The 144,179-nt window shown below is 44.3% G+C and overlaps 1 protein-coding gene across 7 annotated transcripts; it reads right to left on the bottom strand.

Annotated features, from left to right (window-relative positions):
• Positions 1-24,697: 24,697 nt before the first annotated feature.
• Positions 24,698-135,994, bottom strand: MIB2 (MIB E3 ubiquitin protein ligase 2). 7 transcript variants are annotated; one of them, XM_044281918.1, is made up of 20 exons: positions 135,844-135,946; positions 109,114-109,231; positions 82,330-82,661; positions 80,885-81,056; positions 61,907-62,013; positions 60,509-60,703; positions 60,285-60,427; positions 59,363-59,470; positions 56,703-56,807; positions 53,574-53,736; positions 48,750-48,883; positions 48,171-48,319; positions 46,536-46,692; positions 44,777-44,931; positions 36,125-36,251; positions 34,407-34,634; positions 32,078-32,256; positions 30,603-30,787; positions 27,644-27,709; positions 24,698-26,018 (listed from the first exon to the last, which is right to left on the bottom strand). In XM_044281918.1, exons 3-20 carry the CDS (start codon positions 82,583-82,585, stop codon positions 25,780-25,782), a joined length of 2,868 nt encoding a protein of 955 aa, XP_044137853.1. In that variant the 5' UTR covers positions 82,586-82,661; positions 109,114-109,231; positions 135,844-135,946; the 3' UTR covers positions 24,698-25,779. The 7 variants fall into 7 exon arrangements, with proteins under 7 accessions (XP_044137853.1, XP_044137851.1, XP_044137852.1 ...); XM_044281916.1 differs by lacking the exon at positions 109,114-109,231 and having other exon boundaries at positions 82,330-82,585; positions 135,844-135,994; XM_044281917.1 differs by lacking the exon at positions 109,114-109,231 and having other exon boundaries at positions 135,844-135,991.
• Between the last annotated feature and the right edge of the window lie 8,185 nt (positions 135,995-144,179).

The raw sequence follows: 144,179 nt of genomic DNA, 5'->3' as shown, positions 1-144,179 counted from the left end.
TGACGGTGACCAGGCAAATAATGAAGGGAATGCTGTGCTCGCACGGAGCTCAGCCTTCTCTTTAACACCAGTGGATTGGTGGGGGTGGCAGGTGTCAGACCCCCGCCAATCGGATATTGATGACCTATCATGGCAAACACCTTGAGAACTATCTTCAGCATAAAGAAGAACAAGGAGTCCTGGAAGTGATGATATGATGATAGGTCAGGTAAGGTGAGTTAATTATATATTATTTTTTTAACCCCTCCAGCACTATTGTACTATGCATTCTGTATTCAGAATGCTATTATTTTCCCTTATAACCATGTTATAAGGGAAAATAATAAAATGATCGGGTCCCCATCCCGATCGTCTCCTAGCAACCGTGCGTGAAAATCGCACCGCATTCGCACTTGCTTGCAGATGCTTGCGATTTTCACGCAGCCCCATTTACTTCTATGGGGCCTGCGTTGCGTGGAAATCGCACAATATAGAGCATGCTGCGATTTACACGCGACGCAGAAGTGATTACTGTGGAATTTGTCTAGATTTGCGGGTGGAAAATCCACAGTGTATAACAGTAGCGGCTGTAAATAAACATGTGGGGCAGATTGCAATTACACAGCATGTCAGTTCTTTCACATGGATCCAGAGATCTCCTCATTAATTTCTCTGCTAGATTGTCTTCAGCCTGGCAGCTCAGGGGGTGTGTCCTTTCTCAGGCAGCATGTTCTTCCTTCTGCAGCTCTCTCCCTATTACAGCTCAGGGGGCGTGTCCTTTCTCAGGCAGCGTGCTCTTCCTTCTGCAGCTCTCTCCCTATCACAGCTCAGGGGGCGTGTCCTTTCTCAGGCAGTGTGTTCTTCCTTCTGCAGATCTCTCCCTATCACAGCTCAGGGGGCGTGTCCACTTTGTTGCAGCTCTCTCCCTGTAACGGGCACAGCTTCTGACAATCTGACTGATAGCAGTTGAAGGAAAGAACTGAGCATGTGTGATGACCTCAGTAGGTGGACATGCACATTACTATAAAGATTAAACCCCAGTATGATGAAGTGAATGGAACATCTCACAGCTGGAGTATTTTTGTAGCAGAAACTAAATTACAAATGTAACTAGTTTTCCATGATTAATTATATTACAGTAAACTTTATAGTTGGCACAACCCCTTTAAGCTCCAGAACCCTTTACATAGACAACTGCAGTTGATAATGTTAGGTTGCGTACACCTTTAACTCTCCGTTCTGTCATGACTTGTAGGCCCAGCGTAATGCCGTACCTGCCTATCAGCTGCCCAAAACACCTTTCTTCAGCTCTCAATGAGATATGCTCTATAAACAGACGCTTTTCCAGCTGGCGGAGAATGTGGAATATTTTACACAAGCTGTTCCAAAATAAGACAGATTCAAGATACTCCAAGTTGTGTGCCAGAGAAAGGGCGGGAGGCAGTCGGAGAACTAGGTCAGTGACTTAGGGTGAATTTCCATTGACTCATGCCGCTGCCTGCTTGTTTTGTACAAATCACTTCTTTTAACTCAACCTCTCGTCGATGCAGAATGTATATTTTTATTAATGGCCCATACGGTTTCCTCCTCCAGTTCTCTACACATTGGCAGCGGCTGTGAAGTCAACACTGTGGTGACATTCATGATGTATTTGTTGTGAGTTTTGGAATTTCAGGCCATGATGGCAGAAGTAGCGGCCCTGCCACCCATAGTGAAGCATGGCGTAATAATTCCAAATACATTACTCCATGGCTAAATGTAGCAGTATTGAAAAACATTGGGAAAATGTACTATTCACTATTATCATTCATTATTTCCTATATGCGGACTGAGTATGAAATGTTTATTTGTGCATATACTTGATGTATATGCAATGTAGCAGTGCTGAGCTTCTCATTTGGCATGATGTATGTGTTATTTGTGCAACTCCGTGTAACTCTCCACTTTTAACAATCAAGCTGTGATATGCTACATCCAGTGGGGTACATAAAACATACCCCCCATTCTTATGCTGTTGGGGTTTCCCATCTCCATGTCCTTACCTTGATCCTTGGGCCAATTACCCTATGTAGATTGACAATGCCGTTACTCTGGTTCTGCCCAGGCTATGGCCATGCAGTAGCAAAGTAAATAAGACTAACCAGGCCCGGGACCCCTCTCTTCAAGGGTCCGATAGTCGACAAATTGATTCTGATCAGCAGAACATTGTGACACTGGCTTCTGAAACCCCCTCCCCGGTGAACAGTTGATATTGCCAGGGCCGCCGCAGAGGAACTGAAGAATTATTAGCCCGTCATTCAGTAGGCGGCTGGGCAGGGGGTGAGGTACATTATTAGTTCTCTACTCTGGCTAATAAAAAGGAACCCAAAAAGGTGGCCCCCTATATATAATGTCCATATACCCTAGAAAGGCATATTGAAAGGGGTTGTCTTGTTGAGGCATGTTGACCATATTTAGGCAATGTGGCTGAGGTTGGTTTCAAGGAATTATGCCATGATTGATATAAAAAATAAATTTAAAACCAGACATCAAATAGTATGTCAAAATCTCTTTATAATAAAGCTAGAACCAGCCCTGTACCTCACATGGATCCAGAGATCTCCAGATTCATTGCGCTAAATGTTCTGCTAGATTCAGGGGGATTGTCCTTTCTCAGGAGGTGTATATGACTGGTGGCAGTTGAAAATGTAAAATGAGCGTGTGCGACCAACTCAGTGAGATGGATAGGAAAGGAAAAGAACAAATAGCAGGTGGCGCTATACAGATAAATATTTAAAGGGGTTATCCAAGTTCTCAAACAGCACCCCATGTGCTGGGCCCCTCACAGGGACGAGCCTCCCTAGCATCACCCGCCCCCGTCTGCCATTAGCTGCTCCCCCCCCCCCCCCCCGACACCGGATGTTTTTATCCGTGTACAGGGAGAAGCAGCAGGGTAAGTATATTACCGATGAGGGGCCCGGCACATGGGGGGCTGTTTGGGAACTTGGATAACCCCTTTAATTACATGCAATTACAAAAGTAATGATATCTAGCTGCTGGTTTGCAAACTGAAGAATATGTTTTGTGGCACAACTCCTTTAGAACGGTCATTTAGAAACTTTTTGTACTGTTTTGTAATGACAGATTCTCAAACCTACAGGAAGAAAATAAAATGTAATAAAATAAAATAGTAACATTTTATGAGTGGCTGACAACTGCCATGGATATTGTGAAGCAGACCTTACATGAGAGGCCACACCGCTGGGCCCCCACGATTATCTGAAATTGCAAGTTAAACACCCCCTTCTTCTGGACTCAACACACTTCTACAGAACCGGATTTCACTCCCAGTAGAAACTTATGGTGATCTCATTCAGTTCAGTAGAACTCAACAGTCTCCTGATGTTGCAACCATAATAAGCAAATACAATCTAAGGACTTATTCACACATCAGTGTTTTGCATCAGTGATTATGGGACAAAACTATATTTACCAACACTGTAGTTTTTAAATTTGGCGCATGTAAGTCCCACCCTGGGAATGCCACCAAATTCACCTGTAAGCGCTCACTTAAGGGCAGGGCTTACATAAGACCACCCATCAGCAATCTGGGACTGCTGACAACTATGCTAAACCAGGTCCAGATCAAAAACACACAACAGGTACAAATTGTTCCATTATACCTTGTGCAGGGGTGTAGCTAAAGGCTCTTGGGCCCTGGTGCAAGAGTTCAGCTTGGACCCCCCCTTCCCTCAGTGCTTTGTGGCCAGGGGGCAGGGAAGCACATAGCCTTTGTGTTGCCTGAGGCAAAAATTGAAGCGGCACCCCACCATGCCAAATTCTTGACCTAACCCCTTCCCTCCAGTAAGTGGTGTAACTTGACCAGTAGCTGGCCATGCTGATCAGTGTCAATATAGCAGGAGGGCAGAGCAAATATATAGATAGTACAGATGTTCATTTGTAGAAATATATATAGGAGCCAACAGGGAGAGAAAAATAATTAACCCCAGCCGTCTTCACAGTGACCGCTGCTCTTTACTGTGTAGACAGACATGTCTTAGCAACACTCATTTAGAGAGTTAAGGGACATTTCAGGGCATATAAATGTACAAGTTCTATAAATAACATACAAACCGGATTCCAAAATAGTTGGGACACTAAACAAATCGTAAATAAAAACTGAATGCAATGATGTGGAGATGGCAAATGTCAATATTTTATATTTGTAATAGAACGCAGATGACAGATCAAACGTTTAATCCAAGTAAATTTATCATTTTAAAGGAAAAATACGTTGATTCAAAATTTCACGGTGTCAAAAAATCCCCAAAAAGTTGGGACAAGTAGCAATAAGAGGCTGGAAAAAGTAAATTTGAGCATAACAAAGAGCTGGAAGACCAATTAACACTAATTAGGTCAATTGGCAACATGATTGGGTATAAAAAGAGCTTCTCAGAGTGGCAGTGTCTCTCAGAAGCCAAGATGGGTAGAGGATCACCAATTCCCACAATGTTGCGCAGAAAGATAGTGGAGCAATATCAGAAAGGTGTTACCCAGCGAAAAATTGCAAAGACTTTGCATCTATCATCATCAACTGTGCATAACATCATCCGAAGATTCAGAGAATCTGGAACAATCTCTGTGCGTAAGGGTCAAGGCCGTAAAACCATACTGGATGCCAGTGATCTCCGGGCCCTTAAACGACACTGCACCACAAACAGGAATGCTACTGTAAAGGAAATCACAGAATGGGCTCAGGAATACTTCCAGAAACCATTGTCAGTAAACACAATCCACCGTGCCATCCGCCATTGCCAGCTGAAACTCTACAGTGCAAAGAAGAAGCCATTTCTAAGCAAGATCCACAAGCTCAGGCGTTTTCACTGGGCTAGGGATCATTTAAAATGGAGTGTGGCAAAATGGAAGACTGTTCTGTGGTCAGACGAGTCACGATTCTAAGTTCTTTTTGGAAATCTGGGACGCCATGTCATCCGGACCAAAGAGGACAAGGACAACCCAAGTTGTTATCAACGCTCAGTTCAGAAGCCTGCATCTCTGATGGTATGGGGTTGCATGAGTGCGTGTGGCATGGGCAGCTTGCATGTCTGGAAAGGCACCATCAATGCAGAAAAATATATTCAGGTTCTAGAACAACATATGCTCCCATCCAGACGTCATCTCTTTCAGGGAAGACCCTGCATTTTTCAACAAGATAATGCCAGACCACATTCTGCATCAATCACAACATCATGGCTGCGTAGGAGAAGGATCCGGGTACTGAAATGGCCAGTCTGCAGTCCAGATCTTTCACCTATAGAAAACATTTGGCGCATCATAAAGAGGAAGGTGCAACAAAGAAGGCCCAAGACGATTGAACAGTTAGAGGCCGGTATTAGACAAGAATGGGAGAGCATTCCTATTTCTAAACTTGAGAAACTGGTCTCCTCGGTCCCCAGACGTCTGTTGAGTGTTGTAAGAAGAAGGGGAGATGCCACACAGTGGTGAAAATGGCCTTGTCCCAACTTTTGGGGATTTGTTGACACCATGAAACATATTTTTCCCTTAAAATGGAACATTTTCTCAGTTTAAACTTTTGTTCTGTGATTTATGTTCTATTCTGAATAAAATATTAGAAGTTGGCACCTCCACATCATTGCATTCAGTATTCATTCACGATTTGTATAGTGTCCCAACTTTTTTGAAATCTGGTTTGTATATTAGAAAAATGTTCCCCATCATTGTCCCTACACATTAGAAGAAAAAAAATAAATGTCAGTTACATTTTATTTTAAGGATCTGTGAAAAAACACATTAAAAAAGCAATAAATATTTTGCTGTCCATGGTGGAAGATAACAGCACACGTCTGCGATTCACTACGATGTGAATAAACCCTTAGGCTTCTTTTGCAGATATGGTTAAAATTTCCTGTGTGGATATCAAGTTCACGATTGTGAGGTTTCTGCACAAAATTCCTTAGCTACTTTGCTTCAGATAAGGGATCCAACATTCTTGCTGAGATCTGGGATGTGGGAAGCCACTCCTGTATAGTTATTATGGTGAGAAACCTCAAATGAAAGGCTAACGCTGTACAAGGGCAATAAAAAAATAAACATGTTCTTTGTGGTAATCTATAAGACACGATCGAGCATTATAAAGGTATGTAAAGTCTGGAAATAACACATATTTCACTGCAAACATTTAAGAAGTGTAAAAGCCGGCGAAGATGATTTATGAGTAAGACCTGAACATTATTAGAGGACAACAGCCCTGTGTCTTGCAGTCGTATACACAAGACAACCTTCAGCTACATCTCCCATCTCCACTGTAAATATCAATATTAGGATTGGCTGGGCATGCATGTTTATTTCACTTGGGGAGAGAGAGATCCACTGCCACCAGACACCTCTAGCTATGTTTATTTCCTGTAGGAACAAAGGGTCTGGCATGTTAAAATCCAAATCCATGCCCACATGCATCCACATTATTGGAGTTAGGATTTTTTCATGGAGACTTGATATATATGTCCAGTCTTTGGTGCCTTATTTTCCAGTTGGCCCTCTTAACCAACTCAGTTTATTCCTTTGGACCATCTGCCATGTTAAATATGAACTTGGAGCTATCACGCAATAAACAATTTGTGTGGTTCCTGAGCCTATAATTGTGCTTTTTTTTTTTTTTTTAAAGTTTATTAACAGAAGAAAAAAAGGACATAGACATATACATGTCTGCTACACGTCATAGTACAAACCAGTATAACAATTTTTATATTCATTTGGTGTCTTGAAATATTACAGCTACCCAGTGCACTTTTGCAGTCTCCTTATACCATTAAATGTCCTTACAATAAATATATAATTCAGGTATTCCCATCAAGCCGAATAAACCATGGAGCCTCGAGCTGCTGATATAGCTTGCCGCAGTCTCGAGGATGAGTACTGTGTGTGGGGTAACTCACACCACAGGCCCCAGACCCTATAAAATTTTTGTGGTTTATTATGGTGTTTAAACATCAGTACTATATACAGTAGAATCTGGTTTATCTGTTGCTTCCACATAAATATGTTCAGTGTGCTGGGATTGTACCATCTTAGAGCAATACATTTAACATGCCATAAATAAAGACTCCCTTAGGAATATTGTCATATAATGATCCCAGTTATCCTCGTTTAGTCTTCCCAGTAGGCATGTCTCAGGGATACAGGCCACCAGGGCCGCAACAAATTTGACAAGAAAGGAGTTACTTCTTCACAGAATGTGGCGATCTGGTTGCAACTCCAGATCATATGCCAAAAATCCGCCTCCATTTTCCCACATCTTGGACATGTCGTGGAGGATGACTCTGCCCCAGGTTCTTGTGGTTCTACTACCATCTACTATTAACACATTTTCCCAGGCGTGGGATAGGGTTGGGTCCCGACGTTGGGCGGTACCAAAATTATCCCCGGAGACATTGAGGTCTGCCAATTCAGGACCTGGCGGCAAGTCCTCCACGTCTCCCACCACCACCACACTTAGCGGGGTTGTCTCCCCTTCTTCCACTGAAGTGGCGGTCACCCCTACCACTGGCCCTTCGTTCTCAGGGTTCTGGTCTCCCCCTCCCCCCCTGAGCCGGGCCACTCTGCTAGGGTTACCCCTGTCTAATGGGTATCAGTCACTCTCATAGCAGGCCACAGTGCCAGGAATTCTCTCCCTATTATGAGTTCATAATGCAGATTTGTGGCGATTCGTGGGTCCATCTACCGGCCACCGTGGTTAGAGACACCAGCGTAGTCTTTTAAGTCTCCGTGGATGCACATCACCTCAACTTTCTGACCAGTATACTCAGTGGACCGCACCACGGTAGCCCTTACTAGGGTCACCAGACTCCCTGAGTCTGGCAGAGCCTCTGCCGGAGTGTCTCCCACTTCCACCTGGCTCAAGTGATCTAGAGACTCTGGGCTACCTGTTGCACACAGCCTTCTGGCATATATCGACTGACTGTAGCCATAGTTAGTGACCATGGGCTCAAACCGATGGGGACAGTCAGCCCTTAACCCCTTACGGACATAGGACGTACCGGTACGCCCTATTTCCCGAGTCCTTAAGGACCAAGGACGTACCGGTACGTCCTGACTTTAAAATCGGCATTCCGGCGCCGCAGGGGTTAATTTGAACAGGATGCCGGCTGAAATCATTCAGCCGGCATCCTGTAAAACGCCAGGGGGGGGTCATGTGACCCCCCCGTGTCGGCGATCGCAGCAAACCGCAGGTCAATTCAGACCTGCGGTTTGCTGCGCTTTTTTGCAGTTTCTGATCCCCGCGGTCCCTGACCGCGGGGATCAGAAACTTTAGAGTGCCTAAAATCAATATAGTACACCCCCCCCTGCACCCATGCATGATTTGATGGCGGCGGGTGGTGCAGGGGGGGTGTCGCAGGCGGTGGGGGCGTTGCGGGAGGTGCGGCAGGCGGGATCGCGATTCCCCGCCCGCCTCCTATTGCGTAATCGTTGGTGTACAGTGGGTATACCAGGGTGCCAGCACATTGCTGGCACCCTGGTATAAACGGCTGACATCGTTGATGCGATGTCAGCCGTTTAACCCTTTCCATACAGCGGTCCGTACGGACCGCTGTATGGAAAAGGTTAACAGTAAGAGGGAGCTCCCTCCCTCTCCGATCGGGGGGCTGCTGTGCCTTTGCAGCCCCCCGATGGAGAGGGAGAGAGCCCCCAGAGAGCCCCCCGAAGCCCCGTCCTCACCCTTCCCCGTCTGCGAAGTTCTGACCATAACTGAGCAGACGGGGAAGGTTCCCATGGCAACAGGACGCCTGCTCAGGCGTCCTGCTGTCCATGGTGCTGAACAGATCTGTGCTGAAAGCATAGATCTGTTCAGTGTAAGTAAAATACAGTACAGAAACCTATATAGAGTACAGTACTGTATTATACAGACATCAGACCCACTGGATCTTCAAGAACCAAGTGGGTCTGGGTCAAAAAATAAAAAGAATAAGTGAAAAAAGTTAAGATAAAAAAAACATTTATCACTGAATAAAAATTAAAAAAATAAAATAAACTACACATATTAGGTATCGCCGCGTCCGTAACGACCTGATCTATAAAACGGCCATGTTACTTTCCACGCACAGTGAACGCCATAAAAATAAAAAAATAAAAACTATGACAAAATTGAAATTTTGCCCACCTTACTTCCCAAAAAAGGTAATAAAAGTGATCAAAAAAGTCGCATGTACGCCAAAATAGTACCAATCAAACCGTCATCTCATCCCGCAAAAAATTAGACCCTACTCAAGATAATCGCCCAAAAACTGAAAAAACTATGGCTCTTAGACTATGGAAACACTAAAACATCATTTTTTTTGTTTCAAAAATAAAATCATTGTGTAAAACCTACATAAATAAAAATAAAGTATACATATTAGGTATTGCCGCGTCCGTATCGACCGGCTCTATATAAATATCACATGACCTAACCCCTCAGGTGACCACCGTAAAAAAAAAAAAAAAAAAACGGTGTAAAAAAAGCTATTTTTTGCCATCTTACGTCACAAAAAGTGTAATAGCAAGCGATCAAAAAGTCATATGCACCCCAAAATGGTGCCAATCAAACAGTCATCTCATCCCGCAAAAAATTAGACCCTACTCAAGATAATCGCCCAAAAACTGAAAAAACTATGGCTCTCAGACTATGGAGACACTAAACAATTTTTTGGTCTTAAAAATGAAGTTATTGTATAAAACTTACATAAATAAAAAAAAATTGTATACATATTAGGTATCGCTGCGTCCGTGACAACCTGCTCTATAAAATTACCACGTGATCTAACCTGTCAGATGAATGTTGTAAATAACAAAAAAAATACGTGCCAAAAAAGCTATTTCTTGTTACCTTGCCGCACAAAAACTGTAATATAGAGCAACCAAAAATCATATCTACCCTGAACTAGTACCAACAATACTGCCACCCTATCCCGTACTTTCTAAAATGGGGTCACTTTTTTGGAGTTTCTACTCTAGGGGTGCATCAGGGGGGCTTCAAATGGGACATGGTGTCAAAAAACCAGTCCAGCAAAATCTGCCTTCCAAAAACCATGTGGCATTCCTTTCCTTCTGCGCCCTGCCGTGTGCCCGTACAGCAGTTTACGACCACATATGGGGTGTTTCTGTAAACTACAGAATCAGGGCCATAAATAATGAGTTTTGTTTGGCTGTTAACCCTTGCTTTGTAACTGGAAAAAAAATATTAAAATGGAAAATCTGCCAAAAAAGTGAAATTTTGAAATTGTATCTCTATTTTCCATTAAATCTTGTGCAACACCTAAAGGGTTAACAAAGTTTGTAAAAGCAGTTTTGAATACCTTGAGGGGTGTAGTTTCTTAGATGGGGTCACTTTTATAAAGTTTCTACTCTAGGGGTGCATCAGGGGGGCTTCAAATGGGACATGGTGTCAAAAAAACCAGTCCAGCAAAACCTGCCTTCCAAAAACCGTATGGCATTCCTTTCCTTCTGCACCCTGCCGTTTGCCCGTACAGCAGTCTACAACCACATATGAGGTGTTTCTGTAAACTACAGAATCAGGGCCATAAATAATGAGTTTTGTTTGGTTGTTAACCCTTGCTTTGTAACTGGAAAAAAAAATATTAAAATGGAAAATCTGCCAAAAAAGTGAAATTTTGAAATTGCATCTCTATTTTCCATTAAATCTTGTGCAACACCTAAAGGGTTAACAAAGTTTGTAAAATCAGTTTTGAATACCTTGAGGGGTGTAGTTTCTTAGATGGGGTCACTTTTATGGAGTTTCTACTCTAGGGGTGCATCAGGGGGGCTTCAAATGGGACATGGTGTCAAAAAAACTGTCCAGCAAAATCTGGCTTCCAAAAACCATACGGCGCACCTTTCACTCTACGCCCCGCTGTGTGGCCGTACAGTAGTTTACGGCCACATATGGGGTGTTTCTGTAAACGGCAGAGTCAGGGCAATAAAGATACAGTCTTGTTTGGCTGTTAACCCTTGCTTTGTTAGTGGAAAAAATGGGTTAAAATTGAAAATTAGGCAAAAAAATGAAATTCTCAAATTTCATCCCCATTTGCCAATAACTCTTGTGCAACACCTAAAGGGTTAACGAAGTTTGTAAAATCAGTTTTGAATACCTTGAGGGGTGTAGTTTCTTAGATGGGGTCACTTTTATGGAGTTTCTACTCTAGGGGTGCATCAGGGGGCTTCAAATGGGACATGGTGTCAAAAAAACTGTCCAGCAAAATCTGGCTTCCAAAAACCATAAGGCGTACCTTTCACTCTACGCCCCGCTGTGTGGCCGTACAGTAGTTTACGGCCACATATGGGGTGTTTCTGTAAACGGCAGAGTCAGGGCAATAAAGATACAGTCTTGTTTGGCTGTTAACCCTTGCTTTGTTAGTGGAAAAAATGGGTTAAAATGGAAAATTAGGCAAAAAAATGAAATTCTCAAATTTCATCCCCATTTGCCAATAACTCTTGTGCAACACCTAAAGGGTTAACGGAGTTTGTAAAATCAGTTTTGAATACCTTGAGGGGTGTAGTTTATAGAATGGGGTCATTTTTGGGCGGTTTCTATTATGTAAGCCTCGCAAAGTGACTTCAGAGCTGTAGTGGTCACTAAAAATTGGGTTTTTGTAAATTTCGGAAAAATTTCAAGATTTGCTTCTAAACTTCTAAGCCTTGTAACATCCCCAAAAAATAAAATATCATTCCCAAAATAATTCAAACATGAAGTAGACATATGGGGAATGTTAAGTCATCACAATTTTTGGGGGTATTACTATGTATTACAGAAGTAGAGAAACTGAAACTTTGAAATTTGCAAATTTTTCCAAATTTTTGGTAAATTAGGTATTTTATTATGCAAAAAAATTAATTTTTTTGACTTTATTTTACCAGTGTCATGAAGTACAATATGTGACGAAAAAACAATCTCAGAATGGCCTGTATAAGTAAAAGCGTTTTAAAGTTATCAGCACTTAAAGTGACACTGGTCAGATTTGCAAAAAATGGCCTGGTCCTTAAGGTGAAAATGAGCCTGGTCCTTAAGGGGTTAAATGGCCAGGCTCCTGACACCGCCAGCAGACTATCGGAGCCAGGTCCGCCGTGGGTACATCCTGAGCGTTTTTTATCGGCTCAAATCTCCAGGCCTGGGGTGGAGATTTCCAGGGTTTTCCGATTCTCCTCCCGACAGAACCCTCCTTTAGATTCCTGGTAGCTTCATAGCGTTCCACCAGGTTCACCATCTCATGGGCATTGCCAGGAGACACCTGACCGATCCAGTGCTGGAGAAGGTATGGCAAAGCCCTCCAGAACATATCGGCTAATAGTCTATCCAGCATTGCCGCGGGACTCGAGGCTGTAGCCACTTTTGCAAGAGGTGGAGTAAGTCATAATACTGGGTCCTCAAAGGCTCATCCGGCTTAAACCCCCACTGATGTACCTGCTGGGCCTGGACCAACACATTCACTCCCAGTCTTGCCAAAATCTCACCCTTTACTTTTTGGTAGTCAGCCGCTTGATCGTCCGGCAAGTCGAAATACACCCGCTGGGAAACGGGTGCCAGTAATTGACGACCTCAGCCCACTGGTCACGGGGTAGCTTTTCCCTGATGGCCACTTTCTCATACATCCCCAGGTAGGTTTTGATGTCGTTGCGGGGGTCATCTTAGGAATCGCGGCACAGACTGCTTTCCGGGCATCGTGGACTCTCAGAGTTGCTCCTGCTGTCTGCAAAGCCATCACGTGTTGTAGCAGCAACTGGTTAGTCTCCTGCTGCTGCTTATTAGCGTCACGTTGCTGCAGGTTTGTCTCTTGCTGCTGCAGATTAGCCTCCATGAGGGCCTTCACAACACCCTCCATTTTGTCGTGGGGCACTGGTTGTAATACATCTGGTTTAATGTACGACATACAACCGTGACTGAAAAATGCATAAACCAAAAATATCAGCCTTCACGCCAGCCTCACTGCTCTTGCCCGCATCCTCCACAAATTGTGGGGACTCGCTCTGGTAGACAGGATTAGCGGACGCAGTATAGAGGCAACAAAAAGTTCTTTGGATCAAATAGTTCAGTGTTTTATTCACACTTTAGGCAAGTGACAAAACAAGCAGTCATATTCAAACAAGAAGTCACCTTGCGGTGTTGGTGGTAATTCACACATGCGGTAATTCTGCCTCAAAGAGTCCTTGCTGATAGCAGCACCAACCTGTTTTCACACCAAACAGGTAGCAAGCCTTCATCCAGACACAAGGCTCCCAGATCCCAACACAGAGACATGGCTTCTGAGCCCAGCTGCCTATTTAAGGACAGCCAGGTGCTGCCAAAATCCGGACCGGCATTTAAAATCCGGTCCGGTATTTGACCTCACCTGGCTGTATAACAGCCCAGCAGCACATGCTGAGAGGAAAATACCTGTTTTCCTAGACCAAACCTCTTACTGTGTCACACCGGTTTAAGCAGTAAAATGATGGTAGCTTCCATAAATGACTCTAGAAAATGTCCTGTTTCCGGAGCTACCTGAAGTGTGGATAATTGTGGGGCCAGTTCCTCCGCATATTTGGAGTATACTTCTTTAGGGAGACCGTCTGGATCAGGTGATTTCCTATTGTTGAGGTCTGAGATGGCTTGTGTTATTTCTTCTAAGCTAATTGGTTGATCCAGTTGTGAGCTTTGTGTTGTGCAAAATCTGGGGAGGGATATACTCTCTAAATACGTATTTCTGATGTAGTTATGCTTGAACTATATAAGTCTTGGTAGAATTGTGTAAAAATCTGGAGGATTGCTTCTTGCGTGCAGACTTCTTGCCCTGCAGCGTTCCTGACTGGGAGTATTGCTGATGAGGGTTGGTTATGTCGAATTAATTGGGCCAATAGTTTAGCCGATTGATTACCTACCTCAAATGCTGTCTGTTTCAAAAAGAAGTTTCCTGTCCGCTTTATGCTTAAAGGGTTTCTGTCACCAGAATTAACCCTATTAAACTGCTGACATTAGCGATGTGCTAATGTCAGCAGACCCTAACTGTACTATTTTTATGCTTATGGTTATTTGCTCCTGCTCCTAGAGGCTCCGTTTTCCCACCTCAAGTCACGCCCTGCTGTCCTTGATTGACAGGCTAGCGTTAGTCTTCTCCTGCCGGCCCTGAGCACATTGCTAATGTCAGCAAGTTTAATAGGTTTAATTTTGGTGACAGAAACCCTTTAAGTATCGCCAGGCATTTCTATTTGCATCTGTTGGATGCTGGATGTATTGCTATTCCAGTGCGGTACACTGGTGTCTTTTTTAATGTAGTTAATACTGGAGTGTAAATGCCCTCGGAGGAATGCTTTTAAAAGTATCCCACACCAAAGCTATAGTCTGCTCTTCTACATGTATTTCCAAAAACTTCTTTAGGCTACTTTCACACTGGCGTTTTGGCTTTCCATTCATGAGATCCGTTCAGGGCTCTCACAATCAGTCCAAAATGGATCAGTTTGTCCCTAATGCATTCTGAATGGAAAAGGATCCGCTCAGAATGCATCAGTTTGCCTCCATTCTGCTTTGGAGGCGGACACCAAAATGCTGCTTGCAGTGTTTTGATGTCCGTCTGATGAAACTGAGCCAAACGGATCCGTCCTGACACACAATGTAAGTCAATGGGGGTGGATCTGTTTTCTATGACACAATCTGGCACAAAAGAAAGCAGATTCGTCCTCCATTGACTTTCAATGGTGTTCAAGACAGATCCGTCTTGGCTATGTTAAAGATAATACAAACAAATCCGTTCTGAACGGATGCAGACGGTTGTATTATCTGAACGGATCCGTCTGTGCAGATCCATGACGGATCCGCACCAAACGCGAGTGTGAAAGTAGCCTTAGCTGAAAGGAGGTCTCATCCACTGAGCCCAGCAGGTTCAGCCAAAATGGATGTATGCTCATTCTGTACATTACTGAGAAAGTACCACGTGTTAGAATGCCTAACATTGGCGAGTGATCAGATATCCCCCTAGGTAAGTATGTTATGGAGCGAAGGTTTAACATCATCTCATTACCTAGCATGTAGTCTATTGGGGTTAGGGAGTTACCGCTATAGGAGTATACCCTATCTCTGAGATGTTTAGTTCTCCAGAGAGCAAACCATCAAAATTCAGACAGAAACCTGTTAAGTCGTGAGGGACTCCCGGCACCTATTGGGTCCGCTGCATCCGCAAGGATAATTGTGCTTTTTGATCTTAGTGCAGGGCTGACTGGCCAACTGGCAGCTTCTCTCCAAGTAATAGGCTGTTTCCTGCAGCTTCTCCCCAGGTAAAAAGCTGTCCCTGAAGCTTCACTCCAGGTAATAAGCTTACCATCCTCTGAAGCTTCTATCCCAGTAATCTGTCTCCCCAAGCTTCTCTCCAGGTGATAAGCCATCTCCTGAAGCTTCTGTCCAGGTAATAGGCTGTCTCTTGAAGCTTCTCTCCAGGTAATAGGCTGTCTCTTGAAGCTTCTCTCCAGGTAATATGCCATCTCCTGAATCTTCTCTCTAGGTTACAGGATGGCTCCTGGACCTTTTCTCCAAGTAATGAGCAGTCTCCTGCAGCTTCTCTCTAGGTAAGAGGCCTTCTCTTGTAGCTTCTTGCCATGTATTAAGCAGTCTCCTGCAGCTTCTCTCCAGTGTCCATCTCTCACTAGATTTGCAACAGACCTCATCGGTCATTTTTATAGTTTCCTTGTATTTTTATATTGAATATTAATTTAGAGATTCACAGATTCATAATTTCACATTTGCTGTGTTTTTTTTTACTTCCATTAATCTAGAACATGTCCAATTGTTAGGAATGGTCTATATTCCTGGCTTATTTTACTTCTAGGCACAAGACCACAAGTGACTTGTAATGAAGATTACTTTGCCAACCATCTGTATTTTTTGAGATTCTGGTTTGCTGTTCCTGGCTTGTTCTGCTGTTCTCCTGTCAGGAGGTTAAGATATTAAAGAAAAAAATCCTGAATAAATAACACGTGTAAAGCAGCTGGTTCAATAGAATCAAACAAATCTATCAACACAGATATAATGAAGGTCAGAAAAAAATTACTATCTTAACGTGTGCGGTCCTCCAGGTCCAGGGGTCCTCAGTGAATGGAATGGATGCGTGGATGTACAACGTACAGGCAGAAATGTCTGACATTTAGCAAATTCAAAGTTTATACCAATTATTGATTCAATTTTAAGTTCGAGGAAAGGGACAAAAAGAGTCATTATTTTTGAGAAACCCGCTTTTTGGTAATTTTTCCCAAAATGCAGCTATACTTGACAATTTACAACTGCTCTTCGGCCCAGTGCTCTGTGGTGTACAGAAGAGTCTTTCCTTACATTTCCATGAGTGGTGCCAGATGACACAATTGTTTTCAAAGCTGGAGTTGTGCAACTAATCTTGGGAGGAGGAAAGATAAGGAAGGACACATCTGTAGTTAAGGAGATCAGATTATGTGGAAGTCATAATGCTCTGCTGGATCCATTGTATGATACCCCTGCTGCCCGACAGACCCTATTGATTTATAATGGAGTCCCCTGGGTTCGGTATTCATGACCCATAACTGAGTTGCACAGTAGATATGAACTAATAAAATATATGCTAAGGAGTTGTCTTCCTAATGCAAATTGCTATATCTTTTTTTTTTACCCTAAAGCTACTGAGATGTAGCCTTATGCAGAGAGCCAAGAACCACGTGTGGCTCCTAAGCCACTGTTTTGGGAACACTAATCTAATGACTCACAGAATGATCGATCAAGAGCTGTAGGACTCTTAACCCCACTACCACTATATACAGTGGGGTACAACAGACAGGAAGCAATATATATAGGGGGGCAGAGTAGGCAGGAGGCACTACACCGGGGGCAAAGTAGGCAGGAGGCACTCTACACTGGGGGCACAGCAGGCAGGATGCCGGAGGCACTATATATAGTGGGGCACAACAGACAGGAGGCACTATATATAGGGGGGCACAGCAGGCAGGATACCAGAGGCACTATATACAATGGGGCACAACAGACAGGAGGCACGATATACAGGGGGGCACAGCAGACAGGAGGCACTCTACACTGGGGGCAAAGTAGGCAGGAGGCACAAGAGACTGTAATGCAGGGGGCATTGCCAATAGGCACTATATATGGTGGCACAGGCAAGAGTTACTATATAAAGGGGCACAGACTATAACACAGAGGGGCTCAGAGCAGGAGGCACTACATACAGGGGACACAGTGCATGTGGCACTATTTGCAGGGAGAACAGAATGTGGCACTGTATTTTTATGGGGCATAGTATTTGACGACTATATTCAGGGGCACAGTGTATGCTGCTGTTATAATCAGGGCACAGTGTGGGGCACTGAGAGGAGTTTGTGTTAGCATGCAGGATGCCAATGTGCTGGTAAAGTGAGTTGTGACTGGGAGAAGTCATCATAGTGATCTGAACTGGATGATGAATAACGTTAGAGTAGACGTCACCTGTAAGTCCCTAAATGTAAATGATTATTCCACCACTGACTGTGTATGATTAGTGCTGTAGTCACTCGTATGGTCTACAGCATGATAATGGGTGGTAGTATTGTGTTGTGAAACAACTCCCTACGTACCTTTATACTGCTTACTAGGAACTGTAGTTTCATGCCAGGGGCCATCCTAACTATCCAAATGTATATGGATTGATCTGGTGCTGTAGTTATGTACTGTGCTTGGTTCTGGTCCGGTGCTGTAGTTATGTATTGTGCTTGGTTCTGGTCCGGTGCTGTAGTTGTGTATTGTGCTTGGTTCTGGTCCGGTGCTGTATTTATGTAATTATAAATGATATAATGCTTGGTTTTGCCATTACATGTACATAATATGCTTTACTGTGTGCAGCACCTGTGGAGGGGAAGGGAGCATGCATTGTGAATAATATACTAGTATATGGCACGTGACCGCTGCAGGCAATCACTGTCCTCAAGGTTAGACCAATGAGGACAGTGATTGGTTGCAGCAGTCACAAGCCGTACACCAGCATGTCACCCCTACTGCTTGTGAATAGGCAGTAGCAGGTGGACCGGCGGGGTGTGATGTTGGCGAGATTCAGAAGTTTTCCAATTACGCCCTATGATTGGGCTGTCCGTGTAATGTACGGACAGCACAAGTCCTCCAGAGAGATATTCTTTGTAGCTGCTCTGTTTATCATATATATCAGGATCCTAAATGCCCCATGTCCCATTCTATTAACTTTTAATTCCCTCATAGGTTATTTGAACAACAGATATGTCATAATCAGATTGGTGGCGGCCTAGTAGAAGGGACAATTAGAAAAAACAAAACATTAAATATTGTGTCTTACAATGAGTTACCCAAGGCTACTCTTTATATATTACAAGGCTTCATATTTTTGACATTGCAGCTCAGCCTCATTCACTTCAAGGGAGAGGTAAGGTTTTTCCAATCCTTGACAATCTCCTCATGGGGACTAAGCAGCAAAAGCAGCTACAACGGCATGTGTGGTGCAGTGGAGTCCATGAATGGCACCGTACGCAGTGCTGCCAACTCTACATTCTGCTGATTGTGGGGATCCTGGGAGTTGGACCTCCATCTGCCAAATATTAATGGCTATCCAAGGGCTAGGCCGTCACTATTAAACGCTTGGAAAACATATCTCACGATTCCAAATCCTCCATAGGAAAGCAATTAGAATAAGACGGATCATTATGGGCATTTATCCTAAGTTATATGGTGGCCATGAAACCATAACCTACATAAGAGATGGAAACATTCCACCGATCACAGACCCTTTATGCATGTTTTTATGTGTGTCATTATGTCATTTTCCTATTTAACACAAGTCTTATTCATCTGAACGCTAAACAGTGCCGAGATGGTACTTGCCACCCGGTGCTGGGCAGCACTAGCCACTTAACAAGCGATGGTTAAATTTAGATGTTATTGTACATGCTTCGCAGCCAACATTAATAGAGCATTTAACTGTGCTATGTGGCCATTTTGGACAGTTCCTGTGTTGGAGTAAATGCTCAATGAAGTGGACGGTTTTCTGGAGAGAGTCCAGAAGCTGATGTGTAATCTTCTAGCCGAGCCTGGGGTGAGTCTGAAGGCACGACAATTACATGCAGCTAATAACAGATTACAGTATAATGCAGTTTCTGAGTAGGGCTCCTCCACTATTAAAAGGCCAGTCTACACGTGTAAGACCTAATAAGGGTCTGGTAAAATTGTAAAGTGACGTACAGATGGATAACAGTTTGCAGATGTCTGCAATGTCATTCACAGACTGTAAAAATCACTTGAACTTGGCTGCTCAGGAGTCTCGGAGATCGGGTCTCGTTTTATAATGAGACAAGTGTTTGCACATTCCAGTAGTTCTTATATAAAGAAATTCATATTACCTTAAAGAAAATGTGTTTGTTTATTTATTATATAATACTATAATTTATTAAATCATAATATTTTTGATTAGTTAAAATTTTTTGGCGTTTTTAAAAATTAATAATTTGTAATATTTCCCACCGTTGGCCACCAGGGAGAGCTAAGCAACACATTAAAGGGGTTGTCTGCTTTTTAAAAAATAATGACCTATCCAAACACCCGAAGATCAGCTGTTTAAAAGAGAAGGCAGCGCTCATACAAGTGCTGCCTTCTCTGCTCTGTTCACCTGCTCGCTGCAGCAATTGCAGTGGTGTGCCGGTATAATTACAAGTATGAACAGACGGAGCCATCCTATAGAAGTGAATGGGAACGCCATACTTGTAAATACACCGGCTCACCACTGCAATTGCTGCGCAAGCAGGTAAACAGAGCAAAGAAGCCAGCACTTGTATGAGCGCTGCCTTTTCTTCAAACAGCTGATCGGCAGGGATGCTGCGAGTCGGAACCCACCGATCTGATATTGATGACCTATCCTAGACTAGGTCATCAATACTAAAAAGTGGACAACCCCTTTAACAGTAGGCGGGCAACCTGTAATGCGGCTGATTTTAATGTTAGCTGGGCACTCTCGCAGCTTTTTATGTCAAAGCTCTCCTCCCCATTTTGCGGATGTGCGCACAACAGGGGAGGAGAGAGTTTATTGTCTAGTGCTGTGCAGCGCCATTATAAAAGTGACTGGATAGCGCTAGTACAGCTCTGGCAGTGAAAAGGAGGAAGAGGCTCCAGCATTGGGTGGTGGGAAGCCATGGGCTCCAATATCATGGCATCCGGCACCCTCTACCTGTTCTACATGATGTGAATTGTACATGCCAACCAGCATGCGCAGTTCTCAGGTAGCGCTGGTAAATGATACCATGCCGCACAGCACGTGTGTGTGTGTGTGTGTGTGTGTGTGTCATGCAGTGACGCACTACACAGGTGCTTTTAGATACACAGGAAGCCCTCAGTATGACAATTTTTTAATACAATCTTCTAAAATAAACACAATAATAAAAAAAGACAAATTCCCTTAAAAAAAAATTGTTTATATAGCCCCAACATATTCCGCAGCACTTTACAAGTCTGCTGTTTAGTAGCGCTATTCACTTAAAGAGGACCTTTCATCAGTTTAGCCCTAGTCTAATTATGGTCTTACCTTATACGGCGGCCCGCTCTGATGCCATGGCACTTTTTTTTTTTCCAAAAGACCCCCCTGTTCGTGCGCTGTTGATTTCTGCGCCTTATATTAAATTGAGCCGACTCGGTTATACTAGGCGGAGACTCGCAGTTTCTCTGGGGGCGGTTGTCTTCTCCCTGGCTGTGAGCGCATACAATCGGAGCGCACCGCTCTTAGCCAGGGAGAATGAGCTCCTCCCAAGTCGGCTCATTATAATATAAGGCTCCGAAGTCAACAAGGCCAATACCGCACGAACAGGGGGGGTCTTTGCGGAAAAAAAAGTGCCATGATATCAGTGGGGGCCGCCCTATAAGGTAAGACCATAATTAGACTAGATGTTCAAAACAGTAAGTGGTTCGAGCAGCTCTCACCCTTCACCCGAATTAGGAGCAAGCAAAGTGATATGTAAAAAAGGAAGATTTGTCCAGCTTGTCTTGATGGTAATCCAGAGGCACTTTATTCGATATTCAATATAAAAACATCCAGGTACAGAATGCAAAGTCTACGCGTTTCTGGCAGAAACACGTAGCTAAAATTGTCTTAGGTTGGGTTAAAATCATGTTTTTGTCTTCCATTTAAGGTATACAAAAATGTTGACATCTGTCACCATAGAGTTCTACTGTTAAAAAAAATAAAATAAAAAAAAGTACGTACTGCAGCCATTATACGGCTATGTGAATGGAAAAGTAAAAAAGTTATGACTCTTGGAAGGCTGGGTGGTAAAAACAAAAATGAAAAATGTTCTCGTCAGGAAGGGGTTAACCTAGTGTAATGTAAACATGGTGAAACTACGACTCCCAGCATGCTCCATTCATTTCTGTGGAGTTCTGAGAACAGCCAAGCAAGTGTGCATCTTGGGAGTTATAGTTTTACCACAGCTGGAGTGCTGGAGGTTAGCCATCACAGGCTAGGGCATGTTGGGAGCTTTAAATTTACATTACAACAGTTGGAGGCCACTAATGTAGGCCAAAACTAAGCTATCTCGAGCTTTTCTGTTGGAAAGGGAAGAGGGAGTCCAGGAAATGGAGACATACATGTATAACTGAATAATGATTCTGAGCAGCATACTGTGATGTAGTAAATAATCTCCAAAGTCTACATTACAGTAATCTCCATGTTCTCTCTAGTGCTTCTTGAAGGCTTCATGCGATTTACTGAGCACGTCATGCTGGTATGTGTGCCCTGGCACCAATCTGAGGGTTTTACTCAGCAACAATGTAGGGCCTATGCTATTAGAAGCTGACTATATTTTATATCCTTTCTGGAAATGGAAAACTAAATGCCATCAGCCTTTGATTTGATGGATATATGCAGAAAGTTAAATTATTATACTGTCCAGATGCCATCATATGATCACATCTTTAATGGCAATGGCAGTCCTAACGCCTACCTGATTTAGTTGGCTTTTAGGGGTGAAAAGTCTGTTTCAGAAGTTCCAAAATGGCAAATATAAGCAAACTGAGTGACTATTATGACAGTGCTTCCTGTTGTCACTTTTGCAAAAATAGGCTTAATAAAACAGTGGAATGCCAATCTTTCTATAAAAAAATGCTAAATTACTAAATGTGGGCTCCAGCTATAATGTCTACTTTACTAATGTATGCCATATTTACACCGAGGGTCAAAATGCTGTCTAACCTCTTGCCAACCACCTATTGACTATATACGTCCAGGTGGTTTGTGAATACCTCTGCACAGATGTTTAAAAAAAAAACTCTGCAGAGGCCTCAGCTGTGGGGAGCACGCTGTCAGTGACAGTTAGCCTCCCTACAGAGAAAGCAGGTTTTTCACTGTCCATGTCTTCCTTATTGATCTATGCATAAAGCTCAATGAGCAGTGTGTATAGAGATCAGGCAATGCTGCTTCCTGTTCCAGTCCCAACGGTCATGTGATAGCTGGGGCTTGAGAGTCTGTGCCTGCTGCTGGGTCTTAGCAGACCCACATCAGCTTTGTACAACCTCTCTGATGGCTGTATTCCCCTTGTAATCATGGCCAAAATGTCAGCTCCAGTTACAGCAGAATTCAGCAATTAAGTTTAAAAAATGTAATGTTAAATGTGCCCCAAATGTTTTCTATGACCTTGTAAGGGTGCACAAAGTGTAAAAATAAGTAAGGAAACGGACAAGATAAAAAAACACCATCACACGCTGTGCCACAGTTTCTAACTTCAACCTCAGCTACCATAACCCATATATTAAAATTACCATTATGGAAAAGGAACATCATTAAAAACAATATATATATATAATAATTACATGTTGTGCTATTAACAAAAAACTAAAAAAAAAAGTACCGAAATAAAAACGAAATAAAAATAAAGCCCCATGTATCGTTAAAAAAACCCACAAATTACATAACCAAAAAGGACAATAATTATGGCTTTCAAAAACATGTACTAAAAAAACAAACACTACTAAAAATATGCCTGATTAGGAAGTGGGGTAAATGGCTTGGTCTTAACTGGTTAAAGAGGACCTGTGACCTCTCCTGACATGTCTGTTTTAGTAAGTACTTGCATTCTTTATGTTAGAACAATTCTGGAGCATCCATTCTTCTATTATTCTTACTAAAAGTTACCAGCCATTTGCAATAAAGGTCCAACTGGATGTTACCAGTTGGAGGTGTGCCCCTGTCTGTCAGTAGCCATTCAGTGCTGCCAGTTTTAGGCTGTGCAGGGACACACCCCAACTGGTAACACCCAGCTGGACTATTGCAAAATCTCAGCACTTCATTCATAAACTTCTAGTAGGAATAATCTATACTAGAAATATTACCTAGAATTCTAGGACATGATGCTTCAGAATTATTACATAGGGAATGCAAGTAATTACTAAAACAGACAAGTAAGGAGGGGTGACAGGCGTTTAAAAGGGTTATAAAAGTGTGTTCACTGGGGTAACATGAACCATATTTGTATAGTATGATAAGAGAGCCTTGTGTAGGTTATTAAATTATTTTTAAAGAAATGTCAGTATAGTGGACATGGCTAACTCATGGCTACTAAGGTTTTAGTGCTAATTTCTGTTACAATTTATACAAACTTGGCTTTGGTATAAAAATGTTTAACGTCTTGTAATATGCACCAATTCTACCACTCAGCTCCACTATGAAAAATGTGGCACATATTTCCACTGCCCGGACTAAATTTACACTGTCTACATTTCAGACAGGATCAGTAAATCTACACCATCGGGTTTCTACCTTGGTTTGGCAGCCAGTCCTTACCTTGCCTAAAAGATGCCTTCAGAAAAGTTTGTAGTTTTCCTGCACAGTGGGTGGGTAGCCACATTGCTGAAACTGTTGCCTCTTCAGTCTTACGACTGCTAGGGGTCCTGCTAGTCAGATTACCAAGTACATCATTAAAAAAAATATTTTAGTTGCATGTGCTATTAACAAATAAAATGGAAAAAATAAAAAAAAGGGAAAAAACAGACTTTTTTTCCTGGTTATAAATTTTTTTTATAAAAAGTGCTAAAATAAAAATGACTAAAATAAAGCCCCATGTATCCCTAAAAAAAACTCTAACAAAAAATGGACATAACCAAATGGACAAAGATTATGGCTTTCAAAGATAAAAGTACAAAAAAAACAAAAAACAACAAAAAACAAAGGGCCTGATCATATATGCCTCTACCTAAAGGGAACCTGTCACCGGGATTTTGTGTATAGCGCTGAGGACATAGGTTGCTAGATGGCCGCTAGCACATCCGCAATACCCAGTCCCCATAGCTCTGTGTGCTTTTATTGTGTAAAAAAACGATTTGATACATATGCAAATTAACCTGAGACTGAGTCCTGTCCCTGAATCATCTTAGGGACAGGACTCATCTCAGGTTAATTTGCATATGTATCAAATTGTTTTTTTACACAATAAAAGCACACAGAGCTATGGTGATTGGGTATTGTGGATGTGCTAGCGGCCATCTAGCAACCTATGTCCCCAGCTCTATACACAAAATCCCGGTGACAGGTTCCCTTTAAGTATTCACAAAGCTCAGAAGAAAGTGAGTCTGCAGCTAATCAGCAGGAGGAGAATTTCTGTTCTAATAGACAGTAGAAGCAGGTGAAAGGTCACCGACAGACCCCCCCCCTAGCTGCTACAGAAAGGGCGGCCAACAATTTGGCACAGGAAGAGACTAGAAGCATGAATTTGGTAATATTAACAAGCCTGCTTTTATTTCATTAATATACAATTTTCATACATTGTACACAAAAATGAGCAAATGTCAAGTTGCTAATTCACTCACTTATCTGAAAATGGAAGATGTGGAAGTGATGTTAACAGATCTATAGAGAAACACACATCCTTTTCTCTCTTCCGGTCTCTAGTCTAACGTCATGACATCTAAGTGTGACCATATCTGCCCCCCATCGAAGGCTAGCTTTAGGGTCCCTTTTACATGGGTAGGTATTATCCCTGGTAGGGAGCACCAGGAATCGGTGATACAGCATGTCGATCAAGGCCCATTACCAGCAGCAATTATAGTATGGGGAAGAATGATCGTTGATAGGGTCGTTTGGCCCTATAGTGTTCATTAGTCGGCAGCACATCTCTTTACATGGGGAGATGTGCTGACGGAAAACAAATATTTTTAGCAAGTTGGCATGGGGCAATAATTGGGAAGAAGCGTTGCTCATTCCCGACCATTGGCCCATGTAAAAAGGGCCCCTAACCCCATCTAAAACCAGCGTTCAATGGTCACTGATATACTCCTATCAAGCAGGAGTTTCTTTTTTCTTTCCATGGGCCCATTAACAGATGCAGAAGTCTACACTTGCAGGTTATTGACCTAAAGTATTGCTTTGTCTCATGAACATGTATGAATAAAAGAAATGCAGCATTTTTTTTTTGTATTGGAAGGCTGTGGTTTAGTTTTTTTTTTTTTCTTTTTACAGAAACAAAACAATGAAAACTCCTATATAGACACCATGTCAAGAATGGGCAGTGATGACATATTATAATAGAATGAGTGGTCGGAGTGGCCTTTTCAGTCCATCTGAAAATAGGATTTCTCAGGAAGACTGCGCTATAGAATAGCCCTTCCAGTGTGGAGAGATACATATTATATAGGTGCTTACAAGAACACACTGCAGCCACACTTCTTCATAAGCAATGTTGGGTCGCCTCTCCTCCCAGAACCCTTGCAGTGGGTGAAGGGTCTACACAACCATGCTTAGCTCAGGCAAGCTTCCATCCTTGAGGTCTATGCCGCTGACCCCCGCACTCGAGCAACACTCAGACAAATAACTGTATCCTCTCTCGAATGCCCTGCCTACAAATGGGGCAAGAGGTTAGGGATGTGCTGCATTCTGCACAGGAGCCATGTCCGCACTGGAACACCAACTTGATGTGACTGTCAATGCAGATCGGGCAGGTCATCCTTTCCTCCATTTGGCGATATCGGTTTTGTAGCTCTTCCATCATCTTGCGATCTGATGCTTCTAAGCTGGGAACACTGTCAACTTCTGTACTGTCTACAAAGGAATACAGGGAAAACAAATTGGTATTTGCACACTTATAGGAAATGTGTCACCAGATAGTAACATCCAAAGTCATTATGTTGACATGGCCAACGTTTCGCCATCTATTCCCCATATTGCAACAAGACTGATAGGCCGTGAACAAGGTCCGGGCTGGACCAAAACGCTGTCCATGTCAGCAATGATTTTGGATGGAATAAAAACCTGAAAGAATTGAAATTCCTCTCCGAGTGCTGTCATACTTTATAGTATAATTTCCTGGGTGGCTGCCCCATCATTGAGCACCAGGACCTAATCACTAACATGGAGTGCCAACCATTCTCCTTTCTCTTCACCAGATGGTAACACATATCCTTTTTCTAATCTCTTTTTATTTTTTGATTACAGATTATTATAATTTTTTATTCTGTAGGGGACCTCCTTGATTTCTATGGCAGCGTTTTCTAGGCATGCTCTGTGACCTGCGCAGAGGTCATTGTACAAAGAAAGAAGAGATAAGCTTTGACAATCACTTATTGTGAGTGGTGGATCCTGTCTTATCTAAACACAGAGGTGATATCATTATAGCTAGGATTAGAATGATATAAGCAGGTAACTGCAGTAAAGTGATCTCTACAGACCAAGAAGTGGCGCCTATCATTAGGCTTAGTGGCCTGGGAAAAAAGTGCAGGATTTTATGGTGCTTGTTTAAATATAAATTTTGACACGGAAAATTAAATATAACATCAAAAATATTTTTAAAATATGTTAAACATAAAAACGTGATTTAAACAATAGATCATTGTCTGATGACACATTCCCTTTAATAGCGAAATGGAGGGGAATTTCTAGTACTCTACTCTCAGTTTTCCATACAATGCTCTCTAAAGTGCTTTAGCAAGTACTGACCAGAGCGTATATACAGTAGAGGGAGCCCATGTAGCTACTATGGCACCCTATGCAAGGGTGAACTCATAACTTGCACAGGACATTTAGGCCCCTATACACATTACTGGGTGCTTCAGCTTCATCTTCTGATCAGCGCAGGCGCGTACTGGCTCGCACGCAGCAATGCGCTGGGTCAGCTGACTGGAACAGTGCTGCATATTACCATGTCTACCCAATCAACAGCAGATTGATATAAAGTTTTATGGGAAAAGATTCAGTAAAACTTGTATTTCATTTATTTAAATTCCTGCTCATTCTGGGCTCTGAAGTCCAGGAGGCAGTCCTATCAGTGATTGACAGCCTTCTCTCTATGGCAGTGTATACAGAGATAGCTGTCAATCACTGATAGGACCACCTCCTGGACGTCACAGCCCAAAATGAGCAGAGATATAAATGTATAAATTACAAGCTTTACTGAATCTTTTGCTATAAAACTATATATCAATCTGCTCAGCTACTCCTGCTCTGTAACCTGCTGCCGGCAGATTAATTCAAATTTTTATAGTGACAGGTTCCCTTTAAAAGGTCTAATCTCTGTAAGTAAAGAGAAGGATCAAATAATCAGAGGTTTTCCAAAATGCTGGAACATTTCTTTGTGTTGATCTGATGATCTGCCACATTTGCCTGAACTGCTTGGTACAATTCTGGATATCCAACCAGGCAGTGAAGAGTTAATACACCATATACGTCACCTTGTCTAATCTTCTTGCTGATTGATACTTGACACTTTATACATTTCTTCATTCTCCGGGAGCATTCTGCAATACAAAATCCAATGGTTTTTATTTCAGAAGTTTATTTCTAAATGTTAAAAAAAGCTGCATTCCCATAGTGGACCCTTTATTTAATGGGGTTAACCAGGTCTTTACAATTGATCCCCTGTCACATGGATAGGTCATCCATATTAGCTCTGTGATAGTCTGTCTGTAACCCTACAGATGAGCTGATTGGAGGGGCTGTGGCGCTTTCAGGAGCACTCAGTCGACATCCTTTCTTACACTCCTCTTATCGAAAGAAGGACCAAGCTGAGTGTGACGAATACCGCACCTCACGGCCTTGCCTGATGTCAACTTACATCAAGCTCACAAGATATGGTTTAGTCACTGGTTTCCAAGATGTGAAGTTACGCCCTCCCTGGTAGCACGTACGGTCAGCATGATACAGTTTACACAGACTCCTCTGTCCACGTGGGCACAGAGAGGCAGGGGGGTGAGAGACGGTGGTCCACTCGGCCTCCGGTGTAACTTCACACTCGCTCACAAACCTGACAAGCTGAGAGAGCCTTTTCACTGCCCCAGTGAAATAGAGCTTTCTCAGCCCGGGTATACTGCCACCAGTTCCTCGTTTGATATAAGCCCGGTCCGCTAACGGGATTATATAGGGTGAGAAACCAACCCGCAGTAGCATATAACTATGCAGAAACATGGACGTGGGAATTCGTGGACCGAGATACAAGAACAGCACAAGATTAAAATTATATATTTAATTGCCTTAAGGGCGCACTAGACAATACACACAGATAATCTGTATATAGTGGTCGGATGTGCAAATACGGTGGTATGATACAACAGAGTTAAACAGAGCAAAGGTCCGTTACCAGATGGATGAGTCGTCCTTTTGGTTATGATGAGTTCTGGGTTGCTGTAATGCTCGACTGTAGTCACATGGGGGCAGTAATGTCAATAGTTTGTCCACGGTCCCTCCAAACACATTACTCAATGTGACCCCCCTTCAGAGAAAAGACCCTGGCCTCTGGCCTGCATGGGCCTTTTCACCTGTAGTCGGTCACTCCCCTCCCTCCCTCTGGGAGGAGTCCACCCTCCCTTCCTTGTCCTGGTAGCAAAAGACCCACAACATCCATTATGGCCCATAGCTCCAGACCGAAAGGTCACAGGGAGATGGTTCTGGGACCAACGGGTTTGCCTGAGTTCCAGCTACCAAACATGGCGCAGTTATTAGGTTCCTGCTGGGAGATCTCTGTATCTACCCTTCCCGGCACCCAATCCCCAAACTACGACCAGAGACATGTCCGTCTTGGCCCCAGGGTCGCAGATATATAACTAGTTTATGCCTATGATGGACGAGCAATTCATAATTCCTTATGAATCTCCGGTTCCATGATGTATGATGGATTTGAGTGATCTGGGTAATAGCTGAGACCCCCTACAGGGGACTTTGCCGCAGTGCTCACCCAAATGCTGCGGCCCCTTCAAACAGATGATCTGCAGGGGTGCTGAGAGTCAGACCCTCCCCACTTTAATATTTATGACCTATTCAACATAAAACCCCAGATAACTAATTTAAAGGTGTATTACAGTTATATCAAGTTATCCCCAATGCATAGGAAAACAGGGGCTATGTACCAAGTGGGCACCCCCAAAATGAATGGAACATTCAACATGCTCACCGTCACTCCATTCATTCTCTACGGGACTGCTGTAAATAGCCACACACAGTACTCACCAGCAGTCCCGTAGAGATTGAATGGAACAACACAGCGCATGCTCGACCAGCCGCTCAGCTTGTTTCAGGAGGCCCCACGGGTTATGGGACACCAATGGATAGTATACTTGATATAACTAGAATGCCCTTTAAAGTTAAAGGTGTATTCCTGGATTATAATTTTGATAGTGAATTCTTTGGATAGGCAAATTAGGGGGGGGGGGGGGTGTGCAACTATTGTTTACTGGAAACACCGTCCACCGTGCAGTCCAGTCCTGTTGAAGTGAATGAGACTGAGCTATAACATTAGGCACAGCCACTAACAAATATGTGACTCTATGCCTTGTAAACTATGAAGGGGAAGCAATAATGCCCTTTCAGCTAGTTGATCAGCGAAGAAGCTTGGATTTGGACCCAACCCATCTCATATTGATTTTTTAGCCTAAATATGGCCTATGAATACCGTAGTCCCGGAAAACTCCTTTAAGCATGATTATGGTATTCCTGTTAAAGGGAATCTGTCACTAGTTTTATGGTGTCCTAACTAAGGGCCACATTAAAAACCGACAGGTTTCCTTAGCAAAACGCTGGGTCGCTTTAATTGACCTAGTTGTTTTGCCAAAATCTTGTATTGAGCACACGCCAATGAGCCCCCATATTCATGAGCTCCTGGCTCTCCCAGCCCACTTGCTGATGATTCTTATGGGGAAAAAATAAAACTGTCAACCATCAGCAGATGGGCGGGGAGAGCTGTGAGCTCATGAATATGGGGGCTCTCATTGGCATGTGCTGGATCTGTTAGGAGGTAAAGGTGAAGGCAGCAGAAAACTGGTGAAAGATTCCCTTTAAAAAGCATATGTCTCCTCTTAAATGCCATTTTACAGAGAAATAATGTGCATAAAAATCATGAGAAATTTAAATAAAATTGCATTGCGATTTTACTCGTCTTGTATGGATCCTCAGTTAGAGCTCATATGACCATCAGAGCTGCATTCATAATTCTGCAAATCTCCCACATGCCTTGCTGTGGTGATGTGTATTCTGAGAACGGTTGCGATAACTAAACATGCATCCATGACAACATTCTGGCTGCCTGCAGCCACCACTAGAGGGCGCTTACTGCAAGATGCTTTATCCTTGATCTGTATAAATGTATGCAACAGATGTGAATGAGCTAAAGCTTCAAAATGGGTTCCCATCATCTCTTACCTTCACATACTATGCTGTGCTGACAAGGGAAGAAGCTGATGAGCATGGCCAGTTCTGAACACACAAGGCATTCGGAAGGAGTGGTAGCACTTGATAGGCTGAGGTTGGTCATTGTGTTTGGAGTAGTATGGACTCTGCGGAGGCTGCAGCTAATGATGGAGGAGGGATCAGTTTCCACCTGTTCCCTGAAACCAATACAAAGGAGAACAATTAACAGTATTTTAATGGCCTCCAACTCCCCAAAACAGACTGACAGGTTAAAGGGGTATTCCCATCACATACAATGGGGGCATATCGGTAGAATATGCCTCCATTGTCTGATAGGTGCGGGGAGAGCTGTGGCTGGAGGACCCTGTTTCCCGGGGTCCGCCCACCACCAAGCGCTGCTCCCACGCAAGTGAATGGGAACGCACCGCACACACGGCCCCCTGCTCCCATTCATTTATATGGGGCAGACTGAAATAGCCGAGCCAGCGCTCAGCTATTTTTAGCAGACCCATTGAAATAAATGGAGGGTGGCTGCACATGTGCAGTGTGCCCTCTATTCATTTTCCTGCTCCGTTCAGACAATGGGGGCATATCCGATATGCCCCCATTGTATATGATGGGAAAACCCCTTTAATTTGATTTGTATGCATTTACAAGTGAATGTTCTTCTCTATGTATCACAAACAATGGTAGGTTATTTTGTAAGGGCTGTATAATAAAGATCAGCAAATAATGATGCTTAAAATGTACGCACTGTGTTGTTTGCTAAAGGTGACACTAGCCTACATTCTTCATTATATACTGCCACTACCTTAAAGGGGTTTTCCAGGTTTTTAATATTGATGACCTATCCTCAGGATAGGTCATGAATATCAGATCAGTGGGGAAGGGGGGGAGGAGGGATTCGACACCAGGCACCCCTGCCGATCAGCTGGTTGAAGAAAAGGTTGTGCGCAGTCTTCCCTTCATTGTTTACCTGCTCGCTGTTGACGTTCACTTCTATGGGACGGCTTGAATAGGAAGAAGCTCTCCCACAGAAGTGACTAGGACGGCTTCTTGTAATTACACTGCTCACCGCTGCGCTGTTGATGGCGAGCAGGTAAACAATGAAGGGAAGACGGCGCACAACCTTTTCTTCAACCAGCTGATCGGCAGGGATGCCCGGTGACGGACCCCACCCCGATCTGATATTCATGACCTATCCTGAGGATTGGTCATCAATATTAAAAGTCCGGAAAATATTAGACAGTAAAGCCAATAAAGTCAATTACACATGATCTATACATCTTTGAAAACTAGATTGGTTCCCTACAACAACATGGGTTATAGATCTTGTGGCTCAATACCGCTGGACCCTCTATGATCACCTAATCCAAGAGAAATCCACAATTTGAATTTGTCGAAGCCTGACCACCAAAGATCCTTTATGCCCAGCACAACCCACATTGTATGACCGTTGTCTGTATTTTATATGGAAGATGCGGTACCTGAATTTCTGTGAGAAGCTCTTCACGAGATGTGCTATCCTTCCATCAATGATCAGGTCCAGAGGTGACTTCCCGCGGTGATTGGCGTAGTTAATGTCTGCACCCGACAATGCCAAAAAGCAAGCAATTGCTGCACCAACATTTAGTTCTGTAGTTCCAAGCAAACCAGTAGCCTGCAACTGGGAGGTGATAAAACAGGAAAAGTAGGATTAACCCCATAAGGGCACGTTCACATCATCGTTTAGCTTTCAGATCTGTCAGAAGAGGAAAAAAAAAAAAAAGGATCCGTTATTTTGAGCATCAGTTATGATCAGTTTGTGTGACTTTCGTCAGAGATCAGTTATTTTTTACTGATCTCTGCTGGAAGCGACACAAATTGATCATAACTGATGCTCAAAATAACGGATCCTTTTTTTATGCTCTTCCGACGAATCAGAAGAACGAAAGCCTAAATGGTGATGTAAATGCAGCCAGTCACAATAAAATAATAAAAATAAAAAATCTCATGTTCGATTTCATATGGTCGATTTTCTGCAGCTGTTTTGGGGGAATGTATATGTAAGATTCAATTCTATGCACAAAATAAAAATTGAAAAAAAAAAAAAAAACAACTGGGGAGATTTGCTACGCAAAACATGCCACCAGAATTCTGGCTTAACCTGTACAACAAAAATAAAAAATCTGGAATAAATGTTTTGCACCTTCATTCATTATTTGTTTTAGACAGTTTTATGTCTTGCTGAACAAGTGGGCGAGGCTTAGTGGGAAAAGGCGTGGCTTAAGATGCACCAAAATTTGTCACAAAGTAAGCCAACGGATAGGAATAGTAATATATATATACACACACACACACATAATATATAACGCTTGCAACAAATGACCAGAAACACTAATATTCTGTTTTTATCATGCATTCTGCTTTAATTAAAACATTTTTACACACAAAAAAAATAAAACATTTCTGACCTTTTATTGCGCACAGAAAAGCTACTGCTGCCGATTACAAGCTGCTCTCCTGTATTTTTTTAAGTGCTTTTTTTAAGGTGCTGTCCAACATCCAATAGAGAGGGTGGCTGGACAGTGTTCAAAACACCAAAAAAAAGGCACTCCCCATTTCACAGGGTCCCCTTTCCAGTGCTGTAACGTTGTACTTGCTGGACTGGAAGTGATAATATTCCTTACACATATATGTGACTGCTGTCAGCCAATCGATGTGCATATCTGTACACATGTCAACACGGAGGCCACCGATTATTGGCAGTAGTCTCATACATAGAATATATGCAATGTCATCACTTCTGGTCTGGGGCTGGAAACTGCAGGTACAAGGCCAAGGCACTGGAACGAGGGCTCTGGGAAAAATTGGTTACTCATTCCAACACTGTCCAGACTCCCTCTACATTTTAGTGTCAAACAAGTTCTTTAATTCTGCATTAGGCTAGGTTCATATCTACAACGGAGGTTCCGGCAGTTGCCTGCGCCACAAATTCTGTATTCACAACGGACATCTGGCGGATTTCAATACAGTTAGGCCTCTTGCACACAAAGTTTTTTTCTTCCGTTTCCTTTGCGTTCCGTATACAGAACCATTCATTTCAATGGATCCCCAAAAAAAAAAAAAAAAAAAAACGGAAGGTACTCCGTATGCCTTCCGTTTCCGTATTTCCGTTCAAAAATAGAACATGCCCTACTATTGTCCGCATAACGGACAAGGATAGTACTGTTCTATCAGGGGCCAGCTGTTCCGTTCAGTAAAAAACGGAATGCACGCGGTCGTCATCTGTATTTTTTCCGGACTGCAAAATACTGAAAAAGCCATACAGTCGTGTGCAAGAGGCCTTAATAGGATCCATCAGGCACCAGCAGCGTCCAGTATATGTTGGATCCGGCAGCTTTATCATAGGTGGGCTTTGGAGTGGAGGGGGTTGGAGGCTGAAAGCAGACCCCCACTGGTGTTTTTCAAATATATGCAGGTCATACTTCTATTCAGACATTGCACTGGTGCTACTGTATTACCTACATACGGTATATATTTCCCATTGCCGATAAATTGCGCTCATCGTGAACAGAAACGCCAATGCACACAAGCTCCTATACATCACTTGTTCAGTCATTCAGACAAGAACTCCAAAGCAACATTTAATTACCCACGAGTTTCAGTAAGATTAAAATAAATGTTTCCCGCAGGTGGAAAAAATGGTGCGACAAAAGCTTGGATTCTGTAATTGCTGGATTTCAATGCAAATTACCTTTTTTTTTAAATTCATCTTTCTCTTATCAACAGTTGCTGTGAAACCCTATCCTTACTGTCTAGCATGTGCACCGTTACCTCTTTTACCTTGGCTAGAGTAGCAGAGCCATTGCCCTCTGGCTCCAGACAGGAGAGGTGCTGCTGGACAAGCACTATGTGCATTGGCGTGTCGCCATCTTCATCTTCTGCATTCACGTCTGCCCCTTCTGCCACCAGCATCTGCACCAGGTTGATGTGACCGTGTGTCACCGCCAGATGCAGAGGCGTTTGGTTTCTATTGTTCCTGAGATTGACATCACAGCGGCCCTGAGATGTGAAACAAAGTAAATGCATACTGTATAAAGAACGACCATGTAAGATTAGAAATGTTACTGGTCACAGACAAGCGCAATGGATCTACAGCAGAACATTTTTGCAACACAAAATTGAATCAAATCTTGCAGATTAGCCTGGATTCAACTAGTGAATTGTATAAAAGCAGTATACTCGCCTTGCCCATCTCTTGTTTCTCCCTGGTCCCCTGCTGGCCTTTGCTTACCCGGCTCCATCCATGACCAGCTGCGACACCTGGCTGCCATACCCTGTGATTAGATGCAGGGGTCATGTGTTGACGATATGCCTCGTCATCGCTGGAGCCCAGTAAACAGACCCTGGCATGGGACCAGGAAGTGAGAGAAGTATAACTCCTTTTTATATGTCATATGATTGTCTTCACTGCAGTTCTGGCGCCAGATTCATTGATGAACCTTGTACTGTATCATGCTGCATATGTTTCCTGTGCAAAACCATCGAATTTTTGTTCCGTGTGAAAGGATAATTCAATAAATCAATAATAAAGGGACTAGTAGAGGAGGACACCAACCATTGAGATGACTGCATCAGATCTGAGATCTAGTCGGACATGTACTATATTTTAAAAGGGCATCTGTCAGCAGATTTGTACCTGTGACACTGGCTGACCTGTTACATGTGCACTTGGCAGCTGAAGGCATCTGTGTTGGTCCATGTTCATATGTGCCCGCATTGCTGAGAAAATGAGTCTCTAGGAGCAATGGGGGCGTTGCTGTTACACCTAGAGGTTCTGCTCTCTCTGCACCTGCCACACCCTCTCCACTTTGATTGACTTTAGAAGAACTCTGGTCCTGCCAGTAAAAGTGCAGAGTTACAGAGAGAGCAGAGCCTCTAGGTGTAACAGCAACGCCCCCATTGCTCCTAGAAGTTGATTTTCATACACAGTTAGGTCCATATATATTTGGACACTAGGGCTGCAGTAAACAAATATTTTAGTAATCGAGTATTCTATCGAATTTTTTTTATGATTAATCGAGTAATCTAATAAGAAAAACCTTTTTTAAATAACGTATTGCTTTATAAAAACAATATTTTTATTTATTACATCTGATCACAGATCAAACTACACCCTCCCCCCAAATCAGACACATCTGTTTTAGTAAGTACATGTATAAGTAGAAATCTGCTGACAGATGCCATTTAAAGTGGCTCTGTAAGTTGTTGTTTTTTCACATTAATTTGATTGTATATGTAACTGTATTTAACTCCAATTCATTCACATCTCGGCTAAAAACACAGACGGTTAGTTTAGGATCTGGTAGCTTTCCAGGACCCCGCTGTATGCATAGTCCCATCCTAACTGACAATGGGGAGTGGGACCTCAATGTGCTTGAGATTACAGAGGGTATCAAAGGCTGCACCACCACCAATTTACGTCAGAGAAGAAGGCTTTCCACAGAAACATGAGATGCCGTGTCACAAATACCCTCGGCAATATGCTTTACCTCTTTAACTAAAATGTCCACAACCTCTTGGTGGTTGTTGAGTGTGGCCAGATGCAGTGCGGTGAAGCCATCCTCCTTCTTGGAGTCCACCAGCTGCCGAGCCCTGTGCAGAATCTTTCTTGTAGCTCTGCAGAAGAGAGACCAGGACACCGATTAGTACTCATTTTCACAATGCTCAAGTTGGACGGGATTTCATACTAATCTTCGAGGTGCAGCAGAATCCCAGATCGACAATGAAGGTTCAAAGGGGTTTTCTAAAATTAGGATACCGATGGCCTAACCTCAGACCAGTGGGGGTCTGGCACTCTGCACCCCTGCTCATTAGCTGTTTTAAGGGGCAGAAGTACATTTGTGAGCACTGCGGTCTTTTCACTGGTTGAACTAGTTCACTACTTCGTAGTAGCAGTGCAGGATATTGCAACTTCATCCCATTCAAGTAAACAGATCTTCAACACCCCGCAGTGCTGCTACTAAGTAGCCGTCGTGCTACTGATATAACCAATGAAGAGATCGCAGGACTTATATCAGCGCTGCAATCCATTGGTGGGGGTGCCAAGAGTCTGACAACCACTGATCTGACATTAAAGGCAGATCCTGAAATACTGGCCATCAAAATTCTGAACAGAGAAAAGTGAAAATGGAATTTGATTGGTCAATTGTCTTACTCATGGGAAAATGGCAACTAGAAAATAAGATTGGCTCATGGTGGTACAGGTTTACTACAAATGCATTGTAGTCCTATCTATCGTGAATTTCCTCTATTGATGGAAGGCAGCTGCCGCTGTGGTCTGTGAGCAGGATTGCAAAATGTTTTGGAAAGGATGATAAAGAGTAAGATTTCACAACCAATATGCCAAGCCAGGGACTAGGAGTCTCAGCTTCCTCCAGCATAGAGCTGATGCTGCCTAATATGGTCTCTGTTGCACGGCACAGACACGTTCATGCGTCACGCTGCGTGACGTTTTATGTGGTGACTGATTCTCCAAATGTGCAGATGTGGAGTCAGGCGGACTGATGACATTCCAGTTCGTTTTATTAATAAGAAGGTGACTACTTTTTTTTTTATTCACGGACCTAGACACAAATATGGTGCATGCATTTAAAAGGGTTGTCCAATGTAAAAAACGGCATGTTATCCCCCAGAACAGCAGTAAACTTATGGGGCTATGTCTAGTATGGAACCTCAGCCCCATTCACTTCAATAGGGATGAAAGGCAATACTACTCGGGGACAAAGGCACTGCTGTTTCTGGAAAAAGTACCCCCCCCCCCCTTTTTGGGGGGTCACCCCTTTAATAAAGAGTATACCTGGACAGAAGAAGGTCATCACATATTCTATTTCTACAATATCTGTATAGAACTCACTGCTTTCCCTAGATATAACTAATTCTTCAAGGGTTACCTTTATTTTGTTAGACATGGATTTTATAGAGAAACCCAAAGAAAAGAAACGAAAGAAAGAAGAAAGAAAAGAAAGAAGGAAAAGAAAGAAAGGACTAGGATGGGACTATTTATGGTCTATTCTTTGGACAGGACGTCGATATATGATTAGTGAGGGTCCAACACTTGGCACACATGCCAATCAGCTTAAAGGGGTTTTCCAGCCTCTTGATACTGAACTCCTATCCTTCAAGTGAATGGGAGCAGAGCTGCAGTCCTAAATCCTGATTACACTGCCCACACATAATACGGTAACTGACGGCTCTCTCTGTATCAGTGTGCATACACAGAAGGCTGCCAGTCACTGTGTGGACTAGGAGTCTTGTCAGAATTTACTTTGATTTGTACTTTTTGTATGTCCATGGGCAGCTTGCTCAGAATATCCACATTGGACAAGATTAAGATTAGTTCATAGGTCTTAGTTTTTGGCCATGTTAGGACTACAAGGTTAATCCTAACCATGGACAGCACGGACATTCATTCATTCTTCTTCAACATTAACTTCTTGGAGGAAAACCTCCCATAAAAATATGGGACAGATCAGTCCAAAAGTGAAAAAGCTGTAACCTATTTTTTAGCCACTGATATATGAAGATTAGGTAGCAAGTTCATAAGAAAACAAAAATAACAATGACTAAAATAAAAGGAGCCATGGGCCCTGTAAAAGGCAATATATTAACTTCATCTGGAGGATGTGACCGGCTTATGCATGCTTTCCAAAGCTTGCTCGTGCACAGTTACTTTTCCATCTGGCAAGTGAATTGGAACCGATCGGGAATCTCACTTGCCCGGTGGTGGTGGTTGCTATTGTGTTTCTGCTCCATACAAACACAAACATGTAAATCCTGCTCATGATCCAGCCGTCTGCCCCTTGCCTAAATATTGTGCTTGGACTGGTGCTGCTAATTCAGAGCCCTAAATCCTGGACATTCGTGTTTACAGAGGGATTAATTCGATATTCTTTTATTTGCCTTAGAATTTAAAAGCCGAGAACACAAGGTATTAATAATCCGGATTTCACTGCAGGAAAATAAATGGAAAGAGTGAAGTTTTGGGTCATTTCAGTTTCCAGAAGACTGAAACATTGGGACAACGGGAAGAGACCTATACTGCTTGTGTGCCTGAGAGAGGCCCAAGGGCTTCTGTGCCACGTAAGGAGACAGCAATATAAATGGCACATGGTGGCCCTGTTACAGATTTGGCATTGGGGTCTAGAGGGTGATAATTAGGTCTTTGTGCTTGAGGATGTGCATCAGTGAAGCCGTGCACTAAAGCAGGCTCTGCCAAAACTTACTTTCAGTTACCACGTAGAGAGCCTCCGGTACAAAGTGGCAGATATTACCGAGTGAGAAGCCTCTGTTTCTATAGAAGCCAGGGGCTATCATCAAGACGACACATTTTCCCACGCTGCCAAATACATGGCAGACCCAAACCCTAATATTTTTTCTTTTTACCCTACACTGGAATCGTTTGGTCCATGCACAGCTTCGGGGAAAATGTTGCCGTTGCCATTGCCACACAAGGAAAGAGTCTGGGGATAATCTTGGATCAAGAAATGAGCCTCCGTCCCCAGATTAAAGAAGTAATACGGAAAGCAAACTTCGCCCTATTCCTTCTAAAAAAAAGCCCTACCGTTTCTTCTTAACACATGCAGACAGGTCGTGGTGGGAGCTCTAGTCAACTCCCACCTGGACTATGGTAATGCAATGTATGCGGGGCTGCCAGAGAAAGATCTGGGAGCTCTACAACACTGTCAAAACAGAGCCATCCGGCTCATCAAGAAACTAGACTGGACAGATTCTGTCACAAAAGCACAAAATTAGATATGGTGGGGACTTGTGCCCCAAGTGCGAAAGAAGACCTGTCACCGCACCTGAAATGTCTGTTTTAGTAATAATTGCATCACCTACGTAATAACAATTCTTCAGCATCTTTACCTATAACTCTATTGTATTATGTGATGCCATTCCTCTATTATCCCTGCTAGAAACTGATAAATGTAAAATGGAAGTTACCAGTTGGGGCGTGTGTCCCTGTACAATCTGGCACAATCTCAGACTGTGCAGGCACACCCACCACCAACTGGTAACACATAGTGCTACTTTTATTCATAAACTTCTAGCAGGAATAACACGACACAGAGTCGGGAGTATAAAAGCTTCAGAATTATTTAATGTGGAATACAATTCCTTACTAGAACAGACATGTCAGGTGTGGTGGCAAGTCTTTTTTTAACTGAAATAAAAAATGTATTGCAATATATATGTCTCATATATATATATATATATATATATATATATATAAATAAATGAGTTTCTGTCTGTCTGAACGTTTGTCTGTCTGTTCTTTATGTGCGACCAAACGACTTGACTGATCTTCACCAAATTTGACACACCGGGACAAAAGGTGTCCGGGAAGGTTTTAGACCGGGTCACAACACTCTAGGATGTACCGTTCCTGAGATATTTCCAAAAAATGCCCTGCATTAGGGATCTTTCACACCTGCGTTCTTTTCTTCCGGCATAGAGTTCCGTCGTCGGGGCTCTATGCCGGAAGAATCCTGATCAGTTTTATCCTAATGCATTCTGAATGGAGAGAAATCCGTTCAGGATGCATCAGGATGTCTTCAGTTCAGGACCGGAACGTTTTTTGGACGGAGAAAATACCGCAGCATGCTGCGCTTTTTGCTCCAGCCCAAAATCCTGAACACTTGCCGCAAGGCCGGATCCGGAATTAATGTCCATTGAAAGGCATTGATCCGGATCCGGCCTTAAGCTAAACGTCGTTTCGGCGCATTTCCGGATTCGACGTTTAGCTTTTTCTGAATGGTAACCATGGGCTGCCGGGACGCTAAAGTCCTGGCAGCCATGGTAAAGTGTAGTGGGGAGCAGTATACTTACCATCCGTGCGGCTCCCGGGGCCCTTCAGAGTGACGTCAGGGCGCCCCACACGCATGGATGATGTGATTGCATGGCACGTCATCCATGCGCATGGGGCGCTCTGACGTCATTCTGGAGCGCCCCGGGAGCCGCACGGACTGTAAGTATACCGCTCCCCCGCTCCCCGTTACTACTATGGCAACCAGGACTTTAAAAGCATCCTGGCTGCCATAGTAACACTGAACGCATTTTGAAGATGGATCAGTCTTCAAATGCTTTCAGTTCACTTGCGTTTTTCCGGATCCGGCGTGTAATTCCTGCAAGTGGAGTACACGCCGGATCCGGACAACGCAAGTGTGAAAGAGGCCTAAGCCAATACAAGCCTGCAAGTATTTCTCTTCATATCCCAACTGCCATACACATGGTCACATGTCCCTCATCGCCAATAGAAGCTCGCAGGCCCTTAGTCTACACATACACACAGTTTTACTCCCGGTTTCCATAACAACCCAGCCATTTTTCTTCACTGCTGTAGGTCAGCTTTAGGCTAGGGCTACAGAATGACAATAGGTTGCACGACATATAGGGCACAACTACACTGCTACATGCATTTATCTTGGATGTATTTTTTGCGACTGTCATGTCACAGTATGTCACATGTCGCAGTGCGACACCATAGCCTATCATTATAAAAAATTGTTGCGTGACATTGGTACGATGTCGCGCGACACATGTCATCATGTAGCCCTAGCCTTAAAGGGGCAGGGCGCTTTGGAGGTCACTGTTAAGGGGGCAGGGGCCACTATTAAAGAGGCAGCTGCTGTGGAGGTCACTGTTAAAGGGACGGGCATTGTGGAGATCACTATTAAAGGGGCGTTCACTGTGGATGTTACTGTTAAGGGGTCAGGCCGCTGTGGAGGTCACTGTTAAGGGGGTGTGCCCCTGAGGAGGTCAATGTCAAGGGAGTGGGGTGCTGTGAAACTCACTGTTAATAGGGTGGCCTGCTGTGGAGGTCCCATTTTAAAGAGGCGGGTCACTGTGTGAGGGGGTCAGTGTTAAGGTGAAGGGCTGTGGAATTCACTGTTAAGGGGACGGGGTGCTGTAAAAGGTCACTGTTATGGGGGATATTGTCGATATCTTTTAACAACACACAGAAACATTAAATAAAAATAGATAAAATATACCCGTGCAAAGCCGGGTCCTTCTGCTAGTAATGTATAGCTTTGAAATATGCATAGGTAGAAGTTTTGATTCTGAATCTGTCATAAAGTAAGCCAATCAATAGTTTGTATAGTCAGATTTATGGGCAACAGATGGCATCCATCGAGACATATATCATTTACCATGGTTAACATCTTGCGCCATACATGTTATTTTTACTAGCAATATTAAAACATTCTTCTCAGGAGGAATCCTTTCCGTTTGTGGTGAATACCCGCTATGTGTTCTCTCTGTGGTTTACAAAAAACAAGTTGCGTAAAGGGAGAGATGATATTTCTAGGTTTTGGACACAACCTTAAGTGGCTGAAGAAATGCTGGAAAAAATGTCAAAGAATCTTATGAGTTGTGGACTCTTGGAAGAGATGCATTTAACAACCCATCTAAATGAGCTTGTGAAGTGCGACTATACTGATGACCTACCCTCAGAATACACCATCAATTCTACATCGGTGGGGGTCCGACTTCCGGCACCTATGCATATGCTGTGAAGATACGAGATGTGCAGCACCTGAAACTATGGATACTGGAAGCCTGTGCTAGCATTTCTCCTGCGGTGTTGCTATCAGTGTGTGAAGAGTGGGAGAAGAGGGTTGCATTGACAATCCAACACAATGGGCAGCACATTGAACACATTTTATAAGTGGTCAGAAACTTGTAAATAACTCATGAAAGAATAAAGTTATGTTAAAACCAAGCACACCATTGTTTTTCTTGTGAAATTCCCAATAAGTTTGATGTGTCACATGACTCTCTTCCTATTGAAAAAACAAAAGTTGGAATTTAAAGTGGCCGACTTCAAAATGGCCACCATGGTCACCACCCATCTTGAAAAGTTTCCCCCCTCACATATACTAATGTGCCATTCCCATTTTATTAAGGTGTATCCATATAAATGGCCCACCCTGAACTATGCCCGACTTTACACTGCACTTATAGAGCCAGTTGGGAAGGGGGGGAGGGTTCTAATTTTAACTATAGTGACTGAAGAGAGGCTTGACCACGCTGAATATCTTTGTAACAAAAAGGTATTAATTGCTAAAATGCCTAAAAGAATGTTTTCTGCCAAATCAAATATAAATTATATGGTGGCACAAGCCCTTTAAACTGCTGCTACCAAATCTCCATCCTCCATTCAATTTATATAGGGTAGGGATCAGCAACCTCCAGCTGTTCTGAAACTACAACTCCTTTCACTTCTCTGGGAGTTACAAATAAAGCTAAGCAAGTGCGCATGCTGGGAGTTGTAGTTTCACAGCAGCTGGAGTGACGAAGGTTGCTGATCCCTGATATAAGGGATAGGAAGTCACAACCTCTGCTTAAAAAAAAAAACAAAAAACAAAAAAAAAACAACCCGAGTTTGGTAAAAGTTTTTTTTTTACAGTAGAAATTAATTTTTGAACGTATTACCCGAAGTCTCATGAGAGTTTGCGAAGTAATAGCTTTGACTCATCGGAGCCAATACATTCTAATACTGTACGAAGCTCCTGCTCCGTACAGTATTCTAACAAGGATTTATGCGAATCGACTTTGGATGTTTCATCCAAAGTCGATTTGCTCATCCCTAATTAAAAGCTATATACACCATTGGGGGCAATTTTTTTTCTTATTGCTTTGTACTCATTTTGAACTAAAAATATTTTTTTAAACTGGTCTTTATTAAAAATATGGAGTCTTCTTTTCTGTACAGAACCGACATGCTCTAGTACAGTGATGGTGAACCTTTTACAGACTGCACACAGCAATTTAACCTGAATACTACAGTCCAATATAGTATATCTTTCATGTACCGGTACTTTATCATTTAGCTATAATATCCTGCCTGCATTCAGTGCGCTGCCTGTGCTGTTCATAGTGCAACCTGCGCTGATGAATGGCAGGAAAAGTCTAAGGCATATTGGTACACCATAGACTTTTTCCAGGGTGCGAGTGCCCACAGATAGGTCTCTGAGTGCCGCCTCTGGCACCTGTGCCATAGGTTTGCCATCACTGCTCTAGTAGCACCGTTTGGATTTTCTCTCTTACTGATAGCAATGTGGCTTAAATAAGAGCTTATGACCTCTCAGTGGTTTAGAGATAAGGGTTATTAGATGACCACAAAGTGAAAGCAAAAATGGTTAACCCTTTGTGACAGAACAGCTCAATATTTTTAATAAAGGCCAATAAAAAAAAAAAAAAAATTGCCAAAAATGAGTAACATGGAATCATAAAAACTAAAATTGCCTCCTAAGGTGTACATAGCCATTAAAGCTGATGACAGGATGCACTGCTGCAGTGACCCTCAGCTGTAATTTTCAGGGGAACTTGGCAGCAAGTGTTCAAGTTTTCTGCAGCGCCACCACAGGGGAAAAGAAGCATTACACCATTCAGATTTCAATCAATCAGCTGTTGGTGTTATACACAGATGTGCTGGACCCTCCAGAGAGAGAGGGGGAGTTGCTCTTGTAGCTTCTCTTTTCTCCGGTTAATTGATGTAGGCCCTAAAAGTCAGACCCTATGCTATGCCAGAATGCACAAATGGGGTTTCTAAACTCAACAGCTCCTCTAACTGCAATGTGGGTGACAGTCTAACAGCCTAAGGCTACGTTCACATCACCGTTCAGCCTTTCCGTTCTCCTGTTCCGTTTAGGGGCAGGAGAACGGAAAGGACAGATAAGCACATAACTGATGCCAAACGGAGCCCTTAGGACCCCATAGACTATAATGGGGTCCGTTATGTTTCCGCTCAGAAGATGATTTTTAAGCGGAGACAAAAGTTGTGCATGCAGGAATTTTGCCTCCGCTTAAAAATCATCTTCTGAGCGAAAACATAACGGACCCCATTATAGTCTATGGGGTCCTAAGGGCTCCGTTTGACTCAGTTTGGCGTCAGTTATGTGCTTATCCGTCCTTTCCGTTCTCCTGCCCCTAAACGGAGCAGGAGAACGGAAAGGCTGAACGGTGATGTGAACGAAGCCTTAGCGGCAGCTACTTGTGGTGCACGCGTGGTCGTATAATACAGTGTTAAGATGTTCAAAGCAAACACTCCAGGTAATCTGTCTGGTCGATATAAGTAACGTCACTGTGATGTGTCCCAATGTCAGAAGATGAAGAGGATCAGAAGATAAAACACTTACAAGACATTTCCTTTCAGAGCCGAGTGATGTAGAAGATTAAAGCCTTGCTGATTCTGGATGGTGAAATCAATGTTGGGTACATCAGTAAGGATCTCAATGATACTTTTGAAATCTGCAGTGATGGCATAGTGCAGCGGAGTATCCCCATGTAAGTCCTAGAAGCACAGACAGGAGGTTTCACAACGAGCCGTATAGTTTACTGCGGGTTCATCAATGCTTCATAGGTGTGGCACCTGAAACTAATGTGCACTACCCTATAGGTAGGTGCGACTCCATTAGACCTAGTAGTATTGGAATTTCTAACCTTCTGTGCAGACTGTGCTGTCTGAAGAGCCCGTGTTTGCTGACTGAGTATTGCCACAGCCAGGCTGCCTAAAGGGAGTGCATCATATGAAAATAATCTATTGTAAAACTCACAATTTACATTACATATATTGGGGGTCATTTATTAAGACCAGCATTTTAGACGGCGGTCTTAATATCCCCTACAGCTGGTGGTGGATCTGCTAGCGTTATGAAGAGGTGCAGGAGGATCCACTGCCACTTCTAAATATAGGACGCTTCCTTGACGTCTTACATCTAGACCATTATCTATGCCTAAACCTTCCCCGCCCATTTTTTTTTATACCTGGCGTGAGCAGGGAAAAGTCACAGACTGCAGTGCAAAGGACCTATGTGCCGCAACCTGTGACAGAAATAGGCCTAATATAGGCGTATTTCTAGGTAGTAAATGACCCCCATTGTTCTTTCAGTATTGGCAGAGTTTTCTTTCTAATTTTCAACATCATTATCTAGACACTACCCACTGAGCTTCATAATAGGCTGATACTTCCTGTTCTACAGAGATCATCTGGCATCTGTCAGTAGCCATCTCATTATCATCATAGGCAGGATTTCAATTAAAGGTATCCCCTCTATACAGATAAGGCTGGGTTCACACTTCAGTTATTTGGTCAGTTATTTCCATCAGTTACTGTGAGCCAAAACTAGGTGCGGGTCGAAAACACAGAAAAGGTGAATTTCTTTTCATTACACCTGATCTATGAGTAGGCTTCACTACTGATCAAAATAACTGACCAAATAACTGAAGTGTGAACTCAGCTTTAGCCTACATGCACATGAATGTTTGTGTTTTGAGGTCCGCCCCAAAAAACGGATGATGTCCGTATGGCATCCTTTTTTTTTGCGGATCCATCGTAACAATGCCTATCCTTGTCCGCAAAACTGACAAGGATAGGACATGTTATATTTTTTTGTCAGGGCTACAAAATGGAGAAATGGATGCGGACAGCCCACAGAGTTCTGTCCGCATCATTTGCGGCCCCATTGAAGTGAATGGGTCTGCACCCGAGCCGCAAAAAAATGCCAAACCACGTTCGTGTGCATCTAGGCTAACACAGGATCCAATATGCACAATACATGCTGGTCCTTCCCCATCCCTGCACAATGACCTCTGCATAGGTCAAAGAACATGCTCACAACATTGCCACAGAAGTCAAAGCGTTCTCTCCAGGCATGAAAGACAATTCATAATCATGTACAGAGGAAAAAAAAAAAAAAAGAATCGAGAAAACTGATCAGAATAATAGAATATTTTTTTAGCATCTGTATTTACTTAGATTTCCTTTAAAAGAAAATACTAAAAGATCCCTTCAATACAGATTACAGAAGGTGGATATTTTATGCCAAGTGTAATAAATATGCACTCATATGACAAATGCCTTATTCTTCTAGTCTGTCAAAAATATTAACCCCTTACCTGCATGTTGATGGCAGAATTAGGAATACATAGGACCTGCACCACATCTGTGAAGCCTTTATTGACGGCAATGTACAGAGCAGAGCACTTGACATTGTTGAGGAGTTCTGCATTGGCTCCCTTGGCCAATAAAACTCTGATGACAGCAGCCTGGTTTCTGTGAAGAAACGACAGCAAATGAGAAAACTCAAACCTCACCTAACTATAAGAATCAATCTGTATGACAGTTTTGATTCTGTCAAATGTAACGAGGAGAGAGAGCCATTTGTGTGCTTCTCTCTCTTCGATCTATGGATCGGGGGGAAATTCCATCAAAATAGCCCCCACCGATCTGTACTTTTAATGTCTCCGACAAAAAAAGCTTTGCAAAAGGTTAGCGACCCTTTGAGGGACCTTTCAGTACAAGAACATCAAAAGCAATGGCATTCTGTCCGCATCAGTATGTCCATTCCGTAGCCCTGTCAAAAAATAGAACATGTCCTATTCTTGTCCATTTTAGGCATTGTTACAATAGATCTGCAAAAAAAAAAAAAAAAAACGGATGGCATACGGAAGTCATCCATTTTTTTTTTTTTTTGCGGATAAGCAATTTGCAGACCGCAAAACACATACGGTCGTGTGCATGTAGCCTAAAACAGACGGAAGCGATAATAGCCTAAATATTTCTTTATTTCTTTTTCAGTGGATACCTTCTGATTTGAATGAGCCTACTGGATGGGGAAATGGCTGTATTGTGGCACTTCTTAATGACCTAGACAGCAGTAGGTGTATGGCAGCAAGAGGGCCACATGCACCCCGGGGTTCCCTCCTTGTGGCCCCCAATTTCCTTTCGGTCTCATTTTAATTATGTTTTCTTTACTTTATTGGGCTAGTGGGCTGGGAGGATTAATTGGGGAGCATGTGGCCTTTACACGGGTTAAGAATCTTAAAAATAATCGCCAACTAGTATTTTTAAGAACACTCGTTAGCGATTATCTGGTGGTGTGAATGTACCACCGATTACATGATGAACATACTCATTCATCGGTTAATCAGATCGTTTGTGCGTACACAAAATCTGTCGTTTTCCGGCAGCAGATCGTGCTGTGTAAACACAATCAGCTGTTAGCAAACAACAAGTCTGTATAGTGAAGAGCGATGGCATTAGCGATCAGGTCTCCCCATACTCTGGAGGAGATCTCTGCATATAAATGCAGCGATCTTCTCCACCAGCGAGCTGCAGATTGTCAGGAAGGAACGCTTCCTTCCTGATAATTTGGTGCTTTGTCTTCCCATGTAAGGGTGCATTTACACCAACAGATTATCTGACCAAATTCTGTCCGAATCAGACCAATAGTTTGGGTGTAGGACAAAAGATCTGTGTGTATAAACGGCCATCTGACCAATGATTGGTCCGAAAATCTGTCAGATAATCTGTGACTTGCCGCTGCCTTATTGGTCTCCAAAAGAGGTGTTTGCTATTTAAATACAGTATACACTACACCCCAAGGGGGTGCAACTGCATCAGCTACAATAGTTTAATCGAAAGGAAGCCAATTCTTATGATGCTAATAGTATAGTTCCTCCTAAATTATAGTTACTGTATATTCCCTCTATGCCACTGCCATCTCTCTTCACGGTTTTGACACATCTTACCCATAAGCAGCATAATGTAAAGCAGAATCCCCCTCGTCATCCTTAAGGTCAATGTTTGCGTTGGCTTGAAGCAAGACCTTCACCACCTCCAAATGTCCCAAGTGGGATGCCACCTGCAGGGCTGTCCTGCCTTCATTCCTTACATCCACCTATCACGGAAAAAAAGAGGCAATCATGAACCTTACAAGCAGTTTTTAGAGAACATGGTCTCCGATACAGAGGTATTCTTGGTAATATAACGCCAAGTGTCAAGCTTCTGCTGCGTATCCCGCTGGAGGTGACACAGTCATTTCTTTTCTGGTTTTGACGTGGGTCATAGTGTAATGTACTTGAAACTTCTTTTTAATCAGCTGTAATGACTGTGATTTTAAGCCGGTCGGGTTCTGGTTTGCCTCATTTTAAGGGGAGGAATCCTGCTGGAGGGCGGCCAAATCCATCAAACCAAGCCCCGGAGAATGAAGTAAAAGGGCTATTCTAAGAGGAGGAATCCACTGGGAATACAGACTTAATCCAATGATTTTTCTGACTGCAGGGATAATGATGACAATTATATAAGAGCCTACAGATTACTAGAGGTACCTTGTCTGGGTGTTTCAGCAGCATTTCCCTCACTCGGCCTGTGTTCCCCTGGGCTGCTTCAATAACTAAAGAGCTTGGACTTTCATAATCAGTCTTCTGAGCAAGTATCTTCTCTAAGATGGACACCAAGGTACCTGCCAAAAAAATCAAATAAAAAGGACCTTTGACAGGGTCACTTAGATAAGTCAATATGTCAATATTCAACACCAATTTTCTGTCGGTAAAGAGTACATTTACTTTGAGTACCATTTTACTATTCAAGTGCGCATACAATAACATCAAACTGCAAATACAGGTTATCTTTATACATATACTGCTCCGGGATTACATGTCTTCTATTCCATTTATATTCAGAGCAGCCTTCACCAGACCATGGTCATGGGATCACAATACTAAAGCTTAGACTCTGTTCACAGCTCATCAGAGCCTTCTATCAGATGTATAGTTCAGGAGTATTCCCTAATGCAGAGATCCCCAACCATTGGGCTGCCGACCAGTATGGGGCCGTGGATCAAAAATATGGGGCCGCACGTGGTGCTGAAGTTGAATGGTAGGGACGGGAAGCATTGGCTCCTGTGCCCCATCGTTTAGCCTCATAGGCTGAAGACTGCTAGGCCTAAGGCCTGAGGCAGTGGTATGGTGCAGGGTGGTCACGATCATCATTGCGACCTCCTGTATTGGTGTACAAGCAGTGCGACAATGTCTTCACACCTAGCGATGACGATAATTGCGACCGTCTGCGCTGTGATCAAGGTAGCCGGGGCCAGAGGCTGGAAGAGACAGCAGGAGTGAGGTGAGCATTTAAATTTTTTTTGTTTGTGGACACTACTGGGGGACACTATATGTTAAGAGGATACTACTGGGGACATTATAATATGTACAGATAGCATTGTGAAAAGGCCTCTACTGGGGGCACTATATGTTAAAGGACTGTTTCACAGGTGCATTGTGGCTTTCCGGTTTAGAGATTCGGCAGAGGACCTTAAAACCGGAATTAAACGGATCCATGCCATTTATATCCGTTTGTATTAACCCCTTCAGGACCCTGCCATTTTTCATCTTAAGGACCAGGCCATTTTTTGATAATCTGACATGTGTCCGTTTATGTGGTGATAACGTCAAAACGCTTTGACTTATACAGGCCATTCTGAGATTGTTTTCTCGTCACATATTGTACTTTATGACAGTGTTAAATTTGAGTCAAAAAAATTTCATTTTTATTTATAAAAAAAAATACCAAATTTACCAAAAATGTTGAAAAATTCGCGATTTTCAAAATTTTAATTTCTCTGCTTTTAAAACAGATAGTGATACCTCCTAAAATAGTTATTACTTTACATTTCCCATATGTCTGCTTCATGTTTGGATCACTTTGTAAATTACATTTCTTTTTTTGGGACGTTAGAAGGCTTAGAAATTTAGAAGCAAATCTTGAAATTTTTTAGAAAATTTCCAAAACCCACTTTTTAAGGACCAGTTCAGGTCTGAAGTCACTTTGTGGGGCTTCTATAGTAGAAACCACCCAAAAATGACCCCATTTTAGAAATTACACCCCTCAAGGTATTCAAAATTGATTTTTACAACTTTCTTCACCCTTTAGGTGTTCCACAAGAATTAAAGGAAAATTTAGATAAAATTTCAGAATTCACTTTTTTGGCAGATTTTCCATTTTAATAATTTTTTTCCAGTAACAAAGCAAGGGTTAACAGTCAAACATTGGCATTGCACAGAAGGAAAGGAAAGCCATGTAGTTTTTGGAAGGTAGATTTTACTGGGATAATTTTTAAGTTGCCATGTCACATTTGAAGACCCCCCTGGATGCAACCCTAGAGTAGAAACTCCCCCCCTTACCCCTAAAAAAAAAAAAAAAAAAAAAAAAACAGACCCCATTTTGAAAACTACGGGATAAGGTGGCAGTTTTGTTGGTACTATTTTAGGGTACATATGATTTTTGGTTGCTCTATATTACACGTTTTGTGAGGAAAGGTAACAAAAAATTGCTGTTTTGGCACCGTTTTATTTTTTGTTATTTACAATGTTCATCTGACAGGTTAGATCATGTAGTATTTTTATAGAGCAGGTTGTTACGGACGCAACAATACCAAATATGACTACTTTTTGGGGTTGTTTGTTTCAGTTTTACATAATAAAGCATTTAAAATAAAAATAAGATTTTTTAGTGTCTCCATATTCTGAAAGCCATAGTTTTATTTTTATTTTTTGGGCGACTGTCTTATGTAGGGGCTCATTTTTTTCAGTATGAGATGACATTTTGATTGGCACTATTTTAGGGTGCATATGCCTTTTTGATCGCTTGCCATGACACTTTTTGTGATGTAAGGTGACAAAGAATGGCTTTTTTGACACCGTTTTTATTTTATCTTTTTTATGGTGTTCACCTGAGGGGTTAGGTCTTGTGGTATTTTTATAGAGCAGGTTGTTATGGACGCGGCGATACCAAATAGGTCTACTTTTTTATTTTTTTACATTCAACACAATAAAAGCATAAAAAAAATAATAATCATGTTTTAGTCTCTCCATTCTGAGAGCCATAGTTTCTTTTATTTTTATTGTCTTAGGTAGGGGCTCATTTTTTGCAGGATGAGGTGAAAGTTAGATTGGTACTATTTTGGGAGGCGTATGCCTTTTTGATTGCTTCGTGTTTCACTTTTAGTGATGTAAGGTGACCCCCAAAAGATTTTCAGCCCAGTTTTTATTTTTTGTTCAACTGAGTGGTTACGTTATGTGATATTTTTATAGAGCCAGTTGATATGGACGCGGTGATACCCAATATGTCTACTATTTTTTTACAATTTGCTTTTTACTTTATTTTGGGAAAAGGACGCTTTTGGGAAAAGGACGCTTTTTTTTTACTTGAAAAAATTTTGTTTGTAAACTATTTTTTTTTACTTATTTTTTTACTTTATTTTTTGTCCCACTCTGGGACTTCAAATTTTGGAGGGCTGATCCCCTTTACAATGCATCACAATACTTCTGTATTGTGATGCATTGGTTGTATGTGTATTACTCAATGTAGTTCACTTACAGCCTGCTTGCCTGTGAGATCCAGGGGGCTGGATCTCACAGGCTGACACAAATGGCAGCCATGATGCCTAAGGAAGGCATCAGGCTGCCGTCAGGTCCCGGTCACAGCAGAGCAGGGACCCGATGGCCACCCTCGCCGATCCTGCACGTGCCGCGGTCAGCGCTGACCACGGCAGTGTGAGGGTTAATGCGCCGGCATCAGTGTTTTTACCGATGTCGGCGAATACAGTAGAGGTCCGGCTATCAGTGACTGACAGACCCCTGCCACAGCTCCTGCACCCGCCCGATTATACCGCCATACAATCAATGACAAATTATATTTTTTTCGTCAACAAAAAAAAACTGATCAGGCACCACTGACTTAGGGCTCATGCACATGACCGTGTGCTGCCCGTGGTCGTATGGCGGGTCCGCAATACACAAGCACCGACCATGTACATCACAGATCGCGGACTCAATCACTTCAATGGGTCCGCAATCCGGGAGATGCGGAACAGAGGCAAGGAATGTAAGCCCACGGAAGCTTCAAGGTGAATGGGTCTGGATCTGTCTGCAGCCGCCACACAGATGTTGCCGTGCATTGGGGACCGCAAATTGCGGTCCCCAATGCATGGAATGGCCAGCACACGGTAGTGTGCATGAGCCCTTACATTGATTTTCATGCTGGATCCAGTTTTCTCAGTTTTACAGACCGGACACAAAACCGCACCTTACAGAGGTTGTGTGTCCGGTCAAAAAAACGCTACAAAACGGAACGGCATGCATCCTGCTCAGTTTTGTCCCCATTGATCATGAATGATGTGTAGACCGGAGACGTCTTCATAGGACTGAAGAGGAAAAAAAAAAAAAAAACGACTTCACCAGCTAAACATGATTATTAAGGACTGGGACCTAAATTGTTCAGGAATTTAAATGTCTAAGTGACAAGTTATACTAAATCTTTTTCCACAAAACTGTATATCAATCTGCCCAGCTCCTTCTGCTCTATAACCTGCTGCCTGCAGCTCACACGCCATGTTCAATATGACCGTTTCTCATTAACCCATGCCACTGTAAAGTGGCATATGTTGCCCATTGGCCTTGCTGTATATGTTTTTGTCGGGGGCCCTGTACAGGAAACTGCCATTCACTGCACTTTCCATTACAGTGAATGTATGCCTAGAGGTATCTCCCAGAGAAAAAGAAATCAAAAGGAAAACTGGTAAAAAACGTATTTTGACCGCTTTTTCCGGCGCTTGCTTGGAAGGATTCAGACCCAAGTCATCAGACAGATAAGCGGTTAACTTTTATTTGCATGGTAATCAACGCGTTTCGAGGGCTGGATTGCGCTCTTCTTCAGGACTGTATACACTTATGATACCTTGATGTCTCCTGTCCTTTTTCACTGCTCCTTTTCAGACAGAACTGTTCTCTCTGCAACTACTGTGCCCTAGGCACTTTGACAGGACCAGGCAGTGAAAAGGTCATCGCACCTGGCCCTGTCAATCAAACTGGAGAGGCAGCTGCAGAGAGAGAGCTGATCTTCTAGGAGTAATGGCAACGCCCCCGTTGCTCCTAGAGGCTCATTTGCATACATTAAAACATAATTTTTCTCAGCAATGCAGACACCTATAAGCATGGGACCAACACAGATGCTTTCAGATTCACATGCAACAGGTCAGCCAGTGTCATAGGGACAAATCTGCTGACAGATGCCCTTTAAATGAGCCTTCCAACAAGTGTGAATTATCCCTAGTGGAGACCTCCTTCCATTACTACATTACTTGTATCTGCACTTACGTTTCGGTTCCTTGGCGTTTTCTGTTGTCATCAAGTTCGCATCGTCATCTCTCTGATACGATGTCAGGCAGGCTGGATTGAAGGTCCAGGACTGGCCGCCAACAGACACTCTCATGTCTCCGTCCTCAAACACTTTGATGACTTTGCCAATCTGGCCTAGTGCCTGAGCAACAAAATGGGGATAGTAAAACAGTGATTAGCGTTCGCTTCAGCAGACAGTAGCGGCTGTGACATTTTCCCAGCTTCCTTGCACAAAATATAATGTGAGCTGTAATTAATCCATTACATGTTTTTACAGATGAAGAAAAGAGGACAGATTTATAAAATATACTCTAATTATTAGATGTAACATAACGCCGAGGAGGAGCCCTACTGTGTGCGAAGAGCTTACAATTCTGAGGTGTCATTTAGATTCGTTTAACCTCTATAGATTTCTTTAACAGACGATTTGGCCTTCAGGATGCAGCAATTTATTTTTTATCATTGCTTTCGGAGAACCAGAACTTTATTTTTCCAGCGAAGCAGCTGTTTGAGGATTTGTTCTCTTCTTTATTCTACAGGTCATTGTGTTTATGCTGATACCAGATAGGCATAACTTTTTTTTTTTATATATACATATATATATATATATATATATATATATATATATACCGTATATATTTTATTTATTAATACTTTTTAGTAAGGCTACTTTCACACTAGTGTTTCTATTTTCCGGCATTGAGATCCGTCATAGGGTCTCAATACCGGTAAAAAGCGCTTTAGTTTTGTCCCCATTCATTGTCAATGGGGATAAAACGTAACTGAACAGAACGGAGTGCCCAAAAATGCATTCTGTTCCGTTCTCATACAGGATGCTGCAGTTTGTTTTCCGTCCTGGGATGCGGAGCAAAACAGTCATGACCCACAATGCAAGTCAATGGGGACGGATCCGTTTTCTCTGACACAGATCCGTCTTGGCTATGTTAAAGATAATACAACCGAATCCGTTCACAACAGATGCAGATTCAGCAAAAACACTAGTGTAAAAATAGCCTTAGAAGTATTTTTCAGTAAATTAAAAATCAAGCAGTTCCACGTTTTTTTTTTAAAGCTATGAATTACACGTTTTTTTTTAGAGATTGTTTCCTCTAATCGCTGATCTAACAATGCAATATTTCTGCACTGCAGTGTATTACTGTCTGCTAATACAAGGCAACCTTTTAGGCCTACCATATACACAAGGGGACATCCTCTAGAGGAAAGGTTTCTTCATCATCATAGAAGAGGATTATTTACGGTAAGAGCAGTGAGACTATGGAACTCTCTGCCTGAGGAGGTGGTGATGGTGAGTACAATAAAAGGAATTCAAGAGGGGCCTGGATGTATTTCTGGAGTGTAATAATATTACAGGTTATAGTTACTAGATTTCTGGAGAAGGGTTGTTCATTCAGGGAGTTATTCAGATTGCTTGATTGGCGTTGGGAAGGGATTTTTTCCCCTTAAAATGAGGAAAATTGGCTTCTACCTCATGAGGGTTTTCTGTCTTCCTCCGGATCAACTTTGCAGGCTAACAGGCTGAAATGGATGGACAGATGTTCTTTTTTCAGCGTTACAAACTATGCAGGGCCATTTGTTCAGCCTCAGGGCTGATACGGCAACCCATGGAAAATCACAACTGCATCACAGGAGTGCCGCTGGTGTAACAGAGGAGTAACATGACGTTCCTGAATTTCTAACCAGGCCCACAAACTATCAAGTTCCATTTATAGTACTAGATGCGAAGGCCTGGAGATTAATTTGCATCTCTTAGGCCTGAGCGTGTCCGGATTAGGTCCGGAAGCGTCCCGGTGCATTGCGGCAAACCCGCACGAGTAGGAACGCAATTGCAGTCAGTGCGTTTTGCATGCGCGTGATAGATCATGTGACGGACCATGTGATGAACGTAATGACGTCATCTAAGGTCCTATTCTTCACAAAAAGACAGAAGAGATGCCGGCTGCGTGAACAAGTGGATTAAGGTGAGTTAAATATTTTATTTTTTTAACCCCTCCAGCCCTATTGTACTATGCATTCTGTATTCAGAATACTATTATTTTCCCTTATACCCATGTTATAAGGGAAAATAATAATGATCGGGTCCCCATCCCGATCGTCACCTAGCAACCGTGCATGAAAAATCGCCCTGCATCCGCACTTGCTTGCGGATGCTTGCGATTTTCAAGCAACCCCATTCATTTCTATGGGGCCTGCGTTACGTGAAAAATGAACAAAATAGAGCATGCTGCGATTTTCACGCAACGCACAAGTGATGCGTGAAAATCACCGCTCATGTGCACAGCCCCATAGAAATGAATGGGTCCGGATTCAGTGCGGGTGCAATGCGTTCACCTCACGCATTGCACCCGCGCGGAAATCTCGCCCGTGTGAAAGGGGCCTTATAGTTACCCCGAATGGTGCAGTGAACATTACAGATTTACAATGAAGCTACCAGTACGGCAATTTTAGCCCTGATCACAGGCGGACTGGGCATAGACTCTACAGGGAAATTTCCCAATAGGCTGCTGCCTTGGGGACTGCCTGAGCCATCCTCATAACCGCTGGGTACATAACAATCTGATGCTCTCAGCATAAATGGTAGGAGCATCCGGTACTTATGCACCTGCCTGGCGGCCACAGGTACTCTTCTGAATTCACTATCCTTAGCACACTGACACAGCTGGATACTGCAGCAGGGGCAGCAGTATTTTGGCCTGCACTGTGGCATTTGGTTCTAGTGGGTCGCTATTTTGTGCTACACTACGATGCCTACTTGTGTTGTCCTGCCTTCTATCAATTTGGACCCGCCTACAACACAGGACACTTTTAGGTCGTTTTCCAGGGCCCCGTTGAGTTCCCAGTCCGCTACTGGTCCCTGGCCCAAATTTTTGAGAACATGGATAAGGTGATGCATTTGGACCCAGTAGCCCTGTGACTGATCGATCATTCTGAAGGATCACATTTGGCTACACTAAAAATTTGTTCAAAATGGTGAGTGATCTGAGAGCCAAGAACAGACAGGTGAGGATTTGACAAATTTGCACAGAGAATTAAATAATACTGATAAGCAGCACGGTGCAGATTTTGTGCTTGCTGTTTAACTTCACTCACAGGGGCCATATCATCTGTCCATTCCCCATGACCAACTTGTAGCTTCTTGACTGTATCCATGTCATCCATCACACGCACAACATCACCAACCCAAATGCTGCTGTGCTATAAAAGGAAAGAAAAATAATAAAACAAAAAGCTTGTTTCTATCACAATGGAAAGGGAGCAACTTATGAAACATTCAAGGCGTTTTGGAGAGTGTAAAAAGGTAATTTCATACTTTGACACTAGGGGGAAGCACTAAGCAGTGAACACACTTATCACACCACCAAGAGCAAGTAGCGGCACAAATGTGATGGCATGTACAAATCATTCTTTACACCCACCATCTCCAGCAGAGACACCAGGGGGCACTGAGAGCCAGCAAATCAAATGCCCAGGCGCCGCTACCATTACACTCATGGATAAGTCAAGGAGTCAACACAGTCTTTTGTGTCCATGGAGAACAAATGTGACATCTTGGTTTTAAAGGCGTTTCTGCAGCTCTTACTAATGAGCAATTCAGATGAAGCATGAACCACTGGTCTGAACTTCATATATCCATCCGTTTCAATTTCATTTAGACTCTAAGCTCTTAGGTCACCATTTCGCATAATTATGACCTTGAGTACTTTTTGGCAAATTATGTAAAATCCAGAATATCACTGATTATAAAATGACAAATCACAAAGTGTCAGGCTGTGTGTCAGAGGCTCCATTAAAGGGGGTCTGTCACCACATTTTCACACATGAAAGGGAATATGTCCATTCTGAAACAACCCCCAAAAAAGAGTAAGCGGTCCATAGTTTAAGTGGCGCAGAGTCCAGTTATGTAATTTTCATTTTCAATTCAGTTTTTAATTTAAATTTTCATACTTGCATTTCAATGCTGTGCTGTCTGAAACAAGCAGTAAAATACATTGAGAGGACTCCTCCAAGTCCTCTCCATTATGTGTGCGAGCGCGGGAGTCCTCTCAATGGATTTTAATGTTGGTTTGTGGGAGCACAGCGCCCGAATAAAAGTGAGCATGAAAATAAAAATTACATAAGCAGACTCTGCGTCACTTTTTACAGCTTAATCGAGTTTAAGGGGGGGCTTTGCAGAGCTGACAGATTCCCTTTAAAGAATTCCTGGTGCCCTCTAGGTGCCATTACCAGTAACACAAACCATACCTTTTGATCTTTGTTTATTTTCCTAACTCCATAAAAAAATATTTTAAGTCATATGCAAATTAGCTGAAAGAGTCCAAATGGCGGTTCCCAAGGATAAGGGCACTCAGCCGCTCCCATGTAATCTTAGCCCCACTTTCCCCCTTGAGGTCTTCTTTGCACCTCCTTCAGCTTTCTACATCAGCAAGCATCTAGATGAAGTACTTAACGGGCCCTGGAGGACTCTTCTTGTGCCTGCGCAGTTGGCACCCTATGCTGTACAAGCTTGTTGCACACGTGCAGTGGGGTACAGAGTGCGCAGGAACAGGATGGGTCAAGCAGTAGGCCTCTGCAGGATTTCATCTATGGGCTTGCTGATGTAGAAAGCGGAAGGAGGTGGAGAGAAAACGCTTAGGGGAGGAGCGGGGCTCGATTTAGATGGAGGAACCTTTTCAACTAATTTGCATATGGCTCAAAATACTTTTTTTTTTTTTTTTTTGAGCTATGAAAATGAACAAAGGGATCGAAAGGTATGTTTGTGATACTGTGAATGTCACATACAGGGTGCCATTACGTCTTTAATGCATGAAATGTGGTGACACTCCCTTTAAGATTCTGACAAATTTAAACAAAAGTAAACTGCAAGCAAAGCTATTTTTCTGCCTCCACACAATCCTGTCTCTGAGCTCTACAGGCAGTTCTATCCCCCTCATCCCTTTTGCTTTGATATGTGTTGTCAGCTGTGAGCCCTTTTATAGACAGTGATGTGTCTTTACAAATCATGTCCAATCAATTGAATTTTACCAGGGGTGGACTCCAATCAAGATGTAGAAACATCTCAAAGATGATCAAGAGAAATGGGAGGCCATAGAACAAAATTTTATAGCGGACAACCTGGCGGAGCCTGACTGACGTCACTGTAATTAGTGGGGTCTGTAAAGTGCCATTAGTGTCATGTGAGAGATTTGGAACTGCGTTGTGATAGATGGAAAACACAAAGCAGATATGAACAAAGCCTGCGGATGCGTTCAACCCGACTTTTGGTGGTTATTCTGGCTCCCATCATTCTTCAATGTTAACCTGCGCTGCTGTTTATGTGGCCATGGATTTTTTTTTTTGACTGCACACAATTTAGCCCCACTCAGACGCTAAAACGAATCTGCAGCATTCAAACTGTGAATCCAAGGCAGAAATCTGATGGTTGGCCTTGGATTTTTGCCACGAATTCCGCAACACATATACGCCGGATATTTCAGACGTGTATTTTCCGCAGTGTGAACATACCGTAAGACGTCTAATCTAATTATCAATAATTACATGACATTACAAGCACCTGTGAATGAGATCATCATGGCTGAACAGCTCCAGGGGCTTTGTGTGCAACGTGCACCAAACATACTGTACAAGGAGTAAAATGATGTCAGGAGAGAGGAATTCACACCTCACATCTCTCTTCTTAATATCAGAAACGGTTCACCATACACAGATCCTGTTGGATCTACATGTACAATGGTCTTCTGTTCTCCAGGTACCTTTGTTAGAGCCCCAGGATGGAAGGTCCAGCGCGTTTCACTGTTGTACTGAACTCTGACATCTCCCCGTTCTGTAATCCGGTGAACGGTTCCTGTTTGACCTATAAACTGCAAAACCAATAAAAAATTAAATAAAATAAAAATTATAGAAAGCTAATGGAGCAAAACATTAATAAAAGCAATAGTAATAATGGTAATAAGCAGCACCTGTCATCATACAACAGGGCCTATGTATGAGCACCCAGAAGGAGCCCATGTGATGCCCTTGGCCAATTAGAAGCACAAAAAAGTTTCCATGCCTGAATTAGAATGTAAAAAAAAGGGGACATTTTGCCACCCCTTGTTTCAGAAGTGCTAATTCTCCATGCATCTTGTTTTAAGAAGAGCCAAAGGTAACAGGACTTCCCACAAATTACATTCATCACTTATCCACAACATACAGAATAAATGAATGATCACTGGTAGTCCCACCGATCACTAGATTGGGGGTCCCCTGTTCCTTCTAACCAAGGCTGAGTGGTAGAGTCATGATCAAGCATGTGTAATGCCATGCTACTGAACATCTATGGGAGTGTTCAGGCCAGATGTCTCCATCAGTCACATAAACGTTGTGGGAAAACCCCTAAAAGGAGAGAGTTGTCAATTTACTCAAACATTTCCAAGGAGGAACAACGCAAAGTCCCCATACCCCCCCCCCGCCCACCACTAAGCCAGATATGTCAGGAGTGTTGGCAATTCCGTTGCCTGCGAGATAAGCATCTCCGATCGTGTCCTTATGACTACACTTCTGCCTCTGTTTCCTGAAGCCTCAGTGTGAGTTGTCATCAATTCCTTACTTGTCCTTCATTGTGACTGAACCCTGCGTCTGTGTGAATACAGATCAGGTTTGTTCTAATAAGGAAGGTACAGAATTGTGAATTACCTCTGCCATTTTAGGGTTCCATCCACCGTGCCCTTCCTGCATTTCTCGTAAGATCTCCACATCCAAAAGACATTTGACTTTGTCGCCATGCTGGAATGGATGCCGCACTGAACTCTCCTTCCTTTGAATTTCTGCAGGTTTACCTGTATAACAACATGCAACTTATAGACATAGATATTGACAGTGAGGATACAACCATATTGAGAAGTGAAATAATATCATACCAAGCTTGGGCAGGTGGTCTTTGTAATAATGTCCTCCTGGAGCATCAGCAATGCATTTCAGATCTACTTTGCCTTTGTGCCCAACTCTGTAAACATTGGTGGTTCCATCTGCCCAGGTAACACTCGCCACACTGCGTCCCGTCTCCACGTCCCAACCGCGAATATCGACAACTCGTCCAACCTTAGATTCTCCACCTAAGTGATAGTATAAAGACATTTCCATACACTGCACTGTATAGTAACCCGTGCTGCTGTAAGGGTTCTCCAGGACCTTAGGAAAGGTCATTAATGGCAGCTAGACTGGGAGCTGAGCTCAAGTAACCTGGCATGGCCAATACACTGTGAAGGGAGCTGTGCTTCTGGCTATTTCCATGGCGGAAGGTTGCAGAGAACAGCTGATCGCTGGAGGTGCTGGGTGCCAAGCCCCCACCAATCTGACATTGGTTACCCATCCAGAGGAGCCTGGCAAACCCCCTTTAAGAAACAGTAATCAGAGACTGCTAAGAAAACACTTACTGACAACTTTGTAATTGCTCTAGCTGTCAGTGTACCTGACAACCATGCAGTTACAAATTAGTTCACAGCTGGGTTGGCAAGGTGCTGACTTAGGCCTCATGCACACGACTGTTGTTCTGGTCCGCCTCCGAGCCGCAGTTTCTGCGGCTCGGGTGCGGACCCATTCACTTCAATGGGGCCGCAAAAGATACGGACTGCACTGTGCTGTCCGCATCTGTTGCTCCGTTCCGTGGCCCCGCCCAAAAAATATAACATGTCCTATTCTTGTCCGTTTTGCGGACAGGAATAGGCATTTCTACAATGGGCCACCTGTTCTGCGAATTACGGAAGGCACACGGGCGGCTCCCATGTTTTGCGTATCCGCAATTTACGGACCGCAAAAAAACAGAACGGTCGTGTGCATGAGGCCTTAAAGGAAGGTAAAAAGATGCTTGGCAAACCCCTACCAATCTCAGGGGGGCGCCCAATTATTATAGAGTCAACATATCCTAGCAATACACCATCACTTTATAAGAGGGGAATACCGCTTTAAGCTGTACTAAATCGGCATGATAGTGAATAATAAAGAATAGACCATTCCTTGTTCACTGGTGCATTGGCTTAGACTCCTGCGGCCCCTGGCAGCACATTATAGATCAGACTGGTATCAATGCTCAGATCTTGTACTACAGCCCTGAACGGCTGACTCGGATTGGGCTGTGCTGCGGTTCTCTGGGCATCACACCTCCTTGATGGCTTATGTTAGTGATACACCATCATGTGTAGAACTCTGAAGTCAGCTCAACAAAAGTAATATCTTGACATATGGTGGACGTAATGGAAGCGCCCCCCCCCCCCCCTGTAAATTTTCTACTGACACTTTGACACTGCCATTACACTTACCATCCTGGTTCCCCCATTCCCAATCAGGTCCACGCACAACTTTCGCTCCTTGAAAGATCCCTTTGAGGACTATACGAGGCAATCCTTGACGAGGAGTCAGCATGACTCTAGAAAACAAAGAACAAAATCACTTCTACACATGACAATATATTACTAAAAACCCACCCTTTGTCCCAGCTGACAACACATGTGCATCTCTTTCCACTCACTCCAACAGCACCTCGAAAAATAGCCCAGTACTCTGACTTAACACTTTCAGAAGTGCTATTGCATTGCCACCGCTATTCCTAGCCGGGTGCGATGTGGACTTGTTACGGAGAAAGGAGCTGATCCCCAAAAAGGTAGGACCTGCCCCTTTCCTGGACATTTCTGGCATTTCCTGTGGATATGCCAGAAATGTCCCAGATGAGGATACCCTTTCAGTGAAGCTATTAAAAGAGGCTCCTACGACAGCACTAGCACAGGTCACTTCTTGCTCAATGGGGGTGCGAAGGGGAAGTAGTACAAAGTCACCTGTAAAAATGTGTGATTCACTTGTCATCTTTGGCTAGAAGTTATATCTACTGATGGGAAAAGTGAGTGACAACCACAACACCACAATTCCCAAACAGATTTAACACTTAACTTTTTTTTCAAGCTCCTGAATGAGAAATTGATAGTCAGTGACACCCTCTATGGGATTTGTAATATCACCCATATTTGTCGTCACTTTGCTGTAATATCTCTCTCTATATAAAAGCTGAAATTGCATCAAGGAGGGCACGCCGTAAGGTTACGCAAATCTAGGGCGTAGCAGGTGTCACCAAGATCTGCAGATGATCAAATTTTTGGGCACCTAGCTCCAATCTGTGTCATGAGTATAAAAGCTGAATTAAAAGCAAAGATTTATAGCCACATGAAACCTCAAAAATCAGGTTAAGTCTTGGGTGAGGACTGTCAGATACCTCCTATTCATCACCGTGCCAGTTATTGCCACTAGGTGGTTATGAGAATGACAAACTGAAATGAGAGCAAAAGGTGCACAGAGCCTCTGCACAGATGGATTGTCTGAGTAGAAGAATGGCGTGTAGAGATCCATTCTGTACTGCAAGTGAAATTGGATGTCACATCCCAAGCCTAGGGTGGCAAACAGTGTCTACACAAACCATCAGAAGGCGTTTACACGACACTGGGCTACGAGTTAGACATCCAGCTACAGATGTTCCACTGATCTCACACCAAAGCTCTCAAAGACTATTATGGTGCACAGCACGACGCCAAGGGAGGCTGGGAATGGTGGTCTATCCTCTTCAACAATAAGTCTCATACACAAAAATAACCAGAGATTGGTCTGGAGACCATGTGGGCAATCCCATGAAAAGGCCATCACATTGGAACTACACACTGGCACTACGCACCCACTCATGTGGGGTGGGATAATGTACAGTAGCTGGACTCCTCTAGCGTTCATTTCAGGTACACTAGTAGATCGGCGTTACATCGTTTTTGTCATGGAACCAGTGGTATGGCCATTTCTCCAAAGTCTCCCGCATGCTGCTCAAGCTTCTGTGATCAGCCTGCAAGGACTAAATGTGCTAGCATGGCCTGCAGCATTTCCAGACTTGTTTCCCATCGAGCACATCTGGGAGGTCATTTGTCGGTAATGGCAAAGGGAGCTGCCAGCAGCAGATCTTGATGATTTATGTGCCCAAGCGCAATCAGCATAGCAGAAAATTCCTCAGACAACCATTAATAACCTCACTGATAGCATGCAAACACGTGCAAGTGTTATGTCACAGTTGACGAGTCTTGCTTGTGGCCCCTCTCAGTGTACCAGAACAAAGAGCAGCTCTGAGACCACTGATCCCACTCTGGCAGACACAATGGAGCAGATTTACAATTGGAAACGTGCCTGTTTTATTTGAAGCATAAGCTGGCATGAATGTTTTTCACCACCTTTATGAACCGTTTTACACACTTTTTTTTAACCTTATGTCTCGTCTGACAAGCGAGGAGAACCACATGGCTTTGCGAAAATGGGGACGGCTTCACCAGGAAGGGGTGTGGCCTTAAAAAGTGCAGTTTTCAACCAAACAATTCTCTAAAATTTTTGGCGTAAAACCATACCAACTTACAGGTGGTGCAAACTTAGACTACTAGTTACTATCTAAGACTATTTTTGACACACAAAAAAATCCAGTCCGAATAGTAAATGTATCGGTCATTCTTATTCTTGGTATTTAATCTGCCCCAGTGTGTTCAGGATTTACATTTGAATTGCTGGTATGCAATGCTTTATTTCCACTGAAGCAGATCACCAGGGTGGAGGCAAAGGTCTGGGAGGATTTTGGAAAGAAGGAGGACCTGTGGTGATTACCCGAATGCTGCATCGGTGGATTTTTTGTTTTTAAAAAGGAGTGGTCTTCTTGAGAAAAGCCTTTTAACACTAGGGTGAGGTTTTGTTCCAAATGCTTGGACCCAGGATTTTCTGAAGGACTTTCCTTCTAATAAGAACCATCCATTTTCTTATGAATCCAATAAAAGTTAATGCAGACATTTTTTTTTTGTAACAGATTTGTTAAAAGACCTTCAAAGAAACGTCCCTCACATAGAATATGGCTAAAAGCCCAGACAGAACGTCAGCTGCTGGCAGGATGGGCTGCTGTAATTATACAAGTGCTCTGTGGTCATATGGTCGTCTTATTGTAACTCTGATTTCTGGGGCTATTTAGTCAATAAATGTGGACTGAAAACCGATACCCGGCGTAATATAATCACCAACCTTGGTTGGGAATCACTGCAAAGTCTTATCTGGGTCTATATGGGCTTCCAGCAAAAAGGAATGCCTTCATTCACTGAAAAACAGATCTGAAATATAGTGAGGAACAAAAACATAAAAAGTGGAATTTATCATGCCCTGTACTCCAGAATTCAAGCTAAAATAAGTCACAAAATAAGGCTTTTTTCCCGGCATTTTGGGGTCACGCGTGTCAATCACTCCAGGTTTCACAAGTGGGTGGGCCTGGTTAGCTATGATAATGAGCTTCACTTCGATTTAGGATTCAAACTTTTTTGAAAAAGTCTCAAAAAAGTCACAATCTCACTCCAGTAGCAGGGTTGCCAGCCATTTTTCTTTTGCTGGACAATTTATCCCAAAATCACAGTCAACATTTTTTTATGGACATATTGGAAAACCATAATGAATGATGAAGATTATAAGTAATATATGTCTATAGCTCAATATACTGGTAAGAACTCATTACCAGCATTTACTATGAGCTGTAAAATGATGAGAATTACCACCAAAATCATCTAGTCAAATACCACCAGCCTCAAAAAAAAAAAATCACGGACAGGTCTATTTTTTCTTCACGGTCACAGGAAAAAAAAGTCACCCATTTTTACAGACTTTAAATAAATTTCTGGACAATTGGCAACCCTGTCCAGTAGAGGGTTGGTGTAGAAAACCGGAGAAGCTTTTCTAGATAAAAGTTTTAGGTTGAAAACTTAGTCAAATTAGGAAACCATGTGCGACATTTGGTAAATTTGGAGCAAAGTACATCAACACAGACTTAAGTTGCCGGGTGCCTGCTGTTTTAAATGTCAATCACAGACATGTAAACCCTAAGATGCTGAGGTCAAATGTGACCACTGCATCTGGGAGCTAAAAATCCCAAGCCTGCAATGGCTCTCCCTAGTAACGATTGATGGAGCCAATAAAAAAAAAATCTATTAAAACAAAAAAAATAAAAAAATAAACAATCATGAACAACACCGAAAACACCGGTTGTAGTAAAATATGACAAATGGCAAAATGGAAGAAAAAAATAAATGAAAAAATCTAAATTGCTGATTGGTATTTTTTTGGTCACTTCACCCCCCCCCCCCCCCAAAAAAAAAAATATTGAATAAAAAAGTCAAATACACCCCAAAATGGTGCAACATTAAATGGTGCCATTAGAAAGTACTGCTACGTGAATGGAAAAATAAAGTTGTGGCCCTGGAAAGGTAGGGAGTGAAAAAACGAGAACACAAATGAAAAATCCCCTGGGGTGAAAGGGTTACAGGGGCACTGTGCTTTCAGAAACCCCCCACTCATCTCTAGACCAAGAGAAGTGAAGAGTTGGCTTAGCGCTTCTATATGTCGTATTCTGGTCTGCAAAATGCAGTCCATAGACCCACTGAAGTCAATGGGTCTGCAAAAAAATAGGGATGGCACACGGACAGATATTTTGCGAATCCACGGTTTGTGGACCGCAAAAAAGATACGGTCGTGAGCAGGAGACCTAAATCTTTGGTAAAATAAACTCGGACAAGCCCTTTATTAGTCGCCAGCTTGAGCTGAACATAGCTGCACTTTTGTTTTGTAGCTCATAGTAGAGGGTCTTAATTGGGGGAACCCCTCCATGATGTCCATATACCCCAATATACCCTTTAAGCGTATGTATAAACATTCCCCCCCCCCCCCTGCTGTGTACAGAAAATCTTCCCGGCTCGCTCCTATACCAGGCTCTGCAGGGACGCCGAATTTCTTCAAGTACATTGGAGATGCTCCCGGTCATTCCAGCAGCCACACTATGGAAGTTTTTACAGAAGATTACAGTGCTAATTACCTCGCAGAATGCCTTTAATGACTTTTCTGCTCATTGCATAACATGCCAATTAGATAAGGACAGGACACATCTTTTCACTAACTGCAACGATTATCCTCTTGCCAAAAGCGGAGGCCTTCTCAAGGAATGAAATACACAATGTGTGAGATAATACAGGTTTTTACTCGGGAAGCCTGGCATAAATGTGACTGAGAAAATTGTAGAAAAGGTGATTTCTGCTCCGATAAACCTGCCGTAAATCCTCATATAAATCTGCTGCTACTTGTCAGCTAGGGCACAGCTCAATCCAAATCCCAAGGAGGTTGTCTCCCTCTATTGGTGGAGTGTAAAACTGCAATCCTCGAGCCCACTCTGTACTTCAGGCCTGTATTCATCTCTGCATGTTACCCATCTAATAAATAGAAAGGACTTGACATATCTTCACTTGTATTTCCATGAAATAATTATTTTCTTGTGACTCTGCATTGTGTTGTTCCTCTATTACTCCTCATGCAAATGCATGAATAAATGAAAAAGTGGATGATACACTTCTCCTTGTCAACAGGGCCTGTATAACCTGGATTCTTTCTTCGAGGCCCTACAAATGAAGTCGGTGCCTATATGACACCCTAAGCAGATTCGCCAACACAGGACTTTCTAAAGTCTTTTCCATCCTGATTCTGTGCACTTCTTGAGGGTATGGTTTGTATACTGGACAGCAGAGCCACATGTTGAGCCTACTGGGGGTAGCAACCTACTGAATGCAGCCATTTAACCCTGGCACTAAGGCAGAAACACTGCAACTGCATCCTCCCCCTCCATCGTAATTACTTTTTCATACCAATTTTTGGGTACTTTCTGTGGTTTTACAGAAAATTTACAGAATGTTCACACATCGTAGATACTTTGCAGATTTTCTGTCAGGATTTGTGGGCTGAAAATCGGTAGCAACAAAGTGGATGAGAGTTTTAAGAAACTGCAGAAAAAAAAATCCCCATTTACATTGACATGCGGTGCAGATTTTAAAGGGATGCTCCAGGCTTTTCTAAAAAGCCGGCAGCATTCTGACCTGTGGATGCAAGATGGTTTCCTTAGTACTGAGGGTAAGTACTGAGTAAATCTTGCCACAGATTTGCCACGGAATTGGCAGCAAAATCTGGTACACATGGATGCAGTGTTAAAAGAGCCTGCAGACAGTGGATGGGAAGAAGCAGACCTCATACTACACGCAATATTTTATTCAATATTTCAGTTCGAAAACTAACATAAAATATAATTTTGTCTCGACCGGAGCAGAATGTACCATGGAGAATACTAAATTTCCCATGCTGCCTGTTGAACTGAAAACAGACGTGCCTAACAGTCTCCTCCGTCAGTAGGCCATCACCTGGGGGAGCTCATCCCCTTAATACAATAATACACTATCGCCGCTGTGCATGTCAGCTTTTAATTAACTCCGCTTGTAGCAGAATCTTTGATGAGCGGCCAAGATTCCCTCCTTCCCAGTGTGAATCCGGACATGAGTAATGCTCCATGCAGGTGGATGCTGGTGTAACACTCCTCATACCGGACGAGGGAAAAATCGGTAACATTCGGAGGACCTCCTATACGTTTTCATTATCAGGATGACCGCGATAAACCCTGTGATCGGATGTATCCATCTGCTGTATCCTCAGCTTGGCCGACTGTAGTCATATATTAGATAATATACAGTAATAGCTGCTCCAAATACACAGAAATCAAACAGGAGTCCTGCTGACTCCCCAGAACAAGGAGGAAACAGTCATGTTGTGCATTTTATACAACTGATTAAACTTAGGGGCCCACAGGCTGAGGCTGCACTACTGAGTGCTGCTGATGACATCTCCTGATTTCAAGTGTAACAAGATGTCACGGACGTTCCTGTGACAGGTGGCAGGAGATCTGTAAGACTGGCAACACGGGGTTTGATCTGAAATTAGTTCCAGGGTCCTATAGGGTGAGAAAGGATTCTAGGTATCCGATGTATAAAACTTGCCTACCTTTGGGACCTGTTCATACTGGTAGTCTGTCAGGACTGGAGTTAGGGTTTTCTCTAGGAGGTGTCCATCTTCCGTCCCTAGTTTCCAGGCCTTATTCCCTCACCCCTTTCCTTCCTATATTCAGTGTGGTGTTTTCCTGCCACATATGAGCGTGACATTATAAACCGCCAAAACCGTCACTTTTGCTTGTTTCAGTACAGCTATGGATCCTATTGCTGCACTGGTCAGGACAGCTGCAGGGGCTGTCTTTGGAGGTAGCTGACCTCCACACGACCGTCTCGCAGATCCACAGACCACTGGTCCTAGTGGTGGTGGTGGTTACCAGGCCTGTCTCGAGTCTAAAGTTGCCCTCCTGGACAGATTCTCTGGTAAAAGTGATCATTTCATTTTGTTTAGGGAGGCGTGCAAATTGTATTGTAGGCTACGTCCACACTCATCCGAGGATGAGAATCAGAGAGTTGGTGTTATTATTTTGTTGCTTAAGGGGGACGCTCAGTCATGGGCTTTTTCTCTGCCGACCGGATCGCATTCTCTCTGGTCAGTGGATGAATTTTTCAAAGCTCTGGGTCTGTCAAGCTACGTGGCCTTTGTCAGGGAGAGCGTTCTGCTGAGATCTAGTGCTCTGAGTTTAGGAGGTGAGCTACGGATACTGAGTGGAGCGATCCGGCTCTCCGTAGTCAGTTTTCTCAAGGATTATCAGAGAGCCTGAAGGACGCTTTGGCCTTTCATGAGAATCCTGAGTCTCTGGAAGCCGCTATGTCTCTGGCAGTACGCATTGATAGACGCCTGAGAGAGCGAGATCTAGGGGCCACCACTATCAGGACGTACTATCACATAACGTATGGTCTTCCTCTGACACTTTGGGTAATGATACTCCTGGGTTTATGTCTGGAGACGAACCCACGCAGTTAGGGGAAGCTACTCCCGGATCCACTTTTAAGCATTCTGGTCGTAGGAAGGGAGTGTGGTTTTTCTGCGGACAGAAAGGACATTTTAAATTGATGTATGTCCATGCATTCAGCCCCAAAATGAAAAATAAAAAGGGGACGATTAATTCCCATCTGACTCTTGGAGGGGTGGGAGGAGAGTCAGAAAATGTGCATTTGTCTTTGCCTAGTAGTACCCGATTTTGCCTAATTGCTGAGGTGGCGCTAGAGTCCAAGACTGTGGGGATTGAGGTGTTTATCGACAGTGGAGCAGGGGTGAACCTGATTGATACTCAGTTCGTCCGAATGCATGGGTTGTCTCCAAGTGCATTAGAAAAAAACATTTCCGTTTTTGCTATTGATTCTGCACCTCTAACTCAAATGTGTTTATCTCAGATGGTGCATGACATCCAACTAAGAGTGGGTGACTCATCAGGAAATTCCAACCATTGATTGGCAAGTTAGACAGATTCTGGATTGGGGCGATTATTGCGTTGACAATTGTTTGAATATATCTTTTCTGCTTTAACCACTAACACATTACCCTCTTTTATATCTGATTTTGCTGATGTATTTTCTGAGTGTGGATGCCAGGATTTACCTCCACATCGGGAATACAATTATCCTATAAACCTTATTCCCGGAGCTAAATTGCCCAAATCTAGATTGTAAACCCTTTCTGGACCGGATCCTTACCCCCTTCCTTCGATTCCTGATTTGTTTAACCAGATTGTTGGTGCCAAGGTGTTCTCCAAGTTGGACTTAACCACTTCAACCCCCCTAGCTGAAACACCCTTAATGACCAGGCCACTTTTTACACTTCTGCACTACACTACTTTCACCGTTTATTGCTCGGTCATGCAACTTACCACCCAAATGAATTTTACCTCCTTTTCGTCTCACCAATAGAGCTTTCATTTGGTGGTATTTCATTGCTGCTGACATTTTTACTTTTTTTGTTATTAATCGAAATTTAACGATTTTTTATTTATTTTTTGCAACAAAAAAAAAAGACATTTTTCACTTTCAGTTGTAAAATTTTAAAAAAAACAACACCTTTATAAAGGGGAAAGTCTTAAATTCCATGGTTACCTTGGCGGCTGTATACGCCCCAAACAAGGGACAAATTAAATGGTTTATACAAGCGTTGGATTCTCTAAAGCAATTCACTGAAGGGATTTTGATACTGGGAGGGGACTTCAATCTGGCACTGGATCATGGGATGGACTCCACATCTGCCACGCCACAGTTTTCAGGTAAACAGAAACGTAGATTTCAGATTGCTCTGGCTGATGTGGGTCTATCCGATGTGTGGAGATTGATACACCCTGAGGTGAAGGATTTTACCTTTTTCTCTAAAGTTCACGGCTCTTATCAGCGCATAGATTATATATTTTTATCTAACAATGCTATTCCCATGGTTAAGGAAGCCTCCATAGGGTCGATCACGATATCGGATCATGCCCCGGTGAGTCTGAAATTGGCGTTGAAAGGCATGCCTGAGCGGCAATGGTCATGGAGACTCAATACAACCCTTTTGGAGGAGAGTGGTCATAGAGACAGGGTTCAGAAGGTATTGCTAGATTATTTTAGCTTAAACGAATCCCCTCAGATGTCATGCCCAATACTGTGGGAGGCCCATAAGGCTGTGGTAAGGGGGGAATTTATTAGCATAGGTTCCAAAGTAAAAAAACAAAGAACGCAGATAATAAATTCCTTACTCTTACAAATATCTACACTAAAGTTACATAAAAAGTCTCGGACAGATGAGGTATTAACTCAACTGAAATCTCTAAGATCTCAGCTAAAGGATAAACTGGACATTAAGTCAGCTAAAATATTGCAAGCCCTGCGTTTTAAATATTATTCGCATGGCGACAAAGGCTCTAAATTGATGTCGAACCTGCTAAAAGCCCAGAGAAATAAGGCCTTTATCCAAGTAATTAAATCTAGAGAGGGGAACAGGTTAACTGCTACACCCGCTATAGCGAAAGAATTCTGTAGGTTCTATACCTCACTTTACAATCTAGAGGGAGAAAGGGGGACTGACAGCAGAGATAATACATCGCTGCAAAACAACATAGATGACTTTCTGGAATCTATTGATATGCCTGCCTTGTCTGCCGGAGAAAAGATGGATCTATTAAAGCCGTTCACCGAGGAGGAAGTTGCTAAGGTCCTCTGTAGCATACCATCTGGAAAAAGTCCGGGACCAGATGGATTTCCTATAGTGTACTATAAGAAATTTGCGGAAATACTGATTCCTCATTTCACTAAGATGTGCAACTCCCTCCTTGGTGGCTCGGTTCTTCCCCTGCAGGCCCAGGAGGCGACATTCACTATCATCCCCAAGGAAGGGAAGGACCCTGAAACGTGTGGTAGCTATCGCCCAATCTCGCTCCTTAACACGGATTTAAAATGGTGGGCTAAATTGCTAAGTCATCGTATAGCGGGTTTGCTGCCTGGGTTGGTGGGGGAGGAGCAAGTAGGGTTTGTACCCGGCAGAGAAGGTAGGCATAATGTTAGTCGAGTGGTAAACGCGGTTTGCTATGCTAAGAAGAAAAATATGCCTTTACTATTATTAGGGACAGATGCGGAAAAGGCATTTGATCGGGTTAGCTGGCCTTTCATGCGCAGTACCCTATTGGCGTTTGGCTTTCCTGATACGTTTGTCAGAGCGATCTTCTCCCTGTATTCTGCTCCCACAGCTCGCATTCTAGTGAACGGTACACTGTCTGATCCTTTCGTCATTAAGAATGGCACTAGGCAGGGGTGCCCCCTCTCCCCATCTTTATTTATTTTAGTCCTTGAAACGCTTCTGCTAAGATTCAGGCAGGATTCTAGTATTAGAGGAATTAAAATTAGAAGTGATACACAGAAAATGGCAGCATTTGCTGACGATTTGCTACTAATGGTCACTAACCCCATAGAAGCAATGAACCAAATTCTAGACACCTTTACAGCTTTTGGAGAGATTTCCAATTTTAAAATTAACATGGAGAAATCAGAAGCCATCGGAGTTTCCCTAACCCCTTCCCAACTGAAAAAGATAAGAGATATGTCCCCTTTTAAGTGGCCCTCCACGGCAATTAAATACTTGGGAGTTATGATACCTGCCAATCCCACCCAACTGTTCCAGCTCAACTATTCTCCTTTGTTGACCAAAGTTCAAACGTTCTTGACTAAATCCTTGTCACCCAGGGTTTCCTGGCTAGGGCGGAAGAACGTATTAACCTCCTACATTCTCCCCCAAATACTATATATGCTTCGCTCCCTTCCGATAACAATTCCCAGATCATTCCTAAATAAATTGAGATCGATTATGGGGAAATTCTTATGGGATAACAAAAGAGCCATATTACCGCACTCCCTGCTTATACGGAAGAAGAGACATGGGGGAATCTCTTTACCAGATATCTCTGCCTACGTTCAGGCTATTCATCTAGAGAGATGGTTAACCTTATCCAGTCCAAGGGACACTTCCCTGCATACTAGGTTTGAGAGAGAAGTATTAGGTAAAAGAAGTTCATACTTGTTGTGGCAAAAACCTTCAACTCTAAGCCCTACGGCACTCATAAGTGTTATAACTAAAAGCACTATTAAAGAATGTCAGAGGTCGTTAGCGTTAAACCTTGGAAAAGGAAGTCTATCCCCTATTGCCCCCCTTAATATACTCCCATATGTCCTTTCAGATAGAGTTATAGAAGCCAACCCAGTATGGGACTCTGTATCAGAACTAAAAATAGGAGACCTTTTACAATTACCTCTCTCCAATGATATCTATGAATCTCTCAAAGGTGAACCTCCGAGGGTAGGCTCAGATATACAAAAATGGGACTTTGAAGTCACAGTGTAAGAAGTTTAAGGTAACTAAACACCAATCTAAGATAGATCCATCCTGGTTAGAGAACATGGTCTTATTGCCGAAATTACCAACTAAAACTTTATCTTTAATATACAGACAGATTCTAGAAAAGAGAGGGGATAACCCGCCCACTTACATTAAAGAATGGGAGAAGGAATTGGGGATAACTCTTGATGAGCTTAGTAAAACCTTCATTTTATCTCACTCACATGGGTTCTCCAGATGTGTTAGAGTGCAGGAGAATTCGCTCAAAACCTTAACTAGATGGTACCGTACACCTGAATTCCTGCAAAAAAATCAACTTACTTCCCTCAAGCGAGTGTTGGAGATGTATGGAGGGAGTGGGTAACATTTCCCACATATGGTGGCATTGTCATAAAATTAGACAGTTCTGGGACGATGTGGAGAGCACCATGAACAAGATCTGTAGAGGGAACCTATCTCTTTCTGCCTCTCTAGTATTATTATGGAAGCCCGAAGGCAAATTTACCCCTCATAAAAATAACCTTCAGACGCATATGATAACGGCTGCCAAGTTGCTAGTTCCTGCGTTATGGAGGACTACAGAACCGCCGAGTATTACCATGTGGTATGAGAAAATGAATCACCTCTGCAGGATGGAGGAGTTAGCTAGTTGGGAGGCTCATAATAGACAAAAGTTTCTGGAAATTTGGCAACCCTGGCTGTCGCACATTGAATCCCAACAGGATCAGAGGTCTTGAGAACCCCATTCTGGAGAGGTGATTGAGGAATAGGGGTTCCCGTCTTCCCTGAGGGAAACAGGCCAGAAAGCACAGTTAGGTCTCTAGTTTATTTTGGGATCCATTATTAAGCAACCAAGTTCAAGTGGAAGTTGATTAAACTTAAAACATTTGCTATTCAATGCACTGATTTCAGATTAAGGGGGAAGGAGTGAACCAACTCGATTCTTGTGTTTTGTCCAAGATTTGTTTTCTATTTTATTGTCTATGTCCGTTTATCGATATGTGGTTTATCTTTGTACCGCAAAAGAGGAAAAGTGATGTATAAAACTTGTAATGTCACAATGCATGATATGTGAGGTTTTGTAAACCAGATGGTGTCTTTTGATAGAGGTTATACTTGTGACTTGCAACGTCTTGCTATTTTAGCCAGTTGCACTGGTCTGGTCCTTTCCTTTTTACTTGGAAAACAGAAAGAATATGTAATATGGTACTTTTGTCTACTATTATAATAAAAAGAGAATGTTTAAAAAACAACATCCATATATAACTTTTTCGCTAAATTTATTGTTCTACATGTCTTTGATTAAAAAAAATGTTTGGGTAAAAAAAAAATGGTTTGGGTAAAAGTTATAGCATTTACAAACTATGGTACAAAAATGTGAATTTCCGCTTTTTGAAGCAGCTCTGACTTTCTGAGCACCTGTCATGTTTCCTGAGGTTCTACAATGGCCAGACAGTACAAACACCCCACAAATGACCCCATTTCGGAAAGTAGACACCCTAAGGTATTCACTGATGGGCATAGTGAGTTCATAGAACTTTTTATTTTTTGTCACAAGTTAGCGGAAAATGATGATTTATTTATTTATTTTTTATTTTTTTTCTTACAAAGTCTCATATTCCACTAACTTGTGACAAAAAAATAAAAAATTCTAGGAACTCGCCATGCTCCTCACGGAATACCTTGGGGTGTCTTCTTTCCAAAATGGGGTCACTTGTGGGGTAGTTATAGTGCCCTGGCATTTTAGGGGCCCTAATGTGTGCGAAGTAGTTTGAAATCAAAATCTGTAAAAAATGGCCGGTGAAATCCTAAAGGTGCTCTTTGGAATGTGGGCCCCTTTGCCCACCTAGGCTGCAAAAAAGTGTCACACATCTGGTATCGCCGTACTCAGGAGAAGTTGGGGAATGTGTTTTGGGGTGTCATTTTACATATACCCATGCTGGGTGAGAGAAATATCTTGGCAAAAGACAACTTTTCCCATTTTTTTTATACAAAGTTGGCACTTGACCAAGATATTTATCTCACCCAGCATGGGTATATGTAAAATGACACCCCAAAACACATTGCCCAACATCTCCTGAGTACGGCGATACCAGATGTGTGACACTTTTTTGCAGCCTAGGTGGGCAAAGGGGCCCACATTCCAAAGAGCACCTTTAGGATTTCACCGGCCATTTTTTACAGATTTTGATTTCAAACTACTTCGCACACATTAGGGCCCCTAAAATGCCAGGGCACTATAACTACCCCACAAGTGACCCCATTTTGGAAAGAAGACACCCCAAGGTATTCCGTGAGGAGCATGGCGAGTTCCTAGAATTTTTTATTTTTTTGTCACAAGTTAGTGGAATATGAGACTTTGTAAGAAAAAAAACAAAAATCATCATTTTCCGCTAACTTGTGACAAAAAATATAAAAATTTGAGGAACTCGCCATGCCCCTCAAGGAATACCTTGGGGTGTCTTCTTTCCAAAATGGGGTCACTTGTGGGGTAGTTATACTGCCCTGGCATTCTAGGGGCCCTAATGTGTGGTAAGTAGTTTGAAATCAAAATGTGTAAAAAATGACCTGTGAAATCCTAAAGGTGCTCTTTGGAATGTGTGCCCCTTTGCCCACCTAGGCTGCAAAAAAGTGTCACACATGTGGTATCGCCGTACTCAGGAGAAGTTGGGGAATGTGTTTTGGGGTGTCATTTTACATATACCCATGCTGGGTGAGAGAAATATCTCGGCAAAAGACAACTTTTCCCATTTTTTTATACAAAGTTGGCATTTGACCAAGATATTTATCTCACCCAGCATGGGTATATGTAAAATGACACCCCAAAACACATTGCCCAACTTCTCCTGAGTACGGCGATACCACATGTGTGACACCTTTTTGCAGCCTAGGTGGGCAAAGGGGCCCAAATTCCTTTTATGAGGGCATTTTTAGACATTTGGATCCCAGACTTCTTCTCACGCTTTCGGGCCCCTAAAATGCCAGGGCAGTATAAATACCCCACATGTGACCCCATTTTCAAAAGAAGACACCCCAAGGTATTCAATGAGGGGCATGGAGAGTTCATAAAAAAATGTTTTTTTTTGGCACAAGTTAGCGGAAATTTTTTTTTTTTTGTATTTTCTCACAAAGTCTCCCTTTCTGCTAACTTGGGACAAAAATTTAAATCTTTCATGGACTCAATATGCCCCTCACGGAATACCTTGTGGTGTCTTCTTTCCGAAAAAGTATTTATACTGCCCTGGCATTTTAGGGGCCCTAAAGCGTGAGAAGAAGTCTGGAATATAAATGTCTAAAAAATTTTACGCATTTGGATTCCGTGAGGGGTATGGCGAGTTCATGTGAGATTTTATTTTTTGACACAAGTTAGTGGAATATGAGACTTTGTAATAAAAAACAAACAAAAAAAACCAACAATTTCCGCTAACTTGGGCCAAAAAAATGTCTGAATGGAGCCTTACAGGGGGGTGATCAATGACAGGGGGGTGATCAGGGAGTCTATATGGGGTGATCACCCCCCTGTCATTGATCACCCCCCTGTAAGGCTCCATTCCGACGTCCGTATGTGTTTTGGGAATCCGATCCATGTATCCGTGGATCCGTAGAAATCATATGGACGTCTGAATGGAGCCTTACAGGGGGGTGATCAATGAGTCCATATGGGTAATCACGCCCCTGTCAATGATCACCCCCCTGTAAGGCTCCATTCAGACGTCCGTATGTGTTTTGCGGATCCGATCCATGTATTCGTGGATCCGTAAAAATCATACGGACGTCTAAATGGAGCCTTACAGGGGGGTGATCAATGACAGGGGGGTGATCAGGGAGTCTATATGGGGTGATCAGGGGTTAATAAGTGACAGGGGGGGTGTGGTGTAGTGTAGTGGTGTTTGGTGCTACTTATTACTGAGCTGCCTGTGTCCTTTGGTGGTCGATCCAAGCAAAAGGAACCACCAGAGGACTAGGTAGCAGGTATATTAGACGCTGTTATCAAAACAGCGTCTAATATACCTGTTAGGGGTTAAAAAAAAACAAAAAAAAAAACGCATCTCCAGCCTGCCAGCAAACGATCACCGCTGGCAGGCTGGAGATCCGCTCGCTTACCTTCCGCTCCTGTGAGATGTCTCAGTGTGGTCCGATTCGGCATTGCGAGCCTTTTCTGTCGTTAAGGAGTGTTTTGCTTCTGCCCCTATATTGGTGCAGCCGTATGTGCCACTGCCATTGTGGAGGTTGAAGCGTCCAAGGTGGGGGTAGAAGCAGTTTTATCGCAGGGCCCATCACTTGGTATATGGCGCCCACGTGCATTTAAAAAAAAAAAAAAAAAAAAAACTGCTGCAGAGAGAAATTATGATGTGGGTAACAGAGTTGCTGGCCATTAAGTTGGCTTTTGAGGAGTGGCGTCATTGGCTGGAAGGAACGGTTTATCCGATCACAGTGTTTACAGATCACAAAAATCTGGCTTACCTGGAGTCAGCTAAACCACTGAACCCGAGACAAGCCAGATGGTCTTTGTTTTTCACCAGATTAAATTTCATTATCACTTATCGTCCTGGGGTTAAGAACGTCGAGGCAGATGCCACGTTTTCCTGGAGGTGGTGATTTTGAAAATCCGAGTCCGATACCGTCGGAAGGGGTGGTGATATTCGCTCTTTACCCTGACCTAGAGGTGAAGGTGTTAGAGGCTCAGGGAGACGCACCGGAGTCTTGCACCTCTGGGAAATAGTTTGTTCCATCAGAATTGCATCATAAAGGTGTTTGAGGAACATTACTGTACGGTTCTTACGGGACACCCTGGGAGTAGATCCACTGCTGACCTCATCTCTCGTAGATTCTGGTGGCTGGGGTTCGGTAAGTTTGTTGAGGACTATTTGCCGGCCAGTAGTATCTGTGCACGTGCTAAGGTGACACATACTCAACCTTCTGGATCTCTACTTCCGTTGCCCATCCCGTCCAGACCATGGACTCACTTGTCTATGGATTTTATTACTGATCTGCCTAATTCGTCTGGAAAGACAGTTATTCTGGTGGTAGTTGATCGTTTTAGTAAAATGGTGCACTTTATAGCATTGCCTGGCCTACCTAATGCTAAAAACACTTGCTTAAGTGTTTGTTGACAACATTGTGAAACGTCATGGCATTCCTTCGGACGTGGTCTCGGATCGTGGGACTCAGTTTATGTCCAGATTCTGGAAGGTGTTCTGTACTCGGCTGGGGGTACAACTGTCTTTTTCTTCTGCTTCTCATCCTCAGACGAATGGACAGACAGAGCGCACCAATCAAAGTCAGGAGACATACTCAAGATGTTTGGTCTCTGCGAACTAGGAGGAATGGTCTTTGTTTTTGTCTTTGGCAGAGTTTGCGATAAACAGTCGTAGACAGGAGTCCACTGGTAAGTCGCCTTTTTTTGGGACATATGGGTTTTACCCGCAATTTGGCACATTCTCTGGATCTGATACTTCCGGTATCCCTGAGGAGGAACGTTTTTCGTCATCATTGTCTTCTATATGGTGGAAAATTCAAAATAACTTGATGAATAAGGGCAACAAGTGTAACCATGTGGCTGACAGGAAACGTATGAATGGTCCGGACCTAAGTGTGGGTGATTTTGTGTGGCTGTCCACAAGAAATATTAAGTTGAAGGTTCCTTCTTGGAAGTTGGATCCAAGGTTTATTGGTCCATATAAGATCACTGCCATTATTAATCCTGTAGCTTTTCGTCTTGAACTTCCTCGGGCTCTGAAAATTCATAATGTGTTTCACAAATTTTTGTTGAAGAGACACGTTGAACCTTTGGAGTCATCCCCCTTGCCTCCCGCTCCTGTCATGGTGGACGGCAGTTTGGAATTCCAGATCGCCAAGATTATTGACTCTCGAATTCTCCGTAGACCTCTTCAGTATCTTGTTCACTGGAAGGGTTATGGAGAGGATAGAGGAGGAGAGGAGAGGATGTGGGTATTGGCATCTGACGTGAATGCCATTCGTTTGGTGAAAGCCTTTCACAGGTCTCATCTGGATAAGGTTGGTCCTGGGTGCCCGGAGGTCTCCCGTAGAAGGGGGGGGGGGGGTACTGACAGGTGTCAGGAGATCTGTGAGACTGGCAACATGTGGTTTGATCTGACATTAGTTCCAGGGTCCTATAGGGTGAGATAGGATTCTAGGTATCCGGTGTAGGAACTTGCCCACCTTTAGGGCCTGTTCATACTGGTAGTCTGTCAGGACTGGAGTTATTGTTGCCATTCTTGTCCACAGACTGTGGCTGGTTCTACAGATAGGCTCCATTAAGCCATTTTCATTTTTGCGTTTTCCTCCCACCAGTCCAATAGCCATAACGTTTTACATTCATATAGCCATATGAGGGCTTATTTTTTGCTGGATAAGTTGTATTTTTTAATGGCACCATTTAAGTTACCATGTCTTGTATTGGAAAACAAAAATTCTTTGTGGGGTTAAATAAAAAAAAATAAAAAAACAACCCACAATTCCAAAGTTTTTGGGGTTTTGATTTTATCGGTGTTCACTGTGCGCTAAAAATTACATCCTTATTCTATGGCTCAATACATTTACGACTATACCAAATTTGTATACTTTTACTAATTAAAAAAAAAAAAAAAACACCTTTTGAAAAAACTTTTACATCGCCCTTTTCTGACATAACTTTTTTATATTTCGGTTCCACAGAGCTATACGAGAGCTTGTTTTTTGCAGGACAAACTTTTTATTTGTACCATTACTTGGGTACATACAACTTTATCACCGTTATTACATTTTTTGGGGGGATAAGATGTCCACAAAATGGCAAAATCGCATGTTTTTTATTTTACGTTACGGCGTAACAGGAAAAATATTTTTGGACGCAGCAATACCTGTTTATTTTTGTATTGTTTATATATTTTATTTTATAATTTTTTAAATAAATTTAAATAAAAAGTTGTTTAGATGTTGTTCTTAACATCAGATCTCCCCCCCCCCCCCCATTTCCCCAGTGATTGCAATATCACTTTAAAGGGATTCTCTGGGATTTTTTACAAAACCTGTCCTTTGTTCTGTGAAAGTTTGGTTAATACTTATCCGTCCCTCGCTCCCCTGATGCTGCTGGCTCCTCTGCACTCACAACGGCTGTGGACTCTCCTGCTTAGGTCTGAACGGATGTATTCCCTTGTCCTCCTGTTCATCTGCATTTACTATTAAGTAGCTGAACAAGAAGAGCACACATCCAGACAGGACCCATGCGGAAGAGCCCGCAGCCTGTGAGCAGCAGAGATGGCACGAGGGACGGTTAATTATTAACCAAACTTCCACAGGACAGAAAAAAAGGACAGGTTTTGTAAAAAGCCTGGAGAAACCCTTTAAAGAAGGTTGCAATCTGATCTTATTTCATTTCAATCCTAATCAGGTCCCAACTGACAGACATCAGTGGAGGACATCAAAACGTAGCAGTAGTGCAGCCTCAGGCTTCAAGCCTGTAACATCAGATGATCATGAGCCAGCAACATCAAATGATCATGAGGCTGCATCATCAGATGGTCATGAGCATTAAAATAACCCCTGAAAACATGGCAGAATGACCAGAATGAGTCCCGTTTACCGCTTAGTCCTGCCTCCATACTTACGGCCGAGAATGGGCAGTCTCGTATCTCTCGAAGGCGTGGGACAGGTCGTGCTTGTTGTTCATGTAGCACTGAGTGCACAGGTCATAGTCAAAGCAGACTTTACACTTCCAGCGCATTCCCCGTATCCCGTGCTTCTTGCAACAGTCGCAAATGATATTTGGATGCCGGACACCTGAGGAGCAGGATAACCTTTAGTGACCACAAACATGACATAATGACATAATATTCACTGTGCAGATGAGCAAGTACATGATCTCTGGATTCCGCAAGTCAATTACCTTTTACATCAATCGATGGAGCCTATCCTAAAACCAAGGCTGAAGGTATCCTGGTAGTCAGGGAGCCCTAAAACAGGTTGTCTTCGACTGGGGCCTATGACAGTTCTTGTTGTCTGGCCACTAAAATAGTTGGTCCAAAACACTAGTGTACTGAGATGTAGGCACTTATGGAATATTCAATATACAGGTTTTTCATGTTCAGCAAAACAGCAAACAAAGTGCGTCTGTACTGAAACATGACTAACAATAAAAAAGGAAAGCTTAACCTTTTATTGATTTCTTTTTTCCTGACAGAAGCATCGGGGGCACGGGCCCTTGTTCTTATGATTGGCGAGGCGCCACAGTGGTCAGCCAATGAGACACTTATCCCCTACCCATAGTATGGAATACGTTGTTTTAATAGGACAACCCCTTTAAAAGGAGAACACCACTTTCATACAACATACTTACAATATCCCACACTATAAATCTACTTAAAAATGCAGAAAATATTTTATACGTTGCTTTGCTTATCTTATACATCTTCTTAGTTATACGATATTTTGTTTGGTGCTTAGCCAGAATGCGAACTTCACAATTTTACTGGATTTCATTTACCAGAGAGCAGTGCATTGTGGGAGCTCTGAGGACAGTGGACCAGTAAGGACTGAGCTGTTAGGAGAGCACAAATAATCCACTTACAGACTATGAAGGAGGAAGTACAATATTTTTATTTTTTTACTTTTACTTTGGATGTGAATAGAGAAGAAAAATGCATATTAGGCTACTTTCACATTAGCGTTTTCAAATCCGCTATTGAGAGCCGTCATAGGATCTCAATAGCGGAAGAAAACGCTTCAGTTCAGTCCCCATTCATTGTCAATTGGGACAAAACTGAACGAAATGGAATGCACCAAAATGCAATAGAAAACGGATCCGTCCCCCATTGACTTTCAATGGTGTTCAAGATCAGTCATGGCTATAGAAGAAATAATCCATTCATGACGGATGAATGCTGTTGTATTATTGTAATGGGGCGTTTTTTGCTGATCTATGACTGATCCGCAAAATACGCTAATGTGAAAGTAGCCTAACTCAAAATCGGTACAACAAAAGAAAAGCAAAGTAATTACAATGTTCACATTTTATGCCGATATTTACCATCTCAGTGTATATGCTGGTGCATACCTGTTTGGGCATTATCATACAGCAGCAGGTCATAAGCTCCTTGGAATCCAGTGCGATAGTTTGTCCTAGTGCCATGATCCCACTGAACAACCACGGTTTTATCAGGCGTGGTCGGGCTGCCTTGCCGTCCAATTTCCACCACGGTACCCACGCTGCCCTCGCCGTTGTCCTGGTTTATCCATTTCCAGTCGACTCCTCGCACCACACGCATTCCCACTTGCATGGCTGCACAGGTGTCCCAGTCCATCTCAAGCATCTAGTGGAATTATAGGGCACATTAGGAAGGGGTGAGAAGAATGGAGAAGGTCCAACGCTGCAAGGTCTATCTGTCACTGAGGAAAGAAAGAAATAGTCAGCAAAAGGCAAGACAAAATTTCCAGTGGTCTAAAGCTATCAGATGGCTGACAGTGGAATTACCCTCATGTCTATGGTAAGATTTGAACTAAGCCAAACACATTTGATATATGAGGGCTAAAACCTGCAGATTGTAGAGGGACCAGCAAACCACCTGTGTATGGGGGCCCCCAGGCTCTCCCTCAAATGTAGAAGTTGAGGCAAAGATGGATCGGGCTGTTGGATTTCAACATGGTCCACAGTTTTTTTCTCAGGGAGATAAATAAGCAGCCACCTGAGGTGTCTGACACTATTCAAATCACATGCACACGTGGTCAAGCTAATCACACACATGTAGGAGGGTGATCAGGCAAGACATCCAGGTATCATGTGTATTACCAGCTTAAAAATCATTCTAAAATTTTAAAAAAATTCTCCCAAAATACAAGTCCTGTGGACATTCTCACCCGTCACTGGCACCTGCTCCGAGTAGCTGCGCAGAGGCTCTGCTTCGACTACTAGACTGTGCATGCGCTGTTACTCTTCAGGGAAGCAGAGCCTCAGCACTCGCACTGCGGCGTCTTCATCTTTGGGGACACCCCCCACAGGTAAAGAATTCTGGTTGATTAGAAGAATCGATTCGATGGAGAAGGTTACATAGCACGGCTCTCACTTTGGAGGACCCAGCATGTCTGTTAATTGCATGGACAGTCCAATAATTGGATGAAGACTTGCTGCTGAGTTCCTCCATAGATTAAAGCTAGTCACTGCAGATCCCAGTAATCTTGATCAATCTCTGGGCTGGTCAAAGATGAGGCTAATTTATTAAGATGTCCACAGGCACAACCCTGGCCCTTCTGTGCTCCAGATAGTCAGATCTACACTGCCTATGAGTGGACATAGATTTGAGCTATAATTTATGCCAACTTCAGGGCTTGCCAGTCCCACTAAGCCTCCCTAACCTTTCAGAAAAATGGTCAGTGTGGCACAAATTTGCAACTTTTTGAAACCACTTTAGTAGCACACAGGGGTTAATAAACTCCCCACAATGAATACAAACCAATTCCCACAATTCTTAGGCAGCAGGAGATTGGAAATGGCCGCACTGTCACATCTATGTCCTACTTAGAGCTGAGAAACAGACGCGTGAGCTTTTCTTTCTGATTAGCCGGATATCAACCTGATGACTGAAGCTGATATCACAGTTATTAGCTGCTCTAATAATTCATTCATTTAAATGCATTACGCCGATGCAGGGTTTGGCGTCAGTGGTTTTCAGATTGATCGGCAACACACAAGGAAAATCTATCCGATTATAACACGAGTGGTAAGTCAGATGCTTGAAAAGAATGATCCGTGAGAACCAACTCTGAATAATAATTTGATACCCTCCTCCAATGGGCAGACGCCAGATAATTTGTGCCCCCACAGTCTGTAAATTGGGGTCTTCAGCTCTATGAACCCAGGCCCCATTAACAACGAATGGCAGCTCAATTACAACACATCTAGGACATCAAGGCCCCTCCGGCCGCACGTTCAGGGGCGGATTGCCCATAGACCTCACACATTTCCTGGTGGGCAGGATCCCAGGGGGATGCCCAAGCCTTCCTCACAGCCGATGGTTGGGTACATAGCGATCTGATGCTCTCAGGCATTGAAGGGGCTATCCTGGAAATAATATTGATGACCTTTCATCTGGATAGGTCATCAATATTATATTGGCGGTGGTCCCAGGAGTCAGCTGTTAGAAGAGGTCGGCTATCCATGACCATTGCGATCTCTTTCTAGGGCATGTGACGTTACAGTACATCGGTCACATGGCCTAGTTGCAGCTCAGCCCCATAGATGTGAATGGGGCTCAGCTTCAGTACCAAGCACAGCCACAATGTACAGCGCTGTGAGAGTTGCTGGGAATCCACAGTGCTCACCAGAGCTCCGGAGAGCACAAAGACTCCCTAAAGCAACTAATCGGCGGGAGTCCGAATCCTGAGGATAGGTCATCATTTTAAATTTTCTGGATAATTCCTTTAATTAAAGCTAAGAGCATCAGAAGCCATTTTATTTTTTTCCAGGGCCACTTTCAGTTCCCAGACCACCCCTGCGCACGTTTGATTGGCAGTCATTCGGTATTATTTCATCTAAAACAATAAGTTTGGAGAAAGTAGGTGGTTTGTCTCTTGCTTGAGGGCAGCTTGCTTCCAGAGGAACCCTTGAACTAATAAATGGAAACTAAACCAAGATCCCACTAAGTAAATACCAGATAAAGGACACCAGGAGGAGATAGACCCCTGACAGATTTCTATATGCAAGCATCTTTTAAGGGGTTTCCACTTTGACACAAAGCCGCTGAGGCCAGTCATTGGCTGCAGCAGTGCATGTGGCCATGTCCATGCTCCGGCCAGAAGAAAACAAGCCTTGGTCCAGAAGATGGAGAACCAGGAGCCAGCACACAGGACCGCAGCATTAGGGAGCAGGTAAGTATGAGTTTTTCAGAAGGCTCTGCAGGCTAGTGTCTTTCCTTATATTTCTGGAAAACCCCTTTGAGTCTTGTCTTGTTTTTTTAACTCATTCATTTCTAGGACTAGTGTACCTTTAATTATTACCTTCGTATTATTGCTAAAAGAAACAATATCCCTATTAAAGCTGTATATCAAATATTATATAAAAGGAGACTCACCAGAAGAAAATTTACGCATCATTAAAAATGATCTTTTTTGCTTTTCTCTTTCTTTTTAATATCTTCTGGCCTGAGATACAGTTCATCTGAATTCTGTCAGTAGTGCTGCTTCATGTGATTGTAATGTCTTCCGCTGATCGGTCAGATGCATGGTGGTCGAGAAGACCTCATCTGCATCCAAACCATCAACTATAACAAGATCTACACGATTTATGTGTATTGTGTCTGGCTTGAATGTTGTCATTCCTATGTTCAGATGTGGGGTCATTGACGTATTTGGTAATTTGGCTCAACACTGCAGCTGACCAAAATCAGAGGGAAATAGGTTTACACCTCTCTGTACTGCAGCATCAGGTTGTGGGCTTGTGATATAAATCAACCATATCATCACCAAAAATATTTTAAGACGCAGCTTTCATATTTTTAACATACTAAATTCCCTTTTTAATTCCTTCACATCTCTTTCAAAAAGGAAAGCTTCTATCAAAAATGTTTTAAAACATACTTAGAACCTATCTTTTTATATCACAAAACAGGTGGATAGTCATCTGGATGTTTTATTTTGAAGTCACTCTATGTACTAGTTCCTGTTCTTGCTCTATAACCTCCTCTTTCTGCACTTTTAGCATGGCAGGGAGTCTCAATTAAAAGGGTTGTCTCATCTGAGACAATAGGAGCATATCGCTAGGATATGACCCCACTGTCTGATAGGCCTACCTCTTTAACGGAGCCTCGAAAGTGGTGGCTGGACCGGAGTCCTCTAGCCACTACTTTAGCTCCCTCTGTTCTTGATATAGGTGCAGGTCCTAGCGATATGCCCCCATTATATCAGATGAGACAACCCCATTACCACTCTGTCAGAACATCAATTTGGCTAAGAAGGAGTAAGGGGTTGTGACCTCACTAATGGTGTCCCAATTGTGTGGCTGGTCAGGGCTTCTCACATTGCTCCTATATTCGCATCTTTATCAGGCTTATAAAGAGAAACAGAGCTATCATACTGTCATTTTAGCTTGTTTACTCACCCCTCCGGTCTCTTCACTTTCTGTTGGCAGGCAGCAGTTTGTCACATGGGACCATTAAGCACCTGCATCTACCAGAAATGCATTGCAGTCAGTCTTGCTAACTCTGCCCACCCAGCTGCAGAAGCCCTGTTCTCCTTTCTCCCTCACATAGAAAATTGTCCTTCACACGGCGACAGTAATTCCTCTGATAAATAGCATTATGGTACGCAGTGCCCCCAATGTCCTTCTCCACTATCTAGAGAGAGAGATAGCTATATAGTTCTGGGAATTTAGAAGTAGGGATGAATGAATGAGATGTCTTGGCCGCTTCACCTACTTCTCTACAGGATCACCATGCCATGCCAGCACTCAGAGGATGAAGGGAGCAAGGAAGCTACTGAACATGTCTGGTCCACCACTGAATGCAGGAGAAGGTGGAACAGAATTGATGCCACAGGGCAAACATTAGGGGTCTGCATCAGAGAGAAATTTATATTAAACACACAAAACAAAAACCTTGCAATATTTGTATTGCATGTATACTGCAATAATAGGAATAGAAAAAATAAGATTAGCTCAGATCACCCCCCCCCCCCCCCCCCCCCTCAGTACTGTAGTTCTCCACACCCTGGACAATGCAATTTGGAAGCCACCTTGGCCACATGTAATTGTCCATAAAAGCCGGAATTAGACTTACCGGTAATTCATTTTCCACAAATCCACCATGACGGCCCAGAGAGAGATTGACCCCTGACCTCTGTAGGGGCAGAAACAGAGATGGGTTTAAAAGGACCCCTCCCACCACCATTCACCAGTGAGTTCCACAACCACCGGATACAAGTGAAACAACTCAAAGTGTGTTTTTTTTTTTAGGGCGGGATATCATGCAGTCATGGTGGATTTGTGGAAAATGAATTACCGGTAAGTCTAATTCCGGATTTCCACTTCACCATCATGACGGCCCAGAGAGACATAACAGATTATATACGTCTTAGGGTGGGGCAACGGCCTGAAGGACCTTGCGGCCAAATGCGAGGTCGGAAGACCTGGATAAGTTGAGCCTATAATGTTTAATGAAGGTGTTTACATTAGACCAGGTTGCAGCCTGGCATATTTGATCTAGGGAAGCTCCTGCCCTTTCAGCGAAAGAGGCAGATATAGCTCTTGTGGAGTGTGCCCGAATGACCTCTGGACAACTGATGCCTTCGATCTTGTAGCAGTCTGTAATAGTCTGTTTTACCCATCGGGCAATGGTAGATATGGAAGCTGCCTTCCCCTTATTTTTACCACAGAAGAGCACTAGTAAGTTGTCCACCTTCCTCAGGTCTCTAGTGACCTCTAGGTATTTTAGTACTGTTTGTCTAACGTCCAGCGTATGGAAACGTTCCTCTCCAGAATTTTTAAGATTCACCCAAAAGGAGGGAAGAATGATCTCCTGGTTTCTATGGAAGTCTGTTACTACCTTTGGCAAAAACGTCGGGTCTAGCCTCAAGGTAATACGATCCTCCTGTATTGTGAGATATGGTTGTCTTATTGACAATGCTTGGATCTCACTCAGTCTTTTTGCTGATGTTATGGCTATAAGAAAAGCTACCTTCTGAGAAAGATTCTTCGGGGAACTTGCGTCCACGGGTTAATAAGGTGGACCTGTGAGTCCTCTAAGGACGATGTTTAAGGCTAGGTCTACACGATGACATTTGTTGCGCGACAAATAGGGCGCAAATTTTATTGCACTAATGTCGCGCGACAATTTTTATAATGGCAGTCTATGGTGTCGCACTGCAACATGCGACATGCTGCGACTGCGACGTGACAGTCGCAGAAAAATTCATCTCGAATGGATTTTCTGCGACTGTCGCGTCGCAGTATGTCGCATGTTGCAGTGCGACACCATAGACTGCCATTATAAAAATTGTCGCGCGACATTAGTGCAACAAAATGTCGCGCGACAAATGTCGTCGTGTAGACCTTTGAGAGATGGTCTTAGTCTGGCTGCGGACCTCAGGAATCTTTGGATCCATCTATGGCTGGCTAATTCGGAATCGAAATAGGCACTGAGCGCTGAGACCTGGATTCTAAGGATAGAAGGACTTAACCCTAACTCTAGTCCCTTCTGAAGGAAATCCAGAATCCTCTGTATATTTGGTCTGGGGCTTCGTCGCCTGACCAGGTGCAGAATCTTTTCCAGATCTTAAAATAAATGGAGTTAGTCACCTTCTTTCTTCTGGCCTTCAAGGTAGATATAACACCCTCAGAGAGACCTCTCTGTCTTAGGAGGTTGGACTCAGGATCCAGGCCGAGAGGTTGAAGATTTCCAGATGAGGATGGAGAACCGGCCCCTGGATCAGGATATCCTTTCTCCCTGGGAGAATAAATGCTTCCTGTGGTGAGAGTTTGGTTAGAATCGAGAACCAGCTCCTCTTGGGCCAGTACGGGGTGACCAGGATTACTCTGGCTCTGTCCCTGATGATTTTTTGGAGAACCCTTGGGATTAATGGGAACGGAGGGAAGGCATATGCAAGGTCCTAGTCCCAGTGCAGGGAGAAGGCGTCGATCACTAGGGGCCTGTCCCTTGGGTTTAGGGAGCAAAAGGTTGATACCTTTGCGTTTATCCTTGTAGCGAATAGATCTACCACTGGAAGGCCCCATCTCTGGACAATCAGATTGAAGATCTCTATGTTTAAGGACCATTCTCCCTGGTCTATGGTAGTCCTGCTGAGGAAGTCCGCCGCACAGTTTAGGCTTCCTTTTAAATGAACTGCCGATATTGATTTTTACAGTTTTTTCCCCCAGAGGAAGATTTTTCTGGACAGACCTTCCAGTCTCTGAGACCGTGTGCCCCCCTGATGCTTGAGGTAGGACACGGTCGTTACATTGTCTGAATAGACCTTTATATGTTGGTTCCTTAGTTTTGGAGCGGCTGTTCGTATTGTTTCCCAAACTGCCCTGAGCTCCCTGTAGTTGGAGGACTGAGCTGCAATCTTCGGAGGCCAGTCTCCCTGGTAGAGATCGGAGTAAATTTTTGCACCCCACCCTTTTATGCTGGCATCGGTCTGAATATGTACTGCTGGGGTCTTGAACCAGACCATGCCCTTTTTTAAATTTTTTGTTTGAAGCCACCACCGGACTGAAGATTTTATGTGGCCCGGGATCAGGATCTTCCTGTTCAAAGAGGTCTGATTTTTGTCCCATTATCTTAGAAGCCAGGACTGAAGGGCTCTGTAATGAAATTAGCAGAAAGTCGTCTAGATAAGGGACGACCGTCACCCCCTGAGGTCTCAGGGAGGCGACCATCTCTACCACCAGCTTCGTGAAAATCCTTGGGGCTGAGGCCAGCCCGAAGGGGAGAGCCACGAACTGGAAGTGGTGAACAGACCCTCTGTGATCCTTTACTGCAAAACGCAGGAACTTCTGAGACTAGGAGTGAATGGGAACATGATAGTATGCGTCCTTCAGGTCGATTGTACAGAGGGACGCGTCTTTTTGAATTAAGGGGATGGTAGAATTTAAAGATTCCATCTTGAACCTTTTGTAGATCACAAATTTGTTTAGCCTCTTGAGGTTTATGATCATGGGGAAGGAGCCCCCCCGGCTTTTTTACCAAGAAAAGGCTGGAGTAGAACCCCCGCCCCCTGTTGTAGCTCGGGAACCGGAATTACTACTCCCAGGTCCAGGAGATTCTGGACCTCCTTCCAGATCTGGCTGTGCTGAAAAGGAGAAGGGTGGTGAGAAATCAGAAATACATTCAGAGGGGGGGGGGGGGGGATAACTCTATCCTGTATCCAAACCTGACGAGATTTTGCGCCCAGAGGCTCGGAGAAGTCTGCTGCCACTGAGCAAAATGTTGGGATAGTCTTCCCCCTATCCTGGCGTCACTGTTTCTCACCGCCCTTGTTTTGGGGATTAAGGAGGTACCCTCTACCCCTCCCCCTTTTGGGCAACTCCAACGTCCGGATTTACCTTTACCACGAAAGGAACTATTCTGGGTATATTGACCACGAAAGGAGGGTTTCTTTTTAGGGGTTTTATCCTCAGGGAACCCAGTAGCCTTCTCGAGGATCGTGTCCAACACAGGACCAAACACGTATTCACCCGAGAAGGCTATAGAACACAACTTCATCTTGGAAGAGATGTCTCCCGACCAAGATTTCATCCAAAGTGCCCTCCGGGCCGCATTGGACAAGGCTGCATCCTTGGCTGAAAATCTAATTGTCTCTGCGGAGGCGTTCGCTAGGAAACCCGTGGCAGATTTTAGCAAGGGAATGGAATCTAGTATCTGTTCCCTGGGCGTTTTGCTGCCTAGATGACCTTCTAACTCATTCAGCCATAGGTACATAGACCTGGCGACTGAAGTAGCGGCTATGTTTGTCTTGACACTAAACATAGCTGCCTCCCAGGACCTTTTTAATAAGCTGTCGGCCTTCCTTTCCATAGTGTCCCTTAACTGACAAGAGTCCTCAAATGGAAGTGAGGTTTTCTTATTGACTTTGGCCACCTGGACGTCAATTCTAGGGACCTCGTCAAAAATTTTAGAGTCCGACGGGTCAAACGCAAGGCGGTTTCTGAATTCCTTGGAAATTCCCAGCTTCTTTTCTGGATGGGCCCATTCATCCATCACCATCTCCTTAATGTTTTCGTTTATGGGGAATACCCTGGAGCGTTTGACCCTCAATCCCCCAAACATCTCTTCCTGAACTGTATGGGGTTGCTGAATGTCCTCCACCCCCATGGTATCCCTGACAGCTTTTAAAAAGGTCACTCATCTCACTGGGAGTGAAGAAAAATTTTCTAGAGTCCTCGACGATCTCGCCCTTAGATAGGGGGTCGTCGTCCTCTTTTTTTAGAGGATGAGGCATCGTCTTCTAAATCCTCGGAGTCAGAGGGAATGTCCGCCCCCCCCTGGGTCTTTTAGGTGGGCGAATCCCCCTGGTATCCTCACGGAGGGAGGCCAGTGAGGACCTAACCTCCTCCTGAATCATGGATCTAAACTCCTGCATAATTGAGGGCTGTTCGTCTCTCACTAATTTAGCAATGCAATCCTTGCAAAGTTTTTTAGTATAGTCCTCAGGAAGCCTGACGGAGCACTGGATGCATCTGGCGGTCTTCTTTGCTTTTTTTTAAAGTAAGTTTGCCCTAAAGTGAGAGAGGCAGCCCATTAAATTTATGTCAATCTAGTATAGGAGCATAAACTAGATGCAGTATACCAGCAGACACACCAGGGGGAGGGTAACAGTAGTTACCTCTAAGGCGCGCACCCCCCCCCCCCTGTGAAGCTGCCGACAGGTGGGCTACTCACACAGGGGCACTCGGGAGCGGTCTGCTCCTTCTGCTGTGGCTCCTTCTCCTGGTCCGACATGTTCTGGTCAGAGAGCGATGCAGAGAGCGCAGCGGGAAACTGCTTGTTAGCATTTTTTTTTATAGAAGCCCGTCCACTTCCGGGTTTCGTCCGGCGGCCCGGAAGTGACGTCAGACGCGCGCGACAGCACAGAACGTCTTTCCGGTCGGCTACTTTCACAGGGAGGTAGGCGACTCAGCGGCAGCTCAGGGCAGGCTTCCCACAACAGGGAGCGTGACCCTGGCGTCTCCCTGTCAGCTTTAGAACCAAGTCCGCCGGAGAGCAGGGGACGCATCTCTGGGTGAAAGGACCCGCAAGGGAGGCAAGGAACACCACCGATGCGGTCACCCAGGTACTCATTTCATAAAAAACTTCTGCAAGCTTCACTAAATTAACTCCGGTGTGTTTTTAGTCATGTCAGAAAAGAGAAGTTCACTGCACTGACCTTCCCTATTATGCTATGACTAAGGACAACATGTGTTTGTCTAGAATACATGGGACTGAATTTTAAATTTTTACTGCAAAAATACTTCACTTGAAATGCACTGGACGGGGATGCTCAACCTGCGGCCCTCCAGCTGTTGTAAAATTACAACTCCCACCATGCCCTTCTGTAGGCTGTCCGGGAATGAGGGGAGTTGTAGTTTTTGCAACAGCTGAAGGGCCGCAGGTGGAGCATGCCTGAACTAACAGGTTATATAAATTTAGGCTACATGGTCTCAAGGTGCGGAAGATTTACCGTTCAGCATCAGCCACTGGGATAAATGTGGCAGGTAACAGGTAAGTAGGTCTCTCTCTTCACAGGTCCTGTTGGCTGGGAGCGGAGTTTACAAGAATGCGAGTGCCATAACAGCTGGAAAAATATGAAATTAGGTCAATCCATCCATCTATTCCAAAGCCAAAAGGCAAAATATTCGAGTCAACAAGTCGACTCATCACAAGGTCTATCAGTGCTGGCGCGACAAACACGGCAGTGGAGGTGGCTCGTGTGCGTCGCAATAGTGAGATCACAGACATCCATGCAAGCACCATACAAAGCGCATTACACAAGTTTGGAATGGTGGCCCGAAAAAAGGTGAAGAAGCCTCCACTTGTCATAAGAAGCGTTGGCTCGAGTTTGCTAAAAAGTACAAAAAGTGGACAGCAGAAGAAAAGGGAGATGAGAGGAAAGTCAAGAGACTGGGCTCTGATGGGTGCAAATGAAGAAGAAACAAGGGAAAAGGGGCCAACGGATCGAGAAATTGAAAGAACTATCAAGTTCGGTGGAGGAAGCCTGATTGATATGGGGTTGTTTCACAGCCAAAGGCAATGGATACTTGACCAAAATCAATGGTGGTCTCAATGCTGAGCTATATGTGAGTATCCTACAAGACAAGTTACTTCGTACACTAGAGTACTATGGGTATGAAAAAGACAACATAGCGTTCCAGCAGGACAATGAACCGAAGGTTATGTTGAGATTCGTGAATAAATGGTTCAATGACAATGAAGTAGAGGTGCTGGATTGGCCCCCACAGTCCCCAGACATCAACCCAATCGAACACTTGTGGGTAGAGTTGAAGAAAAAGCTGTATTCGCAATCAAATGAGTCAACCAGTATGCACCAACATTGGGAACAGATTTCGGTCGAGACACATTTGAATCTGATGGAGAACATGCCCAGAAGGATTCAGGCAGTGTTGAAAGCCAAAGGTGGATTTACAAAATACTAACATAATAAAAATTTAGAATTTTAGAAGCAAACAAGAAAAAGCTTGTTTCACCACCAAGAGCAAAACAGTAACAATGCAGTCACTAGATGGTAAGATAGGATAGGAGATTGGATTACCTAGGAGACATGTTTATTCAATACCCTAGTCCGCATGTGTTTTCCCCCCGCTGTGGACAATGGTACAGGCCTGACTCGCAGCTGGCCTGTGATTGTGAGGATGCCGTTGTCTTTTCTCCTCTCTCATTGGCTGCTAAAGTTTGGGCCTTCAGGGTGGCTGTAGCGTGGCCTATGAGTGCCAGTTTTCGGGTCGGTGGGTGGAGTCCAGGTAAAGTAGGAACGAGGAGGGGGCGGTTGCAGTGAGAACTGGCAGTGCAAGTGCGATCGCTATTATGACGTCACTAATATACAGCGGTAATTAAGAAACTGTGATATCACCGTTTCTTATTACCGCGGTATATCGTTAACACTGTTATATTGCCCAACCCTACTCCCCCCTATTAAAGAATTTGTCTGGCCTAGGAACCGACTTAACCCCTGCCAGTAATGTGTGCCCAAATAATAAAAAATGCACTCGCCAATCCAAAACGCTCCCTTCCCTTCTTCACATTACCACTGGAGCAGCAATCACTGGCCTCAGTGATTGGCCTCATTAACCGCCTCCGGACCGCCTAACGCAGATGTGCGGTCCGGAGGCGGCAGCCCTGCGCACAGTCACGCATATATGCGTCATCTCGCGAGACGCGAGACTTCCTGTGAACGCGCGCACACAGGCGCGCGCGCTCACAGGAACGGAAGGTAAGCGAGTGGATCTCCAGCCTGCCAGCGGCGATCGCTCGCTGGCAGGCTGGAGATCTGATTTTTTTAACCCCTAACAGGTATATTAGACGCTGTTTTGATAACAGCGTCTAATATACCTGCTACCTGGTCCTCTGGTGGTCCCTTTTGTTAGGATCGACCACCAGAGGACACAGATAGGTCATTAAAGTCGCACCAAACACCACACTACACTACAACCCCCCCCCCCGTCACTTATTTAACCCCTTATGAACCCCTGATCACCCCATATAAACTCCCTGATCACCCCCCTGTCATTGATCACCCCCCTGTCAGGCTCCGTTCAGACGTCCGTATGATTTTTACGGATCCACGGATACATGGATCGGATCCGCAAAACACATACGGACGTCTGAATGGAGCCTTACAGGGGGGTGATCAATGACAGGCGGGTGATCACCCATATAGATTCCCTGACATTGATCACCCCCCTGTAAGGCTCCATTCAGACGTCCGTATGATTTTTACGGATCCATGGATCGGATCCGCAAAACACATACGGACGTCTGAATGGAGCCTTACAGGGGGGTGATCAATGACAGGTGGGTGATCACCCATATACACTCCCTGATCACCCCCCGTCATTGATCACCCCCCTGTAAGGCTCCATTCAGACGTCCGCATGTGTTTTGCGGATCCGATCCATGTATCCATGGATCCGTAAAAATCATACGGACGTCTGAATGGAGCCTGACAGGGGGGTGATCAATGACAGGGGGGTGATCACCCATATACACTCCCTGATCACCCCCTGTCATTGATCACCCCCCTGTAAGGCTCCATTCAGACGTCCGCATGTGTTTTGCGGATCCGATCCATGTATCCATGGATCCGTAAAAATCATACGGACGTCTGAATGGAGCCTTACAGGGGGGTGATCAATGACAGGGGGTGATCAGGGAGTGTATATGGGTGATCACCCCTCTGTCATTGATCACCCCCCTGTAAGGCTCCATTCAGACATCCGCATGTGTTTTGCGGATCCGATCCATGTATCCATGGATCCGTAAAAATCATACGGACGTCTGAATGGAGCCTTACAGGGGGGTGATCAATGACACGGGGTGATCAGGGAGTGTATATGGGTGATCACCCCTCTGTCATTGATCACCCCCCTGTAAGGCTCCATTCAGACATCCGCATGTGTTTTGCGGATCCGATCCATGTATCCATGGATCCGTAAAAATCATACGGACGTCTGAATGGAGCCTTACAGGGGGGTGATCAATGACAGGGGGTGATCAGGGAGTGTATATGGGTGATCACCCCTCTGTCATTGATCACCCCCCTGTAAGGCTCCATTCAGACATCCGCATGTGTTTTGCGGATCCGATCCATGTATCCATGGATCCGTAAAAATCATACGGACGTCTGAATGGAGCCTTACAGGGGGGTGATCAATGACACGGGGTGATCAGGGAGTGTATATGGGTGATCACCCCCCTGTCATTTATCACCCCCCCTGTAAGGCTCCATTCAGACATTTTTTTGGCCCAAGTTAGCGGAAATATATATATTTTTTTGTTTGTTTTTTTGTTACAACGTCTCATATTCCACTAACTTGTGTCAAAAAATAAAATCTCACATGAACTCACCATACCCCTCACGGAATCCAAATGCGTAAACATTTTTAGACATTTATATTCCAGACTTCTTCTCACGCTTTAGGGCCCCTAAAAAGCCAGGGCAGTATAAATACCCCACATGTGACCCCATTTCGGAAAGAAGACACCCCAAGGTATTCCGTGAGGGGCATATTGAGTCCATGAAAGATTGAAATTTTTGTCCTAAGTTAGCGGAAAGTAAGACTTTGTGAGAAAAAAACAAAACAAAAAAATCAATTTCCGCTAACTTATGCAAAAAAAAAAAAATTTCTATGAACTCGCCATGCCCCTCATTGAATACCTTGGGGTGTCTTGTTTCCAAAATGGGGTCACATGTGGGGTATTTATACTGCCCTGGCTTTTTAGGGGCCCGAAAGTGTGAGAAGAAGTCTGGGATCCAAATGTCTAAAAATGCCCTCCTAAAAGGAATTTGGGCACCTTTGCGCATCTAGGCTGCAAAAAAGTGTCACACATCTGGTATCACCGTACTCAGGAGAAGTTGGGGAATGTGTTTTGAGGTGTCATTTTACATATACCCATGCTGGGTGAGAAAAATATCTTGGTCAAATGCCAACTTTGTATAAAAAAATTGGAAAAGTTGTCTTTTGCCAAGATATTTCTCTCACCCAGCATGGGTATATGTAAAATGACACCCCAAAACACATTCCCCAACTTCTCCTGAGTACGGCGATACCAGATGTGTGACACTTTTTTGCAGCCAAGGTGGGCAAAGGGGCACAAATTCCAAAGTGCACCTTTCGGATTTCGCAGGCCATTTTTTACACATTTTGATTGCAAAGTACTTCTCACACATTTGGGCCCCTAAATTGCCAGGGCAGTATAACTACGCCACAAGTGACCCCATTTTGGAAAGAAGACACCCCAAGGTATTCCGTGAGGGGCATGGCGAGTTGCTAGAATTTTTTATTTTTTGTCGCAAGTTAGTGGAATAAGAGACTTTGTAAGAAAAAAATAAATTAAAATAAAAATCATCATTTTCCGCTAACTTGTGACAAAAAATAAAAAGTTCTATGAACTCACTATGCCCATCAGCGAATACCTTAGGGTGTCTACTTTCCGAAATGGGGTCATTTGTGAGGTTTTTCTACTGTCTGGGCATTGTAGAACCTCAGGAATCATGACAGGTGCTCAGAAAGTCAGAGCTGCTTCAAAAAGCGGAAATTCACATTTTTGTACCATAGTTTGTAAACGCTATAACTTTTACCCAAACCATTTTTTTTTGCCCAAACATTTTTTTTTTATATCAAAGACATGTAGAACAATAAATTTAGCGAAAAATTTATATATGGATGTCGTTTATTTTGCAAAATTTTACAGCTGAAAGTGAAAAATGTCATTTTTTTTTGCAAAAAAAATCGTTACATTTTGATTAATAACAAAAAAAAGTAAAAAATGTCAGCAGCAATAAAATACCACCAAATGAAAGCTCTATTAGTGAGAAGAAAAGGAGGTAAAATTCATTTGGGTGGTAAGTTGCATGACCGAGCGATAAACGGTGAAAGTAGTGTAGTGCAGAAGTGTAAAAAGTGGCCTGGTCATGAAGGGGGTTTCAGCTAGCGGGGTTGAAGTGGTTAAAGAGGACCTTTCATTACAGTAAAAAAATCTAAACTAAGTATACAGACATGGAGAGCGGTGCCCAGGGTTCTCCCTGCACTTACCATTATCCCTGGGCGCCGCTCTGTTCTCCCGGTATAGGCTCCGGTATCTTCAGATTTTCGGCTCAACTGGGAGGAGCCTGCTCTTGTTCTCCTGGGCGTCTCCTTCTCCCAGGCTGGAGTGCTGGCCAATCGCAGCACTCAGCTCATAGCCGGAGAGAACAAGAGCAGGCTCATCCCAGTTAAACCGAAAATTTGAAGATACCGGAGCCTATACCGGGAGAACGGATCGGCGCCCAGGGATAATAGTAAGTGCAGGGAGATCCCTGGGCGCCGCTCTCCATGTCAGCATACTTAGTTTAGATTTTTTATTGCAATGAAAGGTCCTCTTTAACTAACCACAGCAGTCACAGGATGAGCCACTTACGGTCTAGTGCAGGCATGCTCAAAATGCGGCCCTCCAGCTATTGTAAAACTACAACTCCCACAATGCCCTGCTGTAGGCCGATAGCTGTAGGCTGTTTGGGCATGCTGGGAGTTGTAGTTTTGCAACAGCTGAAGGGCCACAGGTTGAGCATGCCTGGTCTAGAGGAATGAAGGAGGACGAACAGGGTTTGTTTGTTTTCATTTAAAGAGTCACTGTCACTGAGCTTTCTCCGTGGCACAGCCAGGGAGGAGACACCAACTGAGAAACCCTGGCGTCTCCTCCGCCCTGTAACGATGCTCAGTATTAACATACTGGGTGCGAAAACTGCAGGGAGGGAGTCACAGCAGGACATGCGAGGGCTGCCAGCATCAGCGAAGGGTACCCTGCAAGTAAAGGTACTTCATAAAAAAAAATTTTTTTAAAAATGTGCGAAGTGCATGTAACGTAACATCCATTCTGCCTAATAAAAGTATTGTGCTCCGGAGACCTCAGTGACCTGCGAATACTACCAGACTGTGAAATTAGACTATGAATAACATCTAAAATTAACCTGTAAAAAACAATAAAGAATAGTAACAAAAATAGCCGTGCAGGGCCGACCGTCCCCTAGAGCATCCCAACAAAAATGCAAGACCTCATTTTGCTTTTAATCCAGAAAATCAATATAAAAAAAAAAACAATAAGAGGAAATTAGGTTGAATCCAATCCAGGGAGGAAAGTCTTCTCCGTAACCAAGACGGAAATCGAAACTAAAGGTATTGCCCAGACAGACGGAGGGGATTAAGAAGGAAATGAGATTGAGACCTTGCAGACTGCCAAGGTGAAGACCCAGTTCACACTTCACATCCATAGAAGGTGGAAATTTTCAGGATAGGTCATCAATATGAGAACAGCGGGGGTCTGACTCCCAGCATCCCTGCTGATCAGCTGTTTGAGGAAGCCTCCTTAGAGCTTACATGGGAAAGCATGTGGCTAGCATTCGCTAGCGGTTGCTGGGGCCGAGCTGCGCCTAGGACATGTGACGTCACATGTCCTAGGAAGAGGCCTAAGTGCTCACAGAGGGCTGCAGCCTCTTAACAGAGCTGATCTGCAAGGATCCTGGGAGTTGGACCCCCGCCAATCTGATATTGATGACTTGTCCGGAGGAGAGACCATCAATGTGTGAACCCTGGAAAATCCCTTTAAACTGTACTAAGAAGCAAAACATTACACCTCCTAACATAACCTAATAATCAGAATAGAATTCTAAGAATGCCATTATGCCAAGAACAAAGATTACGTCTCCCATATTAAACTTTATACGGAAAACCTTACACCTCCCAACATACATTATCTGATTATATAATACACTCCATATTTACTACAATATATAATGCAGACACTTCATAAACCCAACACGACCCGTCCACTGGAAATACCCATAATACAGTTCTGACTACACCTCCCAACATGACCGTCCACTGAAAATACCCATAATACAGTTCTATTACAATATACAGGCATGGCTCCTTTTAAGGAATGGGGGGATTCAAAAGGAACAGACGTCGTCCTCTCCTCTGTGTCATCAGTCACCGGTGTGCGCTCTTTGCAGTGGCGATTTCTTCACCTTCACTAAAAAACTTCAACTTATATGAGACAAAATAGGAATTTCCAATAGTGAAGCACTGCCCAACAAATAACCCAGTATACACCAAGTCCTACTTATAAAACTGTAGTCACAATGTGCGTACCATCATCATTCCCTGACTCATATTCCCTCAATCCAGCTTTTCTGCTCTTGGTTTCACTGATGCCTTTCCTCTGAAAAGACAGAATATCTCCAATAGCGAAGCACTATCAGGTTACAGACAAAGCGCTTTAATTCTACTTACAAGATTGCAGTCTTAAAAATTACATAAACCATCACAGGTCTACCCGACCCAGGTTTTGCTTAAGCTTCCTCAGGGGTTTCAAGCTTTATCTTCCTAAGGGGTTTGCAAAAAAAAAAAAAAACCCAGAGGAAGTTAAAGCGAATCCTGGGTCAGGTAGACCTGTAATGTTTTATGTGCACTTTTAAATGACCAAAATCCTGTAAGTAGAATAAAGTGCTTTGAGTGTTTGGGAAGCCGTGTGTCAGACGGCCGTGTGACCTATTGTCAGGACAGGACATCAATCTAAAGACCAGAAAAACACATTAATCAAGAATATGTTACAGTAAGAAGCGCCAAATTTATTAAGTTTGGAGCTATAATTTATTCCAGTTTATGGTGTAAATTATAGTAAACACTTGGGGCTGTTGGAGGCCCCTCTTCATTCCATTAAGCCCAACCCGCTTTTTAGAAAAATGGGATTATAAAAATGAAAAAAGTTAAAAAAGTTTATGTTAAACTGGCATGTGCAAACATTTTGCAACTTTGTTTAGGGCAAACATTTGCCACAAAAATTCTCCCTGAAGTGCCATGGGTTCCCAATAGTCCTCTACATCTGCCAGCTAGAGGCATTATGCCAGCCACCTCGAACACCTGCGGCCCTGAATGTTTGTTCCAGACGGTTTTCCTGGAAAGTCCTTTGTGCTCCTCTACTTGTCCCTCTGGAGATCACATTCGAGGCTCACAGTCAGGCTTTGAGTCAGCCAAGAGGTGCATGTGCTGGATGACAATGGAGAAAATAAAGCGTCTACAATGCCAGGGATTACATATTAGTAGCCTGCACTTATGCAGCAGTGGGGTGGATGCCCTATGGGGTTCAGGTTGATACCAAGCCAATACAATGGGTGCAAATTAGACAGCATTATGAATATACACTGGTATGCCAAAAGTGCCTGAAGGGGTTTTCCAGGGAGATTTATTTTAAGAATATGAGTCAGAAGGGAGGTAAAAATAAAAAATGAATCCTTTACTCGCCTCCACCAATCCTGTGACACTGATCTGGCCCCCCTTGCTATCTGCTTCCTGGTCCCAAATGCCAGGAAAGGCCTAAACAGCCAGTGATTGACTTGAAGGGGGCTTTCCTGGCAATTTCCAGGGTGCCGAGTTGGAATAGGGAAGAGCAGTGAGGACACCAGCAGAAAGTAAGCAGAGATCTCTTTTACCCCTATTCTTAATAAAGTATTCTCCCTGGAAAGCCCCCTTAATTGGGTTAGGATCTGGGGCCTTTCCCATTTACTGTAATCTGGTTGGCCTTATAGGGAGGAGAAGACCACAAGAAGCAAACAACCCATTCTCATACTGCAGATTTCTTGCAACTAGGAGCCCCGGGACCTGCTGCCATCTGCCGTGGGGCCACAATCTCTACAGAGCGGCTCCTCCACTGCCAAGTGCCACACTGCATATTGCCCTAGGCATAAGGGAGAAACCCAATCAAAAGACCCTCATTAGTTTCTCATTCAAAGGAAACGTATCAACAGAAAATGCCACATTAATCAAATCAGAATTTTTGAATTCTTATTATAAACTTTTTTTGGTCTTCTTTAAATTTTCGTCCGGGATTCCTGCTGACAGCATGACGTCATTGGTTGCTATGACGCCGTACGCTTCATGCAGCCGCTGCTGTACAGTAATACACTAGTATACTGTTCTAGAGCAGAAAGAGCTGAGAGATTGATATATAGTTTTATGGGAAAAGATTCTGTTAAAAATGGTTATTTATACATTTACATCTCTGCTCTTTCTAAACGTAAGAACACCTCCGTGAACAGCTACCAGTACATAAGGGAGGTGTTTAGCGACAGCTATCTATGTATTACACAAAGAATGCTATCAATCATTGATAACATTTATAAGTGCAGGGAAAGGATAGAGAGGAAACAAAGCAACAGCATTTTCTGTAGATTTCTGTGGGCAGTACCACTACTGACTCATTAAAGGGTTTCTGTCACCCCAATTTTTGCTATTAAACAGGCTGACATTCTAGATGTGAAAATGTCACCTGAATTTAACTCTGCATTTCTTTTTTAAGTATGCCCCTGTTTTCGAGTAATTTTTACTTTTATTATATGCAAATAAGCCTCTAGAAGCATTGGGGTTGTTGCACCTGCTCCTAGAGGCTCCGTTCACCCACCTCATTTCCACGCCCTTCTGTTTTGATTGACAAAGTCAGGCCAGCGTTGGTTCTCCTGCTGGCCGCGTCTGCTGTGTAAATCTCGTGCCTGCGCCGTCCCATTCAGTATTTGGCGCAGTGGGAAGGCCAGCTGACGGCTGGTTTTGTAGTCTTTGCGTGGCCATTAAAGGATTTCTACCACTTCGGTTTCACATAATTAGCTTTTAGACACTAGCGATCCGCTAGTGTCTGCTCTGCCAAACAATCCTAATATAATAGCTTTTGGGGCAGCCGTTTCGCTAAAAAAAGAACTTATATTGATATGCTAATGACCCTCTAGGTGCTATGGGGGCGTCATTAGCACCTAGAGGATCGGTCTACCTTCACAAGATGCCGCCGCCCAGCGCGTCCCTCCAGCCCGCCCATCTCCTCCGGAATGCGATCAAGCGGACGAATTCTCGCGCATGCACCGTGCGCGTCTGTATTCGGCGCATGCGCAGTGAATGTCCGACCGCTTCCCTGCTCAGACATCTCCACTGCGCCTGCGCCGATGACGTCACAGTGCTCCATCGGCGCAGGCGCAGTGGAGATGTCTGAGCAGGGAAGCGGTCGGACATTCACTGCGCATGCGCCGAATACAGACGCGCACAGCGCATGAGCGAGAAGTCGTCCGCTTGATCGCATTCCGGAGGAGATGGGCGGGCTGGAGGGACGCGCTGGGCGGCGGCATCTTGTGAAGGTAGACCGATCCTCTAGGTGCTAATGACGCCCCCATAGCACCTAGAGGGTCATTAGCATATCAATATAAGTTCTTTTTTTAGCGAAACGGCTGCCCCAAAAGCTATTATATTAGGATTGTTTGGCAGAGCAGACACTAGCGGATCGCTAGTGTCTGAAAGCTAATTATGTGAAACCGAAGTGGTAGAAACCCTTTAATGAGCACCAAATAAACAATTTGGTTCTAATGAGTTTATATGATCCTGCTACAGCTGCACGGTATTCACTGGGAAGTTGGCAGTGCAGCTCGGCCACGCCATGTGGCTGTACCCTTATACTGCCAGAAGCCAAGGTAAGGCAGAAGACCAACACCATAGGCTGCAATAAGACTCTTTATGTCAGTCTATGGTCTCTGAAGGAGCCGTAGTACTCAATCATTTCTTGGAGACTGTAATCTATGAAACACACACATTCTGCTGTACGACCTATGCAGGCAAAGCAGGAAGCATGTGTCTGCTTTAAATATGGCTGCCTCCATGGAAACCTAAAAAAAACAACAAACAGCTGCCAACCACAGCAGCCCAACACCCCTGCTGTAAGGCTGAGCCCCCTTGGCTCTGAGCAACATCAGCCCACAGGCACAGCAGAACAGCAGCACTGCCCTGTGTGAACAGATCCCACCTGTCATCTGACAGTAGGGCTACTGCTGAGCTGCTGGGTCTCGCCACCTGCAGGTGTGTGCTGCCGCGTCTGTGGTTGCCACGTGCGCCAAATTACAGTAGGGAACACCTTGACATGGTGAGTGGGCCTATGACTTCTGATCAAGACATATACTAATTGCCTCATGTTCACTGCCATAAATTCAGCTTTGCAGGAATCGATCAATACATGGTATGTGCCTGTGTGATCCAGGTCTCATTCTATACAGTTTGGTACTTTATTATTATGTGTTCTATTTGCTGTTGATGCCACTATCATTTTGTGAAGGTCCCATATAACAGTCCTGGAGGTTTTACTGTCAGGTTTTTAGAGTAAAGATCAGGACCAAAGAAGACTATGAAGGACTAGGAGGCAGTGGAGTTGGGGGTGTCAAAGGAGAGTGACCTTTGTTAATATGTCAGTAGCTGGCGGTATCGAAGTGTAGATTCACAAGGCCGGCCACGTGCTGCGCAGTTACATCACGCCACACATTATAGCTGCACAGCAGAGCACGCCTATGGAGACCTTTAATCCTCGTTACAAATAAGAAGGCAAAACAAGCATTACAGGGATTGGCCGTATAATACTCCTTTGCTGACACAGGCCATGGAGGGAGCAGCACTGGGTTATCGAGACCGGTTACAACAAAAGCATATGCAACTGAGGACAGAGGGGTTTAAAAACCAGTTGCCCGGAATCGTACTAGTGTCTGAATTGGCATTTTTTTACTTGTGCTTTTAAAAAAAAATTAAATATATAATATACACATATACAATTGTGCCGTATCTATTGTTGATTGTTATAGATTGTTGATTGTTATGTGGGCACATGTACATCACAGAGGGGTCTCCCCGATCAGGTCCCCCTCCATTAGTGGACAGCCAGCAACAAGCTAGTCCTTTTTATTTGCGGACTCAAATTAATCTCTGTGGTCGTCGTGTAATAACCAATTTGCAACTATGGCAAATCAATGGTGTGCTGGGGGTCTTGGGAGGCAGGCCTGAACTGAAGGGGTTGTCTGTGATGAGACAACCTAGTTAAAGTGGTTCTCCATAAGAACAATAGAACAAAAAATGATTACTGAGTATTATGGCTCCCAATGTATACACTCCATGGGGAATACAATTCTGATGGTGGTGAGCCATAATGCAGACAATACACACAAGAGCACCATCAGCAAACAGGGAAAGTTGTGAAGCCATGTACAACCGGCCTCCTCTTCTATAGACAAGCATAGCGTGTCTTGGGCCCGCCCTGAGTGCACTTAAAGGGATTCTGACAGCCCGATTTTCCAAACTGAGCTTTTCGTATTATCATATTAGCCTCCAGTATCTAATTAAAAATATACTAGTTTTACCCCCACCTGTCGTTTCATTTTTGATAAAAATAGGTTTTATGTATATGGTAATTACCTTCTTAACGTGCCCAAGGGGCTGTCCCTCTGGCCGCTTGTGCCTCGCCGTGCCCCTGATCTCTGAGCCCAGCGCTGCCCCGCTGTTAATTTAGTCACTCCTCTTTGGCATGCTGGCGCACTGATCACACTCTATGAGGCTGCTGCCAGGACACCGCATGGGCCGGACATGTGTAATATTGGCGCACTGAGAAAAAAAAAAAGCCCGGAGAGGAGTGACAAAATTAACAGCGGAGCGGCGAACCAATACATCAATCAAGAGGAGCGGGGCGGGCAGAACGGGGGACCTGGGTGGGATAAAGGGTGAGTGGACGGAGCCTCTAGGTGCTGAATCTACGCCCACATAGCACCTAGAGGCTCATTAGCATATTATACAAGCGTGTATTTTATCAGAACGGCTGCAGGAAGAAATGTCAAAAACATACTGTTATATAGTGCGGACATCAGCGCATCGCTATATCAGTCCGCTACATAACAGTATTTCTGGTGGTAGAACCCCTTAAAAGTACTTTTCTCCAGAATGAAGGAGAGGATCACTAAGTGAAAAGGTAGCATTACATTCAGCTCAGCTAGACCTACAAGACATTGTGCCTGGTGAACAGTGAATTTCCTGGTAACAGAATCCCTTTGAGGGCCTAAGCATTAAAGGGGTATTCCAAATCTACAATGTAATGGCATATTGCTAGGTCACTTTATAATCAGAGAGGATCTGAGCTCTGGATACCCCCCTGATCCGGAGAATGGAGGGGCCGCAGCACATGTATAGTGCATGGGGCCACATATTCCCTGCACAGTGGGACAGCTGGGCCTTGATGTGCAGGGAAGACATGGAAGGTGAAACAGCACTGCAGGCCTATTCATTCTCAGGAGCAGCGGAGCTACCTGAGGTCGGACCCCCCATCAATAAAAAGTGTGAATGCATAGCTCAGTGATATGCCATCATTTTACACAGTAAGATGGAAGCACCCTTTAAGTCACTGGCCGTGCTGAGGCCCCGGGGTAGTATTGTGAGCCTGTTCCCACTTTCCCACCAATTGATCCTGCAATGATATGGGGCCTGTCAGGCCTACCATAGGTCCTTTTGGGAAATCCATGTGAGCTCACCACAAATGACGTCATGCTTCACACGCAATGACATCACGCTGTCTTTATAAATGAAGTGTTCATTTCTATGTCGGCTCTATGCCGCTGCAAACACTGCCATCTTGAAGGCGTTCCGACAAGAAGGCCTCAGTTATTCTATTTATCGCCTGTTTATGTCACCTACATATTGTGAAGCGCTGTACAGAGATGACAGAGACTCACATCAATCCCTGTCCCTGGTCACAGGGGACAAAATGCAAACTTCAAAACTCCATATAGCGCTACTATACTCTGCAGCGCTTTACAGACATTAGCATCACACTGTCCCCAGCGGGGATCACAATCTAAGGTCCCTATCTGTACGTCTTTGGAGTATGGGAGGAAACCAGAGGACCCGGATGAACCCCACACAAACACGGGGAGGACATACAAACTCCATGCAGATGTTGTCCATGGTCGGATTTGAACCTAGGACCCCAGCGCTGCAAGACACCAGTGCTAACCACTGAGCCATCAACGGGAGGGGGGGGGGGGGGGGGGGGGGATTTATTCAGCCCTGCACTCCACAATTTGGTCTTCAAAAAGTCGCAAAATAGGACTATGCAACTTTTTGGCCTTTTTTTTGGTTACACAAATGTTTTGAGCATTTTTACACTACATTGTGTGACATTTGATAAATCTGGCACAAATTATGGCAACACAGGCTCCTGGAAAACTGACTTCAAGAATCCCCTCGTGATAATCTCCCCCAAAGTCTCCAGGATGAGCACCATTAGATAACCAGTGACCTACCTGACATCACAAATTACAACATACATAGCCGACCACAAACACACAAACTCAAAGCAATAAGCCAATATTACCATTCAATGTATTCACCCTGATAGAATCAACAACATTAACCCTATAGCACCTTGAGAGCAGCACTCATTGCTCTGATACTACTGCTCTGCTCCTCTACTGCTCTCTTACCGTCCAGTTGTGATTGGTGAATGCAGAAGAGGCGAGCAGATATTAATACGCCGCTGTTGTCATGCTCCCCACATCAGGAGCGTCAGAGACCGCAGCACCAGGGACATGGAAGCTCATGGGGCACCAGGGACATGGAAGCTCGTTCGGTCCCGCAACTCCACATTAGCTGATGGACAACAAGATAATGCAGAACACGAGAACAGGAGACCAGCAGCAAGCAACACCAACCTCAGACTTTGGTCTCACCGAGGACACGGGAGGGAGACCCTCAGGGCAGCGATTCTATTGTCCAGTAGCAGCAGTTTATAGAGGCAGCAGACTGGGATGTGCCTGTGTACCCAGTGCGGGGCCCAGCAGGAGCTGCTGGCTGATACACAGATGTCACAGCATGACTGACTTCCAGATACCCCTCCTCTCATTGCCAATGCAAGTCCTGGAGAGAGCAGGCGGAGCGGAGAGGATGCTGCAAGCACCAGGAAACAGGAGGCTGCATGAGGGGTCGGGTCGGGTTCACACACGGGCAGTCGTGGCCAAGGAAAAGCATCACTGTCACACTATATACAGTATATAACACTATAGACAGGACCCTGTCACACTATATACCATATATAACATTATAGACGGGACACTCACTATATACTGTGCACTATGTACAGGACACTACAGTATACTATATCACTATGTACACAGTATAGACAGTACATTATCACACTAAGTACAGTACACAATCACTATGTACTCCATGACCAATATATACAGTACACCAATGTTCATAACGCTATCACACCACACACTACAGACAGGACACTCAATGTACACTATATACCAGTGATGGCGAACCTATGGCACGGGTCCCAGAGGTGGCACTCAGAGCCCTCTCTGTGGGCACCCACACCCTGGAAAAAGTCTATGGTGTACCAATATGTCGTAGACTTTTCCTGCCATTCAGCAGCGCAGTTCGCACTATGAACAGCACAGGCAGCGCACTGAATGTAGGCAGGCTATTGTAGATAAATGATAAAGTACATGGAAGATATTCTATATTGGACTGTAGTATTCAAGGTAAATTTCTGTGTTGGCACTTTGCGATAAATAAGTGGGTTTATGCTGCAGTTTGGGCACTCTGTCTGTAAAAGGTTCACCATCACTGCTATATACAGTATGCCATTACACACAGTATACAGTACATTACACTATACAGTAGACTCACTATGTACACTATATACAGTATGCCATTACACTACATGCAGTACACTATATACAGTATACCCTCACACTACATACAGTACACTATATACAGTATACCCTCACACTACATTTAATACACTATGTACACAATATATAGTACGCTACTACACCAAATACTTCAGACTATGGACCTGTACAGTACGCCCCACACACCACACACACAATGTACACTATATACAGTACGCCACACACACCACACAATGTACACTATATACAGTACGCCACACACACCACACACACAATGTACACTATATACAGTACGCCACACACATACAATGGACACTATATACAGTACGCCACACACATACAATGGACACTATATACAGTACGCCACACACACACACACATCATACAATGTACACTATATACACAGTACGCCACGCACACAGCATACAATGTACACTATATACAGTACGCCACACACATCATACAGTGTACACAATATATACAGTAGTACGCCATCACACTACATACAGTACATTACTACACTATATAGATAAAAAGAAAATAGACAGAAGAAAATAACACTTTTTTTCTGTGAAAGCAAGAGTCAGAACAAAAATGGGAGCTATGTGACGCCCCGTGCTTACTACATAGCATTTCATTCCAAGGGATGAAACACAGGCCGCCGCCTCCACAGCAAACATATCCCATTCTAGATCAGTGATCTCCAATCTGTTGCTATTCCGGAGGGTTTTTCACCCAGAATAGAAGGTTTAGGTGTTTTCTCCACTTTTAACAACCCTATTCTTTCTCCCTTAAAACTTGTACGGGTTTTTGCCATCTTTGACCAGGCCCCATAGAAGCCACATTGGCTGGCATCATTAACAATACACAGTTAATTGCCTGTAGAAAAAGGGCTGATGGGAGTTATCCATGCAAGCTGCCAAAAATCTCTGCTCCAGGGGAATGAAGATGGCTGCAGCTCCGAAAAGCGATTCTCATGAGAGGGTCCACAGCAGACACTGAGGCCCCCAGCTTCACTTGCTCTTTGTCGTCCCTTTATGTAGTAATCTCTAACCTGGCTCCTGAGTTGTTGAAAAACTGCATATTTCACCTGAAATCCTTTAGGGCATGCTGGGGGTTGTAGTCTTACCATTCCGCAAAACTCAGGATGAAGTAATGTGTGTAACGTCTCCTCACACTCCTCACTAATGTGTAGAAATCCTCCGCACGTCCGGAAGCCTCAGGCCACTCATTAATATTAATGCATGCTAGCAGGGAAATGAAAGGGGGGAAATATGTAAAGAGAGCACAATTAACTCTTCCTCCACCCACACTTTTTGTTCTCAATGGATTAATTCATTTGCAATGACAGAGTTGGAAAACATAGGATGATGAGACGGTGGCTTGTGGGGAGGGCTCCTCTGGTAGGTTCACTTACATGTAATTAGTGTAGCCACAAAACTTGGAAAACCGCAACATTTTTAACACAATTTTTCTAAAATTGCAGCAAACTATACTGCCCTGCGTGACCTTACTCTAAGGCTGGTTTCACACGGGCGTTGCGGGAAAATGTGCGGGTGCGTTGCGGGAACACGTGCGATTTTTCCGCTCGAGTGCAAAACATTAAAATGCGTTTTGCACTCGCGTGAGAAAAATCGCGCATGTTTGGTACCCAAACCCGAACTTCTTCACAAAAGTTCGGGCTCGAGATCGGTGAACTGTAGATTGTATTATTTTCCCTTATAACATGGTTATAAGGGAAAATAATAGCATTCTGACTACAGAATGCATAGTAAACTAGCGCTGGAGGGGTTAAAAAAAAAGTAATTTTTTTTTTTTATCTCCCCTTAAAGGGTTTCTACCACAAGAAATACTGTTATGTAGCTGACTGACATTAGCGATTTGCTAATGTCAGCACTACATAACAGTATGTTTCTAACAGTAGTTCCTGCAGCCGTTTTTGTTAAAAACATACTTTTATAGATATGCTAATGAGCCTCTAGGTGCTATGTGTGCGTCATTAGCACCTAGAGGGCTCCGTTCACTAACCATTTCAGCCGCCCATCGCGTCCCTCCAGCCCGCCCCGCTACTGTTGATTGACGTGAAACTTCTCAGTATCGAGTACCAATTCCCGCGCCTGCGCTGTGCGCTTCTGTATTCGGCGCAGGCGCAGTGAGTGAATGCCGCGCTCCTGGTGCCTGCTTCCTCATTGTAACGTAGTTGGCGCAGGTGCAGTGAGGAAGCCGGCGCCGGGAGAATACAGAAGCGCACGGCGCAGGCGCGGAATTGGTACTTGATACTGAGAAGTTTCACGTCGATCAACAGGAGCAAGGCGAGCTGGAGGGACGCGATGGCGGCTGGAATGGTTAGTGGACGGAGCCCTCTAGGTGCTAATGACGCACACATAGCACCTAGAGGCTCATTAGCATATCTATAAAAGTACGTTTTTAACAAAAACTGCTGCAGGAACTACTGTCAGAAACATACTGTTATGTAGTGCTGACATTAGCGCATCACTAATGTCAGTCAGCTAGATAACAGTATTTCTGGTGGTAGAAACCCTTTAATCCACTTGATCGCGCAGCCGGCATCTCCTTCTGTCTTTATCTTAGCCTTGTGTAGGAACAGGACCTGTGGTGACGTCACTCTGGTCATCACATGGTCCATCACACAATCTTTTACCATGGTGATTGATCATGTGATGGACCATGTGATAACCGGAGTGACGTCACCACAAGTCCTGTTCCTGCACAAGGCTAAGATGAAGACAGAAGGAGATGCCGGCTGCGCGATCAAGTGGATTAAGGTGAGTTCAATTATTATTATTATTATTTTTTTAACCCCTCCAGCGCTATTTTACTACGCATTCTGTATTCAGAATGCTATTTTCCCTTATAACCATGTTATAAGGGAAAAAAATAATGATCGGGTCTCCATCCCAATTGTCACCTAGCAACCGTGCGTGAAAATCGCACCGCATCCGCACTTGCTTGCGGATGCTTGCGATTTTCATGCAACCGCATTCATTTCTATGGGACATGTGTTGCGTAAAAAAACGCAGAATATAGAACATGCTGCGATTTTCACGCAACGCACAAGTGATGTGTGAAAATCACCGCTCGTGTGCACAGCCCCATAGAAATGAATGGGTCACAATTCAGTGCAGGTGCAATGCGTTCAACTCACCCGTGTGAAAGAGGCCTAAAGGTGCATTTACATGTGCTGACCGAGCAGGCAAGTATCGGGAAGAGACCGCTGTTTCTTGATAACTTCAGTGGAGGCGAGAGCTCCTTTTACATGCAGCCATCACCTCCACTGTATCGTCTTCATACAGGTTCATCGTTTCCGTCCAGCAGACACACGTTTACAGGGCACCATCTGCTGCCCGGAGGGGTCTGCACTAAAGATCTTTTCACCCGATCCGCGGGTGACCTGCGGCACCTTTACAGAGGCTGATGAATACCTCTTCCCTGTCCTAATAGCTGTTCACAGGAAGTGAAAAAAAACCCAAATATATACATTTCTAAAGGATTCTTTTCCAACAAAAATATATATCAATCTGCTCAGCTTCTCCTGCTCTATAACATGGTGCTTTCAGATTGCACTGCATTTTGTGGTGACGGGTCCTCTTTAAAAGTAGTTATGCTACTAATAATACTATTCAAAGGATAGGGGATAAGTGTTGGATCACTGGGGTTCTCACCTCTGAGACCCCCAGCGATCACAAGAACAGGGGTCCAACAAGTGCCGCCTAACTGGCCTGAATGGAGCAGAGGGGCGCCTGTGTGTCCACTGCTCCATTCACTTTTATGGAACTGCTGAGAGCACCTTAGTTGGCAGTCCCATAGAAGTGAATGGAGCGGTCGACATGCACACGCACTGCCGCTTCATTCTCAAGGGGCAATTCGGTGCCACTTGCAGACCAGTTCCCGTGATCATTCGTGGTCCGACCACTGGGACAGGGGATAAGTGTTATTAGTGGCACAACCCCTTTAATAGAAGTTCATAGTACCAACTCGAAACAGAGCAGACAATGGGCCCCATCTATGGGCCAGATGATGGGCCCCATCTATGACGGCTACATCTCCACATATGCCTACTGATTGATTTGCAATAATGTATGAAAAATAGTTGGGTGAAGTCTGGAAGCAATATAGTTCCGGAATATCCAGGCAGCTAACGATGGGCGGACTACTTCAGTATGCTCGTCTTTTCCCTTACATCCTCCTAATGTACTGTACACTGTGGACCATTACATCTCCCGGCTAATTTCAGAGGATGACGTGGGCGGCCAGTGCTCATGAATATATTCAAATGTGCCCATATGTCACTGCAACTGCTCCTCTGTACGCCCTTCCTTGTAATGCCCACACAAAGAAGCAAGTAGTGAATAGATCCATGACTCGGGAACCTTGTTATATACCCTACATGGGCACCCTGAACCAGCTGCTGTTAAACTACAACTCTCCATTCACTTCTATGGCAGTTCCAAGAATAGCCACGCCAGAATAGTGCATGCTGGGAGTTGTAGTTCCACAATAGCTGGAGTGGCGGAGGTTGCTGACCCCCGCAATACAGTAGTTTAGTGTAGTTCTCGAGACCCCTCGGTATGCACTAGTGCCCTGTAATGCCTTACATCTCAGCTAAAAATAATGCTAAAAAAAAAAAAACCACAAACTTCTGGTCTAACCTTATGTCCACACAACAGCAGTGTGCCAAGCATGTACCAGTATTTTTCACTTTATAAGACACACTCCCCCCCCCCCCCACAAAAAAAAGTGTGTGTGTGGGGGGGATCATTTAGTGTGGGCGGGGCCGGAGCGTGACTGTGTGAGCCTGCCCGCTGTGTGCATAGTGAGTACTGCAGAGAAGCGATTACAGCTAGCTTAGCGGAGCAGCACTGCTAGGGGCTACTGCATACACTTTATATGTGATGGCTGGGATACTATAACTGGGGCCCAATGTAATGGGGCAGATCCCCCCATAACAGAGTCATCCACAGATTCCCCCAATAAGTTTCCTCCACAGATCCCCATAAGGCTACTTTCACACTTGCGGCAGAGGATTCCGGCAGGCAGTTCCGCCACCGGAACTGCGTGCCGAATCCAGTAATCCGGACGCAAACGGATGCATTTGCGAGACGGATTCGCATGTGCAGACAGCAAAACCGTTGTAAACGCGCGGGTGATGACTCCGCAGGAGAATGATTAACAGCGCTGCTCGGACCAGGTGTGTACACTACCTTCAGTTTACGATCTGTTTAGACCAAACATTTGTGTTGTGTTCACAGTCGAGCAGATGATTCCACTATAGTTGTCACAAAGTAATGCAGTCTAACCAGCTCCTTCAAGAAAGCAACATCACTACCAATTAAAAAGAGAAATTAAAGTGACCTTCCAGATGACCCCCTAGGATATGTGTGACAGTCACCTCATAATCTCTTTTCTCAGTAGTCTGTACTTCATAATCATTGCTGCAATGGAAGTCAGCTCTCTGTGCACGGATATCCTGGCAGGCTTGTGCTGATACACCGCAGCCAATCAGGCTGAACTGCAGGAGGAGGGAGAGAGCAGCAGCCTGAACCAATATAATGAGACAGGGGGGTGTGTCTTAGGCTACTTTCACACTTGCGTTCGGGGCTCCGCTTGCGAGTTCCGTTTGAAGGCTCTCACAAGCGGCCCCGAACGCATCCGTCCAGCCCTAATGCATTCTCAGTGGATGCGGATCCGCTCAGAATGCATCAGTCTGGCATCGTCTGTCCTCCGCTCCACTCAGCAGGCTTGCAGCGTTCGGGTGTCTGCCTAGCCGTGCGGAGGCAAACGGATCCGTCCAGAGTTACAATGGAAGTCAATGGGGGCGGATCGAAGGTGACACAATATGGTGCATTTTTCAATCCGCCCCCCATTGACTTTCAATGTAAAGTCTGGACGGATCCGTCTGAATACAAATTGTACTTAGACTTTTTTAGTAAAATATAATGCAGACGGTTCCGTCTGAACAGATACCATCGTTTGCATTATAGGAGCGGATCCGTCTGTACAAATACCAGACGGATCCGCTCCGAACGCAAGTGTGAAAGTAGCCTCAGACTACAGCCGACCCCCTGTGGGCACTGTAGCCAAGCTGTAGTCACAGACCACAGCTAATGAAGCAGAAAAAAGCAAGTGGCAGGATCTGAGGGGATGTAACTAACCGGAAGGCATCACATGAAGGCAGTAACTTACATACAAGATTTGGGCCCCCCTTTACTATAAAGTTGCTTTAAGTTGAAATGAATCCTTTGCAGCATTGCTGCATTATCTGCTGCAATTACAGCTCCCACTGGGGTCTTCATTCTGCTTTGCTAGATTCCATTTCTAGACGCATTCCCTGCTTCTCTTAGAGCAGCAATAGTGGCCAATTCAAGGACTTACCTATAGGGAATGAAGAAGCAGCAGTTGCAAAAGGTCATCTGGAAAAACGGATCCAGTATTTTTTTTTTCTCAATTTTTAAAGGTCTGTGCATGCGCAGATGGCAAAACTGGATGCCTGAACACTTGGGGCGGGATCCGGCATTAATGCACTTTAATGGAAATTTATGCCGGATCAGGCATTCCGGAAAGTGTTCAGGATTTTTGGCCGGAGAAAAAACTGCAGCATGCTGTGGTATTTTCTCCGGCCAAAAAACGTAAGAGGGACTGAACTGAAGTTTCACCTGTAAAATATGTATGTTCAAAAAGTACATCATAAAAATGACTGCAAATCACAATAAAAACACACAAGGTTTTGCAGTTCGGTAATTGTCCACAAGGCACGCTACCCAAGGATCCAGCCTAAGGCAAGGACTACACAACCAAATAAAGTGCGCGGTTCGTCTGTGACTTGCTGTTACACAGTAAAACTTGGTTAATTTACAGTTGTCTAAAATAAATGAATACATCTCCAGCAGCTGTAAAGGCGACACTTCTCACTCTTCACCCCAGCCTCTAACAGGGTTGCATTTCGGCCCTGCAGAGGTGGCATGGTCTTCCTGGCTGCAGGGGTCATGCACACAAGTCACCGTGCAGCCAATAACTGGCTTCAGCATTATATAGCACAAGGCTGCAGAGGCCAGTCACTGGCTGCAGTGGTGATGTGATGTGCCCAGATAGTTTTCCTGGCTGCAGCGGTGACAAAGACTGGCGCGGAGGATGGGAGCATAGTGCAGGAAGTGGTAATGGAGAAAAAAGGGGTCTATGATATCTTGTTATTTTATCCCATTTACCACTGCTGGGGACATACTATCCAACGCCTTTAAGAACAAATATATCTTATAAGACCTTTCCTCCCAAACCTTTCTATTTGTGGTCATGTTTCTTATTATTACTGCACGCTGCATTTGCACTCTTCTGTGCATGTTGTAAACGCGCGGGTGATGACTCCGCAGGAGAATGATTAACAGCGCTGCTCGGACCAGGTGTGTACACTACCTTCAGTTTACGATCTGTTTAGACCAAACACTTGTGTTGTGTTCACAGTCGAGCAGATGATTCCACTATAGTTGTCACAAAGTAATGCAGTCTAACCAGCTCCTTCAAGAAAGCAACATCACTACCAATTAAAAAGAGAAGCTAAAGTGACCTTCCAGATGACCCCTAGGATATGTGCGACAGTCACCTGAAAGTCTCTCTTTGCAGCAATCACAGCTCCCACTGGGGTCTTCATTCTGCTTTTCTAGACTCATTCCCTGCTTCTCTTAGAGCAGCAATAGTGGCCGATTCAAGGATTACCTATGGGGAATGAAGAAGCAGCAGTTGACACTGGGCCCCTTCATCTGGGTCCCACAGGCCCCATTTTTTGCATTGTGTCAACACCTATAGGAGTGGTGGATTTTTATGGTACAGGATCCTGACAATGTTTCGTATCATACAGGATAAACACTAGCAATACTGCCTGCAGTACAAGTCTACTGTATGTACATGGGGTGCATGGATGTAAACAATGGGCACCCACAGTCTAAAGGCTCCCATACACTTTAGTTTACTTTCATCTGAACCCACCGTTCTCGGCAAGTTCAGCCAACAATCTAATGTGTATGGGGAGCTCCCGACTATCCTCCGACTGATGTCAGGGGAGAGAAGGATGGAATGAGCTGAATACTTATGCCCGATCCTTTGATCTCCTCTCTTCCCATTTACAACACCTACACACTCAGCCAAACCGAATGTACATGTATATGGGGGAGTAGGGAGGGAGTCGGGAGAGATAGCCGTTGGCCAAATCATTGTTCGGCCGACATCTACTGAATGTGTAGGACTGATCTGTGTTTAAGGACCTTCAGATGGATTATTGCTTGAATGAACAGACTTACAAACGATGGGGTCATTTGCACAGTCGTTCATTCATATTACTGACAGCACATCCACTTACACAGAACAATATGCTGCCGAAAAAGAAATTTTTTATGCGCACAAGAATCATCTAACCAGCTGGCAAACAGGGGGCCATTCACATGGACCAATGATTGGAATAAACGTTCCTTTTGGCTAAAATTCTGTCTGTCTAAAAGGCCCTCAAGTACAGAGTTAAATGGATTGTCTGCTTTATACTATTGATGACCTCTCCTTAGGATAGGTCATCAATATCAGATTGGCAGGGGTCCGACTCAAAGCCCCCCGATCAGCTGTTTGAAGAGAAGGCAGCTCTCATGCTCTGTTTATCTGCTCGCCGCAGCAATTGCAGAGGTGAGCCGATGTAATTACAAGTATGCCGTCCCCACTGATAACCCACACGCCGAGGGGTCCCAAGGCTGTGCGAGACCAACACCACTTGTAACCTGTCCCGAGGTCTTCAGATGGAAATACCGTCCTCACAATAAGTAAGTAGTACGTCCTGCTGTTACGGGCCCAAACAAAAGCCACACCAAACAAAGGTAGAGATTGCTGGCTTGTCACGTGATGTGTCGGCAGGAAGTGCTGGGTGATCACGAGATGTATCACGTGGTCATGGTGATCCCGATATCCTCAATCGAGTATGAAGAAAGCGGATCCGATAAAATAACCATCCAATGGTGTAAAAATAGCACAAGTTCTGATTCAACCAGGAAATCTTCAAACTGACATGTCAGGATGGGTCTCCTAGAACCAAACGCGTTTCGGGGTATACAACTGCCCCCTTCCTCAGAAGTGACCTGAGGACTATTCTTAAGCAGTGGTATTTTTTGTATTTTGGGGCTTGAGGGATCGCCCTTTAGCCGCTGGCACTCCAGTTTTATAGCAGTGCTCCCTAATTTATTTATTCATATAATATATTATAGTTTTTTATATTACAAACTGTATATCTAATCTACAGTATTTTCTCTACAGAAAAATGTATAGTGTTAGTGAGAAATGGGCAGCTTTTGTTGGTTACTTGGAAGGGGTTAATTAGATTCACTTCTCTGCTCCACTTTTTTATTAAACAGACTTTTCAAAGTGCTCTGATTTCTTTTGGAGTAACACGATGTGACCTATTAATTATGTCTGTGTAATTGCTCCCCCTCCTTTGATCCTTTTTTTATTGAGCACCCCCTGCACTGACAGCAGAACATACACAGTCCTTCTAAATGGATCTCTCCGCTGTCAATGCTCGGAGTCACCGGGTGGAAACACCCTACCCATCATAACTATTCATAAGGGTGGTCCACGGAGGAGCAGGGGCTTCTGTATACCCTAAAACTGGTCCTACACATAAGACAGGTGTCAGCAAAATGTCTGTTGGGCGATTTTTCAGATGGACTTCTGAGCAGAGTACTTATGTAGCTGGTTCCTACACTGCCCTGAATATTGTAGGCTTAGGATACTTTCACACTTGAGTTTTTCTTTTCCGGCATAGAGTTCCGTCACAGGGGCTCTATACCGGAAAATAACTGATCAGTTTTATCCCCATGCATTCTGAATGGAGAGTAATCCGTTCAGGATGCATCAGGATGTCTTCAGTTCAGTCGTTTTGACTGATCAGGCAAAAGAGAAAACCGAAGCATGCTACGGTTTTATCTCCGGTGAAAAAAAACGGAAGACTTGCCCGAACGCCGGATCCGGCTTTTTTTGCCATAGGGATGTATTAGTGCCGGATACGGCGTTCAGAATATCGGAATGCCGGATCCGTCGTTCCGTTATGCGCATGCGCAGACTGAAAAAAAGGTGAAAAAAATGCTGGATCCGTTTTGCCGGATGACACCGGAACGACGGATCCGGCATTTCAATGCATTTTTTCGACTGATCAGGCATTTTTAAGACTGATCAGGATCCTGATCAGTCTTACTAATGCCATCAGTTAGCATACATTTTGCCTGTTCCGGCAGGCAGTTTCGGCGACGGAACTGCTTGCCGGATCTCTCTGCCGCAAGTGTAAAAGTAGCCTTAGGTAAGTCCAAAGAGAGGCAGTATACTAGTGTTAGGGACCCATCTGCGGAAGCCACCCCGACGCCTGGTAGATGGGCCCGACACATGTTTGATCAAATATGTGTGCAAAGAGCTTCCATTGACTCATTTACAGTCAGTATTGTACCACTTTTATTTAGAATGATCCCCATTTCTTAGCTCTATTGTTTGTATATATAGCGGTGTGCAGCCATTTTCTTTTTTAGATTTGTATCCTTTTCATCATCAGCTTATTTTTTTATTTTGCCATTATGAACCAAGGAGCTCAGGATACAGAGTGCTTAACAGACAGAAGAGTGTTCTAGTGCCTGGAAATGTTAAATAGAATTTGGAAATATCAGTTTAAAATAAGACATACCTCTACCATAACTAAATTCCCATTTTCTTGTGCCCCCCGCCAGTGACTAACAGGTGTCAGTATCTCTGATGCCTGGCCATGAATAAGCAGCTTTGGACTTTCTATATCAGACAAATGTGGTCGGGGTACGAGTGTGCTGAGGCAGTTAATTTCTAGACAGAGGATAGCAGCAATCCCTTACTGAGAATAATAAATCCCTCCATAGGATTTAACAGGATTGTGAAATCCCCTGCCCGGCGATTGGCTAAATCAGGATTCAAGTGTTCAAAACCGAATTAAGAATGACTGCAAGCAAATGTCTTGGTGAAATGATTAGGGGGAGACCTTCTATAAATAGGCCGAGACAATAAGCCTCGCTAAGTATATTATCTAAGTCTCGGCACCTGGAGATGTGGTCATACACACCCCAGGAAAAATATCACAGCTACCGTTCCAACTAATGTCAGCTGTGTTATGGAATAAAAACATTCTGCAGTTGGTTTTTATAAAAAAAAACGTTGCTCTGCTTATATTCAGTTAAATTGATGTTTATTGAAAATTTTGCTCTGCTCGTCTTCTGCAGCCGCGTGTATTCTCCTGCATTGCAGACTGCTCATTCCCAGTCTGTGTAAAATCCACCAGACGAGCTCTCCAAAGCCTTGATCCGTACCCCTCTCTCTGCTCTCCTGAACACAAATCTTACCTGACATCTTTACAATAGAATAAAATAAACTGAAGACCTATCCTCAGGACAGGTCAACGGTATCTGATCAGTGGGAGGCCGGCACCCCCACCAATTAGCTGATGTTTTGATGTAAAGATTTCAGGTAAGGCTACATTCAAGGAAAGCTATCCAGCAGGCTGTTCTGTTCAGAGCTCTCCGGATCCAGCATAGCTGGACAGTGTCATGTGCCCGCTGGACCCCATTGACTATAATAGGATCCAACCACTCCCCAGCATTAATGCCAGGATCCACTGCATCTGTTCTGAACGGATCCAGTTGTATTATCTGTAAAATGACCGGACCCAGCACTAAAACCATTGTAAGTCAATGGGCGCTGAAAACTGATCTGGCACCATTGACCGTATGAATGGTTCCGCATCTGTTCCGAAATTTTGTTTAACGGGTGTGGACCCATTCATTTCAACGGGGCTGCAAAAGATGTGGACAGCACACCGTGTGTTGTCCGCATCCGTAGTTCCATTCCGCGGCCCTACAAAAATATAGAGCAAGTCCTATTCTCATGCGGACAAGAATAGGCATTTTCTATATGGCACCGGCCATGTGTAGTCCGCAAAACACGGAACACACGTGGCCGGTATCCATGTTTTGCAGATACGCAATATGCGTACCGCAAAACACGGTCGTGTGAATGCACCCTTAGACTGTGTTTCATGCCGGAACAGTCTTGATTAGTATCCCAAAGCGCACACAAAAACGCTGCTTGCAGCATGGGAACGCAACGGAATGCATTCTGGTGCACTCCATTCCGCTCAGTTTTGTCTGCATTAACAATGAATGGGGACAAAACTGAACCATTCTCCTCCAGTTTTGAGATCCTATGACGGATCTCAATACCGGAAAGGAAAACACCCATGTGAAAGTGGCCTTGCCTCTGAATCCAGGCGGATACACTGTGGCAGATTAACTAATCCTAAAGATTTATCACAGGGGCTCAGGCTGGATGATAAATGTGCTGCAGAGAGACTTTTCTCTTCTTTAAAATTTTAACTATTGGCTTACATTGAGACAGCAATGTGGTACAATTTAGGCCCTAAATGATGCATATTATCCCACACGCCTTCCCTGCTAAGACACCGCTTTTTGCAACAAGCCACCCCTTTGCCATGGTAGGTGCAGACAGATGCACAAAACTGCATCACATTTTGGCCATAGTTACACCAGAATGTAGGTCCACTGACATTAGTAATTGTGGATCAGTATAACAGGCGATATTTCTCTACGAAAAACAAAATAGGCGCTCCATAGGGTAATAAAGTCAGGTAAAATGTACATGAATCACTCCAAAAGGAGTCTCACCTTGTCAGGTTGTGCATATAATAGGCACAACGCTACTGTGGGCTTCAAGAAGGGTATTGCAAACCCCAGAGGTGGGTGGTCTTGCAGTTAGGAATACGAGCACTTCCACATGGGGATGCCTGAGGTCCCCAAGAAGGCAAATGGATCCAAAGGAAAAAAAAAAAAAGAGATAATCCCACAGTCCAAAGAACCAGCCTTTGATTTCGACAGGCACTCGGTTTATTATTTTAGCAGATAGTACTTTACGCGTTTCGGGGGACAAGAACCCCTTCATCAGGTACAGACTGAATTAGTAATTGTGGTCTACGCTGTTATGCCTGCAGGGTTTTTTCTTTTTGCAGCCTGTAGTCATTGAGACACATACGTCAGCATTGGAACTGTATACACAAAACAGTGGCCTATGTTCTACCAACAGGGGAACAGTGGAGAATAGGACTTCCCACCCTCTGCCCTTCTCTACTAGGGCTCATGCACACGGTCGTGTCAGTACTTTGGTCTGCAAAAACACAGACTTGTTCGTTCCTCATTTTTCTCATTCCCATCAATAGAACTTTACGAGTGTATTACTGTACAGCAGCGGCGGCGGCGGCATGAAGTGCACGGCATCATAGCAACCAATGACGCTGTGCGCTCCTGCTGTCAGCAGGAATCCAGACCAGCATACCACGGACCGCTCTCGGCCACGGCCTTGTGCATTCGGCCTAATTCAATAGATCCCAGGTCACACAGCATTATAACTCACTGTAGTGCCATGTGATCCTGTCAGAGGAGCAGAGCTTAGAATGGGAACTCGCACTGCCACACGCAGCGAGTTTCTCACACTGAACTCGGTGTACGTATACGGCCTAAGGGTGAATTTACATGTTACAGTGACTTCTCTCTCATTCATCTGAATAGTGTTAGAGAAATCTATGTGCTTGCTACCTAAACAGCCCCATTGAGATGAAAGGAACAGATTTTCAATTGCAGAAATTTCTATATGAAACATGCCACGTGTGAACACATCTCTACTGCATTCATCTATGTTATAAGGGGAAAATGTAAAGGAATTGTTGTATGGCAATTTCCATTTACCCTCTGCCCCTATAAACTCAGAAACATCCACTCCGGACTTGGTGAGCTATTACCTGCAGGTCATTAGCTTTCTATAAATGGATGATCGTAATGTCAACTGTGAATGGATGAGCACTATGGCTCTAAGCAAAGGAAATTCATTAACGAAAATGTTCTCGCTCGGTCATTACTGCCAATTTCTCAATATTATTAGAAATAGATGACCAAGAGATCCCCACGTCGTTCTTCTCCGTGTCAGTCAAGATGTAACAACCTGACACTGACCACGACGTAAAGCTACAAAGAGAAGACAAAGGCCCAATTAATGGTGCAACCTTCTCTTCCTAAAAGCCAACCGTACAAGATCAATAATCCTGATCTGTGTGCCATAATGTGGCTTCCTGAAAGGTATGAAGGACCCTCAGGAGATAATGGGCTCTAGATACCTCAAGTGAATGAAAAGGGAAAGTGTTATTCGGAAGAGGTCAGACAAGATTTTTCAAGAGAAATGTTTCTTGAGTACTACTCATCAACCTGGGACTCTCTAGAAGTTAGAAAAATACTACAAAGTTGTAAGTAATTTTCACCTATCCACTGGATAGGTCATAACTGTTAGATCAGTGGGAGGTCTGACCATTGGGACTTCCACCGAACGGCAGAAGGTTCCATGATGCCCAGTTAAATGTCTAGGGGACTGAAGAAGATAGCCAAGCTGTGCATTATGACTGTTACCTGTGGTTAAATTGGACTCTGTGAATGGTTAACAATCTAAAAAACTAAAGTACTGACGAATGGTTGTCACTTCTCTTTCTCCTCTTCATCCTCTCTAGAAAAAGACCGGGGAGAGTTAAAAAAATAAAAATTAAAAATAAAAATTTATAAAAAAATATCAGGCCGCTGCAGCACCCTCACCGATCAGGCTGTAGTGCCCGGACGAGTGCAGCAGCCTCTTTCATACTATTCCAAGCAGAGCGCCATACATTGTATAGTGGCTGTGATTGGTATTACAGCTTAGTCCCATGCCAATCATCTATATATCCCTACTGTATTTATCGATCCTGACCATAAGGTTCACACTTGGCACTGTTTCCACATTCTAAAAAATACTGCAGTACCAGATGTTCTCCAGTTCTAGAAACGTATTGGAGAAATGCCGCTTTGCAAAACCCTGCAGTTTGGATTATGGCACAGTCAGGTTTAAAAGCCAAAAAGCGGGAGGTTGTAGTGGCAAGGAGGGGGTGCAGCTCTGAACCAAATGCGAGGTCAGTCTAGTACCGCCCACCGTATGGGATTACATGTACTGTACAGACACTGGCACTGGCTTATGTTATACCAGGCAGAGACCGACGCCCTGATGTGACACACAGGGGGCGAGACCACCTTGATATTTCTTGTCTTTCAAAGTCCAAAAAACTATGTCTGAAATGCAGCTCTGAACATCTCCATGCAAAGTATGTTGTGTCTAGTATTTCATGTGCTATGAGATATAGAAATATCATCCATCTGCCCTTCATTGACTTTAAACTTCTCAGATGGAATCTGTTTTATACTATACTATATAGTATTATATATACAATTCTAGCTCTTCCCAAGTCCTAGGAATAGGGAAGATGGTTGGTGCAATGACAAATCTGGAGAATATACTGCGTAAATGAAAGCAAATCAATCACATATGTGAGGACACAGATATGCCAGCTGTTTGTACAGACTTTAGGCACATAGCACAAGCACTGAAACAGTTGAAAAGAACCCTAGCCGCAGGGTAACACCTCTCTGTCTTCACATATAATAAAAAGTCTCCGCAATGAAAGGCTTACACACTCGGCTTTGTGTCCCTGGGCAAAGGGGTGGGAGTTAGGTTGGCGGCGGCCACTTCCCCATGAATGGCAGGGTTTTCTCCCACTATAGGCACTGCAATATTAGCAAACATGGGAGTGGGGAACGAGCCTGACGTTACACATTTGCAAGAAAAGGGGAACTTGGTCAGTAAAGGATAAGGAATGGGGCTAAATTAAGGAGCGAAATCTAATGGATTTGCGCACTTCATCCTTAATTGGGGTTCTCCCATCTGGGAGATTTATAGCATAGGTAGGTTGGGTCCCACCTCTGTGACCCAGTCATATCTCAAGAATGGAGCCCCACCGTGAACAAAGAGCACACTGTGACTGCACATGCCTGACCACCCCTTCATTTACTGCTATAGAACTCGCGAAAATAGCAGAGACAGTGCAATACTATTTTATAGAGTCTCATAGCGGTAGTCACAAATAAGCTGCTTGCTCTGCATTCACTTGGGCGTCCTGTTCTTGAGAGAGAAGCAGGTCTCAAAGTTGAGATCCGCACCTATGGGATATTTATGGCATATCCTATCAATATGGCATGCGTGTACCAGATGGGAATACCTCTTTAATCCCTGCGTGGAGGTATGGACTTTAATCACAGTCAATCCTCAAGTCACTACCCCCCATCCCCACCGAAGAAGTCTCTGTTAACCACAGGCAACATGCAGTAGACTTCTGCTTCGTTGTACCAAGCAGCTAGTGACACTAGTGGTCAAACGGGAAGCTTTCAGGGCAGGTGGAGTTCTTCTTTCTGAAGAGTTTTCAGGCAGAAGGTCAGGGCAGGTGTAAGGCTCTGTTCATATATGTGTTTTGAATTTAGGCAGTCTGTTCCGGTGGAGGAACAGACTGCTAGAGTTCACTGTATCCGGCATAGCCGGATACCATGTGCATCCCCGGATCCCCATTCACTGTAAGGGCATCTGGCCACTTTCTGGTATATAAAAATGCTTGTGTAGTATTTTTTGTCCAGCGGAAAGCTGACATGTATGCTGGGGACAGTGAATACCGGCAGTCTTTTCCTCCTGCCGGTACAGACCACCAGAGTTTAAAGCCCATATTTGAACCCAACCGTAGACAGAGGTGATCAGAAACAACCCAGATCGAAAACAAGGATAGCAGAATATAACATCTTAGTACAATGCAGGAACCTAAGAGACCATATTGCTCAGGCGCTGAATGATGGGATAGGGACCTTGCAAAGGTAACATGTTGGCACTGCTTGGAGCTTTGGCATAGGCTGGTCTTTAAAGTGGCCGCAGTCAGCGTGCATATGTCAAGCAGAAGTTAGACACAGAAGAGCACTGGTGGCAAGCAGGAGCCCTGGCACAGAAGATAGCAATGGCAGAGCAATAGATACAAGGGGAATACTAACACATAGCTGAGAACTGGGTCAGAGTGGGACATCAGATGCCAGTATTGGTGTGACAGCAGCCAGTGACACCTGGATGAGAAGGGGAACACAAGCAAAGCTGGACCTATCAACAATATGTTTTGCATTATGGCAAACCCAATCCTTTCAGTTTTTTCCTATGGGGCCCCCCAGCTCATTAAAACTTTGCCGATTTTCATATCATTGCCCAATGACTGTTGACTCACAACCATAATCCAGGGCTGCCTGCTAGCATAACAGCTTGATCACTGTCCTGCCATACATGTCATATCCTATTATAATCTGAGTGATCTGAATTACTGACGCTACAGAAAAATGTACCATACAGGCAGCAAGGACAGTTGCTACAGCATAAAGGAAGGGGGCAGAGAATAGGTTGCTCCATATTACTTCTCGATGGATAATACGGACCTGCACAAGGCTCCGTCTACATAAGGACCTCTACATTAGAGAATATGCGGAGAAGAAGGCAGCTCAAAAGGGACACAAGTACCTTTCGTTCTGCAAGAGATGGGTAGAAGACTCAACATGCCTATGATTGCTCTGCTACAAGCATGGCTGAACGAGAAACTGGACCTGGTCCCATTTTCTGCTCTGGGCATCACTCTTGTGGCTAAAGATATGGCAGCTAGTAGCACCCTCTACAGTTGGTCTGCACAAGTTTCCTCCCATGTCTGACACCTACATCTGAACCTTTGTACTGTTTGCTCTGTTGTAATGTCCTCACTTGCCTCTGCCGAGTTTACATGCGAGATTATACGAAAGAACGCCACTGCACACGATGTTCCTGAGTTTGCAGCTACTTTAGTGAGCAGTAAAAGTGTCCATATAGATAATGACGACAAGCTTTAGATATTGTACAATCTGGTTTTCAAATGTGCTGGAGAAGTCTGGAACCCTCTGTGGGACACTGGAGGTCCAAGAGCAGGAAGACATCTCACTGGGTGTCAAAGCTGGCAAGACATCTTTCCGTGTGGGGTTGGGCTAATGTGTGCATAACATGCTTATAAAACTGACTGACAAAAGGTAATCCAAAAGGTCCCTCAATAAAATACCTATCACAAGAGCAGCCGAGATTAAATGGAGTTCTCTGTGAGGATAACTTAACGAGTAGGAAGGTTACATTTTGGGCATTTTTCAAATCTGGAAAAATGAAAAATGGATGAAAAGGTTTAACCCGGTAAAAATAATTAACCGATACTAAATCAGGAGAACATCTCATGTCCTCTGTTGTTCACCTGAAGTAGGCCAGCAAGATGCAGTTCGAACAAACATCTATCCATTTTTGTCTATGGGACCGCCATTGCCTTTGAGTGTTAAAGGATACGTACACGTTCAGATAACCTTGTAGAATACGTTGCCATATGTGTATACATATGAGAGATAGCGCTACTGTATATTTGGCCATTATATGACTTGTATCTGTCATTTTTTAGAAGCTTTCTCCTCTGCAGGCTCCATCTATAATCCTCATTGGTCCCCAAGCTGGTGAATGGCGACTAGACGTACTGATGACTGCCCATAGACTACAAATAGGTACAGCAGGTACAGCTCTCTCACTCCTAAGCACCATATAAAAGACATTACTGAGAAGTACTGAGCAGCACAGATGTAAGTAAAGCACTTGTTGAGAGACATACACTTAAAAGGGGTTCTACTATTGGATAACCCCTTTAATATTAACTGCTAAATCATGTTTTTCTCTGTCTGCTTGCTTCTCTTTGCAGTTCTTCCTCCCTTTCCCCTTTCCACAGACTTCTATTAGACAATGTAGTATCCCCTTGTTCCAGACCCTAGCCGCCAGATCCACGTCCGGTTGTGGGACATTGCGGAAAAATCAACGCGGCCTCCCTACCCACCCCCCCTCCAGGTACCTATCCCCAGGGGTGAGACCCGTGCCCTTACCAGTGGAAACCTGTTGCTGGTCAGATATAAGGACAAGAGGGATGTCCTTGTACTGTCCACAATTCACGGTAACGGCATCACCCCTGTCCCTGTGCGAGGTACCGTGGCAACGGTCCTCAAGCCAGATTGTATCGTTGACTACAAATCGGTATATGGGAGGAGTTGATCTCTCTGATCAAGTCCTCAAGTCATTTAACGCCATGCGCGAAACCCGGGCATGGTTCAAAAAAGTTGCGGTCTACTTGGTACAGGTTGCCTTGTACAACTCTTTTGTGCTGTCAACACAGGGAAATTCCTGCAATTCTATAGGGCAGTCCTCAAGGCCCTGATATTTTCTGACCGGGAAAGAGCAGGCCGGAGTACCTCGGGAACTGGAGGCGCCCGGATCGTTCCTGGCCAACACTTTCCAGGTGTGGTCCCCCATACTGGAAAGAAGGGACGGTCCCCCAAAAAGTGCAGAGTGTGTCACAGGAACGGGATACGGAAGGACACCACCACTCAGTGTGACACGTGCCCCGATCATCCGGGCCTCTGCATTGACGGTTGCTTCAGGAAGTACCACACTTCCATGGAGTACTAAATTTATAATCCCCTTCCCCAATTTTACTTCTATTTGGCCACAGACAATCGCCCAGAAAAAAAAAAAGAATAAATTATATAGCTCTCAGACAAATTATTTTTTTTGCATATTAGGTATCGCCACGTCCGTAAGAGTCTGAAACTACAAAAATACCACATGACCTAACCCTTCAGATTAGGGCTGCACGATATGAGAATTTTGTGCGATTGCGATTAGGGCCCTAGAAATTGCGATAACTATATGCGATACGATATTTTAAGGGAATTGTGCTAGAGGTCTATTTGCTTGGATTTTCAAGGCAAAAGAACACACAAATTACTGATAATGCTGAAATGTAGTTATGCTCAACTCCAGAACTGAAATGCACAGTGTTTTTCAAAATAAAACATATTTTACTAAATTAAATAACACATTTGCATTACTGAAAAAATACAAAACTTGTAATTTTCTTAATAGCACTGCACAGAACAGAAAAATAACATAGAATAAATAGAAGAACATTTGTTCATTAAAATAACGACTTGCCTCCAGCCCCTCCTCCCCCCCCCCATACTGTAACTGATGTATTGCCGGCCGCGCTGTGCAGCATAGCGGCCGGCAATACATCCGTGTCAGCCACGTTAAAAGTCAACCATCGCTTTTTGGGGGAAAAAGTTTGTCTTATAAAGCGAAAAATATGGTAATACAATTGCAGCATTTTTGGGTCGGCCAATTGGCGATTGCTTTGGCGATATATTGTGCAGGCCTACTTCAGATGAACACAGTCAAAAAATAAAAACTGTGTAAAAAAAAGCAAAAAGCAAAAAGTGTAATAGCAAGCGATCAAAAAGTCATATGCACCTCAAAATAGTGCCAATAAAACAGTACTCTCATCCCGCAAAAAATTAGCCCCCTACCTAAGACAATCGGCTAAAAACTATTAAAAAAACTGACTCTCAGACTATGGAGATACAAAAAAAAAATTGTTATTTTTTTTAAAAGAGGATATTATAGTCCCAACAAAACTGCCACCTTATCCCGTAGTTTCCAAAATGGGGTCACTTTTTTGGAGTTTCTACTCTAGGGGTGCATCAGAGGGGGCTTTAAATGGGACATGGTGTCAAAAAACCAGTCCAGCAAAATCTGCCTTCCAGAAACCATATGGTGTTCCTATCCTTCTGCGTCCTGCCGTGTGCCCGTAGAGCAGTTTACGACCACATATGGGGTGTTTGGCTGTTAACCCTTGCTTTGTTGCTGGAAAAAAAGGATTAAAATGGCAAATTTGCCAAAAATGTAAATTCTGAAATATCATCTCCATTTGCCAATAACCCTTGTGGAACACCTAAAGGGTAAACAAAGTTTGTAAAAATCAGTTTTGAATACCCTGAGGGGTGTAGTATATAAAATTGGGTCATTTTTGGGTGGTTTCTATTATGTAAGCCTCACAAAGTGACTTCAGACCTGAACTGATCCTTAAAAAGTGGGTTCTGGAACATTTCTGAAAAATTTCAAGATTTGCTTCGAAACGTCTAAGCCTTGTAACATCCCCAAAAAATAAAATGGCATTCTCAAAATGATCCAAACATGAAGTAGACATATGGGGAATGTAAAGTAATAACTATTTTTGGAGGTATTACTATGTATTATAGAAGTAGACAAATTGAAACTTGCAAATTTGTAAAATTTTTTGGTAAATTGGGTATTTTTTTTATAAATAAAAATGATTTTTTTTTTAACTCCATTTTACCAGTGTGATGAAGTACAATATGTGACGAAAAAACTATTTCAGAATGGCCTGGATAAGTAAAAGCGTTTTAAAGTTATTCACACATAAAGTGACATGTCAGATTTGCAAAAAATTGCCTGGTCCTTAAAGGGACTGTCACCACTTTCTAACCCCCACTTTTAAAACTATAGTTCTGTCCATGGAGCCCCTGTGATTTCAATGGTGTTGTTATATGCGAAATCCGCAGGCTCGTTTTGATAAAAAAAGCTTTTATCTAACCTGTCAGTCATGAGGATAAGGTGCCCAGGGCGTTTCTCCCGGTCTGAACATGCCGCCAGCCGCCGCCGCCGTTGGTGCCCAGCTCCTCCTCTGCCTTGAATTTGCGCCGCCTGAATGTCAAGAAATACGCCTCCGGCTCTCCCTCAGTCCCCCCTCCTTTTCCAAAATTTCGCGCGTGCGCACAGGCCTGTGCCTGATGCGCCCGTGCAGACTTTACGATTCAGCCTCATTGAGCGAAGTGCGCATGCGCACTTCGCTCAACCTCCCGATAACGCGAACACTGCCGCACGCGCGGGATCTTAGAAAAGAAGGAGGGGGGACTGAGGGAGAGCCGGAGGCGTATTTCTTGACATTCAGGCGGCGCAAATTCAAGGCAGAGGAGGAGCTGGGCACCAACGGCGGCGGCGGCTGGCGGCATGTTCAGACCGGGAGAAACGCCCTGGGCACCTTATCCTCATGACTGACAGGTTAGATAAAAGCTTTTTTTATCAAAACGAGCCTGCGGATTTCGCATATAACAACACCATTGAAATCACAGGGGCTCCATGGACAGAACTATAGTTTTAAAAGTGGGGGTTAGAAAGTGGTGACAGAGTCCCTTTAAGGTGAAAAATGGCAGGGTCCTTAAGGGGTTTAATGTTTGTAAAGGCAGATTGCATAGCTAGAGGCTGGATTTTATACACCTGTGGCTATGGGACTGAATGAAACACCTGCATTCGGTGAGTAAGCGGTGTGTCCCAATACTTTTGTCCATATAGTGTAGCTACCCTGCTCATTCCATGTCTGAGAAGCACAGGAAATTCTGCAGATTTGGAATAAGTGTCTCTATCCTGTTCATTCCAGGTCTAATGGGCACAAGAAACTCATTTTACCTCTCTTTATGTGTTTTCACAAATATGGCTCATTCCTTTTCCTCCCACTATTCATATGTCCCACTGAACAGTTCATAATGAAAACGTGGAGTAAATTCTTCACTTTCACTTATAAGCCTAATCTGCCCTTGGCAGGAGTTGTGGAATTTGTTAGAGAAGTCTCGGGAGCTCTGCCCTGATAACCGCTATTCACATGGGGAGCCGCACGTGTAACACACAGAAATAAGGATGTGCTCCTCTTTTCATCCTACTACTAAATAGAATGAATCACCTTTAAGAGCTAATCATTGTGATGTTTTATGATTTGCAACCTAAAAACACAGTTAAAGGGCTTCGGTCACCCCACTAAACTATATATATATTTTTTTTCTTGGGGTACTTATAATCCCTATCCTGCAATATATCTATACATTATGTTACTAATCATTTTCATTCTGTAGACAAGGCAAAAAACGTACTTTTATAATATGCTAATTACCTGTCTACCAGCAAGTAGGGCGGCTACTTGCTGGTAGCAGCCGCAAAAAAACGCCCCCTCTTGTTGATTGACAGGGCCAGCCGCGATCTCCTCCTCCTCCTGGCCGTGTCTGCATTTCAAAAATCGTGCTCCTGTCTTGATTCGGCGCAGGCGCTCTGAGAGAAGGAGGCTGGCCTCCTCAGCACTCCCTCAGTGCGCCTGCGCCGATGAGGTCACCGAAAGAGAAGACGTCATCGGCGCAGGCGCACCTAGGGAGTGCTGAGGAGGCGAGCCTCCTCTCAGAGCGCCTGCGCCGAATCAAGACAGGCGTGCGATTTTTGAAATGCAGACAGGGTCAGCCGGGAGGAGGAGATCGCTGCTGGCCCTGTCAATCAACAGGAGGAGGGGGCAGTTTTTTGTGGCTGCTACCAGCAAGTAGCCGCCCTACTTGCTGGTAGACAGGTAATTAGCATATTATAAAAGTACGTTTTTTGCCTTGTCTACAGAATGAAAATGATTAGTAACATAATGTATAGATATATTGCAGGATAGGGATTATAAGTACCCCAAAAAAAAAAAAATATATATATATATATATATATATATTAGTTTTGTGGGGTGACAGAAGCCCTTTAACATCCATAAGGTCCCATTTGCAAAAGGTAAAATCCACCTTTTATTCTGCAGGAGAAGCTGCTGAGGCTCGTAGCTCTGTACCCCAGAACCTCAATGACGGAGAGCTGCCCTTCAAGACGAGTGGGATGACAAGCCTCAGCAGACAAGGAGCTTAACAGCAAAACTGACAAAAGCTGTTTGATTCATGAATCGCCTAATAAATTTCCTGGTCGAATTAGAATTGGTATTTGAACAGTCCTCCTCATCATGCTGTTCAGATTTTCACATCATGAGACCAAGACAACACCTAACAATTGATCAACAGTACCTCGCCATTGCAAAGCTTCAAGCAGGATGTTCTCAGACGTAAGTGGCCACTGAGCTTAGAGTGTCAGTGTCATCAGCAGGTTGTAACAGAGAGGCCGGACGAGTCACAGAAAAGCATAGAAGTGGACGTCCTTTGGCCACATCCCACACTGATGACCACCTCATTGTGAATAGTTCCCTGCGGAACCGGATGATGAATGGCACACAACTCCTGGCACATGTAAGGAAGATGACAGACACTCAAGTGTCACATCAGACCATTCGAAACCATTTACATCAGCGTGGTCTATATGCTAGACAAGCTGCAAGGGTACCTGACCACAGGTGTCATCGTCTTGCATGGACCAGGGAGCATCTACACTGGACGACGAACCAGTGGTCCTGTGCTGTTCACTGATGAAAGTCGATTCATGCTGAGCAGAAATGATGGCCGCCAACCATGTTGGAGCCGTCAAGGAAGCTCTATGCATCAGCCACTGTTGTCACCAGACGAGCCTGTGGTGGTGGAGGTGAGGGCAGGTGTGTCTAGACACTACGGTACTGCCCTACACTTTGTGAATGTTACAGTGACAAGCCCATACTACCTGAATAACATCATTAACCCAGTCAAAGTGCAAACCACAGACCCACTGAAGTCAATGGATCCGGCAAAATTGCAGATGACACACAGACCACTTCCATACTGTGCGGATCCTCGATTTGCAGACTGCAAAATACATACCGCAGTGTGCATGAGGCCTTAATCTCAGGAATCATATGACTGGTTGTCTCCGATCAGCATGAAAATGTCTGGACTACTGAATGCTAGAGTCAAAGCCCCATATACAATAGTAGAGTCCGCTGAACCTGTGAGAACGGCGGGATGTGTGTATGGTGAGAGCAGGGTTGGGTGAACTGAATATGTTTAGCTGTTCCAGGGAGTCAGACTGCTAGGACTCCAAAAATCCTCAGAATGAAGGGATAGCACAAATACGTGCTACAGCCTAGTCACTGATTTCCCTTGCCGAGGGACGCTCCTGTCCGCCCGCTGTGAAGGGAACCCAACACTGCTCCAGTCACTGGATTGGAAACATGTTGTAGTTCCCTGCATGGTTGGGGAACTTCTGACCCTTTATTTTCAGGGTCAATGGTCAAATTCCCTTTGAAGAGTACCTGTCACCTCGCCTGACCTATCTGTTTTAGCAAATACTTACACCCCTCTTTTCTCACACCTCTACATTGCGCTGTTCCTCTGTTATTCCTCTTGGAAATTTATGTGTAAGGACACCCCCAAGTTGTCAATTTACTCATAACTTTCTAGGAAGGGTAAGAGAGGAATAGCACAGCGTTGTGGTGGTGAGAAGAGGACTGTGTGAGGCAGCAGATGTCATGTGGATAGAAAGTCATAATCAGATGAATGAGAATGGCACCAAGGGATGAGCTGTGAAGCAGATAACCACCTCCCAGAAGTCTGAGGATAGAAAGTTATGACAGCAGAAGCAGATTAATGTCTTCATCTGGCGGGAGGCAGCGATTACATTCGGGAGGCCACGACTACTGGTATCTGGGCAGTGTCATGAAGCGTGTGAAGACGCAACACTTCACAGTCAATCAGATCATGGAAACAGTCACAGCAGCAGCAGAGGAGTGTGCTGAACTTGTAGAGGAAAGTGACCTGTCTGATTGTGTTAGAGAAGAAAGCACTAACTATGTCTTAAAGATTACAGGCATACCGTGAAAAACTCCTGCCGTTCTGAAACTACAATTCCTTTCACTTCTATGAGAGTTACAAGGACAGCCGAGCAAGTGTGCATGCTGGGAGTTGTAGTTTTACAGCAGCTGGAGTGCCAGAGGTTGCATACCTCAAAAAAGTCCCGAGACATGAGGCCTAATTATCTTTTGGTCCCGGGAACAAATCAATGCCCAATTGCCGCTATGTAATAAAAACCCCTATAGTAACTCGTCACCAGAACTAAAAATCCACTGAATGATAAAATGTATCTTATTAATACATAACAAAGTCCAGTCCAGTTATTGGATAGGCCCACGTGCGACTCTGCCGTTAGCTCGCCTATCCGGCCTATGCTTATTTTCAATATGAGAAGTAGGGATGAGCGAATAGACGCCGGATAAAATATATCCGAAGTCGATTCTCATAAAACTTCGTTATAATACTGTACGGAGCGAGCGCTCCGTGCAATACTAGACTGTATTGGCTCCTATGAGCCAAAGTTATTACTTTGCGAACTTTCGCGGGACTTCGTGTAATAACTTCAGAAATGAATTTCTTCTGTTAAATCCCTTTTCCCGAACTCGGTTTCGGTTCCAAGTGGATGAAACATCGGAAGTCGATTCGCTCATCCCTGAGGAGCACCAATATCAGCGACCATGGGGCGTTACGTCTGCACAGTCTGAGCGTACATCTTATGTTAAAGGGGTGGTGCGCCACTTTACTAAAAAAAAAAAGAAAAAGCGTGCACCCACTGTGAATGTGACTGGTGAGGTTAACCGGTGTGACTCCATGATGTTTCTTGGGTGTGCGCCTGGGCTGGTCAGCCGTCACATAGTACACGACACACAAACTACTGGTCTTTTCAGGACTACACTGCACATGGCACGGGGATGATGCGCCAGCCTGTTCGCTTTCTACCCTCCAGCGCATACATTGCTCAGGCGATTTACTAAGGCTCTGAGAGACCCCAATGACGTTTGTGATGTCTGTCAGGGAGACCTTATGTGGCCCCCAGCTCACCAGACACACAAATGGCTGACACCGTCCATCCACAGCACCATGGGGATTAGGACAACACTGCCGCTGACAGAAATCAGAAGGGTCATCAGAATGCCTCGGTAGTGCAGCCTCAGGCGTTGTGCCTATAACTGTGATCCCATCTAAACACAGAGGAAGCAGATCTCCTCTCATGTCGGCAGCAGTGGCCATGACTGCACTGCCCCTACATCATACACAGCAAAGGGGTGCCTGGCGGCCGCTTGTCCCCGTACCCAGTAAACATACCTGCCGGGCCGATCCAAGGTTTGCAGATCACGGGGGGGTGACTGATGTCAGACAGGGGATGGACATAAGTGGTTTCACCCAGCTCTTCTCACTGTTATATCTTGTTTACATCACAACAGTATTAACCCTTTCACAGCCAACATGAGCCCCTCCCCAGTCATCCGCAGCACAGCCTCCTAATCGCATGCAGAACCTCTTATGCATATACCAACCTTGTTAACCCCTTCGTAACCAGGGCTGTCTTCTTTTAGACAATGCAACCTGTGAAGATGACCCCGAAAAATAATCCTCCGCTCCACCATGTATAATGCTGCCCTATACCTGCACTGGATCCGTTAGTTATACCGCCCCCCTTCCTGCTCCACACTGACTAGGATGCCGCATCTGCCACTACAGCTCCCCGGGGGTTGTCAGTCAGCTCTCTCAGGCTATACGTTTGCTTATGTAGCGATATACGGTCAGGAGACGCATGGCGGTTTAACAAGCTGGAAAGTTGGGTGAGAGCCGGTGGGAGCTGTTGCCTAGGTGTCACCCAGCTTTCCAAGGAACAGATATGACCCCAGGACTAGATTTGGGGGGGCGGTTGCACAAAGTAAAGGCCTGACCAAATGACCCAATCATTCACTGAGATGCGACGATATACGTGAAAACTGTAGAACCTCTTATGCCGCCATTTTTTTCTTGGGAACCCATTATGTATCCCCCCCTTTTTGGGTACAAAAACAACCATTTATCAGCATAATTGCTAATTACCGGTGATATTAACACTCACTGCCCCGGTAACCAGGTTAACCTCTTACTAGCCACAGAGCCATTGTAAGCAGGGCTTAATAATAAATGGTAGCACCACACACTCCGAGCAGCTGGTATTTTGGTGGTGCCAATACTTATCTTAAAGGGATAGTACATGCCAGGGTGATAATGGGCTCACTGCACCCCCCCTTGAAGGGCTGCTACCTGCAAGTGTGACGAAGGCAGCAATAGACCCCAATGAGAGTTGGAAGAAGACTGCAAAAAAAAAGTGCCACTGTCACCTGCCCGTGTCTCGCGCCACCGATGCCAGGGCGAAGTGCGGTAAAGCGGCAGGAGCACGGGTCACTTACCGGGTGTGGAGGAGGCAGACGCTGTGCCGCCGGTCTCCCCGTGCCGTCTCCGGTGCGCGTCTCCTCACAGCCGCATTTCCCTTTCCACTTGCATCGTTCTCCCTGACAGAAGAAACAGCGAAAGCCCGTGCGCGCAGGGGCTGATGGGAGCCGTAGTGCGGTCACCCGCTGACGCTAAGGACGCTGGGCGCGGAGAGACTACAGTTCCCGGCGTGCCGTGCGGCGGGCGGGCAGTAAACAGCAGTGAGGGTTTGGGGCTCCCCTAGTGCTCTGTGCAGTGCTGACATAGGAAAGCCGCGGGTGAATGGTGACTGGAGAGGACTGGGAGGACTGGCGTCCTGACAGGGCTACTGGCTGTATAATCTAGGATATCTGCCCCTCCTGCTCATGTACAGTGCCCAGGGGTCTGGTGCTATAGTACACAGCATTGCTGGGGGTCTGTACCAGTGCTTATCGATCTTTTGAAGCCAAATACCCCCTTAGGGCTCATGCACACAACCGTTGGATGTTTTGCGGTCCGCAAATCATGGATTCTCAAAACACGGATACCGGCCGTGTGCATTCCGTATTCAGCAGAACTGAACAGCCAAATCCTAATAGAACAGACCTGTTCTTGTTTTTAATGAGGACAATAATAGGACATGTTCTGTTTTTTTGCGGAACGGCCATATGGACATGGAAGGACACGGGGTCATTTCCGTTTTTTTGCGGCCCCATTGAAGTGAATGGTTCCGCATACGGGCCATGAAAAAAAAAAAGGACACCTAAAAATACATTCATGTGCATGAGCCCTTAGTAACAATAAGTTCCAAATGAGTATGACGGGTGACTGTTATTTTTTAAATTACCCCCTGCGCTATCAAACATACAGGAGAATACAGCACCACATACCTCCTCCATCCAGTGATGTCTCCTCTGATTTAGATGTTCTCTTTCCTCATCTTCTCCATTGGGACCAGACCGCCATGACAACTTCTTTCAGCCTTGTCTCGTCTCTGCAGAGTTTGTCACACAGACATCTTGGGGTACTTTTACACTAGCGTTTTCCTTTTCGGCACTGAGTTCCGTCCTAGGGGCTCTATACCGGAAAAGAACTGATCAGATTTACCCCCATGCATTCTGAATGGAGAGCAATCCGTTCAGGATGTCTTCAGTTCAGTCTTTTTGCCTTTTCAGGACGGAGCTAATACCGCAGCATGCTACGGTTTTATCTCCAGCCCCAAAAAACTGAACACTTGCCTGAATGTATTAGTGCCGGATTCGGCATTCAAAATACCGCAATGTCGGATCCGTCCTTCCAAAATTCTAGTACTGTATAAATAGTGCCCTAAAAATGATTGTGGCCAGCAAATAGTATCCCTGACACTAGTGGTGTCGTAAACATAGTGTCCTCCAAAATCATAATGCTTAGCTGATCCTGTGCCAAGGTGCCCTCTAGTGGTAACAGTGCCCGCATAATAAAGTTCCCCGTGGCCCCCCAGTAGTAATAATGCCCCCTTATAATATGTGCCAGTACAAAAAAATCCCCCTTATGATGTGTGCCAGTACAATAAAATGCCCCCTTATGTCCCAGTAGAACCATCTCGCCACCCTGAGAGCAGCAGTGCAGTTGAATATCGAGAGGCCCTAGCGACCAGCATTAAAACATTGCCAGCTGCTAGGGCAGTCCTGCTTACCCCCTCACCATGCAGCATGTACCCCTTGGGGTATGAGTCCTGCAGGTCTGGTCTATACAGTGAACGCTGGTCTATTACTGGAATAGCACTTTCTCAGGTGTCAGAATTATAGGAAGCCCTTCCTTGGAAGAATGATGGTGCTGAGCTGTCAGGCCGCTCCAATAATAACATGCAAGAAAACAGGAAAGAACAGCTATCTGCAGATTAATATTATTGCAAGGCAAAAGCTGAATATGTGTTATAAAAAAAAAATCTTTCCGAATCCAGGGTCTGGCGGCTTCAGAAAACATTGAACTATTACATGCCGGGTGGCCATCAGTATCAGATTACATCTCAGGAGCCTGCAGGAAACAGCACCTCGTCTGTCTATGGGCTGTGCCTGGTACTGCTGCTCCCAAGCAAATGAATGGAGCTCAACTGCAGTACCAGACACAGCCCATGGAAATGAGTGGCGCTGTTTCTAGTCCTGTCAAGTTTATCCAAAGGCTCTCAATGTCCTCTTTGCCTCCAACAGCCTTGTATATGTCGGCATAGCATTTTTATGTTGTTGTATGGAATAGCACAGTCTGTTGTGCTATTCCACACACACAGGGCCGTCTTCAACGTGGGGCAAATGGGGCAGCTGCCCCGGGCCCAGTTGCTCCTGGGGGGCCCAAGGCAGCTTCCTCTTGAGCCCCGCTAGCCACTGCCCCATAAGACGCACCCCCCCCCCCCCCCCCCAAAGCGGAAGCGCTCATTAGTACCGGAGGACCAGGAAGCGGTGGAAGCTACTCACAGCTTCTTGGTCCTCCGCTGTCGGCTGTGAAGGCTGCGCACAGCGTGAGGGCGCTCTGTGTCCTCACGCTGTGCGTGCCGGTTCACAAGGCACAGCCGACAGCAAGAGAAAGAAGATCGTGGGCGGTGAGAAGCGGCGGCCTCCAGGAGCAGGAGAGGTAAGTGCTTTATTTTATTTTTTGTGACCTGAGGCTGGGGGGTGCTGCATTATGGCTGGGGCTGATTATATATGGCTGGGGGCTGAATATATATGGCTGGGGGCTGATTACATATGGCTGGAAGCTGATCACATGTGGCTGGGGGTTGATATAAGGCATGGAGGACTGATATGAGGCATGGGGGTCTCATCTGAGGTCTGATCGGGGGTCTTTATATTGGCCTCTGATCTGAGGTCTTATTAACATTGGGGATCTGATTGGGGCTGTGAGCTGAAGTCTGATTAATATTTGTGGTCTGACCTGAGGTGTAATGGAAAATATTTTTTTCTTATTTTCCTCCTCTAAAACCTAGGTGCTTGCTTACTCCTCCTCCCGACCTCCCCTGCCCTTTACGTACGCCGCACGCCATGACATCACACGGAGGCACTGCAACGCTAGGGTGAGCCGAGCCCCGGTCCCCTTCCTGAACTGCAGAGCGGTGCCCACTTCCAGCCCAGAGCCCAGCTACCCAGAGCACTGATCCTGAGCCTGCTGGGGTCTTCAGAACTGTAAGTATTTACAGTAATTCACTGCAAGCTATAGTATATATATTTATATATAATATAGCTGATCTACACTCACCTAAAGAATTATTAGGAACACCTGTTCTATTTCTCATTAATGCGATTATCTAGTCAACCAATCACATGGCAGTTGCTCCAATGCATGTAGGGTTGTGGTCCTGGTCAAGACAATCTCCTGAACTCCAAACTGAATGTCAGAATGGGAAAGAAAGGTGATTTAAGCTATTTTGAGCGTGGCATAGTTGTTGGTGCCAGACGGGCCGGTCTGAGTATTTCACAATCTGCTCAGTTACTGGGATTTTCACGCACAACCATTTCTAGGGTTTACAAAGAATGGTGTGAAAAGGGAAAAACATCCAGTATGCGGCAGTCCTGTGGGCGAAAATGCCTTGTTGTCGCTAGAGGTCAGAGGAGAATGGGCCGACTGATTCAAGCTGAAAGAAGAGCAACGTTGACTGAAATAACCACTCGTTACAACCGAGGTATGCAGAAAAGCATTTGTGAAGCCACAACACGCACAACCTTGAGGCGGATGGGCTACAACAGCAGAAGACCCCACCGGGTACCACTCATCTCCACTACAAATAGGAAAAAGAGGCTACAATTTGCATGAGCTCACCAAAATTGGACTGTGAAGACTGGAAAAATGTTGCCTGGTCTGATGAGTCTCGATTTCTGTTGAGACATTCAAACGGTAGAGTCCGAATTTGGTGTAAACAGAATGAGAACATGTATCCATCATGCCTTGTTACCACTGTGCAGGCTGGTGGTGGTGGTGTAATGGTGTGCAGTGGCGGATTATAATAGGGACGTTCGGGTCGGCAGCCCCGGGCCCAGCGCCGCTGGGGGGCCCAGCGCTGACCCGAACGCCCACATACTGCGGCGGGGCACGGGAGCGCATAGCTCCCTGTCCCGTCGCCGGTCACCGCCATAGGCTTCAGGCCTTGTAGGCCTGAGGCCTATGCGGTAGTGAAATCCCGGGGCAGGCGTGCGTGATGACGTCATCGCGCGCCTGTGCCGGGACGCAGCACTGTGACGCGCCTGACTCATCCCGCCTTCCTCTGCGAGCAAGCGCCTGGCCCTGGACATAGGTGAGTATTTATCTTTTCATTTTTTGTTCATTTTTTATTTTTTTATTTCATGTGCCTACTCTGGGGGGGGGGGGGCAGTGGTGGGGGCAAATTATTATGAGAGGGACTACACTATGTGGGGGCAAATTGCTGTATGGGGCAAATTATTATGAGAGGGACTACACTATGTGGGGGCAAATTGCTGTATGGGGCAAATTATTATGAGAGGGACTACACTATGTGGGGGCAAATTGCTGTATGGGGGCAAATTATTATGAGAGGGACTACACTATGTGGGGGCAAATTGCTGTATGGGGCAAATTATTATGAGAGAGACTACACTATGTGGGGGCAAATTGCTGTATGGGGCAAATTATTATGAGAGGGACTACACTATGTGGGGGCAAATTATTATGAGAGGGACTACACTATTTGGGGGCAAATTACTAGATCGGGCAGTGTGGGGGCAAATTATTATGAGAGGGACTACACTATGTGGGGGCACATTGCTATGTGGGGGCAAATTATTATGTGAGGGACTACACTATGTGGGGGCAAATTGCTATGTGGGGGCAGTGTGGGGGCAAATTATTATGAGGGACTACACTATTTGGGGGCAAATTGCTATGTGGGGGCAAATTATTATGAGAGGGACTACTATGTGGGGGCAAATTACTAGATGGGGCAGTGTGGGGGCAAATTGCTATGTGGGGGCAAATTATTATGAGAGGGACTACTATGTGGGGGCAAATTGCTATGTGGGGGCAGTGTGGGGGCAAATTATTATGGGAGGGACTACTATGTGGGGGCAAATTTCTATATGGGGCAGTGTGGGGGAAACTATTGTGTGGGGGTAATTTCTATGTGAGGACAGTGGGGAAATTGCTATGCGGAGGCAAACTACTATGTGGGGGCAGTGTGGGAGAAACTATTGTGTGTGGGAAATTGCCATGTGGGGACAGTGTGGGGTAATTTCTGTGTGGGGAAATTACTATGTGGGGGCAGTGTGGGGAAATTACTATGTGGGGGCAGTGTGGGGAAAACTATTGTATGGGGGAACAGTGTGGGGAAATTACTATGTGGGGGGAAATTACTATGTGGGGGCAGTGTGGTGGAAATTACTATGTGGGGGCAGTGTGGTGGAAATTACTATGTGGGGGCAGTGTGGGGCAAATTACTATATGGGGGCAGTGTGGGGGAAATTACTATATGGGGGCAGTGTGGGGGAAATTACTATATGGGGCAGTGTGGTGGAAATTACTATGTGGGGGCAGTGTGGGGCAAATTACTATATGGGGGCAGTGTGGGGCAAATTACTATATGGGGGCAGTGTGGGGGAAATTACTATATGGGGCAGTGTGGGGCAAATTACTGTGTGGGGGCAAACTACTATATGGGTGCAGTTTGTGTGAAATTACTGTGTGGGGGCAAATTACTATGGGGGGGGCAGTGTGGGGAAAACTATTGTGTGTGGGAACAGTGTGGGGAAATTGGGGCATTCCTAAATTACTATATGGGGGCAGTGTGGGGCAAATTACTGTGTGGGGGCAAACTACTATATGGGTGCAGTTTGTGTGAAATTACTGTGTGGGGGCAAATTACTATGGGGGGGCAGTGTGGGGAAAACTATTGTGTGTGGGAACAGTGTGGGGAAATTGCTATGTGGGGGCAGTGTGGGGCAAATTACTGTGTGGGGGCAAGCTACTATATGGGGGCAGTTTGGGGGAAATTACTGTGTGGGGGCAAATTACTATGGGGGGATTACTATGTGGGGGCAGTGTGGTGGAAATTACCATATGGGGTGTTGCTATTGGGGAGGCACTGTAGGGGCAATTCTATTATTTCTGGGGATACTATACAGGCATTATTGCCTGGAGCACAATAGAGGGTGGTATTATTACTGGGGGTCTCTAGGGGACATTATAACTGCTGTGGACACTATAGGAACATTTGGGGTAATTTATCAAACTGGTGTAAAGTAGAACTGGCTTAGTTGCCCATAGCAGCCAATCAGGTTCCACCTTTCATATTTCACAGCTCTTTTGGAAATCCAGTTCTACTTTACACCAGTTTGATAAATTACCCCAATTATATCTATCAGGGTCACTATTTTTTTAGCAGTATAGTTCCTGGGGCATTGGGGGGCACAACGGGCACAGTATTGGGGGTGGCAGCAGGATGACATTGTGGGGACACCAGGATGAGGAAGTTGATGGAAAAATTTAGAAATCTAACGTGTCTGTGTTACAAACTGTAGAGATGAGATGTGGCTGAAAGAATTTGCCATAGTGGTCTGGGTCAAATGGAGGAGAAGAGGAAAGAGAAGGTCTACATGACAGGAGATGTCACTGGATGTAACAGGTATGTGGTGCTGTATTCTCCTCTATGTCTTTTTTATTACAATTATATGTATTTTAAATGTGGCGACCAAATTTTTCAGTTTAGGACCCAATTTGGGGTATTCTTTTTTAGTCTGAAGATGTCATATGGCCTAAGAAGAGACTGTGGCGCCCATGAAGCACCGCAGCCTCTTCATACAAAAAAAAAAACTAAACTAAAATGGAGGGGGGGGGCCCTAAGTTGGGTAGACAGCCCCGGGCCTATCATGCACTTAATCCGCCCCTGATGGTGTGGGGGATGTTTTCTGGGCACACTTTAGGCCCCTTAGTGCCAATTGGCCATTGTTTAAATGCCTCGGGCTACCTGAGCATTGTTTCTGACCATGTCCATCCCTTCATGACCACCATGTACCCATTCTCTGATGGCTACTTCCAGCAGGATAATGCACCATGTCACAAAGCTTGAATCATTTCAAATTGGTTTCTTGAACATGACAATGAGTTCACTGTACTAAAATGGCCCCCACAGTCACCAGATCTCAACCCAATAGAGCATCTTTGGGATGTGGTGGAACGGGAGCTTCGTGCCCTGGATGTGCATCCCTTAAATCTCCATCAACTGCAAGATGCTATCCTATCAATATGGGCCAACATTTCTAAAGAATGCTATCAGCACCTTGTTGAATCAATGCCACGTAGAATTAAGGCATTTCTGAAGGCAAAAGGGGGTCCAACACCGTATTAGTATGGTGTTCCTAATAATTCTTTAGGTGAGTGTATATCTATGATATATTACTTGTTTTATGTGAGTAAGGGTGCTGGGTGTTCGGAGAAGGGGCGGTGGAGAAGCGGGAGGGAGCTACAGGTGGTAAATAGGTCAAGCTAAGGACTTATTTGTGAACCAGTTCTTTATGTTTACATTATTAAAGTTTACTACTCTACGAGGTGTGTGGGTTTTATTTTTTTGTGTGTGTGTTGTGGTGGAGGACGTGATTGCATGCTAGGGTGTGAGAAGGTGGGATCCAGGGGGCCCAAGTAAATTCTTGCCCAGGGTCCAATTAATATTAAAGACGGCCCTGAACTTACATATATTAAAACAGTATACATTTTTTACAATGGGCGCCTAAGGGTGAAGGATGGCACTGGATACCTACATAGTAGGCGCCGTTGAACTGGAGACATCCTAAACGGATTACTCTCCATTCAGAATGCATGGGGATAAAACTGATCAGTTCTTATCCGATATAGAGCCCCTAGGACGGATCAGGATCCTGATCAGTCTTACAAATGCCATCAGTTGGCATACGTTTTGACGGATCTGCCTGCTGGATTCCTCTGCCACAAGTGTGAAAGTACTCTTAACAAGTCAGCACCTGAAACTTCTTTCCTCCTAGATATTGCATTAAGGGCTCATGCACACAAACGTATTTTCTTTCCGTGTCCATTTTTTTCGCTGACTGCATGCGGAACCATTCATTTCAATGGGTCCACAAAAAAACTGAAGTTATTCCGTGTGCATTCAGTTTCTGTATATCCGTTCCGCAAAAAAATAGAACATGTCCTATTATTGTCTGCATTACGGACAAGGATAGGACTGTTATATTAGGGGCCAGCTGTTCTGTTCCGCAAAATATGGAATGCACACAGATGTCATCCTTATTTTTTGCGGACCGCAAAATACATGCGGCCGTGTGCATGAGCCCTAACTGTGAGTTGTATTATTACAAAGTGGAAGTGTTTAGGAACAACAGCAATT

This window comes from Bufo gargarizans, chromosome 2 (genome assembly GCF_014858855.1).
Source record: "Bufo gargarizans isolate SCDJY-AF-19 chromosome 2, ASM1485885v1, whole genome shotgun sequence".
NCBI lineage: Eukaryota > Metazoa > Chordata > Amphibia > Anura > Bufonidae > Bufo > Bufo gargarizans.
The sequence above is the reverse complement of the archived record's forward strand: the minus strand, read 5'-3'. Positions and strand labels throughout refer to the sequence as shown.

What these genes read in the sequence shown, in the direction of transcription:
- MIB2 (XM_044281915.1), bottom strand. An exon ending in GGAATGGGGGAACCAGGATG is followed by an intron (nt 60,704 to 61,906) that starts GTAAGTGTAATG and finishes ACTATCACTTAG; the next exon opens with GTGGAGAATCTAAGGTTGGA. An exon ending in GGACAGATGATATGGCCCCT is followed by an intron (nt 53,737 to 56,702) that starts GTGAGTGAAGTT and finishes TTTGTTGCTCAG; the next exon opens with GCACTAGGCCAGATTGGCAA.